Raw genomic sequence first — 144179 nt, 5'->3', positions numbered from 1 at the left:
CCTCCGTGTTATTCCTTATGTTCCACAAATAAGCAAAACTATATGAGAATTGGCTCTCTCCTTGACTTATTTCACTCAACATAATCTCTTCCAAACCCTTTTGATAAGGCCAGCGTTGCCTTGATCCCAAAACCAGACAAAGACCCCACCCAAAAGAGGAATTATTACCACTATTCCTGATAAATATGGATGAAAAATTCTCACCAACATACTAGCCAGTAGGATCCAACAATCCATTAAAAGGATGATTTACGGGGTGCCTGCGTGGCTCAATTGGTTGGGCGTCTGCCTTTGGCTTGGGTTGATCCTGGGGTCCTAGGATCGGGCCCCTCATCAGGCTCCCTGCTCAGTGGGGAGCCTGCTTCTCCTTCTCCCTCTGCCCTGTCCCCTGCTTGTATGCATGCACGCATGCACGCGCGCACGCGCACACACACATACTCTCTCTATATATATGTAAGTTTTAAAAAAAACTTAAAAAAAAAAAAAAAGGATGATTGACCACAACCAAATCAAATTTATTCCTGGGCTGCAAGGGTGATTCAACAACTGCAAATCAATCAATGGAATACACTACCTTAATAGAAGAAAGAACAAGAACCACAGGATCCTCTCAATAAATGCAGAAAAAGCATTCAACAAATTAATGCATCCCTTCTTGATCAAAACTCTTCACCGTGGAGAGATGGAGGGTACCTCTACATCATAAAGGCCATCTATGGGAAAACCACAGAGAATATCACTCCCAATGGGGGAAAACTGAGAGCTTTTCCCTTCAGGTCAGGAACACAACAGGGATAACCATTCTCATCACTGTTGTTCAACATAGTACTAGAATTCTTAGCCTTAGCCATCAGACAAGAAAAAGAAATAAAAGGTGTCCGAATCAGCAAAGAAGAAGTTAAACTCTCACCCTATGCAGACAATAGGATACCTTCTGTGGAAAACCCAAAGACTCCACCCCAAAATTGCTAGAAATCACTCATTCCATAAAGTGGCAGGATATGAAATCAATACATAGAAATCACTTGCATTTGTCTGCAGCGACAATGCAACAGAAGAAACAAAAATTAAGGAGTCCATCCCATGTATAATCGCACCCAAACCATAAGATTAGGACTCTAACCAAAATGGCAAAGGATCTGTACTCAGAAAACCATACCATAGTCATGAACGAAATGGAGGAAGACACAAAGAAATGGAAAAACATTCCTTGGTCATGGATTGGAAGAACTAATATTGTGAAAATATTTATGCTACCCAGAACAATCCACAGATTCAATCCAATCCCTATCAAAATACCATCCACATTTTTCATAGAACTGGAATGAATAATCCCCAAATTTGTATGGAAGCAGAAAAGAGCCTGAATGGCCAAAGGGATGTTGAAAAAGAAAACCATCACTGATGGCAGCGCAATTGCAGACTTCAAGGTCTCCTACCAAGCTGTAATATCAAGACAATATGATCCTGGCACAAAAACAGACACACAGATCAATAGAACACAATAGAGAAACCAGAAATGGACCCTCAACTCTAGGGTCAATTAATGTTCCTCAAAGCAGGAAAGAATATCCAATGGGGGAAAAAAAAAGTGTCTTCAATAAATGGTGTTGGGAACAAGGGAGAGCCACACACAGAATAACAAAGCTGGACCATTTTCTCATACCATACACAAAAAATAGACTCTAAGTGGATGAAAGACCTCAATGTGAGACAGGAATTCATCCAAATCCTTGAGGAGAACAGAGGCAGTAGCCTCTTTGACCTCAACCACAGCAACTTCTTGCTAGACATGTCTCCAAAGGCAAGGGAAACAAAAGCAAAAATGAATTTTTGGGATTTCTTCAAGATAGCAAGCTCCTACACAGCAAAGGAAACAGTCAACAAAACTAAAAGACAACAAAAAGAATGAGAGAAGATATTTTCAACTGATATATCAGATAAAGTGCTCGTATCCAGAATCTAGAAAGAACTTACCAAACCTAACACCCACAAAACAAATAATCCAATCAAGAAATGGGGCAAAGACATGAACAGACATTTCTCCAAAGAAGACATCCAAATGGCCAACAGACAATTAAAAAACTGCTCAATATCCCTTGATATTAGGAAAATACAAATCAAATCCATAATGAGATACTACCTTACACCAGTCAGAATGGCTAAAATGAACAAGTCAGGATAAGACAGGTGTTGGTGAGGAGGTGAAGAAAGGGGAAGTGTTTTATGCTGTTGGTAGGAATGCAAGCTGGTGAAGCCACCCTGGAAAACAATGTGGAGGTTCTTCAAGAAGTTGAAAATAGAGCTACCCTACAACCCTGCAACTGCACAACTGGGTATTTAATCCAAAGATACAAATGTAGTGCTCTAAAGGGTCACCTGCACCCCAATGTCTATAGCAGCAATGCCCACAAGAGCCAGAGTATGCAAAGAGTCCAGATGCCCATCGACAGAAGAATGGATATATATGGGTATATATACCATTGAGCATTATGCAGCCATTAAAAAATGAAATCTTGGGGCACCTGGGTGGCTCAGTGGATTAAAGCCTCTGCCTTCTGCTCAGGTCATGGTCCCGGGGTCCTTGGGATCCCCGCATCGGGCTCTTTGCTTAGCAGGGAGCCTGCTTTCCCCCTCCCTCTCTGCCTTCCTCTCTGCCTACTTGTGATCTCTATCAAAAAAATAAAATCTTAAAAAAAATAATAATAAATAAATAATAAATAAAAATGAAATCTTGGGGCACTTTGGTGGCTCAGTGGGTTAAGCCTCTGCCTTCAGCTCGGGTCATGATCCCAGGGTCCTGGGATCGAGCCCTGCATAGGGCTCTCTGCTCAGCGGGGAGCCTACTTCTCCCCCTCTCTCTCTGCCCGCCTCTCTGCCTACTTGTGATCTCTCTCTGTCAAATAAATAAAATTGTTTTTAAAAAAATGAAATCTTGCCATTTGCAATGACATGGATGGAACTAGAGGGTATTATGCTAAGTGAAATAAGTCAATCAGAGAAGGACAATTATCATATGATCTCACTGATATATGGAATTTAAGAAACAAGACAGAGTATCATAGGGAAAGTGAGGAAAAAGGGAAGAAAGATAAAACCCAAGAGGGAGTCAAAAGAAAAGAGACACTTAATCTCAGGAAACAAACTGAGGGTTTCTGAAGGGAAGGGAGATGGGGAAATGGAGCGGTTGGGTGCTGGGGATGGGGAGGGTATGTGCTGTGGTGAGTACAGTGTGGTGTGTAAAACGAAGGTGTGGTGTGTAAAACGTGTGGTGTTTAAAACGAAGGATCTCAAACCTGTACCCCTGAAACAAATAACACATTGTATGATCATAATGACAAAGAAGTGAAAGAAAAACATTTAGAATACAAATGTAAACTACAAATAAATAAATAAATAAATAATCGCACTGATAGAAAGCAAGCAAGCAAACAAGCAAACAAGCGACTAATTTCAAGTTAGATTACAAAGCTGTTGTCATCAAAACAGTATGGCACTGGTATAGAAACAGACACACAGGTCAATGGAACACAACAGAAAGCTTGGAAACTGATAATCATAGTACTTTTGGCAAAGTTTATTTATTCATATATTAAAGGTATATTTAAACTTAGCTCTGACAGATGATTAACTCTGAATGGGAATGTATAATAATGATGTCCTGTTCCAACAGTTTCTTCCAATAAATGAATTCATTTTAAAACGTGCTGTTTTATAGACGTAAATATTATAAAATAAGGATGATTTAGAATCCACACTTTTAAGAAAAATTAAATTCACTTTAATAAACCTGCCATGGAAAAGGAAATATAGATATCCATCATCACAACTGAGAACATCACAAAAGAAGACAGACAATCTGATGTCTGATGGAAGAGTAGAGTACTACAAGTAGCTCTGCCCAAATGTTCAACTTGTTGAAGCTATAGATCCAGCTACTCATGTACAAAAACACAGATGTCAGAGAAAAGGCCCACCAAAGAGTTTGAAGGCATCATCAGTGAAGTCCACAATGCATACATTCCGGTAGGAAAAATATTTTCCCAACAAATAAACTGTAGATGAAAGAAAGAAAGAGAGAAACCCCAGAAACTAACCCACACATGTATGGTCTTAACTTATGACACAGCAGAAGAAAATATACAATGGGGAAAGGACTGTCTCTTCAGTGAATGGTACTGGGAAATCTGGACACTAAATGCGGGAGAATGTGACTGGATCACTTTCTTACGCCACACATACAAATTATGAATGGATGTTTGACTTGAACATAAGAACTGAATCCATAAACCTCCAAAAAGAAAACACAGGTAGTAGTTTCTGGATATTGGTTTTGGGGAAGAGACTTTTACATCAGACATCAAAAGCAAAAATAAACAAGTGGAAGAACATCGAACTGAAATTTCTTCATGACAAAAGAAATCATCAAACCCTTAAAGGAAACCTCCCCAATGAGAAAAATTATCTGCACATCCTATGTGTGAGAAGAGGCAAATATCCAAAAGACACAAAATGCTCCTTCAAATCAAAACAAAAACTGAATAAAAACTGGGGAGAATGTGTGAATAGATACTTTCCAAAGGTGGCATACAGGTGGCCAACAGACACAGAGAGAGTTGTTCAACATTACTAATTTTTGTCAGAGAAACAGAAGTCAAAACCGCAATCAGCTATCACCTCACAAGTGTGGGAACGGTAATTGCCCCAGGACAAACACCAGGTGTGGTCAAGGGTGTGTATACCAGGGGAACCTGTGCACTGTTGGTGGGAACGGAAATTGGTGCAGCCACTGTGATAAAGGCTGTGGAGTTTCCAGAAAAAATTAATAGAACTACCACATGACCTGGTATTGCTCTACTGAGTATTTCTTAGGCAAACACAAAAACACTCCCTCCAAAAGAGAGATGCACTGCCATGTTCTCGGCAGCATTATTCATAATAACCATACATGGAAACACTGACCCTGGGAGCCTTATGCTAAGTAACTCAGACACAGAAAGACAAACACCAGAGACTCTCATGGACATTCCACATGGGAAAAAAAAAATACTGACCGCATAGGTAATAAAAATAGATGGGTGGTTTCAGATTCAGGGATGGTGGGGGGCAACAGGTGAATGTAGTCAAAGGTGCCATGTTTGAGTGATAAAATCCACAAGGCATGGAAAGTTCTGTGTAGCATGGAGACAAAAGCTAACACTGCAGGATGGGGTACAGGATCCCCTGCTACTCCAAAGGACAGTTTTCCTAGGAAACCTTTCACAGCAGAAAAGCTGTAAACAAAAAAAGGAATGACCATTCATTTCTACAGAAAAAATGAGTGAGCATGCTGGGACACCAAAAGTTCCTTCTCTTTGGCTCTTCTTAGGCCTCAGGACACAACATCCTAACAGATGCCCCAAATAAATGGAGATAAAGCAGAGCAGATACTCACAGACACAATTCAAAGCGCTGGTGGCTGGACGCGGAGAACAGTGCCCAGGAAGGAGCTGGTTGGGGTGCACGCCACCTCTGCGGTGGTTTCCCACAAAACAGATACTGAACGCAATGCCCACTTTTTGACTTTTTTCACAAGAGAGAAATCCTCTTCAGGTTTCTTCTTGCTACTGGAGCTCAGTAATAACATAGATCTTTCCAAAAAAGCCAAGTGTCTTACCATGAACTTTGAGAAAAGTGGGGAAGACTTGTACTTGAAAGTTGCTGAGGCGGTAGACATTCAGAGTTCTCCTGGACACAAACATCAGGTCCACTGTGAAAGGCACCTCCCTCAGCAGGTGGAACATGGACTACCTCCTACCCCCAGAAACCTCCTTTGCCTCACTCGGGACAACCCACAAGAGCTCAGAGTTACCTCAAGTCCTCTTTTCTCCCATTTCCAAGATCAAACCCATCAGCAAGTCCTGCGAGCTCCAGCTTCAATAGGTACCCAGAATAGCACTAACCCCTCCTTCCAAGGCTGCCCGCCTTGTCCACACTGGAGCCCATCTTTTGCCTGAATTCCTGGAAATGCTTCATCATTGACCTCTGTTCCCTATCCTCAACCCTGTGTCATCTGTTCTCAACACTGTAGCCAGGATGGCCCAGTAAAACAGGGGGTCATAGCCCTGCAATGGCTTTCTGTCATCCTACTGTCACCTCTCTAAGGTCATGTCCTAAGCTGTCTCCTGTGATCACAGGGCTTGCTGCTCCTGGACATATCTGCTATGCTCCTGCCCTAGGGCCTTTGCATATGCGTTCCCTTCCATTTATAAGGCTCTTGGTGTGATATCACTCACCTTCTTTAGAATTTGACTCAAGCACCACCTTCCTAGCAAAGTCCCACCTGGCCCCTATGTGAATATCAAGCACCACTGCCATCCCCCCTTCAGCACCCCAGCCCTGTCTCCTGCTTTCTACTTCCAGAGCAGTTATCCCAGTCACCAGGCCATCTTGGCAAGGGGGAAACAGAGCCCTACTCGGATGGTTTCACCACAGACTCCCTCCAATTTCCTAATCCAGAGCCCTGGGGGAAAAGGTGAACAGAGCTCTTTCACAGCCAGGATGCCCAAAACAATGGGTCCCCCTATGGCACCGTGACCATCAGGAAAAGAGGAATCCGCTTACACATGAAACCTGAAACCAGACACCTTCCTCGATTCCAGGCGAGCACACACACATCCTCCCCTTGCCTGGTGTGCTCATCTGAGAAAGCTGAGCAGAGAAGCATCCCAGGGTCCAAATCTCCTTCTGGCCAAGGTCCTGGGAAACAGACATCTCTCCTCCCTGCACCAGCCACCTGTGACTGATGTCCAGCATCCTCCCATGCTGGGGCAGAATGCTGCACCTGTCCCTCTCTCCTGGAACGTCATCACAAACCAGGTTTTGCTGCACACTTTTCAGGAAGAAACCTGCAGCAGCAGCAGCAGGCCGCCCAGGTTCAGTCTCTGTCTCACATGTCAAGCCCTATGTGGAACTAGAGCTTCAAGGAGACGGTGTGCCACGTGGTCTTGGAACCTCATGGCAGGAGCTGAGATTTCAGTTCCAAATGAAAACGGGCCTCTTGCACACAGCACCGGAAAGGATTTTTCAGGAGTGTGGCTCTGGAAGAAGTGCTTCTGCTGGCGGAATTCACAGGCGCAAGGCAGAGGACACCTGCAGTGCCTCATGGGAGGAAGCAAGGGGCACACTGGGCAAGAATCCATAATGCTGCCTGTGGGCTGCTTCCCACCAAGCCTCCTGCTGAGATGAGGGCTGGAGAACCAAATAGGAAGCAAGTTTCCTACCACATCTGCAGCAGGAGGGCTGGCTGGGGAGCAGAGCCCTGTCCCTGGAGCAAGCTGGCCTGTGCATCAAGAGCGAAGGCCACCGCCACGGCCTCATGGTCTCCCAGCTGTCTGATCTGACTCCCCTGCCAGGCTCACACCTGCTGACACAGTACTCCTAAGACACAGAGACTGCTTTCCTCCCCAGCGCAATGCTGCTCACAGAGAAGCAAACTCCAGTCTCAGAAACGTGTTCAGCATTCAAAAGGCAGGAACGGGTCCATTTAGGCAGATCAGCCGAGCAACTGTGTGTGTGGAAAAGTCAGACAACATCCTCCCTGAACACCAAAGCTTCCGAGTCCGCGCTTCAATCCCTCACTCACTGGGCACGGAGCACCACATCAGCATGAACGCTGCTCTTTCAAATCTCTTGTCTACCATTCCTTCAAATCAGAATCCAAGCTCTCGTCATCACCCTGTTTTCCCTTCAGAGAAGTCAGGAAACGGATAGAATAAAACACTACGCGGGCATGGCACACTTCTATCCAAATAGAATTCTGTGTTCTTTCTCATACGGGCAGCCTGACATCACCCATATTAATGAGAGGCACCAAAAGTTCAGTCCTCATAGATATAGTTGAGCTTTTGTTATTTGGATTTCAAAGTCAATGTCTGTAAAATAACAAGAGTCATAATGACGTGATCACGTAAAGTTCTGGGTCTCCATAACCAGACAACATGGCTCTCGTTCAGATAAGGATGAAGACACAACTTCTTCCCAGGAAGCAAAGCCCACATCCTCAGGGATCCTGACATGCCTCACGGATGATGAGCTCGTTTGCTCCGTGGAGTTGTCCGAGTGCAAAGGATGCAGGCCCCCTCCAGGGTTCATTCTGTTTTCTTCATCAGTTCCCCAGTTCAAGTCACAAGGGACTCGCTGGGTCAGGTTTCAGGGCCCAGGATGGGCCACCAAGTAAGCACACCACCACCCCCACCACCCCCACCACCCACCACCCCGGGAAGAGTAGATGTTCTCTGGGAGCACAATGAGCCCCTCCCTGAGCTACTCAACAACTTACACTCCTTCTCCATTTGTCCTCCTCACAAAAAACACTGGATCCTGTTAGAGCCCCACGCCTGTGCTTTCCTTTAAAAAATATTTTCTAATATTGGAATGTGGTTCATGGAAGAGAAAAACATGAACACCCACAAAGAATACTTTAAATATTTCAGGAGATTTGTTTCCCATTGTTTAATTAAAACAGGAAATAAAAAATGCACAGATAGCCCCTTCCTCCAGTAGGTACGACTCACTGCTGTGACTTAGAGGAGAGCAGGAAATACAAGTGGAAGAGATGTTCTGATGACCCATCATTTCCATCATCTAGGTTGTGAAACTCCACACACACCCAAAGAAAGAAGCTCAAACCAAAGTCCTGGGCTGGCAACACAGAGAAGTCTGAACTGGAGGGACAGGGACAGACAAAGAGCTCCTGTGTGTTGGCTGAGGCCAGTGGCAAAGAAGAAGGGGTTCTGCCAGCTCACCACCTGGGACTCACCTGTCCTCAGCCAGGAACCTGCTCACAGCCCTGACCTGTCACAACTATCACACAGGAGACACATGGCCACCCCTAGAGCCAGCCCTGCCCACACTCTCCTGCAAAATGCACTCCACTCTCCTCTGGGACCCCTGGCAGCTCTCCCCAGACCTGGTGCTCCCCTGTCTGCTGCAACAGTCAACAGTCCAGCATTCCCACCTCTTGCCAAAATGACACTGGCCCAAGGCTTTCATAAATGTGTCATATTTCTCTCAAGTCACCTTCCTACCTGGGCAAACTTTAAGTCACATATCAATGGAACATGAACGTGCTCTGAGATTGAGTCTTTCATTGTAGACTTCTGAGGACTCCTTGTGTGATAAAATACCATAGCCTATTACAGGGGTTATAAAGCTATTATTTACAGAATAATACAGCCCAAATCACCTCATTAGCCCGAAAGTTTCTGTGTAAAAAGCCTTTCCATAGATATTACCTTCCAGCAGTTTCATGAGGAGAAACAAACTCTGTGTGATCACCTGAATAACCCAGCATCAGACAAGCAGTTCCAGAATTCACCCCAGGGCTCCTGAAATCCGCCAAGCCCCTGGAGGCTACCAGTATGCCTCTATCCAGGAGAACTCCCAAAGACTCTCCTGTGACTCCACCACCAAAGAAACTACAGAGAAAGTGCAGCACGTCAAAATATCTAGATGATACATTTAGTCAGACTAGAAAGTCAAGTTTTAAATGGTAAAAGCCTACTTTGAATAATTTTGAATTTTCCCTCTACCTTAATTGGAACTCTTGTGATGAAAACACTAATCAGTTATGAAACATCACCTCTGACAAATGACAAGATATCATCCATGTCTCTATCTGGCCGCAAAAAGCCACCTAATTCTAAATGTTGGCCTAGGACCATACCCCAGGCCCAAGTGAATAAACACCGTTAGAGTAAGGATCAAATTATACATTAAAAACACACAAAGAGTAAATCTCATCTTCCTTCTCTGATACAAGTGACTTCCTAGGAAACAGATGTGCAGGTTACATTTTGTAAGCAGTAAATGAACAGAGACAATGGCATTCCCTGCAATGTTCTACCTGCAGGGACACTAAGTAACTCTTGAACCAAAGCCAGAATGCTGACAGCTACTTCAGTTTTACTTCATGGCTCAACCAGAGAAAAGAGAAAAGCCTAGAAGGTTTTAGTTAAAAAGAAGTCTTACCTCCAGTCCTGACACGTAAGTGACATTGTGTCCAGTGTACCTGCTGCTTTCTCAGAACACTGACGTCCTGTGACAAGCTGCATGACTGACTCAGACACTGTTGTTCAAAACGTTGGGTCTCGTGGAGCCGGATCAGAGAAGAGTTGTCAGCTGCGGATGAGAAGGCCCCTCTGACCGAAGGCCGGCACACCTGCTTCTGTTCCTGGAAGAAGGGAAAACATAGACTTGTTTGTTTTCTTTTCTTTTCTTTCTTTCTTTTTCCTTCTTAGAAACACATACTTGTTTCTTAAGTAGTAATTATCAACATTCTAAAGTAGACCAAGACTTTGTCTTTTTTGGAAAAGAGAAATTATCCTTCCAAAGGAACACGTCAACTTACCTGTTCCTCATGCAACTTGAGTGGGGTCTGATTTCCTCCAGCTTCCAGGCCCCCACCTGGAGGACGCTCCTGCAGGATCCTGACAGCCCATTACCACCATCCCCTGGGACACGGGACACAATGCTAAAACTGGGGGATGGCCCTGGGGCTGTTACCGCCACACATGTGTCTGGGGGTGGAGGCGGGGACAGGAACCTCGAGGACCCTAAAGCGCGATTCTGACAGCCCATTACCACCAACCCCGCAGAAAGGTCGCAAAATGTTGAAGCTGGGGAACTGTTCTGGGGCTTGTTAGCGCCACACGTGTGGGGGTGGGGAACAGGGAAAACTCTGCTGAACTCGGGGTGCTGCTCAAGGTCCGTTACCTGCACTGTGCCAGGGGATGGGAGGCACCCCACTGAAGTTGGGGACTGTGGGCTGTCTTTACATGCAGTCTTCCTGGGGAACATGGGAAATCCTGAAATGTATACTACCATCCCACAAAAGCTTGGGTGAGCGGGCGCCCTGGAATCCAGGGGTCTGGGGGAGAGGGCCAGTTGATGGACATCGGGCAGAAGAGACTTTCAAGGGAAAAAGAAAACCCATCTGAGTCCCCACAATGAACTCGCTTCATGCGCCCTTCGAGGACTCTAACCCGGGGATCCCCACGCCAGCGCAGAGCCCATACTTACCGAAGCAGGACACCAGCCCAGGATCTCTCCCAGCTCCCCTGTGCCTGCTCCGCCTCTGCAAGCTGAGCTAGCTCTGGGTCCGCCCACAGAGGACATAGCTCCACCCCCACGTGCTCATTGGTCGGGAAGGGTGGTGCCCTGAGCCCATTGGATGTCGCGCCCGCCGGTACCAGGCGACCCTCCCTTACCTCTGCACTTCCCTGCTTTTGCACAGAATCCCGGAGGCAATGCCTCCGCGAGCGAACACCGGGCTCTGCGGGGCAGCCACGGGCGGATCTTGGGCAGGGCAACACCCCCAGACATCTGGCCCCTTTCGGGGACCCCTCTGGCTGCAGACCACCCTCAGAACCCTGTGCCTTCGGTTCCTGCACGAGCCCTGCCTGCCCAGTTGTTCCTGGCTCCTGGCAAGGTCTGCTAGTCTCAGACCTTCCCTGGCTTGGGCTTTAGGAAATGCAATGGTTGGGGCGCCTGGGTGGCTTGGTCATTAAGCCTCTGCCTTCAGCTCAGGTCATGATCCCAGGGTACTCTGATGAACCGGCATCTGGCTCCCAGCTGAGCGGGAGGCCTGCTTCTCCCTCTCCCACTCTACCTGCTTGTGTTCCCTCTCTCGCTGTGTCTCTGTCAAATAATAAATAAAATCTTAGGGAGGGAAAAAAAAAAAGGAAATGAAATGGTTTCCCACATTTCCAAGGCAACTTTAAGACCCAAAAAACAATGCTCTAAGAGGGAGGAGCTTCACCTTCTGGTCTCACTCGTGGAGTGGACAGTGCTTCTCAGACCTTAGGAGCATCCTTCTAGGGTGAGCCCATTTGTGCTGGAATATATATTCATATCCTTGGTTCTGCAGGGAAGCTCCAGGATGAACAAGAACAACTGCCCTCTGTGCTGCTGGAGTGGTGAGCCAGGAACATTGATTTTTCACTTAAAAAGAAAACATATTGTTATTGTTGAAACTAAGGGAACAAATCCCTTTAAACATTTTGGAGAGAAAAGAAGAGAGTTTTATTCAAACCCAAATCAAGACAGCTGCTTGGGAGACACAATCTTCACAAGGAAGGGAGTGCTCACGGGGAGGAACATTTGGGGCAGGTTTCTATATTCAGTCTGTTTTGTTTTGCATACAGAGTGACACATCATCATGAGGAAGACCATTCCAGAAGGTTACAGACTTTTTCTTTCTTATGTTTTCAGTATGTGCACCATCATCACTAGGCGTGGGTAGCTTCCCGTTTCCATATGGCCATGTTGTCCCTCTTAGCTCAGGGCTACCAAAAAGGGCAGCTGTGAGGGGACCACAGGCCAAGGCTGCCAGGTGTGGCTGGGGCAGGCAGAACTCTGACTTAAGGCTCAGCTCCTGTCTAGATCATCATACTGCTCTTCACAGACAGAGTGCCATTGTCTGCAAGCTCTGATGTAGGAAGGGTTGAAAATTTCCCTTGTGATTCCCTCTCTGACCCTTAGGATATGTAGCAAAGTTACATTTAATTTTTTAAACATTGAGGGACTTCCCGGTTTTCTTTTCATTATGACTATGGTTCAATTCTCCTGTGGTCTAAGAATATAATCTAGTTAACTTCAGGCTTTAAAATGTGTAGACTTGCTTCATGGCCCAACATTTCATCTATTTGGATAAATACCTCAGACCACTTGTAAATAATGTATTCTGTACTTAATGTGTAATGCTCCATGTATGTCGATTAGGTCACATTTGTTACCAATGTTTCATCTGCTTTTTCTATCAGATATTGAGAAAGGCATATTAAAATCTTCAAACAATGCTACTCTAGTCCACAATGCATTGGAAAATCTACCAAGTGTTATAAGGCAAGAGAAACAAAAAGAATAAGAACTAAGGGGATAATTGTGACTATTCACACATCATATGAGGGTATACATAGAAAATATAAAATCGTCTATAAATCCGCTATTAGAATTAAAAATGGAAAACTTGCAAATCTTAGAACCAAGAAAGCAATCCAGAAAGCGGCCTGGGGAAGAGATTTTCTTATGGATGGAGGGAGGAGAATCATAATAATGTCAGCCTGTCCACAGAGACCTGGCAAGCCAGAAAGGGCTGGCAAAACATATTCAGGATACTAAATGAGAAGAACATGCAGCCAAGGAAACCATACCCAGCAAAGACTGTCATTCAAAGAAGAAATAATACCTATTCTTATGAAGCTGTTTCAAAAAATAGAAGCAGAAGGAAAATTTCCAAACTCGTTCTATGAGGCCAGCATTACCATGATCCCAAAACCAGGCAAAGACTCCATTAAAAAGGAGAATTACAGAGCAATATCCCTAATAAACATGAGTGCCAAAATACTCAACAAGATCCTAGCTGATAGGATCCAACAGTACATGGAAAGGATTATCCATCACGACCAGCTGGAATTTATTCCTGGGATGCAAGTGTGTGGTTCAACATTGACAAATCAATCAACATGACAGACCACATCAATAAAAGAAAAGACAGAACCATAGGATCCCCTCAATTAATGCAGAAAAACATTTGACACAAATCAGCACCCTTTCCTGATTAGAACTCTTCAGAGAGTAGGGATAGAGGGGATATTCCTCAGTTTCATAAAAACCATCTATCAAAAGCCCACAGCAAATACTATTTTCAATGAGGAAAAGATAAGGGCTTTATCCTTAAGAGCAGGAACACAACAGGGATGCCCACTCTCACCACTACTGTTCAACATAGTACTAGAAGTCCTAGCCTCAGAAATCAGACTATAAAAAGAAATAAAAGGCATTCAAATTGGCAAAGAAGTCAAACTCTCTCTTCCCAGATGACATGATACTTTATGTGGAAAACGCAAGACTTCACTCCCAAATTCAAGAACTCAGGCCAGTTTGCATTTCTGTAGATCCTCTGGAGCTAGAATGCCCCCAGTGCCCCCAGGGGTCTGGGGTCAGGCCCAGCCACATCCGGATACTGCCCTGCTGGAACCTCTGATGAGCCTCCTGATCCCTTCCTCCACGAGACACCCCCTACCCCCTGACAACTCCAGCCTGCTTCTTGGAACTCCCATTCCCCTTTCTGACCCCATGGTTCACTTTTCCCATCACTGCCCTCATAGAGAGTACATTGAACTACTTCCTATTCTGTCATTTAAATGTTTTTTGTCATGTTTGCTGTGAAACGGTAACTTGCCTCATCTACACTGATGTAGAATCCCTTGTCACATTGCCTGACTTCTCTGTGCCCTCACAGTGTCATGGGGCTAGTGTTCTGGGCAAGGTCCTCACCAAGCCGGCTCAGCAGTGGCAGTGAAGGCCCGAGCCAGGCACTGCTATTTGTATGCAAGTAAGGCAGCACAGCCAAAACTTGGTTTGGGCTCAGAATTGTTCATGTACAATGACACCACATCAGATGGCCTGGGGGTATAGCCTGAAGACACTGGCTAATCCAGTGTTGCCCTAAGGAATCTCCATGGAACAGCCATTGTGTTCACTGGGGGAACTGCATAGGAGCAGGGACGATGGGAGTCAGAACCCCTGAGATAGAATCCGTCTCAGAGACTGCCCAGAACTTCCTAGGAGTTCATTCCATCGTCTTGAATGAATAAATTCATCTAAAAACATCTTCTCCTTTTAGAAAGCATGAGCCTCAAGCTCCAATGAAGGTACTCTCCTAAGTTGTATTGGCAATCAGCAAAAAAGCCAGACCGAGATGGGAAATGGCCTCCAGTATGATCCCCAAAACTGGCTTTAGCTACAGCCACAAATACCCATTGATCTTTCCTGGACCCCCAGACTCTCCTGGGACTCTTCATGGGGCATATTGTGGGAACAAAGTCCATGTCAGGGCCACAGAAACCTCTGGCAGTGGTTATAACAAGACTCTGAGATGTCAGTGGAGTCCTAAGCCATGGGCCCTCTCAGAGTTTGTCTGCAAAGACATGGTTGGTGAGAAACCCACATGCGGACAGAGGGTAGAGGAAGATGGAAAAAGCTAGACTTCTCCATCATGACAGCACAAGTGGCCTAGGCCAGGCCCATGCTGGTGCCACTGAGGGCCCAGGAAGCCAGGTGCTCCATAACTTTGCTGAGGGTTCAATCAGACTTGTCCTGAAGCCCACACATGCTAGATCCTCCGCTAACTCAGCAGAACCCCAAATGTGCTCATGGTCTTGGCCTAAACAAGATGAGCATCTGTGTGGTGTAGAACCCGCAAGATATACCCACCAGGCCTTGTTGACTGACCCAGCCAAACAATACCTACATGGAATTCAACCACAGACAAACGTGTTGTGGGAAGCTCGAGGTCTACAGAGAAATGGGAAGGGGGAGGGAATTCCTGAGCCTTCATTGTTGGCCAATCTCACTATCATCTTTTTTGCTTTCACAAGCAGGGGCCAGGGTCAGGCAAGATAGATGCCAGTGTCTTCCCACTCTGCCACTGGAAAAGAAGAGCCCTCTCCCTCTTCATTCATCGTGTTGCAGATCTTGGATGTGGGAAACTACCACCTATGGACCAAATGGGACCTCCCCCCATATTCTCTCAATCAAGTGTGTCTGGAACATTAGTTATGGACAGTCTGTGGCTGCTTTCAAGCCACAATGCAAGAGTGGAGTCATTGCCAGAGACACCACATGGACTGCAACACCTAACAGAAAATGTTTACAGAAGACATCTCAGAAAAGTCTGTGCCCATCCCTGGTCTCAAAGATCCTAGGATCATGTCCCTTCTTTGAGTAGAACATAGTGCCATCTAGGTCAAATCTAATTTCTTCACCCCCAGAGGCAAGGACTTCCATCCTTTTAGCCACAACACCATCTCCATCCTCCTCTATTGACCTGGAATGGCACGTCTACAGGTTCTGCCGCCCAACAGGAATTCACTGTCGTTTACAGTGTAGTGATGCTCAGAAATGGAGGTGTAAGTGTGAACATGTGAGGGTGAGCGTGTGTTTCCTCTTCGGTAGGCACAATGCGCAAGGAGAATACAATAGAGTAGCATGCTTTCTGTCCTACAGGAACAGCCATGCAACGTGGCTGCAGTGACCTCAGAAGGAAGGCACCTTCATAGAACAAACTTCATCTGGGAAGACGCCCAAGTCCTTGTCCTAGTGTCCCTTGGACACTAGGTTCCACCGAGGCTGGGGACACACAGAAGGACAAAGACTCCCCCTGCTCATCAGGGTTTTGAGGGATGCCTGCTGTTCCAAGACCAAAGATCTCAAAAGCATTCATTCGCCAGGCATGCCATTCCAGTCAGGCATCTGTGAGAGATCTACTCCAAGCAGAAAGGACAGACCAAGAGACAACAAATGACAGCCTTGTGTGACAAGTGGCACGACAGGGGACAATCAGGAGGACTGGGAGTGTGCAGCATTGGCCAGACCTGGGGGTAGGGTGATCATGACAGGGGATGCTTGGGAGGACTGGGGATGTGCAGGGTTGGCCAGACCGGGGGGCAAGGGGACCACGGGTGCTCCAGGAGGATGTCACAGATGTGCCCTTGGGCACATGTGTCAGTGTGACTGGGCTTTGGCCAGACTGGAAATAACAGCGTGGACATGGGGCAGTGTCCTTAAACTGTCTTCTGCAAGGCAAAAGTTTGGTCATGAGATTTCTTTCAGTATGATTTCATGTCACATGCAACCGTGAGTCCCTAAAGCTGATCATGTAGAGCATGAAGTACGTAGTTAGCCATGGCTTTCAAACCTGAGGCGCCAGGGCAGAGCACACTTGATCTTTCTTTTGGCTGCTTTCAGAGTAGGATGACTTTTCCCGACTTCCTCTCTGACCCCAAGACAGGGAACAAAGGCAACACAGATCTACACTTCGATGGTCAACAGAAATCTGCAAACCCAATTTCTCACAAGAGCTAAAGGTTCAGGACCAGGGTGACAGAAGGGGAGGCCGATAGCAAGGAACCAAGGGAACACGTCATGTGCATGTGAGCTGGCCCACTTGTATAGCTGTCGGAAGCAAGCCATGCCTGACAGGAGAGAGTCCCACCTGCACCTGGTCTGTCTGTTTGCTGCCCTTGAGCAGAGCAGAGGATGGGCTGAGCTGCGTGTGGCTGTCGGGGGGAGATGGCCAGCTGGCCACAGATGCTACCTGCCAAGGCCCTAGAGGACCAGCTCCTGGTCCTCAGCTAAGATGAAACAATAGTTATGTGCAGTGACCTATTTCTGGGGACAGGTCATGTGCTCAGTGCTTTGGTGACTATATCCTCTCCCATTGTATTTTTAAAAAACACCTTAGGCAGGTAAGATTGGCTTACAAAAAGCTGTCCCTAGTTAATGTATGTAACTTGACCCTGACCCTAACCCTCATAGCTAGTTAAGAGATACTCGATGTAGAATACTGCTCATAAATTAGAGGATGGTTTTTAGGAGCCAAGGACTTCAGGGACCAACCTTCTTCAGTCTTATTATTCTCCCTTGAATCCTGTAAATCAGAACCCATTCGGCCACGTGATATCTGGAGAGTGGCCACACGGGGGCAGCGGTGAGTCAACAGTGCCCCAAACCCCACTGCAAAGCCCATTCTTCCTTCACCCCGTCAAACCTTGTTCATTCAATGTCTGCAGATCCTAGCAGAGATGAGGAAAAGTGTGACTTTGTTGAATTTTTTAAAAACGAAACTAATTCTTTCAACCTATTAAGAATAGAAGACGTTTTCTAAAATCTCAGCCTTAGCACGTGAAGGCACGGGGGCCTGGGAAAGGGCTATGACTATGGAATCTGCTCAGGTCCGCTTAGGAAACAAGGATGGCTTCTATTCCCCTTCTTTTCAGGAAGAATTTGTCTGAACTACCAGCACTGAATCCACACCAATAAAACAGTGCAAAATGGTGCCGCTCAGAGGAAAACAAAGGAGAATCAACAGCCTCCAGAAACAGAGAAAGAGCCACACCCAGGAACCAAGAAGACAGATCACCAAGGCTCTGCTCAGGCCAGTCTGCATTTCTGTAGATCCTCTGGAGCTAGATGCCCCCAGGGCCCCCGGGGGTCGTGGGACAGGCAGAGCACACACCCTGATGCTGCCCTCTTCGAACTTGTGACAAGCCTCCTGAGGTTTGACAAGCCATCACGAAACACCCCATACCCCGTGACACCAGCCTGCTTCTTGGAACTCCCACGCAGGAATGGCCATGCAATGTGGTTACCTAGTGATCTCAGAAGGAAGCCACCTTCATAGAGCAAACTTCATCTGGGAGGACTCCCAATCCCTTGTCCTGGACACTAGATTCCACTGAGGCTGGGGGCACACAGAAGGACAGAGACTCCCCCCTGCCCATCAGGGTTTTGAGGGATGCCTGCTGTTCCAGGACCAAAGATCCCAAAACCATTCATCTGCCTGCCATCCAGCCAGGCATCTGTGAGAGAGATATACTCCAAGCAGAAAGCACAGATCGAGAAAGAACAAATGATAGTCTTGTGTGACAAGTGCCACCACAGGGGACACTCAGGACTGGGGTGTCCTAGGGGGACCAGAAATCCTCCAGGATCACCTCCGACTGCTGACCAAGGCTTTCTTGTACTCAGTCCTCTGTGGAGCCCACCTCAGCCCTGGCAGATGGGTCTATCCGCCGGCACTGGGGCGGGATCGCTGGGGAGCTGGTTGGAGGGCATGGTTCAAAGGAGGTGTCAAATCCTAACTCTAGTTTGGGTTGTCAGTCTTCCATCCCCAGAAACCTGGTCCCCAATCCCTCCAGATTGGGAACCCCTAGCCACACTCCAGGACTCTGCCTGCCACCCAGAAGGAGACTGTGCCATTGGGACCTGTGCAAAACCCTCAAACTGGAGAAACCTGCATGCCATCCTCAGGCCACCCCCATCTTCTGTGCCACCCTTGGCTACAAACCCAGAGTCCCTGGCTCAGCCTATCCCCTCCCTTAACTTTGACCCCAAGGAGCTCGCGTCCCTGGTGGCTGACAGGGAAGCCCCCTGGACCGGGACCACAGTCATACATGTCCCAACACCAGGTGGGCGCGCATCCAGAATTGCTTCACAACAATGGCCAATTCTCACTAGTTTTCTGCCCAAACGAATGCCGATTTGGGCAGAAAGCTTGTGAGAATTGGTTGTGTAGCCCGGTGAACTAGCTTTCGGCGGTGAGGGCATTTGGGGGGGCCGCATTGGCCAGTCAATCATGGGGGTCCCGCATAGTCGTGGGCCGAAGCTTGCAAGAAAGCCCTCTGAAGCCAGTGCGATTGAAGCGGGGACGGCCTCTGAACGCAGGCCAGGCCTGTCGTCCACTCTGCCCTCTGCGGAGCCTGCCTTATAGCTGGCGGATGGGGCCTGCCATGACCATAGGCCTTAACCCTAACCCTGAGTTGGGTTCGCAGGCTTTTGTCCAAGAGGCCTGGCCCTCAAGCCCTCCAGATTGGGGACCCCTGAGGCATACCGCAGGACTCAGCCTGCCACCCAGGAGGAAAGTGTACCCCTGGGAGCTGTGGGAAACACTCAGAGCAGGAGAAACTTGCACACCCACCTCAGGCAACCCTCACCTTTGGGACCCCTTTCTGCCAAAAGAAGCCTGTGCCTGAGGCTCAGGCTCATACCCTAACTCAGCTCTGCCCCCGGGGAGCTCGCCTCTGTGGGGGGGTGGGGGGGGCTCCGGAAGCCAGGTGGGCCAGCTCCCGGCCTCGCATGGCCACAACACGCACCTACCGACGAATGCTCTCATCCAGGACTGGAGTGTGGCCCAAAATGCTGCCCAATGCCAGCCAATTCTCACGAGCTTTCTGCCCAAATCCATGTCGATTTGGGCAGAAAGCTTGTGAGAATTGGCCTGAATGCCCCGGTGAGCTCGCTTCCAGAGGCAGGGGCCTATGGAGGAACCTTTTGGTGAAGGCCCAGGGTCTCAGGTGGTATCACCCGAAGGCTACAGGAAAGCGCTCTGAAGGGCGGGCGCATGCACAGCCCCTTCCCCTACAAACGCAGGCCAAATAGGCCCTCTACCCTGCCCCCCTGGGAGCCCGCAGCACCGGCAGGTGGGGCCTGCCACAACCCTAGGCCTGAACCCTAAACCTGGGTTGGGTCTCAGTCTTCCATCCCCAGTAGGTCTGGCCCTCAAGCCCTCCAGACTGGGGACCCCTGAGCCATACCGCAGGATTCCACCTGCCACCCAGGAGGAAAGCGTGCCATTGGGAGCTGCAGGAAACAGAGCAGGAGAAACCTGCATGCCCACCTCAGGCCACTGTCACTTTCGGCGCCCCATTCTGTCAAAAAAAGCCAGAGCCTGAGCCTCAGGCTCACACCCTAACTCAACTCTGCCCCCAGGGGCTCACCTCTGCGGGGGGTCGGGGGGCGCCTCCGGGAGCTGCATGGGACCGGCTTGCGGTCTCGCATGGCTGCAGCACTCACCTACCCACAAACACTCTCATCCCGGGCCCGGAGCGCAGCCGAAATGCCACCCAACACCAGCCAATTCTCATGAGCTTTCTGCCCAAATCGACATGCCGATTTGGGCAGAATGCTCACGAGATTTGGCTGGAAACCCCCGGCAGAACTCGCTTCCGGTTGCCGGGGCCTTCAGGGAAGCTGCCTGGGCTTGGCCTGAGGTCCCAAGTGGTGGTGGCCGGAACCCTGCGAGAAAGCGCTCTAAAAGCCAGGTGTGCGGGTGGCCAAACCCTCCCTCTATTCAGCCCCGTGGGGTTTCGTTTTCAGCCTGGCAGATCGGGCCTGCCATGACTCTAGGCCCTATCCCGACCCCGACATTGGATTTTCAGGCTTCTGTCCCCAGGGGTCTCCCCCAAGCCCTCCAGATTCGGGACCCCAGAGCCACACCCCAGGAGTCCGCTTGCCACCCAGATGGAAACTGCGCCATTTGGAGCTGTGCGGAACCCTTCAGAGCCAGAGAAACCCGCATGCCCCGTGAGGACAACCCCACCTTCTGCAGCAGCCTGGCTACAAACCCACAGCCTGACACTCCGCCTGACCCCACCCTCAACTCAGCACCCCAGGGAACCCGCTTCAGCACTGGCAGATGGGGCCTGCATGCCCTTAGCTCAGCTCACCTCAGGGACCACTGTCAGCTCCAGGCAGACCTGGAACTCCCATCGGCTGTAACGCTCTCGGATCCCCCCACCTTCTTCCAAAATGACACTGGCCCAGGTCTATCATGAGAAATGGAAAAGGCTACCTCGTGAATGCTTAACACCTCCTTTCCTCTTCCGTCCTATTTCTCTCCACTTACCTTTGTACCTGGGAAAACTGTAAGTAAAATATGAATGGAACATGGACATGCTCTGAGATTCGAATCTTTCATGGCAGCATTCTGAGGGCTCTTTATATAATAAGAAACTAGTGTATCCTACCACAGTGTGTTTGAAAATGACCCTCTACAGAATAGGAGAGTGAAAATCACTCCATTTTTACGTCACTCTTCATAAAGCAGAACGTGGTCTTCTTTTCTTTATTGACTTCAATTCCAATTCGTTTCCGTGCAGTGGTCATGCCTTTGCTTCAGGGATAGGATTTCGCAATTCCTCCCCTGCACAGAACACCCAGAGCTCATCACAGCAAGTGCCCTCCCTAATAGCCATCACCCATTGAACCCTTCCCCCCACACCCCTGCCCTCTAGCAACCCTCGGTTTGTGCTCTAAGGTGGAGTCTGTTTCCTCATTGGCCTATCTCTCTCCCCTCACTATGTTCATTTGTTTTCTTTCTGAAAATTCCACAGAAGTCAAGTCGTAGGCTATTAGTCTTATCCTACTGATTTTGCTCAGCTTAATGCAATATAGAGCCATCCACATCCTTGCTGATGGTAAGATTTCATTCTTTTTGAAGCTGGGTCCTATTCCATTGTGTATAGATATACAGATATAGATATAGATATAGATATAGATATAGATATAGATATAGATATAGATATAGAACACCCACATCTTCTTTCTCCATTCTTCAGTGAATGGACATGGGGACTCCCTCCATAGTTTCACTATGGTTGATAATGCTGCTATAAACATCACGGTGCTTGTGCCCCATTGAACATGCATTTTTGTGTTCTTTGGGTAAATACTTAGGAGTGCATTTGCTGGATCCTAGGGTTGTTCAGTTTTTAACTTTTGGAGGAACAACCATACTCTTTTCCAGAATGGCTGCAACAGCCCGCATGCCCACCGACAGTGCAGGAGGGTACTGCTCCAAGCAGAACATTACCTGCCAGCAATTTCCTAAGGAGGAAATGGAAAACCTGTGAGATAACCTGACTTACCCGGTGTCAGGCATGAAATTCACCCCAGGGTAGCTGACATGAAACCCCTTGAAGCCACCAGCATGCCTCTATCCAGGAGAATTCCCAAACACTCTCCTTCTGACTTCACCACCCATGAAACTGGGTGTCCCCGGCCCGAATTCCTGGATGTTTGCAACACACCTAAGCAGAAAGCACTCTCAACAGCGGGCGTGAATGTGCCCTGAATCAGTGCACAACGCTGGCCAATTCTCAAATCGATGTCAGTTTGGGCTGAAAGCTTGTGAGAATTGGCCAGAAACCCCCAGCGAACTCCCTTAGAGCTGCGCGGCCCTTCAAGGGAGCCGCCTGAGCATGGTCCAAGGTCCTGAGTGGTCGCGGACGGAACCCTGCGAGAAAGCGCTCTTAAAGCCAGGCACACTCATGGCCAAAAACTCCCTCTACTCAGTGATGAGCCTGACATGCCCCTAGGCCCTAACCCGAACCCTAGGTTGGATTTTCAGGCTTCTGTTCCCAGGGGCCTGTCTCCCCAAGCCCTCCAGATTGTGGACCCCAGAACCACATCCCAGGAATTCGCCTTCCACCCACATGGAAACTGCCATTTGGAGCTGCTCAGAACCCTCAGACCGAGAGAAACCTGCATGCCACCCTGAGGCCACCCCCAAATTCAGCAGCCGCCCCTGTCCACCAGCCCGGAGCCTGATGCAGACCGTCACCCTTGTCCTCAACTCACACCTGGGGATCCTGCCTCAGCACCAGCAGATCGGGCCACCATGCCCCTAGGCCCTTTCGCTAACTCTAGGTTGGGTTTTCAGGCTTCCATCCCAAGAGGACTGGCCCCAAAGCACTCCACAATTGGGGACCCCTGAGCTACACCCCAGGAGTCCACCTGCCACCCAAGTGGAAACCATACTGTTGGGAGCTGCGGGAAACACTCAGAGCAGGAGAATCCCGCACACCCACCTCAGGCCACCCTCACCTTTGGCACCCCCTTCTGCCAAAAGAAGCCGGAGACTGAGGCTCAGTCTCACACCCTAACTCAAATTTGTCCCGGGGGGAGCTCGCCTCTGCAGGGGGCTTCTGGGAGCCAGATGGGCCCGGCTCAAGTTCTCGCAAGGCCGCGGCACATACCTAGCAAGAAAGTGCTCTCAGCATGGGGCCGACACGGGCGAATCTCCACCCAACGCCGCCGGCTAATTCTCATGAGCTTTCTGCCCAAATTGATGTCAATTTGGGCAGAAAGTTCATGAGCACTGGCCAGAAAGCCCCTGCGAACTCGATACTGGTGGCAGGGGCCTATGGGGGAGACGCCTGGGCCCGACCTGGGGTCCCAAGTGGTGTCACCCAAACCCTACGGGAAAGCCCTCTAAAGGGCGGGTGCACACGTGATACCAGTCATCTCCAGATGCCTGCAAAACCTGCCCTCCACTCAGCCACCCTGGGAGCCAGCCTCAGCACCACCAGGTGGCGCCTGCCATGCCCCAGGCCCAAGACCTAACACTGGGTTGGATTCTCAGGCTTTTATCCCCAGAGGCCTGGCCCTCAAGCCCTCCAGATTGGGGACCCCTGAGGCATACCGCAGCACTCCACCTGCCACCCAGGAGGAAAGCGTGCCATTGGGATTTGTGCGAAACACTCAGAGCTGGAGAAACCTGCACGTCCACCTCAGGCAAACTTCACCTCCAGTGCCACCTTCTGCAAAAAAAAGCCCAAGCCTGAGCCTCAGGCTCACACCCTAACTCAACTCTGCCCCCAGGGAGCCAGGAAAGCGCTCTAACATGTGGGTGCACATGCAGTCCTGGTCACCTCTGAATGTCAGGAGGCACCTTAAGGCCACCCCCATATTCAACTGCCCTCATGGACACAAACTGAGCCTGAGCCACAGACTGACAACCGCCCTAACTTCAGATCCCAGGGAGCTCACCTCAGCGTCTGCAGATCAGGCCTGCCATGCCCTAGGCCCTACCCTAACCCTAGCTTGGGTTTTCAGACTTTGGTCCCCAGAGTCCTGGCCTGCAAGCCCTCCTACTAGGGACTCTGGAGCCACACCACAGGATTCTGCCTGCCCTCCAGAAGGAAACCATGCTATATGGAGCTGCACGAAACCCCCAGATTAGGAAAAACCTGCCTGGACCCTGAGGCCACCCCCTCTGTTGGAGGCCCAACTGGACACTAATGCACATTCTGACACTCAGCCTGAGCCCCACCCTCCACTCAGCCACCAAGGTAACTCCTCTCACAGCCAGCAGATAGGGCCTGCCATGTCCCTGGGCCCTAATCCTAACCCTAGCTTGGGTTTTCAGGCATCTGTCTCCAGAAGCCTGGTTTCGAATCCCTCCATATAGGGGACCCCTGAGCCACAATACAGAACTCCTCCTAACCCCAAGAAGGAAACCATGCTATTTGGAGCTGTGTGAAAACCTCAGAGTAGGAAAAACCTGAATTGCCCCTGAGGCCACCCCCACATTTGGAGACATCATGGACACAAATCTGCATTGTGACCCTTAGCCTGAGCCCCATTTTCAACTCAGCCCCCTGGGTGGCTCATCTCATAGCCAGCAGATCAGTCCTGCCATGGCCCTAGGCCCTAATCCTAACCCTAGCTTGGGTTTTCAGGCATCCGTACGCAGAGGCCTGGTCTCAAATCCCTCCATATGGGGGACCCCTGAGTCACATAACAGGACTCCCCCTGTCCCCAGAATGAAATCTTGCTATTCAGAGCTGCGCAAACACCCAGAGGGGGAAAAACCTTCATGGCCCCCTCAGGTCTCCTGCACATTCGGTGGCCCTCATGGACACAAACTCCAGCCTGAATGATGGCCTGACACCCGCCCTAACTTCAGATACCAGGGATCTCGCCTCAGCGTCTGCAGATCAGACCTGCCATGCCCTAGGCCCTATCCCTAACCCTACCTTGGGTTTTCAGACAATGGTCCCCAGAGTCCTGGCCCACAAGCCCTCTAGATTGGAGACTCCAGAGCTAAAACCACAGGACTCTGCCTGCCCTCCAGAAGGAAACCGTGCCCTATGGAGCTACACAAACCCCCCAGATTAGGAGAATTTTGGACAGCTCCCAAGGCCACCCCCACTTTTGGAGGCCCGCCATGGACACTAATGCACATTCTGACACTCAGCTTGAGCCCTCCCTCATCTGAGCCCCCAAGGTAGCTTGCACCACAGCCAGCAGATCTGGCTTGCCATGCTCCTAAACCCTAATACTAACCCTAATTTGGGATTTCAGGCATCCATAACCGGAGGCCTGGTCTCAAATCCCTCCATATGCGGGACCCCTGAGCCACAAAACAGGACTCCTCCTGTCCCCCAAAATGAAACCTTGCTATCAGGAGCTGCGCAAATTTGGAGTCAGGATTTGAATTTGGAGTCAAGAGAACCGGATTACAGCTCAAACCCCATTATTCAGTATCTGTGAGATTTCTGGAAAGTCTCTGAACCTTTTTTGACTTCAGCTTCATCATCCGTAAAATGAAACTACCAATACTTGCCTGGCTAACCAATGAGTTGATATGAGGATCAAATGCAATGAATTATGAATTTTAAAAGTACTACAGACACATATTCATAATTTGTATTTCCTTATCTTTAGGTAAGCTTTGTGTGGATGATTGACGTACATATAGCCACGATGGGCAATTACTCTATCTTCTAAGTCCATCTAAACTCAAGAACCACTTAGTACAATTCCTGTGCAATCAAGCACTTAATCAGTGTTTCTTTTTTTTTTTTTAAAGATTTTATTTATTGATTTGACAGAGAGAGATCACAAGTAGACAGAGAGGCAGGCAGAGAGAGAGAAGCAGGCTCCCTGCTGAGCAGAGAGCCCGATGCGGGACTCGATCCCAGGACCCTGAGATCATGACCTGAGCCGAAGGCAGCGGCTTAACCCACTGAGCCACCCAGGCGCCCTTAATCAGTGTTTCTTGATGAAACTATCAAAAGTAATGGAACATTACTTACCCAGAACTAATCCCCAAGGCACTTTCATTAACCAGAAGAGCATTCAACAGAACAGAGCAGCCTTAGGTTGAGGTATGGTCGATTCAACTAGTTTAAAGGGGCTGTAGTTATGAGCACAGGAACGTAGAGCCAGATGACTCGGGTTCAAATTACAGCTCTCACATTCAGGAGCTAAATGATCTTAGACAAGTTACTTTAATTTCTTAGTGCCTTAATTTTCCCATCTGTGAAATGGGGTAATAGTACCAACTCCTTAGAGTTATTATGAGGATTAACAATGTTTCTCAAGTACTTTATGACAGGTACCTGAAACAGAATAAATATTATTTAAGGGTTTTAAAGATAAATTGAACAAGTGTGTGATTTCCTGGCATATATATGGGCATTTGGTTCTCCATATACAAAGTAATATCAAATTCTTCTCTTTTGGATGCTAGTCTAACTTTTTAAACTTCAGATTAAGGCTCAAGACAAAAATTGAATCTACATATATACACACAGACAAAAAATGGTGGGTTTTTTAAAGTTATGTTTTTGGTGTATAAGTGATCAGTGAACCATAGGTCATAAGAACCCTGTAAGGAAACCCAAAAGACTCCACTCCAAAACTGCTAGAACTTGTACAGGAATTCAGTAAAGTCTCAGGATATAAAATCAATGCACAGAAATCATTTGCATTTCTCTACACCAACAACAAGACAGAAGAAAGAGAAATTAAGGAGTCAGTCCCATTTACAATTGCACCCAAAACTATAAGATACCTAGGAATAAACCTAACCAAAGAGGCAAAGAATCTATACTCAGAAAACTATAAAGTACTCATGAAAGAAATTGAGGAAGACACAAAGAAATGGAAAAATGTTCCATGCTCCTGGATTGGAAGAATAAATATTGTGAAAATGTCTATGCTACCTAAAGCAATCTACACATTTAATGCAATTCCTATCAAAATCCCATCCATTTTTCTCAAAGAAATGGAACAAATAATCCTAAAATTTATATGGAACCAGAAAAGACCTTGAATAGCCAAAGGAATATTGAAAAAGAAAGCCAAAGTTGGTGGCATCACAATTCCAGACTTCAAGCTCTATTACAAAGCTGTCATCATCAAGACAGCATGGTACTGGCACAAAAACAGACACATAGATCAATGGAACAGAATAGAGAACCCAGAAATAGACCCTCAACTCTATGGTCAACTAATCTTTGACAAAGCAGGAAAGAATGTCCAATGGAAAAAAGACAGCCTCTTCAATAAATGGTGTTGGGAAAATTGGACAGCCACATGCGGAAAAATGAAATTGGACCATTTCCTTACACCACACATGAAAATAGACTCAAAATGGATGAAGGACCTCAATGTGAGAAAAGAATCCATCAAAATCCTTGAGGAGAACACAGGCAGCAACCTCTTCGACCTCAGCCGCAGCAACATCTTCCTAGGAACATCGCCAAAGGCAAGGGAAGCAAGGGCAAAAATGAACTATTGGGATTTTATCAAGATCAAAAGCTTTTGCACAGCAAAGGAAACAGTTAACAAAACCAAAAGACAACTGACAGAATGGGAGAAGATATTTGCAAACGACATATCAGATAAAGGGCTAGTGTCCAGAATCTATAAAGAACTTAGCAAACTCAACACCCAAAGAACAAATAATCCAATCAAGAAATGGGCAGAAGACATGAACAGACATTTCTGCAAAGAAGACATCCAGATGGCCAACAGACACATGAAAAAGTGCTCCACATCACTCGGCATCAGGGAAATACAAATCAAAACCACAATGAGATACCACCTCACACCAGTCAGAATGGCTAAAATTAACAAGTCAGGAAATGACAGATGCTGGCGAGGATGCGGAGAAAGGGGAACCCTCCTCCACTGTTGGTGGGAATGCAAGCTGGTGCAACCACTCTGGAAAACAGCATGGAGGTTCCTCAAAGTGTTGAAAATAGAACTACCCTATGACCCAGCAATTGCACTACTGGGTATTTACCCTAAAGATACAAATGTAGTGATCTGAAGGGGCACGTGCACCTGAATGTTTATAGTAGCAATGTTTACAATAGCCAAACTATGGAAAGAACCTAGATGTCCATCCACAGATGAGTGGATAAAGAAGATGTGGTATATATACACAATGGAATACTATGCAGCCATCAAAAGAAATGAAATCTTGCCATTTGTGATGACGTGGATGGAACTAGAGGGTATCGTGCTTAGCAAAATAAGTCATTCGGAGAAAGACAACTATCATATGATCTCCCTGATATGAGGAAGTGGAGATGCAACATGAAGGGAGTTAAGGGGGTAGGAGAAGAATAAATGAAACAAGATGGGATTGGGAGGGAGACAAACTATAAGTGACTCTTAATTTCACAAAACAAACTGAGGGTTGCTGGGGGGAGTGGGGTTGGACATTGGGGAGGGTATATGCTATGGTGAGTGCTGTGAAGTGTGTAAACCTGGTGATTCACAGACCTGTACCCCGGGGATAAAAATATATTATATGTTTATAAAAAAATAAAATAAAAAATTTAAAAAAGAACGCTGTAAGGATTTCAAACTAGAAATGTTCTTCAATCCAAGGATCCCTAGTGTTCCCATCTCCCAACTTAAAACTAAAGACAGATAATATGCATATTAAGAAACTTGAAATCTGTAGTAGGTAAATAGAACCTGAATATTTAAAGGTGTCTGATTTAGGAATCTCTCGGTGTTTCTATTCAGTATCAACGGATACCAACTATTTAAGTAACTATTAACAATTAGCAATCAACTGACATGGAGGAGAGATGTCATTATAATGAAGCCTAAGGGACTATACCATGTTTGGGATAAAAAATAAAAAACTTTTTCCTATATTAAATAATGCTTCAATGCTCTATTCTGCCTGAGGCTTCCTGCCTCACACCCACTTTCTCTAAGAAAAATCAATGATTGGGCTAGGACAAGTAAAGATAGCTTACCTGACCTATTTTCCAATTTCCTTCTCTGCCAGAAAACCCATCTTGAATAAGTGAGCTTTTGGTGACAATGGCACGGGACTTAACAAGCATCAAGATGAAGCATGTGAGGAAGAGAAGTTGACACAGAACTCAGTGGTTAACAGCTCACAGTTGCATTATTTTTTTATTCAATTTAATGCATTTCACAAATGTTTACTGAGAAATCACTATCCATAAACAGAATCAAAATAAGATTTTTCAGTCTTCAAGAATTGAGTCACAGGAAAGACAACCACACAAATTTAATACAAAACAAAACATATTAAGATATATTCATGACATAAAAGAGGATTTTAAAAAAGCAACATCAAAGAAATGATTAAACAGACCGGGTTGAAGAAATCTGGAAATGCTTCCCAAGGGACATAGCATTTATAAATGCTCAAAGAGTGAATGAAACTATTTCTTTTTTCCTTTTATTGGAGTTAGGGGTTTTTTTTTTTTTATGTTTTTCTGATTCTGGAAATACTACATGGTCACTGTGGAGGATTTTTTTTTTTTTTTGGCCTATTTATTTACTTATTTTTTAAAAAATTTAAATTCAGTTAATTAATATATAAGGTATTATTAGTTTCAGAGGTACAGTTCAGTGATTCACCAGTCTTCTATAATACCCTGTGCTCATAACATCACATCATGGAGGATTTTTTTTTTAATCCAAAAATGTACAAGGAAGAAAAAAAAATCATCTGCAATCTCACCACCTAGAGATAACAACTTTCTAGTACATATGAAGTGGGTTTGAATCTCAGCTCTGCTACTTTCAGTTTCCTTGTCTGCAAAATACGGATAATGATAGTACCTCATAGATAATGATAGTACCTCATAGAATTGTTGTGAGGATTAATTTAGGAACACTTAAAGCTGTTTGTGGCACATAATAAATGCTCCAAAATGTTGGTAATTAATATGTAAAAACGCTATATGCAAGTATACATGCTTTAAATTAAAATGTCTTATTTATAAACTTTTTAAAAAAGACTTTATTTGATATGGAGATAGTGAGAGAGCACAAACAGGGGGAGCAGGCAGACAGAGGGAGGGCAAAGAAGCAGGCTCCCCACTGAGCAGGGATTCCTACTCCATTCCGGGACTCTGGAATCAGAATCCGAGAGGAAGGCAGATGCTTAACCAACTGAGCCACGCAGGCATCCCTAAGAACACTTTAATAGCTGGCATTTTATATTAGTCTGAGATGAGAAAGCCAGACTGTAAAGTGGTCAATTTTTTTTTATTTTTTTATAAGATTTTATTTATTTATTTGACAGACAGAGATCACAAGTAGGCAGAGAGGCAGACAGAGGGAGAGGAAGCAGGCTCCCCGCTGAGCAGAGAGCCCAATGTGGGGCTGGATCCCAGGACCCTGGGATCATGACCTGAGCGGAAGGCAGAGGCCCTAACCCACTGAGCCACCCAGGCGCCCCTAAAGTGGTCAAATTTAATAACCCTTTCTGGTCCTCTTTGGTTGGATTCCACCAAGTGCTTCTTTATTTCAAAATAATGTAAGTTTTCAAAATTGAAAGATATTTATAATCCTAGGTGTTTAAACTACCATAAAGGGCCAATGTCATTAAACTATAGATAAGCTGTAGATAATAGGTAAATGGGGCATACATAGTCTGAATATATTAAAGATTTTGGAGCCACTCAGACTAGGATTAATATTAGGTTTTCAGTCCATAGCTGACGGACACAGGTAATGTAAGAATCAATCTATGCAATTATTTACTTACTGAGTTTTAACTACAGGCTGGCACTGTCCTATGTGCTAGACTCTGGAGATACACTGAAATAGGACAGGAATACTTGCCTGACATTTTAAAACTACAAACGTGATGCAAAAGTGTTGGAAAATATTGTATATATGAAATACATGTTGTAGTGTCTTGCACACGGTGGGTCACTAAACAAATGTAGCTGCTTAATTGTTACATTAATTGTATTCTACTTCTTTTCCGAATTTCCCTTCCCAAGTTTTGTTTCTTCCTCACTGTAGTCTGAGGGACTGCAACCTAGTCTGTATCCAGTAGTAAATAATCAACAATGAAACCTAAATATTGAGCACTTATTGTGTGCAAACATATATTATTCCCAGTCGTCACAAGAACCCTTTAAGGTCAGTATTACTGTTGTCCCCATTTTACAAATGAGTAAACCGAGGTACAGATAAGATTATGTAAAGTGCCTGAAACTGAGATCAAGTGTGGGCGGGGAAAGGGGTTGGGTTAGGGTGGGGATTCAAATGCGGACACCTTGAGCCAATACTGCCTCTGAATAAACGAAACAGGAGTACCAGAAAAGTTAACTAACTTACGAGTAGAACTCCCTAAGAATGCTCTCCTTTTCGTGAACGGTAACATATTAGTACGTTTAAAGAGAAGCTTAGGAATTTTCAGCGCTCCTGAGAAGATCCTCACACTCCCGGCCCCTAAACACGTGGGACCATAGAAAAGCAATTAAACGCCTAAATCACACGTGGTTTGGACTACGTCATCCGGATCTCAAGAGCTCGGTCCTCTAACCTACCAACTAGGTAATGAAGCCCTTATGGAACATTCTAAGCACACCTGACCGGCGGCGAGGACCCACGCGAGATTCAGCGGGGTGGGAGGGACTCGTGCCGGACGCCCCATCCCGGCATGCACCACAGGCCTCGGCGAGCGCCCGGAAGCGCCGCCTGCCCATTGCATGCCGGGAGTTGTAGGCTCCCGGTCGGGGTCCGCGGGCTGTCGTCCGCACTCTCCATGAGGCTGCTAGCGCTGGCCCGCGCGGCGCCGACGCGGGGAGCGCGCTTCGCGCTGACTCAGCGGCGACGGAGGCGGCGGCGGCGGCGTTAGCCGGCCCCTCGCGCTCTTTCCCTTCCTGGGGCGCCGACCCCGCCCGCCTGCTTGCTAGCTTGCCGGCCCGGCGCCACGCAAGAGAAGGCGCCAGGGGACGCGGAGCGGCGCGCGGCCCCAGCCAGCTGGGTCTCCGGCGTTAGCGCTGCGGCCGTGGCGGAGGACGACGGCGACAAGGACGAGGGCCGCTCTCCCCGCTCCGCTCCACTGACCAGCCCTCGGGAGTGCAGGCGGGGAGGCGGGATGGAGTGATAGGGAAGGTGACTCGGAGCTCGGGGGCGGCAGGACTTGGAGCTCGGGGGCGGCGGGACTCGGACCCGGCTTGGTCCGCGCGAGGCTGCGGGGAAATTGGCCGGGCGGACTGGCCCGGGGAACCTCCCCCCACGGGGGAGGGGTGCGGGCCGGGGGCCCTCCTTGGCGCGCCCCGAGGCTGGGCGGACTGGGTGGGGGTGGGTACGAGCTGCGGCCATCGCAGCGGAGCGCGTCCCGAGTGCGTGGCCGCCCGTTGCTGGGTGTTTCATCACCCGAATTGCCACGAGGCTTCCTTTAGGGGAGGGACGGAGAGGGGGTGAGGAGGGGGCAAGGGAGGCCGAGGAGGGTCGGCATCGTCTCTGGCCGCTAATGCAGTGAAAGTGGCCAGCGTCATTTGTAATAGCAGCGTGTCCCTCCAGTTTCAACTGCAGAGACCTCAAACTTGCTTTGCCTACCCCCCCCCCCCCCCCCCGCCCCAGGACAAAAAGGAGAAAAGTGTTATTTCTGTGTAGTAATTTGCCAGCACAGACACGCCATTTCTTCTCTTCCCTTCCTCACAGTTCTGTAGGGTAGGCAAGCGTGATGTTTCCCTGTAACCAGAAGAAACAGAGTACTTTTTGAAAGTGCTAATTAGTTGTTACTGGGGGAAGTTACGTTTTATTAAAGCGACTTGTCAGAGTGGTGGTAAAAGACTGGAAAGATTCAGTCCTTGTCTTTGAACAATCTTTAGTAGGGGTGGAGGAGTTTCCCCAGATTGTTTGATTTTTTAATTTAATGGCTATCAAAGAAAAGTTAGGGCTTAATATTTTAAGTATGTTGCTTACCTTCTGCCAAAACATTTACTAGATGCTAATTGAAGTGTTTATCGCATTGTAACAAATGTTTAAGCCTGCACGTCTGTGCCACGTTAGAACATTATGTGTTCATGCACAACCTTTAAGTGAGGGAACTGTTACCTTTTCTGCACAGGTTGTAACTTTTCAGTTGTTTGCACACATGTGAGTAATTCACCGTTTTATGGTTATGTTGCACTGCATATTGATTATTATGCAAATTCCTTCTTTGTGGGGGTTTCTTTCTGTACTGACAACTGTTAACAAGTTTATGTTTCCTTAGGTTATTTATTGGCCAGGTTTTTTAAGACCATTTCTCTTCAGTGATGTTTCTCTTGATAGAATTAAAGTGACTCGACCAAGCTTAAGGAATTGTCCCTAAATTAAAGGAATCTTTTATAAGACTTTTTTTTTTTTTTAAGATTTATTTATTTGAGAGAGCACAAGTGGGGGGGAGGGGAAGCAGGAGAGGGAGAAGCAGGCTCCCTGCTGAGAAGGGAGCAGGAAGAGAGAGAGCCTAAGGCAGCCTGTTAAACGAGAGGCCACCCAGGAGCCCCATGGGACTTTTTTTTTTTTTTTTTTAAGATTTTATTTATTTATTTGACAGAGAGCTGCACAAGCAGGGGGAGCAGAAAGCAGAGGGAGAGGGAGAAGCAGACTCCTTGCTGAGCAGGGAGCCCTACTTGGCTTGATCCCAGCACCCTGGGATCATGACCTGAGCCAAAGGCAGATGCTTAACCAACTGAGCCACCCAGGTGCCCCGCCATAGGACTTTTTAATCTGGGATTCACAGAAATTCAAATTTTCTTTTTTGTGTATGCATTTTTCCCAGGGAATCATCAAATTTTCTAGTCATTTATGGCAAGGATGGGGAGGAAAACCACTGCCTTTTTTTGCATTTTCCCATCTATTCAAATGCCCGTTTATTAGTATGAAATGATAAATCTGGACTGCTCCATGTAGTTCCCATTCCCTATGTGACTAGCTCTGAATTATAAATAATCTGTTGAGGGCCCACTATATGCCAGACATCCTTTACATACCTATCTCACCTAGGTCTTTACAACTTTTGAGATAGATGGTCTTTCCCACTTCATCTCTATGATGACCCCTCTCTAGGGCTCTCTCTTTCACATTTCCTACTTGTCCATGTGGCCCCAGTTTGAAAATGACTAGATTGGAGTACAAACCCAGGTATTTCCAAACCCAAAGCCGATGTTGTACTATGTCCTAGAGATATAATGAGGAATATTTAAGACAGCCTTTTCCCTTTAAGATTATAGAAAACTGGTAAGTAGGCAGTGGTGACAACATAGCAGCACTTAAGAGGGGCATTTAATCCAGTTTGGAAGAATTGGACAATAGGGGTCAAAGAAGTAAGTGTTCTTGAAAGAGGACTTCTAAGCTGAATTTTGGAAGGAGAGGCAGGGGTTAACCAAGTAACAAGAAAAGCAGTGAGTGCAAAGATGAAAGGCAGAATACCACTGGCCTTGCAGGGTTGGGGTGCAGAATAGTGAGGAGTCATTCAAAAGAGTTTGCATCTTAACCCTGAGGGCAGTGGATCCTGCTTTGCTGTAGTCTGAACATATGATAGTAATCACAAGAGAAAGCTGAGCTTTTCCCTCAAAGGGCTCTCGCTGCATACCCTGACTTACTTGTTTCAGGCACGCCCAGGGGAAGACAGAAAAGCATATTGTAGTTGGAGTCCTCTAACTTGGATCAGATACTGGCCTCACTGTTTCCAAAATGCTATGCGCCCTCACCACCTTCCTTCAGTCTGTTGGCTTCTTTAGGCTCTGATCTTCTCTTTGGTTTATGATCATTAAAACACACACACACACAGTCACAAAGCCCTACAGCCTTTTGATGGGAGGAGTAGGCATGTTCTCCCTACCTCGTAGGCATTGAGAGAATAAATGTGATTTTCACATCATTTAGAATTTGTTCCTTGTTCCCTCAGTTATACATTCTGTCAAAAACTAAGTTGCCTTTTGGGGCTTAATCTTGTTCTTATTTGAGAATGATAGACCCTACACTATGAAAAAGTGCATTGCTTTCCAAAGACTAAAAAAATGGTTTTTGAAATAAATTTCTAAAATTATCCAGTTTGTTTAAAAGTTATTGTTTAAAAGTTAAATGACTGGTTTTTCACTCTTCTGCTCCTTCCTCTTTAATTTGACTTATCTTGAAGTACTTGATAGACTCTCAAGTAAGGATATTGAACTCCAAGGTTAACTATTTAGTCAACCACTGTAAGTTATTTTTTTTTCCTAAAGGTTTGTGATATTGGTAAATGGAAGTAGGCAAATTAGTATAAGAATCTAGATGTGTCGTATTTTAATATAGTTGCAGAGTTGCACTTTTAAGTACTGGGGATGATTATACCACATAAATCAGATGCTTCTGTTTAAAGTAGAAAATAATTACTTTGTATACTTGATCCTGAAGAATAAGAAAATTTGAGAACATTAATTCCATATGTTAGATGTTTAGAAATTACACATTGTGGAGTATTTAGTAGGCGCATTCTTCTGAGACTTAAGTTCCTTTAGTTGTAATTTCGGATAGTTTCAAAAGAAATTCTTTCAACATTTACACTTTGCGTAATGTCATCCACTTGTTACGATATTCTGGATAAGCATCAGTTTTGTTTATCAAGTATTGTTTTCTTTCTTTTTTTTGTGTGTGTGCAGATGTTTGTGGATTCTTCTGTGGGATCAGAGGGCACGCCTGTTGTAATCAGAAAACTCCAAGAATAGCAGCAGGGATGGATGAACAGGCTCTTTTAGGGCTAAATCCAAATGCTGATTCAGACTTCAGACAAAGGGTAAGTTAAGTCAGCTGAATCCGTTTTTAAAGGTTGTTACCCCAAATTTGCATTAGAGGGCTTGGATTTAAAAACAAAATAATTTGATGACAAAGGTTTCATTTGAGTAGAAATGAACAGAGACAAATTTGAGGTACTTGAATATATTCTGAGTACAGAAACGGTAGCATTGTGACTGATGTTCTTTTTAGTTGGCTCAACAAAGGTATTAAAATCTGATGTGATTCAGGGCAGCTCTTTATGTCACATCAGTCATTATTTCTAATTATTTAAAAGTTGCAGTGCAAAGGATTGCTCAAGGAACTCTCCATAATAGCAGACATGCATATTTTATCTTTATATTTCCTGGCTTGGTCTGGACAAGTTGTTTAACCTTCGTGTTGGTGATATTTAGTGTCCTTGTTATTTACTCCAGGCAGACATGTAAATTAGTGGTTATATATGCCATGTCTTAGGTTACATAAAATGATTAGATGACAAGGAATCCATTATGAGGTGCTGGGATATTTGAGCAAAAATAAACAATTAAACATGATGTAGGCTATACCTGTAATCAGGGCTATAGCTGAATGATAAAAGAAGAACTTAAAGAATCAGCCTATAATTAAGTTTTTTTAAAGACATGGGTGTTTTGAAGTACAGGGTAAGAGGAAGGAGAAGCATTTTTTCTTTCTGCTTCTCATAGCAAAGGATATTTTTTATAAATGACCTAATGAGGGTAACAGTCTCACTAAATATTATTGCAGTTTTTGTAGTGCTTTTTTTTTTTTTTAAAGATTTTTTAAATTTATTTATTTGACAGAGATCACAAGTAGGCAGAGAAGCAGGCAGAGAGAGAGGGGGAAGCAGGCTCCCCGCTGAGCAGAGAGCCCAGTGCGGGGCTCGATTCCAGGACCCTGGGATCATGACCTGAGCCGAAGGCAGAGGCTTTAACCCACTCAGGCGCCCCTTTTTTAGTGCTTTTAAGGAGAATTTTTTTTTTAAGATTTTATTTATTTTTGAGAGAGAGAGAGAGAAAAAATGTGAGTGAGCAGGTGTGAGCAGAAGGTAGGTGTGGAGGGAGAAGCAGACTCGCCACTGAGTAGGGAGCCTGATGCAGGACTCAGTCCCAGGACCCTAGGATCATGACCTGAGCCAAAGGTAGATGCTTAACCGACTGGGCCATCCAGGTGCCCAAGGAGAATTTTTTGGAAGAACTTTCTTAATTTTATTTTTATTTTTTAAGGATTTTATTTACTTATTTGTCAGAGAAAGACTGCAAGTGTGTCAGAGAGAGAGAGAGAGAGACTGCAAGTGTGGAGTGGGGCAGAGGGAGAAGCAGGCCCTGCTCTGAGCAAAGAGCCTGATGACCCTGGGATCATGAACTGAGCCGAAGGCAGATGCTTAACTCACTGACCCACCCAGGCATCCCCGGAGAACTTTTTTTAAGTAAAACAAAACAAAACAAAAAAAACCTCAAGTAATATCTAACATGGTTCTATGCCTCTGCTGTTAAATAAGTAACCAGCCATCCACACACAGGGAAATAACAGGGATTGAGATTTAAGTAATCTGGCTAGTAACAAGATACCTAACAAACTAGTTAAGACATCAAAAGACATTTAAAATCCATGGTTTTGCGGAGTGCCTGGGTGGCTCAGTTGTTTAAGCAACCGCCTTCGGCTCAGGTCATGATCCTAAGAGTCCTGGGATCGAGTCTCATGTCAGGCTCCCTGCTCGATGGGGAGTCTGCTTCTCCCTCTGACCTTTCCCCTCCATGCTCTGTCTCTCATTCTCTCTCTCAAATAAATAAATAAAATATTTTTAAAAATAAAATCCATGTTATTGGATTGGGTGGCTCAGTTGGTTAAGGCTCTGCCTTCAGCCCAGGTCATGATCCCAGGGTGTTGGAATCAAGCTCCATATCAGGCTCCCTGCTCAGCGGGGAGTCTTTTTCACCTTCTCCTCCCTACTCCTGCTCGCTTGCGCGCTCTCTCTCTCTCTCTCATTCTCTCACTATCTCTGTCCCTCTCTCTCTCAAATAAATAAAATCTTAAAAAATAAATAAAAGCCATGTTTTCTGTATGTAGATAAGTTTATTTAAGAGTTTAAGCTGCCTACCTTCAAAGCCTTAGTCATATAGTTGAAGTAGCATAGATCTTTACCTTGGTATTGCATGACTATAACTAAAAGCCTTTTACTATTTTGTTTAGTTATTAAATAGCCTTTTTTGTTATTTTTTTATGGTCCTTTTTGGAAAGCATTTGTGGGTTTTTTGTTTGTTTTGTTTTGTTTTATAAGATTTTATTTATTTATTTAACAGAGACCCAGTGAGAGAGGAAATACAAGCAGGGGGAGTGGGAGAGGGAGAAGCTGGCTTCCCACCAAGCAGGAAGCCCAGAATGGGGCTCGATCCCAGGATGCTGGGATCATGACCTGAGCCGAAGGCAGAGGCTTTAACCCACTGAGCCACCCAGGCACCCCGGAAATCTTTTTTTTTTTTTTTTTTTTTTTAATTAAATACCACTATCCAACAGATTTAAGTACACAATAATTTTCTTTTTCAGAAAAGTAAATCCAGTGCATTGTTAGTGGTCTTAATACACAATTATGCTTTTTATCAATAAAAATGAGTTCTGTCAGCTACAGGTTTTTTTTGTTGTTTTTTTTTTTCTTTTTTTTTCAGCTACAGGTTGATGTTAAGCTTCCAAATTCAGGCTTAATTTGATATCCATTAAGCCAACCTGAGTAACAGATTTAATTAGGACAAAAAAAGAAGGAATCTTAAGGAAAGTGAATTCTGATAGTTCTGATGTTGGAAATCAAGAGTAGTGGAACATAATTCATTTTGATCATAACTGTCTGCTAACTCCCAATTCTCCATTGTCTGGCTGTAGTTCTATTTTTTTCAGGGACAGTAGCTAAAGTGACTCTTGCCACTTAGAGGCAGGAGAGCATTAGAGAAAAGGTATGAAATAGAAGAAAAGATGATAAAAGCTTTGACTTGTTCATAATTGCCACAGAATTTCACTTAAAAATGCCAGTAAATGCGGCATCTGGGTAGCATTGTTGGTTGAGCATCTGACTCTTGGTCTCGGTCAGGTCATGATCTCAGGGTTGAGGGATTGAGCCCCACACTGGGGCTCTGCTCTCAGCTGAGAGTCTGCTGGAGATTATCTTTCTTCTTTCCCTCTGCTCCTCCCCCCACACTTGCTTGCTCTTCCTCAAATAAATAAATCTTCTAAAAAAAAACCAAAAATGCTAGTAATGCATGCACTCAGAATGCAAAGACTTTAATTAAAAATTGAAAGCTTTCATATTATTTTCACTTTCTTAATGGAATCGCTGTCTTTGGCTTAAAACTTGCCATTATTTAAAGAAAATGGTATGTCAGTGATAATTCTAGCAGCTGGAACCCCCCCCCCTTCTTTTTTTGGTAAGTGAAATATTAGGTGGTAATGCAGCATACATGAGTGGCTTCCACCTTGTCCTTAAATGGGATAGTAAATGTTCCTAAAGGAAAACCTAGGTTTCAGGAATATTGTTAGTTGACAACTGAATTAGGTTCTTTGCAGCACCTGGGTTCTTCTATTCTTTTTTTTTTTTTTTTTAAGATTTTTATTTATTTATTTGATAGATCACAAGCAGGCAGAGAGGCAGGCAGAGAGAGAGGAGGAAGCAGGCTCCCCGCTGAGCAGAGAGCCCAATGCGGGGCTCGATCCCAGGACTCCGAGATCATGACCTGAGCCGAAGGCAGCGGCTTAACCCACTGAGCCACCCAGGCGCCCCGGTTCTTCTATTCTTAATTTCCAAAGACAGACATTATTTATGCTTAAGATAGTAACTGGTGATGTTCATCTACTTACCTTCATTTACATGGATCTTATCAGTGAGAGCAGCCAGTGAGACCACATATGAAAACCCATTACGCCACTCATACAACTCTAACAGAGCTTTTTTGATTTCTTTTAAAATCTCTAACCTGGGGTGCCTGGGTGGCTCAGTCATTAAGCATCTGCCTTCGGCTCAGGTCTTGATCCCAGGGTCCTAGGATCAAGCCCTGCATTGGGCTCCCTGCTTGGCTGGAAGCCTGTTTCTCCCTCTCCCACTCCCCCTGCTTGTGTTCCCTCTGTCTCTGTCGAATAAATAAATAAAATATTTAAAAAAATAAATAAAATCTCTAACCTAAAGGAAAAATATTTTTACATTTTGACTCTGTGTTTGTATAGACTTACATAACTATATATTTTTATATATATAGTATATATACGCACACACAACTAAAACAATTTACACAAAATAAGTTACTTTTTTTTCCATCCTTGGAATGCATTTAATTTTTTTTAATAATTTTTTTATTTTTTTATAAACATATAATGTATTATTAGCCCCAGGGATACAAGTCTGTGAATCAAAATAAGTTATTTTATTATGTGCAATGCACTCTGATATTGTTTTTCATTTTTTTATTGTGGATCAAGACCTATAAAATTGATGTCCTCATTAGTGGGGCACAAACCACAGTTTTGAAGAATATTTACTAATTAAAATTAGGCTCCTCTAGGGGCGCCTCAGTGCCTGGGTCAGTTAATTGTCTAACCCTCAATTTCGGTTCAGGTCATGATCTCAAGGTTGTGAGATCGAGCCCCACAAAGGGCTCTGTGCTGGGAGTGGAGCCTGCTTAGGATTCCTTCCTCTGTCCTCTGCCCCTTCCTACCCCCTCTCTCCCCCTCTCTCCAAAAAAAAAAAAAAAGAGGTTTCTCTATAATGCTTAATGTTCTTTCTACATGATTTTGAAATCTGATCAGTACATCAGTTGCTTTAAAATTATCTAGCACTGTTTTTGTGTGATTTTCTTGACTGAGATACTTTTCACAGCTTGTTAGGATTACTGTTTGTCCATTGTCATATGTGACATCTGCAACTGTCATTGATTCTAGTTGCAACATGCAAATGGAAAAGAGTAGCAGAAGTAATTCTCATTTTCCCAACAATCTGGTAAAGAGCCCATCGACTTGGTGCTGCATCCATTCTAGAGTATACTTACTCTTTTTTTTTTTTTTTAAGATTTTATTTAGTTATTTGATAGTGCAGTTGGGGGAATGAGAAGAAGAGAAGCAAGCTGCCCCCACCCCCTGCCATGGAGCAGGGAGCATAATGTGGGGTCCAATCCCAAGACCCCAGGATCATGACCTGAGCAGAAGGCAGATGCTTAACCAACCAGGTGCCCCTAGAGTATATCTACTCATAACAAAGCCCTGAATTCATGAAATGAGATACATTTCCTAAAGCATTTCAATTATTCATATTTTTCCAAAATTCGTATCATACAGTTGGACTCTAATTTTGGTTTGGATTTTTTTATTTTGTTTTTTGTGTGTGTGCTTTTTTTTTTTTCCCCAAGATTTTTATTATTTTATTTATTTTATTTTTAATTAATTAATTTTTTAAACTAGGCTCTACACCCAGTGTAGTGCCTAACACAGGACTTGACCTCAGAAACCTGAGAGCAAGACTTGAACTGAAATCAAGAGTTGAATGCTTAACTGACTGAGGCATACAGGCACCCCTGGGTTTTCTTTTTTTTAAGAATTTTTTTTTCTTTTAAGATTTTATTTATTTGAGAGAGAGAGAGAGACCGAGATGGGGGAGTGTCAGAGGGAGAAGCAGACTCCCTACTGAGCAGGGAGCCCGATGAGGGACTCTATCCCAGGACTCCAGGATCATGACCTGAGCATAGCACTTGTGTATTTTTTCTCTTAATACTCATAATTACCCATTGAGGTCATTAGGGCATTTTTATGTTGTCTCCTTTGCTATAAGGAAACAGATTTGAGTATCTAACTGATGGGATTTTTTTTTAACTTAAATTTTTTTTCTAGGAATGATCAGTAGTTGCACTTATTCAGAAACCAGAATTCAGTGTTTTAGCTATTTTTCTTCAGGTTGACTGATTTATTATTTATTATTACTCCTAGAATATTTTAATATCAGTAGGGCACTGAGATCAACTATTCCAAATGCATTTATACCTTTGCAATCTTTCAGGCCCTGGCCTATTTTGAGCAATTAAAGATTTCCCCAGATGCCTGGCAAGTATGTGCAGAAGCTCTAGCCCAGAGGACATACAGGTAATTATAAGAAAATTTACATAACTTAGAGGAATTTAAATTTCTGTAAGACCTGTATTTAGAAAATGTTTTCATAAAAACATTTTTATGGCTTGTGTTTTGGAAAACCAATTAGTATAGGAATGAGAAAAATAGTAAACCAGTAATTTGGCCATTCCAGGATTAACTTTTAGCAAAACTAGACTTTGCCTTATGCTGTGTACCTGACAGCAGATCCCAGCTGGAATACAGTACAGTAAAAACTTCTTAAGATGGGAAGTGATTGTTGGTTTTCTAAAAAGTTGGCAGAGGAGGTAATCATGAATTGTATATATCTTGCATTTTATTTTAAAGTATAGAAACACTCAGTTGGCAACATTTTTATATTGGGCCAAGGTCTTTCCTTTATGTATATTCCATTAGCATTCGCTTCATCTTGCAGAGATCACACTCAGTGATCCATCCTCTATAATTTCTACTTTCGGTCTCTAGTGGATTGAGGAACAATTAGTACAGATTCCTAGACTTTTGGTTATTTTCTTCTACCTCTCCTAAGTCTTCTGGTTATCTAGCCCACATCAAATACACACAAGGTTATTCCCTTTTTAAAATTTTTTTTTTTATTTTAAATTTTATGTTTGTTCTAGTTAGTTTGCATGCAGTGTTGTTAGTTTCAGGTGTACAGTGTAGTGATTCACCACTTCCATACAACGCCCTGTGCTCATCACAGCAACTGCCCTCCTTAATCCCCATCATGTACTTAACTCATACCGGTACCCTCCTTCCCCTCTGGTAACCATCAGTTTAAACTCTGTAGTTAATATAAGTCTGTTTCTTGATTTGTCGCTCTCTCTCTCCCTCATTTTTTTCCCTTTGTTTATTCTTTTGTTTCTTAAATTCCACATATGAGTGAAGTCATAGGATGTCTTTCTCTGACTGACTGACTTCATTTAGCATTATATACTCTAGCTCCATCCATGTCATTGCAAGTGTCAAGATTTCACTCTTTTTATGGCTGAAGAATATTCCTGTGTTGTGTGTGTGTGTGTGTGTGTGTGTGTGTGTGTATACACACCACATCTTTATCCATTCATCAATTAATGGGTACTTGGGCTACTTTTATATATTGGCTATTGTTAATAATGCTGGTATAAACATAGGGGTGCGTGTATCCCTTTGAATTAGTGTTCTAAGGTTTTTTTTCTTTTTGCAATATGACTTTCTATGAAGTCTTTCCAAAGCCTTCAACTTAATTTTTCCAAAAATCAGCACTTTCGCACTCACTTCATTAGTTTATATAATAGTTAAATCAGTTACTTAATTAAAAAAAGACCTACGACTGACATAGTAAGGGTTAGGGAAACACAGCTGACTAATTATAAGCAAACAACTCACTGGTGGGAATAGATGCCCATGGATATTAGTGATGCTTCTAGCTGACATCCTCAGCATGCTGTGGCTATCATACTTGCCACCTTTTACAGTCAGAAGCAAGTGCTCTAGTGAGAGTTAATTTTGAGAACATATACTATAGGCCTGGGAGTATAGAAGATCTGGCTTTTTTTTTTTTTTTTTTTTTTTTTTTAAAGATCTGGCTTTTAATTAAAGGATTCCTATAGTTTATTTTTGAGTGGAAAACAAGAGTCTTGTATACTTGATTTAAGGCTTCAGCATCATCCATGTTAAGAATAGAAACCCTAGAGGTGCCTGGGTGCCTCAGTGGGTTAAAGCCTCTGCCTTCAGCTCAGGTCATGATCCCAGAGTCCTGGGATTAAGCCCTGCATCGGGCTCTCTGCTCAACAGGGAGCTTGTTCCCCCCTCTCTCTCTGCCTGCCTCTCTGCCTACTTGTGATCTCGGTCTGTCAAATAAAATAAAATCTTAAAAAAAAAAAAAAAAAATAGAAACCCCAAGTTCTTTCTTACAAGAGGTGCTGATTAAACCTAACTTAAAACTTTTAAAGATTAAGTTTTATCTTCTTGTGTGTGAAATTAATTTAATTCATTCATGTAGTTTAAGTTATTGTCTATTCTTATATTGACCAGTTAGCTTTATTTATGAAAATTGTCTTCCGTGACTAAGCCCGGCCCAAACCAGCTGTCTTGGATGAACAGATTGTTGTTCAGTAAAGAGATTTTTGTCAGAGATTGTAGCTGGCTCACTGTGACTAACTCTGTATCAACCCTATAGAGACCTTGAGAGTAGAAAATTGGTAGATTTCTGCCCTTTCTATAAGGGCAGTATATTTGTAACTTGGTTTTCTATATAAATTTTGAGGCTGAACTACCAGTCTGTGTGACCCTGATTGTTTTGGATTTGGCTGCAGTGGAACTGTGTAGGATTGAACTTTAGGGATGACGAGTTACCATCTCTGATTTGACTCAATCCCTGGCTGTGTGACCGTTTGTCATTTTACACCTAGCCTTTTTTTTTTTTTTTTTTTAAGATTTTATTTATTTATATGACAGAGAAAGATCACAAGCAGGCAGAGAGGCAGGCAGAGAGAGAGGAAGGGAAGCAGGCTTCCTGCTGAACAGAGAGCCCAACGTGGGGCTCGATCCCAGGACCCTGAGATCATGACCTGAGCTGAAGGCAGCGGCTTAACCCACTGAGCCACCCGGGCGCCCCACACCTAGCCTTTCTATTGTAAAGTGTAGGAGCGGTTCCAGTAATCCTAACATCTAGAATTTAGGGAAATTCCTTCTGTTTGTAGTATACTTAAGGTGCATCTTAATTTTTTTTTCATTGTTTTGCTTGTGAGATTTAGTGGAACTATTGAGCATGGAATAATTAAGTTCTAAGCAGTGTAATAAATGAGATCGCTAAGTAGAAAGTAAGCCAGAGATCTTGTTTGAGAAACTTTTCAACTGTTTCACTAGTACTTTACTTTTGTTTTTTCTTTAAATTATATTCTGCTTATCTGATTTTCCTTTTTTCTTTTTCAGTGATGATCACATAAAGTTTTTCTGCTTCCAAGTACTAGAACATCAAGTTAAATACAAGTAAGGCTTTTCTCACTGTTTTGACTCTGAAATATATGGGGAGAGGTCATTTTGAAAATTAGTTTTTCTCTCTTTGGGAAAATCATAATACAGGCTGTAAATGAGGGTGTATGAGACACATCCAGTTTATACATGTGTTTTTGATTTATCTAAGTATTTTAAAAATACTGAGTTAATTGATTACATATAAAATATCCAGATATTTCACAGAAAAAATTCATTTCGAGCTTCTCTGGAAAAATCAGATCTAGCAACGCCAGACCTGTTTCTGTAAGCCAATTCTGTTAGAGGTTAGTGGCAGCGTGGCCACTTGTATTTAGAACCCTGCTTTAAATAAGCAAAAACAGTGAATCACTGTTCAGAGGATCCTTCATTTGCCTATTGATTTATTCTGTAAGCCACAGACCTCAAAATGTAGATGTATTTCTATTTGAGAAATTCCACAGCTGTCATTTTATTTTAACATGAACTGGACCACAAATCAAACTAAGATCAATGATACTACCTGTTGGGCCCACCCGTGTCTTTTCTTTTAAGCCATGATGAGAAGCATTATCAGTTTCTTTTAGGAAATTTTAAGTAATTGAGTGTTAGGCAAATTTTCCTTTTCGGATATATGAGGCTGTTACTTTTTAAACCACAGACATCAAATATAGCCATCATCATTTGTCTTCTCTATTTTGAACAGATATTCAGAACTAACTACTGTTCAACAACAACTAATTAGGGAGACGCTCATATCTTGGCTTCAAGCTCAGGTAAAATAGTAATTTCATTCAGTACATTAAGTTACCAGATATTTAAATTTTTAGTGTTGTGAGAGTTTAGAACTTTGCCTCAGAAATGTTCATCATTTATCCCCCCTTTGACCCCATAGCTTTTTTAGAAAGTGCTGATTTCAAAGATCTTGGGTATATGAAACTTAGCAGTAATTTAAAATTATATCAATCACTGAAACTTTTATTCTTTACATGACCCGTTGTTGAAACCTTGGTTTTAAGGTAGGTTTTTGTTGTTGTTTTTGGTTTTATTTTGTTTTGTTTTTAACTACTTGACAAAAACAGATTTTTTTGCTCACTCCTAAAGGTGAGCCCTCCTAGACAGCTTCTTCACAAAGAGCCCTTTACAAGAGAGCCATTAGAGTTCTTTATTCACATTACGTTCTTTTTTGTTAATTTTAATCTTAACATATGAAGCAGTTAGGTAGCTAGAATTTCTATTTTTCTTAAAGAGCAAACCGAAGAAAAACAATTTAACTAGTAGAACCAAAAACTAGTAAAATTCTGCACATGAAACTTTTCTTTAAAAGTATGAGAATAAGAAGTAAACATAGCACCTTTGTTTATTTTCCATCTGGGTAATCACTTAAATTACTTTGGTAATTTTCCAGCATATTTGTTGCATAGCTAATCTAGACCATACTGAGGCTTGGTGAGTTTTTGCCTGTTGATGATAAATAGGAAAACTTTTTGAGACTATACAGCTTACATTTAATTTCATGGACTATTTCTCTTTGTCAGATGCTGAATCCCCAACCAGAGAAGACCTTTATACGAAATAAAGCGGCCCAAGTCTTCGCCTTACTTTTTGTTACAGAATATCTCACTAGATGGCCCAAATTTTTTTTTGACATTCTCTCAGTAGTGGACCTAAATCCAAGGGGAGTAGATCTGTACCTCCGAATCCTCATGGCTATTGATTCAGAGTTGGTGGATCGTGATGTGGTGCATACATCAGAGGCAAGTAACTTCCCATTAATTGTTAGTTCTTAATGTGGATTTTGTAGGAGATGATGGGCACGTAATAAAAAGAGCAGGAAGTTTTTCTTTGGAGACAAATTTTCTGTTCTTTCTGCCCCCCCCCCTTTTTTTTAAAGCTTATTTATTTTTTTAGTAATCTTCTACCAAGCGTGAGGCTCAAACTCATAACTCAGATCAGGAGTCTCATGCTCTTCCAATTAAGCCACCCTCAACTTTTTTTAATAATTCTAAATTCAGGGGTACCTGGGCAGCTCAGTCGGTCATCTGCCTTCGGCTCAGGTCATGATTCTGGGGTCTGGGATTGAACCCCACATCAAGCATTCTGCTCAGCGGGGAGCTTGCTTCTCCCTCTCCCTCTGCCTTTGGCTCTGTCTGCTTGTTTTCTCTCTCTGTCAAATAGATGAAATCTTAAAAAATTTCTGAATTTTCTCTAGTTTGGGGGGTTTGTTTGTTTTTAAGTGAGGCTTGAACTCATAACCCTGAGATCAAGAGTCACATGTTCTACCAACTGAGCCAGCCATTCACCTCTAAATTCACCCAGCATTTTGAAGTTTGTTTTACAAAGGAGTTTGAACTGGGCTTTTTTTTTCCCCAAGTGTATGTTGAAATTAGAGTATTACTTTAGATTTTCTTAACTATGCAAGCACTTTCTCCAATAAAATACACAAATTGGTTCTGTTTTATGAATTTCTAGAGAAATGTAGTCTGTATTTACTACTGCTATATAGTTACTGAAAGAGGAGGAATCATTGCTAATGAATCTGCTAGTTTCTTCTGGATTCTTAGTAATAAAGCCCATCACCATAGTCTTTCTCTATTTATTATCCCATATAACTTTTTATTTAATGTTAACACAGTAGAAGTTGCTTGATTCAAAAAAGAAAAGATCAGAAAGAAAAAAAGGAAATTGCTTGATTCAAATGTGTATAATAATTTAAGATCATTATATGTCATATAACTTTTTTTTTTTAAGATTTTATTTATTTGACAGAAATGACAAGTGGGCAGAGAGGCAGAGAGAGATGAGGAAGCAGGCTCCCCACTGAGCAGAGAGCCCGATATGGGGCTCTATCCCAGGACCCTGGGATCATGACCTGAGTTGAGGGCAGAGGCTTTAACCCACTGAGCCACCCAGGCGCCCCTATGTCATATAACTTTAAAGGTTATTATCATACACTTAAATTATTGCCATTCCTGGGGCGCCTGCGTGGTTCAGCGTCAAACTCTTGATTTCGGCTCAAGTTGTGATCTCAGGGTCATGAGATCGAGCCCTGGGTTGGACTTCACTCTGGATGTGGAGCCTGCTTAAGAGTCTCAGGGTGCTTACGTGGCAGGATCAAGCCCTGTGGAGGATCAAGCCCTGTCTCAGGCTCCCTGTTCAGGGGGAAATCTGTTTCTCCCTTTGCTCCTCCCCTGCTTGCATGTACTCTCTCTTTTCTCTCTCAAAACCTGCTGTGCACGGTGGCATGCACCTATAGTCCCAGCTACTTGAGAGGCTGAGACAGGAGGATCGCTTGAGCCCAGGAGTTCTGGGCTGTAATGCACTATGCCGATCAGGTGTCCACACTAAGTTCAGCATCAATACGGTGACATCCCAGGAGTGGGGGACCACCAAGTTGCCTAAAGAGGGGTGAACCGGCCCAGGTCGGAATTGGAACAGATCAAATAAAATCTTTTCATTTTAAAAAAAAAAAAAGATTTTTTTTCTCTCCCTCTCACTTTTCCCTCTCGCCCTCACCCATTGCTCTCTATCATTCTCTCAGGAAAAAAAAAAAAAAAAACTGCCATTCTTGGGGCACCTAGCTGGCTCAGTTGGTGGAACATGTGACTCTTGATCTCGGAGTTGTGAGTTTGAGGCCCTTGTTGGTTATAGCGATTACTTAAAATCTTTTTTAAAAATAAAAAAAAAAATAGGGGTGCCTGGGTGGCTCAGTGGGTTAAGCCTTTGCCTTTGGCTTGGGTCATGATTCTGGGTCCTGGAATCGAGCCCCACATCAGGCTCTCTGCTCAGCGGGAAGCCTGCTTCTCCCTCTCCCTCTAGCTGCTGCTCTGCCTATTTCTACTCTCTCTCACTTTGTCAAATAAATAAAAATATTTAAAAATAAAAATAAAAAAATAAATTATTGCCATTCTTGCAGAATTTATGGAGATATTGAGTCACTGTGTTGTACACTTGAAACTAATGTACCATCTTGTGTCAACTATACTAAAAAAAAATTCTTTTAATTTAAAACAAATTTCCAGGGGCGCCTGGGTGGCTCAGTGGGTTAAAGCCTCTGCCTTCAGCTCAGGTCATGATCCCGGGGTCCTGGGATCAAGCCCCGTATCGGGCTCTCTGCTCAGCAGTGAGCCTGCTTCCTCCCTCTCTCTCCCTCTCTCTCTCTTTCTGCCTGCCTCTCTGCCTACTTGTGATCTCTATCAAATAAATAAATAAAATCTTTAAAAAAATAAAAATAAAAATAAATAAAACAAATTTCCATTCTCTTAAGTAGTTTAAATATGTTTGCATTGTATTGAGAAGTATCTTTTATTAGATGCTTTAGATTTCTAAGTAATGCTTATTCGTAGTATGTTTAATAAGGACTTAAATCTGGCTTTAAGGAATACAATGTAAAAAGGAAATTTAAAGAATCACAGGATATGATTTTAGAGTTGATAAGTAGGAAATAATGGCAGGGAATGTGTTAACAAGTCTAGAAGTTTAATTGTGAGATATTACTATGCACAAGTATTCAGATGTCAAAAATTAGTTTGTGTGATAATCTACTTTGCACATAAGGTATTTTGTTTTGTTTTTTAGGAGGCTCGTAGGAATACTCTAATAAAAGATACCATGAGGGAACAGTGCATTCCAAACTTGGTGGAATCATGGTACCAAATTTTACAAAATTATCAGTATACTAATTCAGAAGTGACATGTCAGTGCCTTGAAGTAGTTGGGGCTTATGTCTCTTGGATAGACTTATCCCTTATAGCCAATGATAGGTAAGTATTCCTATACTTTAAAGATAGACCTACAGAATACAGTATGTAAAACTCATGAATTTGCAAACATTGTGAATAATTTTTTCCTCCAATTTCCAGGTTTATAAATATGCTGCTAGGTCATATGTCAATAGAAGTTCTACGGGAAGAAGCATGTGACTGTTTATTTGAAATTGTAAATAAAGGAATGGATCCTGTTGATAAAATGAAACTAGTAGAATCTTTGTGTCAAGTATTACAATCTGCTGGATTTTTCAGCATTGACCAGGTCAGTAAATTTATGTATGAAGTTTTGAGAATTGATACAACAAAGTAGGAAAGGTACTAATTTAAACATGCTTTTTCTTTTTCTTTTCTTTTCTTTTTTTTTTTTTAGTTTTATAAATTCTCGGTGACTATAAGGAAACATTGTATCCAGAAAGCCATAATGTTATCTGTAGCATTGGCCCTCATGGTAGATTATACCAGTTATTAAACTTGAAATCTGGGATGGTACCTGCAATTGTGGATTTCTAACAAACTTCAAGTTGATTCTGATACTACTGGTCTATACTTTACGTAGCAAAGAACTATACTATATATATGCCAATATATTTTGACCAAAACTAGACTTAGTTATAAATACTACATTTTCACTATACTTTTGAATTGTTACTCATTTGAGCCGTTGGAATTTAGCCCCAACAGAATGAAGGCTCTGAGTGTGGTAAGTAATTAAAAACAGAATTTGAAGATTTCTATTTTACTGTGACAATGATAAAAAAATAAGTAAGAAATCTGTTTTGTTGTTATGTCAGATTTAGTGTTATTCTTGCTGACAGAAGAGTAGTAACATTTTCTTACATTCTTAATAATTGTTTTCTTTAGTCTGTGGTAAAAGACCTAAGATGACGAAGGTAACATCTCTTTCTATATGAGAACATCAGAAGGATAATTAATGAAAACAATCTGAAGTTTGAGTTCTGACACACTGGTATGACCTTAGGTAGTTATAATAGCAGTTCTGTCACTTTGCAGCATAGTTAAGGCTCAAATTGTTATAAATTGTTACACATACTGTAATATGATATAACTTATACAGCATGTTTACTAACTTGAGCAGGTTTTGTTTTTTTTTTTTTTTTTAAGATTTTATTTATTCATTTGACAGACAGAGATTACAAGTAGGCAGAGAGGCAGGCAGAGAGAGAGGAGGAAGCCGGCTCCCCGATGAGCAGAGAGCCCACAGCGGGGCTCAATCCCAGGACTCTGGGATCGTGACCTGAGTCGAAGGCAGAGGCTTTAACCCACTGAGCCACCCAGGTGCTCCTAACTTGAACAGTTTAGAAGAAAGGTTTTGAAACCACAGTTCTTTTTTTTTTTAAGCTTTTATAAAATTGGCAATATCTATAGGTCTATAACCATTAAAAGGAGTTGCTTGAAAGAGTACCAGTGGTTAATAATAGTAGAATTCAAATTCTAAAAATTTTTCAGTCCAGATGGTAGAATGGTTAAATGTCTAATGTTAGCTTAAAATTGAATCTTACAGTTTGCACTTGATTCATACTAAAGTTCAGAGTTTTTCTTCTTACTTTTATGTGGGTGTTTTTTGTTTGTTTGTTTATTGCTTATATGGGTGGTTTTAAATTGAGGTCTCTCTTGATTGCTTAATAGGAAGAAGATGTTGACTTTCTAGCCAGATTTTCTAAGCTGGTAAATGGAATGGGACAGTCATTGATAGTTAGTTGGACTAAATTAATTAAGAATGGGGATATCAAGAATGCTCAAGAGGCACTACAAGCTATTGAAACAAAAGTGGCGCTGATGCTGCAGCTACTAATTCATGAGGATGATGACATCTCTTCTAACATTATTGGATTCTGTTACGATTATCTTCATATTTTGAAACAGGTGAGTCCTTGTTTTACTCTTTTTTGCCCAGTAGATAATATAAGCAAGCCATAGAGAATTGGAAAATACAGGAAAAATGAGAAGAAAATAACCATAATTCTACTAGCTAATGATATTTACTGTTAAATAGTAATGTACTTTTGTCTCTCCCCCGCCCCCCAACTCAACTTCTTAGCCAGAAAATGGGAATAGCCAGGTTCTAAAATTCACTAGACTTTAACCAATTAAAAATTGGTAACTAATTAAAAGCTACAGGTTTAGGGGCACCTGGGTGGCTCAGTGGGTTAAAGCCTCTGCCTTTGGCTCGGGTCATGGTCTCAGGGTCCTGGGATCGAGCCCCGCATCGGGTTCTCTCTGCTCAGCAGGGAGCCTGCTTCCCCCTCTCTCTCTGCCTGCCTCTCTACTTGTGATCTCTCACTGTCAAATAAATAAATAAAAAAATCTTTAAAAAAAAAAAAAAAAGCTACAGGTTTAGGTTATTTTTTCATTTTGAGTATGTTTTTATTATTTTCTTTTCCCTTTTCTTTTTCTTTTTTCATTAAGTAGGCTTCACACCTAGCATGGAGCCCAGGACAGGCCTTAAACTCATGAACCAGAGATCAAGACCTGAGCTGACATAAGAGTCAGACACTTGGGGTGCCTGGGTGGCTCAGTGGGTTAAGCCTCTGCCTTCGGCTCAGATCATGATCCCAGGGTCCTGGGATCAAGCCCCACGCTAGGCTCTCTGCTCAGCAGGAAGCCTGTTTCCTCCTCTCTCTCTGCCTGTCTCTCTGCCTACTTGTGATCTCTGTCTGTCAAATAAATAAATAAATAAAATCTTTAAAAAAAAAAAAAGAGAGACACTTAACCGACTAAGCCACCCACGCACTCCTGTGTTTGTTTTAAATATAGTAGAAATCTTGTTAAACATTGTTCATTATTTTAATTACATATAGAGCATTTCTTACAAGCAGTTTTTTTCAATTAAAAATTTTCTCTTGGAGAATTGCTTCCACTAAGAACTTAAAATGTAGACGGTAATAGTCTCATTATGGCTGATAGCCTTTTAAAAATTAGTAATTTCCCATTATGTCATTAGATGAGAAAACCATTCCTATTTTATTTACATTTGATTAACTAAATCAAGTCAAGCTTAAAATACTAGCTTCCATATTATTGTTATAAATGAAACACACATCTGCCTACATACCTTAAGAAATTTAAGGTAATGGGAAAGACATGAAAATATGAAAAAAGTTAAAATGACTCCTGTAATACCACTGTGTGTCTCTTAATGGACCTCTAGCTTTTTTTTTTTTGCCTTGCTTGAAAACAAGACCATACTTTACTGTCCTATAAATTTCTTTGGTGAATATATTATAAATATGCTTAAAGTTAAAATTTATCTACATGTCAAGTTATTTAGTAGAAATGGAATTGCTAGATCTTATGTTAGGTGCATTTGAAATAAAGGTATTACCAAACCTCCATCCAAAGAAGTGTGCATGTTTTAAAAGATCTTGATTGATTAGAAAAGTATTTTGAGGGGTGCTTGGGTGAATCACATAGTTAAGAATCTGCCTTGGGCTCAGGTCATGATCCTTGGGTCTTGGGATTGAGCCCTGCTCAGCAGGGAGTCTGCATCTCACTCTCCCATCTCCCACTCCCCACCCTGCTTGTGCTCCCTCTCAAATAAATAAAATCTTAAAAATATTTTGATAAGCGAGTATGACTTTAGGAAACCTTATGAACTTATTGCTTACTTTTTAACAGCTTCCAGTGCTCTCGGATCAGCAAAAAGCTAACGTAGAGGTAATTGACTTCTTTTTGCTTATAAACTGATACCAGAATCTGTATCTGCAGTCTGTCTTGAAATGCAGCTTAATTTCAAAATATATCCGATAAAAGGAAACTGACAAAAGACATTTTATTCTTAATTTTAGGCAATCATGTTGGCCGTTATGAAAAAACTGACTTATGATGAAGAATATAACTTTGAAAATGAGGTAAGGATTTTACATTAGGGAGAAATCATTTTTAAGTCATTATTTACTTAAGTTAACATTTTAAATTTTGATTATTTTAGAGTGCTTTAAAGAAGTATTTTAATAATCATTTGTTTATTATTAACCTCAACCTTAGGTGGAATTAATAGAAGCTTCATAAGCCTTCATAATACCTTCAAAAAATACCTTTTTGGTATTGTGTCCCTTTTTAAAACACTTTGTAGCATTGAACTTTGTAAAGTATTGACAGTATCATTGCTGATCACATTTCACTTTGTAATTATAAGAGTGATGAGTTGAGGCCTGGTCAGTGGACCTCAGATTGTTAAGTGTCTGTGGGAAAGTGCGAATGAGTCACTCAGCTCTCTGGACTTGTTCCATTTATAAGTCTCATACAGGGTTGCCAGTGAGGCATTTAGCCTCAAGCACAAGGATCATCATCAGGTGCTTTCTATCAACTCAAGCATCACTTATACTGTTTTGCAACATGCTAAGTGTTTAATTCCCCACCTGAGGCCTTCAAAAACCTTGGACTATAAATAAAAAGATAATGGTGATGATAACCAAAGTATTACGCACTTGCAAAGAACCAGACTTGTTTTTATATATAGATCCTCATTCATAGAGTATTACAAGATACAAGGAGTATGAATAAGGTGGTGAAGTTATCATAAAACCCAGTGTAAACCCATTCTGGCTCTAGATTCTTGTCCTTAACCTCCTGCCTATTTATACTGTTCCTGGCTCTAGGCTTTTGAGATCTAGGGCTATGTTCAGAAATACTTCCTTGTGGGCAGGAGAGGAAAGGATACTGACCATAGTAAGTTTTCCTGTGTAAATAAATGTTAATGAAAAAATAAAAGTACATATTACATTTAGAAGTGCAGAAAACTATATGAGAACTAACCACTTATATGAATTTTAGGGTCTTTCAAGTTTTAAAATAAGAATTTTAAAATATATCTTAGGGTGAAGATGAAGCCATGTTTGTAGAGTATAGAAAACAACTGAAGTTACTGTTGGACAGGCTTGCTCAAGTTTCACCAGAGTTACTGCTGGCTTCTGTGCGCCGAGTTTTTAGTTCTACGCTGCAGTAAGTTTGTTACTGTTTTTGTAACAATTCTACCTCCTTCCTTTTCTCTGTGATGTGGTCTACAATAAGTGATTCACATAACTAATCTTTGTTACTTACTAAGATCTTTCTGTATCTCTGAACCAATGCATTTGTCTTCATCATTTTTTTACTCCAGTATAGTGAATATAGTGTTATATTAGTTTTACATGTGCATTGCAGTGATTCAACAATTCTATACGTTGTTTATCGCTCATCATGACAAGTGTACTCTTAATCCCCATCATGTATTTGACTCATCGCTCCACTCACCTCCCCTGTGGATACCATCTCTCTGTTCTCTGTCATAGAGTCTGTTTTTTGGTTTGTCTCTCCTTTTCCTCTTGGTTCATCCATTTCGTTTCTTAAATTCTACATGTGAGTGAAATCATAGAGTATTTGTTGTTCTCTGACTGGCTTATTTCCCTTAGCATGATACAGTCTAGCTCCATCCATATCATTGTTATCTCCATTTATCATCCTCCTTGTGGGGAAACACTGCTGTTTGGAATGTAAACAAAAATGGATCACATCAGTTATTTCTACTTTTGTGATGTGAATTTTGTTGCCTGTTAAAATTAATAATTGCTATGACTTCTTAATTAAAGAGGCTTTTGTCAGTGTTATAGAAAATGTTTATACCCAGATCTCTCATATATACTCTCTTATGGTAGGAATTGGCAGACGACACGTTTCATGGAAGTTGAAGTAGCAATAAGATTGCTGTATATGCTGGCAGAAGCTCTTCCAGTGTCTCATGGTGCTCACTTCTCAGGTGATGTTTCAAAAGCTAGTGCTTTGCAGGATATGATGCGAACTGTAAGTATACTACAGATAATTTATTTTGAACATAATTTTCTGTTTTTCACTATAAGCTAGTGGGAGTTCTTTAATTTAGCATCTGTTAATACTGGGGCATTTTGATGTTACAATGAATAAGAACAGATTTCTTAACTTTTTCTTGCCCAGTTGGTAACATCAGGAGTTAGTTCCTATCAGCATACATCTGTGACATTGGAGTTCTTCGAAACTGTTGTTAGATATGAAAAGTTTTTTACAGTTGAACCTCAACACATTCCATGTGTATTAGTAAGTATACATTTATTCTCCATTTCTGGGTTGGTTTTTTGTTTTTCGATTTATTTTAGTTGATGAGCAGATAGGATTCTATCTTTATAACCTTTCCCAGAGCCAAAAGCTCTGAGAAACTCTTGAATATACTGAAACCAGCCCCTCCTCTGTTTCTTTAAAATGGACAGTTTCTGGCTTAATAAGTCATCTAAAACAAGGCCTCAAGGGCTTCTTGGTGTCCTCAGGGATTATGTGTTATATATACCTGGTTCCTGTCTTCCAGGAGCTAAGAAGTAAAATTTGATGTGAACAAAAATATATTGTGACAATACCAATAAAAATTTTAAGTAAAAGTGTCTCTCTTTCTTTAGATGGCTTTCTTAGATCATAGGGGTCTGCGGCATTCTAGTGCAAAAGTACGGAGCAGAACTGCTTACCTGTTTTCCAGATTTGTCAAATCTCTGAAGTAAGTACTAAACACCAGCGGTTATGTTTACTTTTTGTTTTTAAGATTGTTAAATAAGACCTATATGTTATTTTCTAAAAGCCTGTGATAGATTTGGTTTTTTGTTTTGTTTTTTCAGTCAGGTTTACTTTCTTGGTATCCTGATGTTACGACTTCTTTTACTTTTCATTAGCCGTGTTCATCACTGCGAAATGATTTGTTTGCATACTTTTATATATAACACCTGTCATCATTAATGACATTAGTTATTTATTTAACTAACAGTTTTATTGCTGTGGATTACTCTCTGGTTTATTTGAAATCCTAAAGAACATATTTCTTAAAAATAAATATTTTGACCTTTCTGTTTTGTGGTGTTTTTTACTAGTACTATTTTCTTGGTATGAAAACTACTTGTTCTTAGACTTATAAGGTTGTAATTCTTAAAAATCCTATCTTGTCTTAATGATAACATCTGACTAGCCTAGAATTGAACTTTTTTTTTAGTTCTGTCCTCTTTAAAAGGAAATTTGGTATTTTGAGCATACTGGTTTATGTAATTGTGATTTTCCTTTTTTGCCTTTATTCAGTAAACAAATGAATCCTTTCATTGAGGATATTCTGAATAGAATACAAGATTTACTAGAGCTTTCTCCACCTGTAAGTATCTATCTTTACAAATTACAGATTTTCCCCAAGTATCATTGATGCCACACCTGCCTTTAGCCTTTAATGCTAATGCCTTGTAAACAGTTTTCTTAATGGGGGGGTGATGGCAAAGATGAGGGGTTGTGTTAGTTCTGTTAGTTTCCTCATCAGAGTTGAGGGATTAATTAGTTCTCTTTACCAAGATTCTGTTGATATTAGCAAACAAAGCATAGTAATAGAATTAATAAAAATGGAGGGGCGCCTGGGTGGCACAGTGAGTTAAGCATCCAACACTTGGTGTTTTTTGGTTTTTCTTTTTTAAGATTTTATTTATTTATTTGACAGAGATCACAGGTAGGCAAAGAGGCAGGCAGAGAGAGGGGAGGGAAGCAGGCTCCGCGCTGAGCAGAGAGCCCAATGCAGGGCTCGATCCCATGACCCTGAGATCATGATCTGAACTGAAGGCAGAGGCTTAACCCACTGAGCCACCCAGGTGACCCCAACACTTAGTTTTTGCTTAGGTCATGATATCAGGTTAATGGATTCAAGCCCCCCCACCACCACCACCAGTTGGGTTTTTCACTCAGCACAGAGTTTGCTTGAGTTTCTCTCTCCCTCTCCCTCTGTTCCCCTTGCCAATAAATAAATAAATCTTAAAAAAAGAAAGAATAAAAATGGAAAGGAGCTGAATGATAAATTTGGCTGAGTGAGATAAGGTCTGCCCTCTGTTAAATGTTGAAGTATTTTATGGAGAAGGAAAAATTCAATTTCTAAATTATTTCCTACTTAGTATAAGATCATATTAGCCATTCTAAGTGACTGCTAGGCTAAGTGATTAGTCTGCTAAGTGAATGCATTAGATTGAGTTTTGGGGGGTAGCTTAAGGCTTTGGGTAAAATTTAAATGCTGGTCGATATTTTGGTATTCATTTCACAAGAAATATTTAAGTTGAGCTACTTTGTAACTATGTTTTAACTTCTACATGTTTTTGTCTACTGACATTGACTTTTTTTTTCATTTTGATAAAAGTTTCTATTGGAGCAGCACTTGAGAAATGTTAAACATAAAAATACTTTTATTTGGGGTGCCTGCATGGCTCAGTCATTAAGCGTCTGCCTTCAGCTCAGGTCATGATCCCAGGGTCCTGGGTTCGAGCCCCACATTGGGCTCCCTGCTTGGCGGGAAGTCGGCTTCTCCCTCTCCCACTCCCCCTGCTTTTGTTCCCTCTCTCACTGTGCCTCTTTCTGTCAGATAAGCAAAATCTTAAAAAAAAAAAAAAAAAGAAAAAAAAAGAAACTTGTATTCTTTTAAGTAAATATCCGTATTTAGGGTATAGTGATTACATAATTAGACTGCATGAAAGATTACTAATGAATTATATGGTTAAATTATCTTTGCATATTATAGAACCCTATATATTAAAGTACTACATTTGATTAATGCCTATTTTCCATGGCAGTTCACATTGATTTATAAGACTTAGGCATTCAGAAAGTCCTCAGGCACCTGGGTGGCTCAGTCCCTTAAGCATCTGACTCTTGATGTCAGCTCAGATCTTGATCACAGGGTTGTGAGTTCAAGCCCTGTGTTGGGCTCCATGGTGGGCATGGAGCCTACTTTAAAAAAAATGCCTGTTAGCCATATTATCTTATCAATATTAGAAGTTTTTCATGTTTTTTATACCAGTCATATAAACAAGGGCTTGTACTATACCTGTAATCTCTTTTTAGTATATAAAAAGACTTCATTCAAATTGTGTTTACTGGATGTTGTCTGCTTAATAGGGTTTTAAGTATAAATTTTTTAACTACCTTATATAGCTCCTTTATCTTTGTTTTCTGAACTGCTATAGCAGTAATAGTCCTAATGGTACTTAAATGCTTTAGAGGGACTTACTGTGATTAAATCAGAGGAACTGAAGGAACAATGATAAACACCAATAGGACTGAATTTCTTTCTAGGAGAATGGTTACCAGTCTTTGTTGAGCAGCGACGATCAACTGTTTATTTATGAGACAGCTGGAGTGCTGATTGTTAATAGTGAATATCCAGCTGAACGGAAACAAGCCTTAATGAGAAATCTGTTGACCCCATTGATGGAGAAGTTTAAAATTCTGTTAGAAAAATTGATGCTGGCACAAGATGAAGAAAGACAGGCATCACTAGCAGACTGTCTGAACCATGCTGTTGGATTTGCCAGGTGAGTGTGATTATAATTAAAATTGTAAATTGAGTGTCTATACACACAAAGAACCATTTACATGGATCTGTTAGAATTGGGCATACACACCCATATTTCAAAGATAAAATTATGGAGAGAATTATCTAAACCTTTCTTCTCTAAATCCAGTGAATTAGAAGATTTAGCTGAAGAAGGGAATAGATCACATAACAGTCTACATTTCTGGTTTGACAACTGTCTGAAGCATTAACTCCTCTGACTTCTTTAGAATAAACTGTTTATGTGTTTGAGGGGATTAGCTGAAGAGTTTTTTGTTTTTGTTTTTCAAAAGAATATTTGTGAGAGAGCACAAGCAGCGGGGAGCGGCAGGCAGAGGGAGAAGCAGGCTGTCTGCTGAGCAAGGACCCCGATGTAGGGCTCCATCCCAGGACCCTGGGATCATGACCTGAGCCAAAGGCAGACAGATGCTTAACTGACTGAGCTGCTCAGGTGTCCCTGGCTAACAAGTTTATAGAACAGTGACATACTGGGACATCTTGGATCAGTCTTGGTACTGATAATCTTTTTTTTTTTTTTTTTTTTTTAAGATTTATTTATTTATTTATTTGACAGAGATCACAAGCAGGCAGAGAGACAGAGAGAGAAGGGAAGCAGGCTCCCTGCCAAGCAGAGAGCCTGATGTGGGGCTTGATCCCAGAACCCTGGGATCATGACCTGAGCCGAAGGCAGAGGCTTTAACCCACTGAGTCACCCAGGCGCCCCGGTACTGATAATGTTGATGCTTCTTTTTAGCTCTCTCATTTTATCCTGAAGACTACCCAAGCTGCCTCTTCCTTCTCGCGGCCCGTATATTTCATTGGCGAGCAGTAACAGTATGGAAGTTGCAGTGATTGCTATTTAAGAAGCTGCACAGAGAAATTGTTCTACAGAGTACTTCAGTGCAAAAGCTAATGTTAGGTTTTATAAATAACTTGATTCTAAAGATTGTTTACTAAATTTAAATCAGGAGTTTGTAGATTGTCTAGTACAGCCTAGTCATAGCAGTGGATTTTTTTTTCCTTTTTTCTACGTACTTTATCAGTAGGATTTTAGTAAAACATTTAGGTGGGTTCTCATTAGAAGGCTTATATCAATTACCTCTCATTCATTTAATTTGAACCCTTTCTGGAATGGCAACTGGAAGCAGTAATAGTACAAATAGCCATATTAGTTAAAGATGGAAGCAGTTGTGACATAGAATGTAAACAGTTGGCTTCTTAGTTTTGTCAAATGTGTAATTAGCTGTGCATTATTTTTCATTACTCCATAAAACTTTTATTAATGCAAAAAGTTAAAACTAGTTGCCTGATTTTGCTTGTGTAGCCGAACCAGCAAAGCTTTCAGCAACAAGCAGACTGTGAAACAGTGTGGCTGTTCCGAAGTTTATCTGGACTGTTTACAGACATTCTTGCCAGCTCTCAGTTGTCCCTTGCAAAAGGATATTCTCAGAAGTGGAGTTCGTACTTTCCTTCATCGCATGATTATTTGCCTAGAGGAAGAAGTTCTTCCATTCATCCCGTCTGCCTCAGAACACATGCTCAAAGATTGTGAAGCAAAAGACCTCCAGGAGTTCATTCCTCTTATCAACCAGATTACAGCCAAATTTAAGGTACCACTGACCTTTTAGAGCTCAGAGAATCTCCTGACTTACAAATTAGATATATTGATCTTTAGATACATTTTGTTTTGTTTTGTTTTTTAATAGAAGTCACTTGAGGGCATAGACCATAAATATTGTTGTCATCTCCAGTGACTCACACACTACCTGACACATAGGCCATGCTTAATGGATGTTTTAATAAAAACAAACCTTATCTGCTCTGTGCAGAAGAAGCAGTCTGCTATTTTAGAAAAGCAAATGAAAATGCCATTGAGTACTAAAATGTCTAGAGGTAAATAAAAACTTGCACCTTGGGTGCCCAAGCAGAAGTTTGAAGTTAATTCATTGTGCTAAAGTCAGTTTTATGGTACAAGGAAATGTAAACCAAGTATAAGCTGGCAAATAAAAATGGCTAACATAGTGCTTTCTGTTATTCTGTTCTAAGCCTTTTTTGGGTACATTAATTCATTTGATCCTCCTAATTAGCCCTAGAGAGAACCATTGCATTTTATAGACGAAGAAACTGAGACACAGAAGTTAAGCAATTTGCATCAGGCACATAAAGCCTTGAGAGCCTAGTCTTATAAATTCTGCATGTAATTTAGCAATAGAATTCATTTCTTGATAATTCATGGCAATATTCAGTTGTGAAATATATCTGAATCCCTATTTTGGGGTTTTTTTTTTTTGAGATTTTATTTATTTTACAGAGAGATAGCGAGAAAGCGAACACAAAGTGGGGAGAGGGAGAAGCAGGCTTCCTGCTGAGCAGGGAATCTCATGAGGTGCTCGATCCCAGGACCCGAGGGTCAGGACCTGAGCCAAAGGCAGACGCTTAATGACTGAGCCACCCAGGCGCCCCTAAATCCTTATTATTTTAACCTGATTCTTTAACTGTAGGAAATGAGTTGGACTAACAGTTTTGAAGATTTAAATAATGTATATGCTTAACACAAATTTTTGTCCTAGAACTGATACTTGCCAACAGAATTATGTAAATACATATCCTAAATAGAAACTCTGCATAAAGGCTTTTTGTAAAATGTATTTTTCGAAGTTTTGTATTAATATTTTTCACATTTCTGAAATAGTAATTTTTGTTTTTTATCTTCAGATACAGGTATCTCCATTTTTACAGCAAATGTTCATGCCTCTACTTCATGCAATTTTTGAGGTATTGCTCCGACCAGCAGAAGAAAATGACCAATCTGCTGCTTTAGAGAAGCAAATGTTGCGAAGGAGTTACTTTGCTTTCCTGCAAACAGTCACAGGCAGTGGAATGAGCGAAGTCATAGCAAATCAAGGTGGGACGCTGAGATTATCTGCTTGAGGCCTTGTTGCTGTTGTATATCAGTATGAGCAAGAGCTAGTTGAAGTAAAAACCAAACTTTTAAAGTGGTTATGTGTTTTACCCTGGGGTGACAGTTCATTATTATCAAGGTGGGAATCAATTTCATGTAGAGGACCTTAAAAATAATTTGTATTCAGTTCCCTTTTTCCTAGGGCAGTATTCTTTAATTGATTCCTTGCTGGTATAAATAGCATGGTGGCAGCTTGTGAGCATTGACCTGACAGTTGAATTTTACTGGCCAGTTTGCCATTTTGAAATTAAAAGTAAATGGGACTAGCTCTGTGCAGTGGCAGTATTGTAGCCAATGAGGTTTATACGCGGTGCAGTTGTTGCTAATTGAAAAATAAATGGGACTGTATTGAGCAACATAGAGAATTTTGCTATGTAAGAAATCCAGAGGGCAATATAATAAGGGACTAGTTACTTTTCAGTGTTTTATGCTTAAAATTTAAGATTCAGATTAGTAAAAATTGAGGGATCTTATCAATTCTGTAAATGGTTTTGTCTTGTTACACTATATGAAGTGAGAACTTCTGCAAACCCAGCATTACCTTGATTCCAAAACTAAAGACCCCACTGAAAAGGAGAATTATAGAGCCAGTATCCCTGATGAACATGGATGCAGAAGTTCTCAATAAAATACTAGTAAATTGAATCCAACAATATATTTAAAGAATTACTCACCACGATCAAGTAGGATTTCTTCCTAGGCTGCAGGGGTGTTTCAATATTTGTAAGTCAATCAGTGTGATACATGATATTAATAAAAGAAAGGATAGGAACTATATGATCCTGTCAATAGATGCAGAGAAAGCATTTGACAAAATACAGCATCTTTTCCTGATAAAAATCCTCAGCAAGGGGCACCTGGCTGGCTCAGATGGTTGGGCATCTGCCTTCAGCTTGGGTCATGATCTGTGGGTCCTGGGATCAAGCCCCATGTCAGGCTCCCAGCTCAGCAGGAATCTGCTTCTCCCTCTGTCTCTCCCCCTGCTTGTACTCTCTCAAATAAATAAGTAAAATCTTTTTTTTTTTTTAAGGATTTTTATTTATTTTATTTTGAGAGACAGTGGGAGACAGCATGAGAGGGGGAGAAGGGCAGAGGGAGAAGCAGACTCCACGTGGAGCTGGGAGCCCATTGTGGGACCTGATCCTGGGACTCCAGAATCATGACCCAAGCCAAAGTCAGTCGCTTAACCAACTGAGCCACCCAGGTGCCCTGAAAAATAAAATGTTTAAAATCAAAACAAAACCTTCAACAAAGTAGGGATAAAGATAACATACCTCAACATCACAAGGCCATATATGAAAGATCCACAGCTAATATCATCCTTGGTGGTGAAAAACAGAGCCTTTCCCCCATGGTCAGGAACAAGACAGGGATATCCACTCTCACCACATTTAACATAGTCCTGGAAGTCTTAGCCTCAGCAATCATATGACCAAAAAAAAAAAAGCATGCAGATTGGCAAGGAAGAAGTCAAATTTACACTATTTGCAGACAACATGATACTCTGTGTAGAAAACCCAAAAGACTCCACCAAATAATTACTGGAATTTATACAGGAATTCAGCGAAGTCACAGGGTATAAAACCAGTGTGTAGAAATCTGTTGCATTTCTATACGCCAATACAGAGCAGCAGAAAAAGAAATCAAGGAATTGATCCCATTTGCAATTGCATCAAAAACAATAGGATACCTAGGAATAAACCTAACTAAAGAAGTAAAAGATCTATACTTTGAAAACTATAAAACACGAAGGAAATTGAAGAGGACACAAAGAAATGGAAAAGCATTCCATGCTCATGAATTGGAAGACAAACACGGTTAAAATGTCTATATTGCTCAAAGCAATCTACACATTTAATGCAATCTCCATCAAAATACCACCAGTATTTTCTACAGAGTTAGAAAAAACAATCCTAAAATTTATATGGAACCACAAAAGACCTTGAATAGCCAAAGCAATTCTGAAAAAGAAGAACCTGGATGGAGGTATCAGGATTCCAGATTTTAAGCTATATTACAAAACTGCAGTCATCAAGATAGTATAGTACTGGCATGAAAACAGACACCTAGATCAATGGAACAGAATAGAAACCCCAGAAATGAACCCATAACTGTATGGTCAACTGATCTTTGACAAAGCAGGAAAGAATATCCAATGGAAAAAAGACAGTCTCTCCAACAAACGGTGTTGGGAAAACCAGACAGCCACATGCAGCAGAAGGAAACTTGACCACTTTCCTACATCATACACAAAAATAAATTCAAAATGGATAAAAGACCCAAATAGGAGATGGGAAACCATCAAAATCCTAGAGGAGAACAAAGGCGGAAACCTCTTTAACTTCAGCGGTAGCCACTCCTTACGAGACATATCATCACAGGCAAGGAAACAAAAGGATCTTCATCAAGATAAAAAGCTTCTGCACAGCAAAAGGAAATAGTCGACAAAACCAAAAGACAACTGACAGAATAGGAGAAGATACTAGCAAATGTTTTATTGGATAAAGGGATAGTATTCAAAGTCTATAAAGAACTTATCAAGCTCAACACCCAGAACAAATAACCCAGTTAAGAAGTGGGCAGAGCCACCCAGTGGGTTAAAGCCTCTGCCTTCAGCTCAGGTCATGGTCCCAGGGTCCTGGGATAGAGCCCCGAATCGGGCTCTCTGCTCCGCAGGGAGCCTGCTTCCTCCCCCCCTCTCTCTGCCTGCCTCTCTGCCTACTTGCGATCTCTCTCTCTCTCTCTCTCTCTCTCTCTGTCAAATAAATAAATAAATAAATAATCTTAAAAAAAAAAAAAAAGAAGTGGGCAGAAGACATGAAGAGATACTGTTCTAAAAATGACATCAAGATGGCTAACAGACACATGAAAAGCTGCCCAGCATCTCTCATCATCAGGGAAATGCAAATCAAAACCAGATGAGATACCATCTCACACCTGTCAGGATGGCTAAAATTAACCCAAGAAACAACAGATGTTGGCAAGGATGTGGAGAAAAGGAAACACTCTTGCACTATTAGTGGGAATGTTAACGTGCAGCCATTCTGGAGAAGAGTATGGAAGTTCCTCAACAAGTTATAAATAGAACTACTCTATGACCCAACAATTGCACTATTAGGTATTTACCCAGAGGATACAGAAATACAGATTTGAAGGGATACGTGCACCTGGATGTTTATAGCATCATTATTAACAGTAGCCAAACTATGGCAAGAGCCCAAATGTCCATGGATTGATGAAGGGATAAAGATGTGGCAGGTAAATACAATGGAATATTAGCTATCAAAAAATGAAATCTTGCTCTTTGCAGTGACGTGGGTGGGAGGGAGCTAGAGTGTGTTATGCCAAGTGAAGTGAGTCAGAAAAAGACAAATACTGTATGATCTTACTCTTGTGGAATTTAAAAAAGAAAATATGAACATATGGGAATGGGGAAAGGAAAGGAGAGAGCAAAACAAGCTATAAAAGACTCAACTAGATTACAAACAAGGTTGATGGAGGGAGGTGGGTGGGGGATGGGTTACATGGGAGATGGTATTAAGGAAGGTATTATGAGTGCTCAGTGTTGTATGTATGTATGTGTGTTTACAAATCACTGTATTCTACTCCAGAAACCAGTATTGCACTGTGTTAACCACCTAAAATGTAAATTTAAAAAAATTTTAAAAATAAAAATAAAAGTTAATTAAATTACCCAAAAATAAAAATGAAAAGAAACAACGAGGGCTGCGTAGGTGGCTCAGTCAGTTAAGCTTCTATGATCCTAGAGTCCCGGGGTTGAGCCCCCTTTTGGGCTCCCTGCTCAGAAAGGAGTCTGCTTCTGCCTCTGCCCTGCCCCTGCTCCATTTCTCTCTCTCTCTCAAATAAATAAATAAAATCTTTTACAACAGAGTGCTTCAGGTTGCCTTTCTAGGTTCTTTTTAAAATTAAGCTTAAGGCGCCTGGGTATCTCAGTCAGTCCGTTAAGTGTCGGACTCTTGGTTTCAGCTCAGGTCATGATGTCAGGGTTGTGGGATGGATCCCCATGTCAGGTTCCCTGCTCAGTGGGGCATGTACTGGAAGATTCTTCCTCTAACCTCACTCGTGCTCTCTCTCTCAAATAAATTTTAAGATTAAACTAAAGTTTTTATTTCAGGTGCAGAGAATGTAGAACGAGTGCTGGTGACTGTTATCCAAGGAGCAGTTGAATATCCGGATCCAATTGCACAGAAAACCTGTTTTATCATCCTCTCCAAGTTGGTAGAACTCTGGGGTAAGAGGATTTAAAAACATAAAAAAACAAAAAACTTCATTCCACAACCTGTTTCTTAAGACCCTTAGAGATGAAATGGAACCCTGGCTCTGACATAGACAGGAGCTGGGAGTTACCTGTCCCCAGGGATAACTAATTGACTTTCATTTTATACAAGATGAAAATTTGAATTCTCTTGACAGGAGGTAAAGATGGACCAGTGGGATTTGCTGATTTTGTTTATAAGCACATTGTCCCCGCATGTTTCCTAGCACCTTTAAAACAAACCTTTGACCTGGCAGATGCACAAACAGTGTTGGTAAGCACCTAGGAATCTTTGTTTACCTTGTGTACATCTTGTGTATTCTAACTCACAATTTCTTTAATGCCAGGCTGACTATATTAGTCTCATTGCCATTATTTTTAACTAATTTCAAATTAGGATTCATTTTTAAAAGGTTGATATTTGGGGCGCCTGGGTGGCTCAGTGGGTTAAAGCCTCTGCCTTTGGCTCAGGTCATGATCCCAGGGTCCTGGGATCGAGCCCCGCATCGGGCTCCCTGCTCAGCAGGGAGCCTGCTTCCCTTCCTCTCTCTCTGCCTGCCTCTCTGCCTACTTGTGATCTCGTCTGTCAAATAAATAAATAAATAAAATCTTTAAAATAAATAAATAAATAAAAGGTTGATATTTTTTCAGCCTTTTGTATATTCTTACTGAATCCTGATACTGAAGTTTCATATGTAAAATCCAGCTCTTTCAACTTTAACAGCCTCCATCTCCTCTTTTTATAGAGACTTAAAAGTGTGCATGATGTAAGCACTTATTAAAACTTGATTGAGTTATTAGTTTTCTACTACTTTCATTCTAAACCTAATGCACAGTGGTTTTTTCCTGACCATTAAGAGTAACTTTCTTTTGCTTGGACAGTAGTTTCCCTAGATCTCATTTTCAGAATACTGATGTCAGGGAGAAACCTAGATTTTATGATTTGATACGCTGTGCATTAAGACAGCATTTTTTTATTTTTTTCCTTTTTCTATCCAACCCACTTATTCCACATGCCTGTCACTTTCCTTCCTCTGTCCCTTGTTTGGGAATAATTGTTAATGAGCAGTGGCCAGGGAAATAAAGAGACAAGTGGGATCAGTAACCAAAAATGAAGTGTATTAAAATACTCACACTTGTTTTTCATAGGCTTTATCTGAGTGTGCGGTGACATTGAAAACAATTCATCTCAAACGGGTAAGCCTTGCGTTGTGTGCCCCTTTGTTTTCATCATACGTGGAGATTTCTTATGGTTTTAACTGTGTTTGAGTTGTCTTGTTACTCTATCTTTTGTAAAAGTTGATTTAGTTCTTTTTTGAAGGTGAGGAAGAGGTTGAATGAAAGTAACAGTATCTGTTACTATCCTTTATGTTTTAGATAACAAGAAGTTTAAAATGTATGTTTGTTTTGGTTTGACGAATAATGTGAAAAATTGTAAAAAGATCCACGTTTCATGACTTAGTTGACTTTTCACAGCCAGATTTCTCCAAATTCTTAAGTATTATAAATGGCTAGAGTTCTTCACTACTTCAGAATGTTTTATTCTTCTTGTCAGTCTAATTGTTTGTAAAATTTTAAGTGATTCTGGGCTAAATCCAGTTGGTGACTTGTTTACTTGGTACAGTATATCTTAGTAACATGAATTGATTGTGAACATTTAAAAATCAGGTACTGAGGTGCCCGGCTGGCTCACTCAGTGGAGCATGCAGCTCCTGATTTCAGGATTGTGAGTTTGAGCCTCCTGTTGGGCATAGAGTCTACTTAAAAAAAAAAAAAAAAAAAAATTTTTTTTTAAATAAAAATCAGATACTTCTAAAAAGAATAATTCCTGTCTCCAACCTTCTCAAAGCCAGGATGCCAACAAAGGACTGGCATTCCCACAGAGCAGCTTCCTCCAACCCCTCAAAAAAGTATTCATCAGTCTCCACACAGTCCACTCCCTCATTTGAACTTGAGTTTTTGATTCTGATAAATATTTGGAGGGTTTTCATTTCTGCAGTAATTTCTCTAGGCCTGCTGTATGTAGGATGAAGAGTATGTGGGGACTGGGTGCAGGGCGGGTGTAACAGGGGAGCTGTATAAAGATGAATTAAGTTTAAAAGTCCCCCAATATTTTTAGGACTTAGAATCAGGGGACACAATGTGTAAATAACTCAGTGGGTTAAGTACTTGAATAGAAATAAATTAATACATCTATATTAAATGTAATATTGTGAGACTAAAGATGAGCAAGTAATTTGGCTCTGATGGCAGTATGAGAAAACCATAGGATAGAAGTAGTCATGGTTTCGTTGTTTTGTTTTAAGATTTTTTTTTTATTTATTTGACAGATCACAAGTAGGCAGAGAGGCAGGCTCCCTGCTGAGCAGAGAGCCCGAATGTGGGACTTGATCCCAGGACCCTGGGATCATGACCTGAGCCGAAGGCAGACGCTTTAACCACTGAGCCACCCAGGCACCCCCCCTTTTTTTTTTTTTTTTTTAAGATTTTATTTATTTGTCAGAGTGAGAGAGAGCACAAAAGCAGTCAGAGGCAGAGAGAGAACCAGGCTCCCTGCTGAGCAAGGAGCCTGATGCGGGACTCGATCCTAGGACCCTGGCATCATGACCTGAACCGAAGGCAGAGGCTTAACCAGCTGAGCCACCCAGGCGTCCCTTGGTTTCGTTTTTTGATAGGCTTCAGGACACATGTAGATTCATTGGACTGACAGGAGGAGGAGCTGTCATTCTGGGCAAAGTTAAGGAGGTATATGAAGACAGAGCAGACGTTGCCTTGTAGATTTGATAGAAAATAATAGAATTGGGGCGCCTGGGTGGCTCAGTGGGTTGGGGCCTCTGCCTTCGGCTCAGGTCATGGTCCCAGAGTCCTGGGATCGAGCCCTGCATCGGGCTCTCTGCTCAGCAGGGAGCCTGCTTCCCTTCCTCTCTCTCTGCCTGCCTCTGCCTACTTGTGATCTCTGTCTGTCAAATAAATAAATAAATAATCTTTTAAAAAAAAAAGAAAATAATAGAATTACCTGTTTAGCTAAAATAGGGAGGTAAAAGTCATAGCTAAAAAGTAAAACAGGGGGGCGCCTGGGTGGCTCAGTGGGTTAATCCTCTGCCTTCAGCTCGGGTCGTGATCCCAGGGTCCTGGGATCGAGCCCCGCATTGGGCTCTCTGCTCAGCGGGAAGCCTGCTTCCTCCTCTCTCTCTGCCTGCCTCTCTGCCTACTTGTGATCTCTCTGTCAAATAAATAAATAAAATCTTAAAAAAAAAAAAAGTAAAACAGGACTAGGTGGTAAAAAGCCTTGTGTCAGATATGAAAAGTTGGAAAGTCAGTGGGCGCTAGGGTTGTAATTGAGGATAGCTTGAAGCAGATTCAGAGAGCAATTTGGAATATGGGTCTGAAGCAGTTAGAACTAAATACTGATTTTGGAGTCCACAGTGTATAGTCAGTGCAAAGTGGTAGGAACGAATGACACGAAGACCAGAATAGGAAAAATCCCTGGCTAAAGCAAGAGTTTAAGAGAAAGCTAGAAGTGTAACCAGAGGTATGAATGCTAAGAGAAAAGAGTCATAAGAGAGGATGCTAGAAAGTTGAGGGGGGCACTTGGCTGGCTTAGTTGGTGAAGCATGTAGCTCTTAATCATGAGATTATGAGTTTGAGCCCCATGTTGGGTGTAGAGATTATTTAAAAATAAAATCCTTTAAAAAAGGAAAATCAAGGAGGATGAAGAATGAATAGAAACAGTGAGAATGGTATTTGTAATTCCAAAATATTTGTCTGGTTTTTGGAAGCTCTAATTGAGACACACAGAATTGAATCAAACAATATTCTATTTGAAAATGTTTCCCTTGGTTCTATTTTCTCATTTATTCATTTGACTGATTTTCTCTTGAGGTACACATTTACTTCTCCTGATTTAAAAAAACAACAACAACACTCCATTTTTAAGTGAGAACAGTGGGGTTATAGGAGGTGATGGGCAATGCATGGGTACTAAATATAGGAGAGTACACTGAAGAAAAAGATGAAAAGCACCTGGATGGCTCAGTTGGTAGAATGTGCAACTCTTGATCTTGGGGTTGTGAGTTCAAGCCCCACAGTGGCTGTAGGGCTTACTTTAAAAGAGAGAGAAGGGGCAGGGGGTGGTGAAATAACTTGCATTTTGCAGTGAAATGCAGCAAAAAAAAAAAAAAAAAGGATATAGATATAATGCTAAGTAACGTTAACATGCAGTGAATGCTAAGCACTATTCTAAAAGCTTTATATTTTTTAACTCATCCACCCCTCACAATAACTCCATTTTTCGGATGGGGAAACTGAGACTCAGGTTAAGTAACCTCAAGTTACCAGGAATTTTGCAGAGTCAAGCCTCAAACCAAAGCAGTCTGACTCTAGACTATATTCTTCTTTTATAAGATTTTATTTATTTATTTGACAGCACAAGCAGGGGGAGCGGCAGAGGGAGAGGGCAAAGCAAGCCCCCTCTGAGCAGGAAGCCCAATGGAGGGCTCCATCCCAGGATCATGACCCAAGTCAAAGGCAGACGCTTAACCCACTGAGCAACCCAGGCACCCCCAGACTATATTCTTAATCACAATACCATACTGTTTTTGACATGTACATGTATCATTCTAACTTATTTTTATGCATCATTAATATCAAGATAATTCAGTTATAATTATCTTTTGGTTTTCAGGGCCCAGAATGTATTCAGTATCTTCAACAAGAATATCTGCCTTCCTTGCAAGTAGCTCCAGAAATAATTCAGGTAAGAGCCGTCAGAGCAGACATGCCTCTTAATTCAATTAAAGAATTAAGACTGTGTAGTTCAACCTAAATATTGATTCAAGAAAGTTAAACTGCGGGACACGTGGGTGGTTCAATAGGTTGAGCCTCTGCCTTCAGCTCAGGTCATAGTCTTGGGGTCCTGGGATCGAGCCCTGCATCGGGCTCTCTGCTCAGCGGGGAGCCTGCTTCCCCCCGTCACTGCCTGCCTCTCTGCCTACTTGTGCTCTCTCTGTCAAATTGGATAAATAAAACCTTTAAAAAAAATTTTTTTTTTTTTTTTTTTTTTTTTTAAAGAAAGTTAAACTGCATTCAGCTTGATGTTTCACTATTTACAGGATCACAGAGTTCAAACTTCAGGGGTACATGAAATTGAATGGGAGAAAATTATATTTTTATTTTTACTAACCTTTAACCAAAAGTTTAATTTCCTACCATTGTGTAGGTGACAAAACACAAATCACAGTAGCATTCACATTGCCTGTGACTTTGTCACCAGTAGAAATCACAGCTGTTTTTGTGTCACATTAGTTGTTCTAGGAATCTCACAATACCATTTATACTTCAGGATATTGAAATTATGAGTTCTGAAGATACACCACTAGACCTTGCTATCCGAGTCAGTCAGTAATCGTATTATTCCAGCACATATCAAAAATTTAATAACCATTTTGATAACCAAAGTTTCTTTTTTAATCCATATATTGTAAATTATAAATTTTAAAAAGCATTCTATAAAGAGTCCAGTAGGCTCCCCAGATTGCCAAAGGGCACTACAATACACAAACCTATTGTGAAGATTTGTGCTAGGTAGTTTATTTTACATATGTGAAGCTTATCAGTGCTTACTTTCTAAAACTGAAACTATACTATGAAGTATCTGGAAAGCAATCTTCCATTTTTACACTATTGCAGAGTAATTTTTTTAATGGCATTCGGTGATTTTCTTGGCATATAGTTACCTAGACTTGTCCAACCGCACATAGATCTAATTGAGGTATCAAAATTTTGATTACAAATCTCTTCATCAGATTCTAAGAATTGTTTTTTCACCAAGTGTTTTTAAAAAATTTTTATGCTATTTTATGAAAGACAATGAAAAGATTGATTGAAAAATACGATAGATCTTGCGTAAGATTGATCATAAAACTCATTTTTAATGAATTTATGATCTTATTTCATGACATACCATCTTTGAAGGTATTAATGAATTTTCTCAGCTATTATTTGTTACATAAGGAAGGTAATGTTTTAATGAAAGCAATAAATTGCTAATTACTCAATGATCTTAATGCCCATCAAAAATAGAAATACACCAGATTGTTAAGTAAAGCAAAATTCTATCTAATAATCTGATTATAAAAAATAAGCATCCCCAGTTTTCCTTTCTTTCATGTGCCTTCTGACAACACCATTAGCAGAATTCTATTAGACTTAACCTCTTTTTCTTTTGGTCAAGCTCTGCTCAGTTACCACTCTTACTAGGTGAGAACAGTCAGAGCAATGTAGTTTTTGTTCCGTTCTTCCTTCTCAGGCATGAGTCAACCTTGTTTAGGAGAGCCATGCTCTCAAAAGTGAAAGCAACCTATATCTGACAAGTATTACATTTGAAGATGCCATAGAACCTTTTTTGGTGAGGAGCTGTTCTAGTTGACTTTGATAAGTTATCATACTACTACTGTAGATTTAAAGCAACTTAAATGTCTTTTGACAGATGAATGGGTAAGTAAAATGTAGTATATACATACAATGTAATATTATTCAGCCTTAAAAGACATGCTCTCACGTGCTACAGCATGAATGAACATTGAGGACATTATGCTAAATGAAATAAGCCAGTCACGGAAAGAGAAATATTGTGTAATTCCACCTAAATGGAATATCTAAAGTAGTCCAACCCTTAGGAACAGAAAGTAGAATGGTGGTGGCCAGGGGTTTGGAGGGGGAAGAGGAACTGATGGTCAGTGGGTATAGTTTTAGTTTTACAAGGTGAAAAGTTCTAGAGGTCTGTTGCACAACACTATGTATGTAGTTAATACTAATGTACTATACATACAAAAACAGTGGTTAAGGGACACCTGGGTGGCTCAGTGGCTTAAGCCCCTGCCTTCGGCTCAGGTCATGATCTCAGGGTCCTGGGATCGAGCCCCACATCTGGCTTTCTGCTCAGCAGGGAGCCCGCTTCCCCCTCTCTCTCTGCTTGCCTTTCTGCCTATTTGTGATTTCTCTCTCTCTGTCAAATAAATAATTAAATAGATTCTTTTTTTTTTTTTTAACACAATTCAAATTTGGAATTTAATTACAGTGAATTTAATACAATTAGATTCATTCTCTTTCTCTCCTATCTTGGCCCCTCAGGAGTTTTGTCAAGCGCTTCAACAGCCTGATGCTAAAGTTTTTAAAAATTACTTAAAGGTAGGTATTTGGAAAACATATATCTTCATACCATCAGGTAATATTTTAGAGAGGAGAGAGAATACGTATTACAGGATACTGTGTCATACTGTGGCCTTACCAATCATTACTTATTTGGGGATGTCTTCTAAAACCTGCTTATAAAAATCTGTAGTTTTGTGGTGCCTGGGTGGCTCAGCGGGTTAAGCCTCTGCTTTCGGCTCAGGTCGTGATCCCATGGTCCTGGGATCGAGCCCCACATCGGGCTCTCTGCTCAGCGGGGAGCCTGCTTCCCTTTCTCTCTCTCTCTTGCTGCCTCTCAGCCTACCTGTGATCTCTGTCTGTCGAATAAATAAAATCTTAAAAAAAAAAAAATCTGTAGTTTTAAATGTTATACGTTAGAGTTTTCTATAAAGCCCCTTTCAACTGAGTTCTTAGATCATAAAAAGTGAGGTAAGCATACTGTGTACGTGCTTGAACATACTATGAAAATGCCAATTTCCTTTTACAGTTTGTAATGTAATTAAGTAGGAAGTACAGGATTGAGACAGCAAGTAATGTTTAAGAACATGTGCCTAGGGTTCCTGGGTGGCTCAGTCATTGAGTGTCTGCCTTCGGCTCAGGTCATGATACCAGGGTGCTGGAATAGAGCCCTGCATCGGGCTCTCTGCTCAGCAGGGAGCCTGCTTCCCCCTGTCTCTACCTGCCTCTCTGCTTACATATGATCTCTCTCTCTGTGTCAAATAAATAAGTCTTTTAAAAAAAAAGAGAGAGAGACAGGACGCCTGGGTGGCTCAGTGGGTAAAGGCCTCTGCCTTCGGCTCAGGTCATGAACCCGGGATCCTGGGATCAAGCCCCTCGTCTGGCTCTCTGCTCAGCAGGGAGCCTGCTTCCCTTCCTCTCTCTCTGCCTGCCTCTCTGCCTACTTGTGATCTCTGTCAAATAAATAAATAAAATCTTTAAAAAAAAAGAGAGAGGGAGAACATGTGCCCATATTGAGTTGAAAGAAAGAAACTAAAATATAAAAACAGAAGTATGATTACTTGGTTATATCCTGTTTTTGAAACTTCTGAATTGTAAAACGGACAGAAAGAATCCTCAGATAGAGCAATCAAGGCTTTTTTACATTCATAAATTGAACAGATTTTTTATTTTAATATTTATTTGAGAGAGAGCACATGGGGGAGGAGCAGAGTGGGAGGGTAAAGGAAGGGAAAGAATCTTCAGCAGACTGCACTTAGCATGGAGCCTGATCCAGACTTGATCTCATAACCCTGAGATCATGACCTGAGTCCAAACCAAGAGTTGGATGCTTAACCAGCTGAGCTGCCCAGGCGCCCCATAAATTGAGTGAATTAAAAAAAAAAAAAACTCTCCGGGTTGGGGTGCCTGGGCGGCTCAGTCGGTTGAGGGTCTGCATCCAGCTCAGATCATGGTCCCAGGGTGCTGGGATCAAGCCCCGCATTGGGCTCCCTGCTCAGCGGAGAGCCTCCTTCTCCATCTCCCTCTGCCTGCTGCTCTGCCTACTTGTGCTCTCTGTCAAATAAATAAATAAAATCAATCAATCAGTAAATAAATAAAATCTCTCCAGGAATTCAAATTTACAATTTAAATCCGTGAGGCAGAACTGTCTTGCTTTCACCCAGGTAGTCATTAATTACTCCATGATGGCTTTTTATGTAACAGGTACTATGCTAACTGCTGCAAACAACCATATGAGTTACTTTCCTTGCCAATAAAGAGCTCATGTTTTGGAAGTAAAATTGCAGTGTGACAAGATGAAGAACTGTTTTTTGTTTGTATTACCCTCATTCAACAAATTTGAGGACAAAACACTATGCTAAATATATTGGTAGCAGGTGACTTAATGAATAACCACCTGGTTCTTTTGTCTAAGGCACTCTGTAAAATTGGTAAGTCAGGGCCTTTGCTGAGGAAGTAAGTGTGTGTTGTCCTTAACTTTGCTTCTGTAACATCTATCCTTGTCCATTTTTTTCCCTGGTAGTAGTTTGTCAGCTTAAACTGATAGGAGTTTGTGAGAAGAAGATTAGAAGTTACTGTTTAAGATTGGGAACCCTCCCCACTGCCATTTCCCTATAAAATCGAAGTGCCTGTGGAGGGTGATGTCTGTTATATAACTGATCCAGTTGGTGAAAGGACTCACAAAAATTGTAACTTTCTATTAAAGGGATCTGTAACAGCCAATCCAGGTACAGTGTTGCAGGCTTGTGCTCCAAACATAGTAATTCATCCAGCTGCATTTATAAAGTCTTCCAAGCCCAACTTTTTTTCAGTGGGACCATTATCTCCAGGATAGCACTATTCGTGTTTTGGGGAAAGTGAAGTTCCATCTTTTGTGCCTACTCTCTTTAGATGTGATCGATCCTTAGATCTTGCCGATTCTCTCCTTCTCACTCTGAACTTGCTCTGTCTCCACTGCTGCTGCTCTGGTGTGGAGTTGGGTTCTCTTGTGCTGATATTCCTTCCCTTGTAGCCAAGCTGAGCTGTTGGAAAACCCTGAATAGTCCTCTAAAATTCATTCCCCTTATATTCTTCATAAACCTATACCGTTGATTAAAAATAAACTCATGTTTCTTAGTTTGACATTCAGGGTTTTTTGTTGTTGTAGTTGTTGTTGTTTCCTATTTCTGGTATTAGACCACCTTTCTGATTTGCTGGAATGGTCTTTGCTGTTCTTCAAAAATTCTGCCTCATTAGCAACCCTCCTCCTTTATGAATTCTACCCGTTCTTTAGGCTTGCCTCAAGCATGGCCTCTTTGTGAGGCTTTGTTTTGCTCATGTAGTGATCATTCCTCTCTTCACTTAGTCAACAGATTATTTGTTAAATGAATGCCTGATCTGCTAGATGCTAAGGATACAATGATGAATACAGTCCTTCGTGAGTTTACAGCCAGTAGTCTTTCCAGTGCTCACTTAACATATATCTAACTATGTGGGCTCCTGGCTGGCTTACTCTCAGGATCATGAGTTCATGTCCCACAATGGGTGCAGAGATTACTTAAAAATAAAATCTGTATTTGAAAAAAACAAAAAACAAAAAACATGTATCGAACTATGGAAGGTAGTATGTAATATTGGACCAGTCACCAGCACAACCTCTAGCCTATTCATTCATACTCTCAAATGTTGAATTGCAAGTAATTTTTTTTATAATCAAATAAATAGGGGCACCTGGGTGGCTCAGTGGGTTAAAGCCTCTGCCTTCAGCTTGAGTCATGATCCCGGGGTCCTGGGATCGAGCCCGCATTGGGATCTCTGCTCAGCGGGGAGCCTGCTTCCCCCCTCTCTCTCTGCCTGCCTCTCTGCCTACTTGTGATCTCTGTCAAATGAATTTTTTAAAAAAAATCTTTATAATCAAATAAATAGTAAATTCCTTAGGGGATAACAGTTGCTATCTTTAGTTTTGGTTTGTTTATTTCTTTCTCAAAATTTAATTGGCCTGTATTAGCTATGACTGTGTGCCAGTCAGCAAAAGGTATAAAGAGCATGTTTTCCTCTGACCACTTGAGTTCTCGTATTAGCATTAATAACCGTATTTTCACTAGTTTCCCAACTAATGTCAACATAAGTTATCTTGAGATTTGGTCAAATTGTCCAAAAAAGGAAGTTCTTGTACCATGTGTGGATTTTTTTTAATTAACATATAATGTGTTATTTGCTGCAGGGGTACAGGTCTGTGCCATGTGTGGATTTATGCAGTATGTGAAATGTTCTAAATATTGATTTTATTTTACAAAAGAATAACTAGCACTTACTGACTTGGAACCATTCTTCAGGTAAAAGGTGACATCTTCTGACATCAGTACTAATTGTACTAATATTTTATTTACAGGTATTCTTCCAGAGAGCAAAGCCCTAAGGACTGGATCTCCCTGTGCCTACTTTATGATCAGGAATTCCAGTTGATTTATAAGGAAGCAGTTTTGTGTGCCATTCACACTGGTCTTTTTAACATTGCTTTAAGCTTATTGCATTATATGTATTGGGATTTCTCTGTAAAATGGGTGTAATTTTCTCTGAATATAGGTATGTGACAACAAGAGAAGTTGCTTGCATGCCAGTGCAAATTTGTTCTATATAAAAATGCTGTTAAAAGATACAGCACGGTTATTCTAGTACCTTTTTTTTTTTTTTACTTGAAACGTTAAATCCTTTATAAAGACCATAGCAGGAAAACAGTGTACTTTTTTTTTTCAATTGCTAAATATAAAATGTTTGAAAATTTTAATTTTCTTTTATGTGTGCTGTCTCAAAATATGGGGGGAATATAACAAACCAAAACTAATTTTTCGTAGATAGCCATTACATTTCTTTAAACTATTTCGATGCCAATGTGGGTTCTACAGAAGAGAATGGTTTCATAAATTAACTGATTTAAGAGTAGGTACTGGTGTTATACACTTTTTATAAAAAAATAAAAATAAATTTTACGTAGTGAAATCTACCAAGTCTTTTTTGATATTATTATAAGTACTTTAGTTTTATTTTCTCATCTCTTTCTGGTTTTTCATTTAAAGAATTGCACATATAAGCTTATAGATGATTTATCTATGCTCCCAAAAGGTTACATGGAGCTTAATTCTCTCAGATTCTTTTTTAAATGCTTTAAAAAGCCTATTTCAATCTAGTGCTAGAATTTAAAATCCAATTTTCCCCTCTTTTATTGGATTTACTTGGGACACTGTACCTATGCGTTACAAGTAGGTGCCCATTTAGTTAACAGAAGTACTTCTCCCCATTTTTATTCATGACCCTGCAAGAAAGCAAGAGGAAAATAATAGTAAGTAATATTAGGAAATTAAGAGAGGAGGGATAAACTGAGCAGCAGAATTAAATTACTACAGTCATTGGGGAGGGTATGTGTTGTAATGAGCCCTGGATATTATAAGACTGATGAACCACAGACCTGTACTCCTGAAACAAATAATATATGTTAACTGAATTCAAAGAAAGAACAATTACTACGTCATTTAAATTTAAAGTTTACAAGCTCAAGATTTTAGGTGAGGGTTGTTGTTTTTTTTTTAACCTTTGGCCCATGTGGTTCCCCTCCCTAAATTTTCATGATGGCTTCAGTGGTCTATAAACTCCCTAAAACTATTCTAAATTATATACATAAATCTTTCTTGGCGTTAATTGCAGTAGTGATTTTAAACGTTTTCCTTACATTGTAGAATAAAAGTACTAAACTAACTGTTAAACTAAATTAACTTAAAAAAAAAAAAAGTGTGTATTATACTTAAATAAAAATGTTTTTAAGAATAGGTAAGTGAAGGGGACCTAACTGGCTCAGTTGGGTAAAGCATAGGACTCTTGATCTCAGGGTCATGAGTTTAAGCCCCATGTTGGGCATAGAGCCTACTTTTTTTTCTTTCTTTTTTTTTTTTTTTTTAAGATTTTACTTATCTAAAAGAGAGCATGAGCAGGGGGAAGGGCAGCAGGAGAGGGACAAGCAGACCCTGCTGAGCGCTAGCCTGATAGGGGACCAGATCCCAGAACCCTGAGATCATGACCTGAGCCACCCAGACACCCCCATAGAACTTACTTTTAAAAAATAAATTCTCCCTAAAAAAAAAAAAGGAAAAAAAATGGGATACCTGGGTGGTTCAGTCAGTTAAGCATCCTATTCTTGATTTCAGCTCATGTTATGATCTCAGGGTCATGGGATCAAGTCCCACGTCAGGCTCTGTGCTAAGTGTGGAGCCTGCTTAAGATTCTTTCTCCCTTGGGGCGCCTGGGTGGCTCAGTGGGTTAGGCCTCTGCCTTCGGCTCAGGTCATGATCTCAGGGTCCTGGGAACGAGCCCCGCATTGGGCTCTCTGCTCAGCAGGGAGCCTGCTTCCCCCTCTCTCTCTGCCTCTCTGCCTACTTGTGGTCTCTGTCAAATAAATAAATAAAATCTTTAAAAAAAAAAAAAAAAAGATTCTTTCTCCCTCTCCCTCACCCCCCACCCCCACTTGCTCACAAATGCTCTCTCTCTAAATAAAGAAATTAAAATGGGTATGTGAAAGCTTGAGTGTTCCATTGATAAGCTTTCTTGTACTGTAAAAAAGATCATGGCATCTAGTGCAATAGCACTAATTTTTCAAAGTATACCAACAAGTCAGCATAGTGCTTAAGAGCTAAGGCAGGTTGCAGATTTAAGTAGGTTCAAATAACAGTTCTACTAGTCACTGGTTTTAAAAAGTTTAAATAATTTAAATAACTTCTCCATATACATTTCCACATCTATAAAATGGGGGAGATAATGGTAGCTACCTCACAACCAAGAATTTAAGTATGGATAGCTTCTTATACTACCTGCGCACGAAGGCTTCGTATTAGCTATGATCGCTGTACTATTAGTTCCATATATGTAAAGATGATGCCTCCTTTTTCCCTGTTTAAAGCCCTTCAAAAGATTGTGTATGTTCAGGATCAAGAGAAAACAAAACATGGAAATTAAGAGTCTGCAGTAGAAGATAAACTTCATGTTCTATCGTCATGTATAATACCCATCTTTACCTGAAGTTACCCAGAGCACCTTTTTTTAGGGAGTACCATAGCAATTAGGAAATTCTGCTTCCTCATGAATTACTTACTTGTATTTAGTTTCCAAAAATAAGCCCCCAAATAATTGTCACAAGAGTGAATCTCACCTCTTGAAAGGTGAGGTCACTAAAGCAAAGACAGATTTGTGTGGCTTGACTATGGAACAGCAAGGGTTTTAAGATGCCTGGTCTAGTTATGTGCCTAACAGTTTAAAGTCTTAAATGTTAACGTTAATTGGTTCACAAACAGTTCTACCTTTAAGAAAATACCTGTGGTATTTCAGTGATAAATAATTTGGTAAATATGTGAATCAAGGCCTTTGGCTCAACTAATTACATTTTCTCCCATAAAACTTTTGAGCTGTAGGTCTTACTGTTGTAAGGAACCTGGACAGGTCCCCTTCTTGGTGTTAGATGCAGAACTGAAATTGGTTGGAATTGTAAGCAGTAAATCGATTTGTTGTTAGAATGGTTCCATCTAACATTGGTTAATTAAATGGTTTATTTTAACATTGTTTAAAAGTCTAATAAAGTAACTTCCTTTGTAACAACGCATTACTGTGGACTTTTGTTATTTCCATTGTGCAAGGAACATAACAGACTTACGTTATGGGGCGGGGGAACGTGCTTAGAGTCAGTATTTGGTGGGGAGAGTTGGGACTGCAGACCCAGATGTGTTCCATTCAAAAGCCCCTGGTTTCCTATTTCATTCCTGGTTGCTGTAGTTCTCAGCTGGGAAGAATTCTTCATCAGTCTTTTAAGTTTAGCCCTGAAACAACCGGAGTGTCTCTGACCTCTCCCTATGTTGAGAAAGCCTGCAGTGCAGTCAGTGGGCAGAAGGAATCACTCTAGGGAAGAGCTGCTTGAGATCCTGGAGGCACGAGTATTCAGGACCTGATTTCAGTCAAGTTCTCCAATACTGCCATGTTCCAAATACCGTGTAAAGAGGGAGTTAAGACAACTTTCATTCCTGACTTCCTCAACGCAAAAAAACAAACAAACAAAAAAAAACGAGTAAGGAATTAAATGAGCTTATTTACATTAGGAATTTCACGTCTGGATTATTCTGAGGCGATCATGGGACTCCACTGCAGCCAACACAGCCTTTAAAACACTTTCAGATCTATCCGTCCAGACTATGTTACTCCCCAGGGACAGCTTCGCACGTGTCCAGCATTCTGCACACCTGTGACTATTAGAATGTTTGCAATCAGTTCAATGTCTGTCTTCCCCACTGTCACCGCACGTCGCGCTCTGTCGGTGGCTCTCGAGGACGGGGCGGGATTTGCAGTTCTGGGAAACCGAAACTGCTCACTGTGCAGGGCTCCCTAGCTTCACCCTTAGGGTGAGGGAGGGGCAGGCAGAGGGTGTGGACCAGTTCCGACTCCAGGCAACCCCCAGTCTCCCCGCCCCTCTCGACGAAGAACGTGGAAACCAGCAGCCCCACCAGCCCTGGCCCCAGGGTAGGCGGCGGAGGCTGAGGCCCGTCCGGTGGACGTGCGCACGCGCACCGGAGCGCGCCGGCCGTCGGTCACGTGGCCCCCGGCCAGGGCTCGCGAAGCCGGAAGTGTCCCGAGGCTCACGGAGGCCGCGGGAGCCCGCTGGAGGTGGTGCGACGGAGACCGGGCGCGGTAAGTGGGGCGGCGCGGGCAGAGGGGCCGAGCCGCGCGGGGCACGAGCAGGGAGGCCCGCAGGGGCCGGCGCGGAGCGCTCCCGCCCCCTGTGGGAAATTGGGATGCTGAGTCAGAGCGAGGGCGGGGCGGGCGACCCGGGAAGCCCAGCACCACCGGAGGCCGAGCCTTGCCGGGACCTTGGCTGGGTGGACGCTTCCCGCCCCGGTGTTTGGGGCGTCCGAAACCCGGTAGAATGGTCGTGCGGGCCTGGTCCCTTCCACCTCTACTTCTCGCCCCCCTGGGCGGTCCTCTGACCGGGGCCCTCCCGGGTCAGCGTTCAGCGACGTTGGGCACGAAGAAAGAGGTGGTGCTCATTACCGGGTATGGGCCCTGGCCGCCCCGGAGAGACGGATTCCCCCTTTTTTTTTAAAGAGTTTGACAGCTTTCTACCGCTTTATGAGCGTTGACACGAACAGCAGTGTTCACATGGTTTGATTTTACAGATGATTCAAGAGACGTTTCGTTAGGGTTTTAGTGATGGTAACGGCGGGGATTGACTAACCGGAAGCTGGAAGCAGAGGACGTCTATTAGTATACACACATATAATGTGAATTCCCAAACATTTCCTTTGGGAAATTGCTTATGGGTTTATCTTCCAGTCCGTTTCCCAGGTATTTTCAGTAGATGGCTTCAAAACAAGGTCTACCCGTTAACTGTCTAGTGCATAACCAAAGACCCACTTTTTTTCAATCTAGAATGCTGGATTATTAACATAGTGGTAGAGTTTGGAAATCCTTGAACTTTGTCCAGATGCCTGTCATCAACTTGTTTTTATCCATAGACAAATGGTTACTTTCGTTTTGGACAATATGAGGAAGTAGGCTTAAGGCAGGCACTAGTAACATACTTGTTGAGTGCCTACCTATAGTGTATCAAAATTGGGGGAAGATTTAAAAAGCAAACACCTTGTGGATGCGCTGAGTCATGTTTTAGCATGCTGTTATTGTGGGTTTATTGGAAGATAGTTTCAAAAGACATTTCCCCTCATCATTGTGAAACTAGTCTTAAATCTTCATATAGAGAGCAGATATCTTAGCTGATAAAAGTGCTTATATATTATTCACTAGGTACGTGTGGGTACCTGACTACACTATTTTACATTTACAGTTACCTCAGCACAGTTACAGTGATTAGGGAAGGTTTTTCATTATTGAAAAATATTTGAAAATACTGAAAAGGTAGTTGATATTATTAACCTCAGCTGACAGATGTGTATTCCTTGTGAGAAGTGCTTCTTATTTTTATTGCTAATTTCCAATAAGTTGCTGTTTAGATAACATTCCTTATCTAAATTAGATGGATGGTAAAGATTATATATCTTAATTGTGAGAGGCCACAAGTAAGGCTTGAGACGAGAACCAAACCAGGCCCTGACTTGTGCCTCCTTTAAAGGCTGAATAGCCAAACAAAAGGCTTAGGTCGATAAAGTCTAGTAGCACTGAGAAAGGGTCTGTGCTGTGTGTTGTGTGCTCGCCTACGTGACTTCCCACACATTTGCTAGTCAGAGACGATTTGGCCGGGGTCAGAAATTCTTGGCTGGTCCTTGCTGTCCTTGCACGGGCTATAGACTACACCACTGTAAGACTGTGCTGTGCTTGCATAAACTATGTCTTGAGTGGCCTTGAAGTCAGTACATCTGGCGCTAGAGGGTCTGCTATTGGTGCTTGGGAAATAGATAATGGGAAAGCTTGAAGGATTTTCTGTGCATGTTACAAACTCTTTAGTAATCAGCTAAAAATAGATACTTTCTTATGATTGTTTCTGTTAGCTATATAATGCCTTGCTGCCTTGAATAAAATTGGCACTATTGGACTTCCTCCTTGGTGCTCCTCCTGCCCCCATCTCTTTGTCTCTTAATTTCTTTTCAGCATCCTCTTACCCTCTCGACCCTAGTCGATTTGTCGCGCCGGCTGCGACACTTAATATATAAGATTATTGAAAATGGACCATCTTTATGTTTCTAATCCTTCTTGGAATATTGGTAGTCATTAATTCATCACTGAATACCTAGTCTGTTCTAATGGACTACCAAAGCGATATCAGGATCTGATTTGATCTGATATTACAGCAGATTTAATGTGGCATGGTGAGAATATTGTTTATGCTACTAATTTTTATTCCAACATGGAGCTCAAGTATTTTTAATATCCTTGTAGAAATGTAGTTTTCCAGTTATTAAAGGAGAAGGCTAGGTAGGGGTGGTGCTTTTTTTTTTTTTTAAATCAACTTTATTTTTTAGAGCAGTTTTAGATTTAGCAAAATTGAGCAGAAGATACAGAGATTTTACTTAATACATAATAGCATCCACTTGCTTATTTTTTAAGACTTTGGTAATATACACCTAATATATGTATATTTATATACTTGGAGATTGGACAGATTATCCTTAATTTCACAAGAGTTAGCAACCTTTCAAGAATAAAAACTTTTGCATCTTTCCATTATGATTGTCAGGCACCATGCAGATGAAATTTTACCTTATGGAAATGTTATGCCATGGCAACAATTGTTTTCATTAGTGTAGCCCTGCCCTTAAAGAAACAAAGCAATTTTTTTCTATACTTCTGTTATATTTTACTTTATGACTTTAAAACACCTTATAATTCTTCGCAGACTAATCTTTCAAAACTTTTGAAGGAGATAAGTGGCCAGTATCACTCTCCTGAGAAATATAAAATTATAAGGGAAATAGATATTTTATGCCGCCCTGGGATAAGTGAGTTAGAGTATATAAGATGTCATTGGTTAATGTTTTTTTTCAGAGCCCACATGACATTTTAGTCTTTAATATTGTTGGAAGTTTAGATTTTTACATTAGACTGCACTTTTCAGTTTAGCAATAACTAAGTGATGATCTTACTGGAGACTAAAAATAGCTAACGTTTGTTCCTTAAATGTGTTGTTCCCTTAAAACAACATGCACTTTTTTTCTTCTCTCTTAGTTTAACAAGAACTCCTGACCAAGCCGAGATGCAGAGCACTTCTAATCATCTGTGGCTTTTATCTGATATTTTAGGCCAAGGAGCTACTGCAAATGTCTTTCGTGGAAGGCATAAGGTTGGTTCAGAGAAAACTGTGAAGGCTTTTTATCACTGTATATGTTCTCTTTTGGGAAGCACACTTGTACTAAAATGTGAGACTTGATGAGACTCGATGTTTTCGCTTACCAAAGAGAGTTCCTGTTTTTGTGGTTCAAGTATAGCTTGTGTTAGAGTTAGTGATACCTACCTGATAGGGGCAGAGGTTATGTGTTGGGAGTGGTTTAAAAAAGGGACTAGGAAGATTGGTGTTGTGCCTTTTGATTCTTTCCCCAACCTAGTCCTGGTAGTGAATGACCTCACTAGCAGAGAAGTTCCTTATGGCAGTGAGTGCATTGGGGTGGGCTGCAGATGAAGGAAGTATGCAAAGGCAGATGTATAGTTTGAGGGAATCCACAGATGATTCTGATATGCTGTATTACAGTTTCATGTCCGAGCAAACAGCATCCTACAAGGTAGATTGAAATTAAAAGAGATTATCAGCAAGGAGCCCACACTTCAAAGGTATGAGGTAAACAGAACTTGTTAGTGGAAGTGAGAATAGAATAAAAGGCTAATCTTGGAGGCATTTCAAGAACCAAAAAAGATTTTCTGTCAGATTCTATATTGGAAGATGAAATTAAAGATAATTAAAATAACTTAAAATGAAGAAAGTTAAGATCATTAAAGTTTCTATTCTGGAAAGGAAGCTGGAAAAATAATAGGGGAAAAAAAATCTTTTATAATGCAAATAGTCCACTAATTTTTCAGCACTGTGAACTCTTTTTGACTAAATGATATTCGGAGACTTTTAAATTCTTGTTTTCAGAAACAAGAGCTTTAAATATTTGAGTAAGGAGGAGTTTCATGTTTTCCTATAGCTGTGTGATTGCCAGTCAGTTCTGTCAGAAAGAATAAGATAAGCATTCAGAGGGGAGGGGCTGTTTCCTCTGAGGAGAGACGCTGACTATAAACAGCCTCTGGTAAGTAGTGACTGAATCAGAAGTGTCATACAGCTTTTAGCCTTTTTCCCTCAGATTCCAGAATTGTCCACAGGTTCTGGGTTCTTTATCAAGTCCATATGGTCAACTTTGGATATTCCTGCCCTAGAAATTGTTTTTGTTTTATGCCCTGTGTCAAGAAGAAAAGAAAATGGGTGGTGACACAAGATTTAGTGTTGAGACCACATCTGTCTGTCTGTCTTCCTGTAACCCAAATTAACTTAACAAACTTTAATAATCACTTGGTACGTGACAGGCACTGCGACGGATCTAGTGAACATAACCGCAAATAACGTGCAGTTCCTTCCCACAAAGAGTTTTGGGTTTAGCTGGTGTTGGAAAGGATGTAAATTGGAAACTGATGGAATAATAGGTAGTCAGTAGTGACAGAAATTAGGGGAGGCATATTCCATGTATTCTGGTCCTCTTTCCTTACTTAGATACTTGGTGTCCTTCATTTAAGTTCCTATATGTAGTAGGCATTCTGCAAATGTTTGTGGAATAAAAGAATAAAGAATGAGGACAGATTAGACCACCCTAAGATAACCCAAAGTTCTTCTTCAAAGGGAACAGAAATGTATTTTATCCCATATAGTCAGAAGGCCTAAAATAAGGATTTGAGAGTCATAGGAATTTACTTAAAAGACTGTGAAGAGTCAGTTTAATATTCAGTCCCTAGTATTCTTCGCACAGATGTATTTTGAGAAATCATGTTTGTTCTCAGTGACGTCAATTTCAGAGGTTTAGGACTATGCCTGAAAAATCCTGCTTGCCCTTAACTATTTAAGAATTTTTTTTTTTCCAGGGCGCCTGGTTGGCTCAGTGGGTTAAGCCTCTGCCTTTGGCTCACTCAGGTCATGATCTCAGGGTCCTGGGATTGAGCCCCACATTAGGCTCTCAGCTCAGCGGAGAGCCTGCTTCCCCTATCTCTCTGCCTGCCTACTGTGATCTCTCTCTCTCTGTCAAATAAATAAATAAAATCTTAAAAAAAAAAAAAAAGATTCTCTCTCTCCCTCTGCACTTCTTCTTCTTTTTTTTTTTTTTAAGATTTTATTTATTTATTTACTTGACAGACAGAGATCACAAGTAGGCAGAGAAGCAGGCAGAGAGAGAGGAGGAAGCAGGTCCCCACTGACCAGAGAGTCTGATGCGGGGCTCGATCCCAGGACCCTGGGATCATGACCTGAGCTGAAGGCAGAGGCTTTAACCCATTGAGCCACCCAGGCTCCCCTCCCTCTGCACTTCTTAAAAAAAAAAAAAAAGAAGAAGAAGAAGAATTTTTTTTCCTCTCCCCTTTTTTTTTTTTAATTTTATTTTTTATAAACATATATTTTTTCCCCAGGGGTACAGGTCTGTGAATCGCCAGGTTTACACACTTCACTGCACCTCTCCCCCTTTTTTAAAATTAATTATTTTTATTAACTTATAATGTATTATTTGCCCTGGGGTACAGGTCTGTGAATCATCAGGCTTACACACTTCACAGCACTCACCATTTTATTTAAGAATTTTTTTTAAGGTTTTATTTATTTATTTATTTGACAGAGATCACAAGTAGGCAGAGAGGCAGGCAGAGAGAGAGAGGAGGAAGCAGGCTCCCCACCAAGCAGAGCCCGATGCAGGGCTCGATCCCAGGACCCTGAGATCATGACCTGAGCCAAAAGCAGAGGCCTAACCCACGAGCCACCCAAGCACCCCTATTTAAGAATTTTTAACCATGATATTAGTTAGACCTTTTTGTATTACCGCCTGGAATGACCAAATTTCCAAATTTACTATTTGTTATTCAAAGTATATTACTTCCGTTATCTGTCTCTTTCTCATTGAGCTGTTTTTAGTTACTAGTGTATGTGATGAATGTGTATGTATATGTTCATCATGGTGAAGTTAGGGGCACCTGGGTGGCTCAGTGGGTTAAGCCTCTGCCTTTGGCCAGGTCATGATCCCAGGGTCCTGGGATTGAGCCTGCTCAGCAGGGAGCCTGCTTCCTCCTCTCTCTCTGCCTACCTCTCTGCCTACTTGTGATCTCTGTCAAATAAATAAATAAAATCTTAAAAAAAAAAAAATCATGGTGAAGTTAAAAGGAAGAGCTATAGGAAGGATGTGTTGATTTTCCTATATGTATACATTTAACCCTTAAACAACGTGGGTTTGAACTGTGTGGATCCACTTATATGTGAATATTGTCTTCAATACATACAGTACAGTTCTGTAAATATATTTTCTTTTCCTTATGATTTCTTATAACATTTTCTTTTCTGGCTTTATTGTAAGGATACATGTAACATAAAAAATATACACTAATCAATTGTTTATATTCTCAGTAAGGCTGCAGCAATAAGCTATTGGTAGTTAAATCTTTGGAGAGTCAAAGGTAAAGATGGATTTTTGACTGCACAGGGGGTCAGCCCCCTTAACCCTCATTGTTCGAGGGTCGGCTATATGTAGATCCCAACTACATGGAGATCCTTTAAATATTCCTACTCTATGCTTTGAGTTAGGGACAGTGAATGACAGCTGACTGTGCAGTTGAATAAAGGGAAAACAGTACATTCCCACACGTATGCCAGTAATCTCACAGGTATGATTTGGACTACAAAAGTATGGAAAATGCTAGCCTCGATCACAGTGGGCACTTTGCAATATTGTATTATTTTCCCCAGTTGCTCCTCTGTTAGGATTCTCCTAATTTTGGATTAAGTTGAAAATAAGTATCCTCAAGAGAAATCTTCTGGTATATTTTGGTAGATAGATTTAGGTAGTTAGATTTAGCAGTGTTCTTACTCTGGTTGAACAAATAGGAAAACGGTGTAATTAAACTGTGGTTTGGTTGTTATTCTATTTTCATATTGTCTGAAAATGGGTGGTAAGCTAGAGTGAGGGAGGTGTGATCATGTCACATAGATTGTGGTCTCCAAATAGTGATCTTGATAAGAGGTTGTGAAGCAGTTAAATGGTTTTGTTTTGTTTTGTTTTGTTTTTTAAGATTTTATTTATTTATTTATTTATTTGTCAGAGAGAGAGAGAGAGAACAAGCACACAAGCGGGGCAGAGCGGCAGGCAGAGGTGGAGAGAGAAGCAGGCTCCCTGCTGAGCAAGGAGCCCGATTCGATGCAGGATTTGATCCCAGAACCCTGGAATCATGACCTGAGCCAAAGGCAGCGGCTTAACTGACTGAGCCACCCAGGCGTCCCAGGCAGTTAAATGGTTTTAAGAGAAAAGATCATGAGATTCTGACTAAGAAAAAGATTGTGAGCTTCTGAGGTGATTTTGGCTATGAGCAGTGAATCTGTGTGGAAAGCTATGGAAAGGGCATCAAAGCCGGCATAGCATGGAGATCCTGACAGACAGGCAGCCATGAAATATCTTTAGGCAGGTGGTGCTTAAACCCCAAAGTCAAAGAGGAAATGATCTTTCCACTTGCTCCAGGGAAGTTCAACCTTGGATTATGGGAAAAGTAAGATTAAACTCAAAGAATCTGGACTGACCACCAAGGAGAGGCTTGCCACTTAGAATGACTGGGGGGAGGTGGGAGGGTCTGGAAGAGAGCCTTAAAGCAAAGTTAATATGAAGAATATAAGAAGGTGATGTTTACCTGAAATTAAGCATTTGCACTTCTAAGAGTGCCTCCCAGCTACAGTTGTGCATTGTAATTTTCTTTGCAGTCTACTTCAGTATTCCATGAGAGAGTGAGAGTGGGGTGCTGCAGGTACATCCATAGAGAAAAGGAAATGTCTTTGATCCTCTAAGAGAAGGCTCTGTAAAGAAACAATCTTGGGGCACCTGGGTGGCTCAGTGGTTAAGTGTCTGCCTTTGGCTCAGGTCATGATCCCAGGGTCCTGGGATTGAGCCCTGCCTTGGGCTCCCTGCTCAGCAAGAAGCCTGCTTCTCTTTCTCCCACTCCTCCTGCATGTGTTCCCTCTCTTGCTGTGCCTTTCTCTGTCAAGTAAATAAATAAAATCTTTAAAAAGAAAAAAAAAAAAAAAAGAAACAATCTGCTCTAGTCATCTAGGTGAAGTTGCAGAAAGATCTCCAAGGCAGCAGTGATGCAATCCAATGAGGATAGGCTACTTGAACCTGACCAACTCCAGCTTCTACTTCCATACGCACATCTGCACACACACAGTATTATAGCTAGGGAGTGGTGTTTTTCTTTTCTTTTTTTTTTTTTTTTTTAAAGATTTTTTTTTTTTATTCTCTGACTGAGAGAGAGGGAAGAGAAGGAAACATGCACAGGGGGAAGGGTCAAGGAAAAGGAAGAAGCAGGCTCCTCACCAAGTATGGAGCCCAACATGGGTCTTGATCCCAGGACCCTGGGATCATGTGAGTCAAAAGCAGAGGCTTAACCGAATGAGCCACCCAGGCACCCATTTTTCTTTTCCTTGACCCTTGACCCTTTTCTTTTCCTTTTTTTTAAGATTTTGTTAATTTATTTTGAGAGAGAGTGTGCACATGTGTGCAATTGGGGGGAGGGGCAGAGAGAGAGAATCTTAAAGCAGACTCCCCACTGAGCGTGGAGCCTGATTCAAGGCTTAATTCTATGACCCATGACATCGTGACTGGAGCTGAAACCAAGAGTAGGGCACTTAACTAACTGAGACACCCAGGTGCTCTGGAGAATTTCTTAACTGTTAATTTCATTACTTTGAGGTTTTTGTTTTTTGTTTTTTGTTTTTTTGAGATTTTATTTGTCAGAGGGAGAGAGAACATGAGCTGGGAGAGCTGGGAGAGCTGCAGGCAGAACAAGTAGAGGAAGAAGCAGGCTCCCCACTGAGCAGGGAACCCGATGCAGGACTGGATCCCAGGACCCTGGGGTGATGACCTGATCCAAAGTTGGACGCTTAACCAAATGAGCCATCCATGCATCCCTATTTTGAGCTTCTTAGTGAAATTTTGTATATGGAGTATAGTTTTCAATCTCTCTTTTCCTGTTTTGTTTAAATTACTAAGCCCTGGAGTAAACCCTTCTAAAATACTACTTTCCTATCTAAAATATACTTTCACATTTGATATTACTAGAGCTCTTCTTATATGTGGCTGTCTCTGCCTCATATAATGGAAGCTTTTTTTTTTTTTTAACTTTTATGTATTTGTTTATTTTTAAGTAGACTGTAGGTCCAGTGTGGGGCTTGAACTCAAGACCCTGAGATCAGCAGTTGCATGCTTTACTGACTAAGCCAGCCAGGCACCCGTGGAAACTTTTTAATTTGAAAGAAAGCCTTTACTTCATTTCGAAGCATACAATTTGAGAGAAATTTGGAGCAGCTGACCAATTGATTTTAGCTTTAAAAAAAATCAAGAGCTCTAGTACAGTTACCTGTGCTTAAAAAATATTTGGGTGTTCTGTAAGATAAATAAATTGCTATAGTCAGTTCTAATAGTACCTTTTAATCTTCTTTATAATACTATAGATAAATAAAATCTTTCTCTCTTTCTTTTAGAAAACTGGTGACTTATTTGCTATCAAAGTATTTAATAACATAAGCTTCCTTCGTCCAGTGGATGTTCAAATGAGAGAATTTGAAGTGTTAAAAAAACTCAATCACAAAAATATTGTCAAATTATTTGCTATTGAAGAGGAGGTAAGTAGTCAAGCTTTAGTTAATCTTATTTATTGTAATTATTGCAATCTGGGAGAAATGACCTAATATAAAAAATTGTTTTATAAACAATGAAGTTTTTTAAGTGATGAAAATTAGAGCTCATCTAACCAAATATCCTGTCCTCAAAGATTTATTTATTTATTTATTTTTTGTCCTCAAAGATTCTTGAAGAGATATAACAATGGAAATAAAGTATCATGGAATCAGAAAAAGTAGTATATTTCTTATACTAGGCTGTGGTTACCAGTATTTTTACTAGAAATAAAAACTAAGTGAAGTTAAATTGACATAATTATAAAAGGAGCAAGTCAAACAACACGAAGAAGGCTTTGTAAAAGAATAAAAATCCTAGGAATCCAGAAATTAATACAGTATCTAAGTACATACTGTATACATTAATACAGTATATAAAAGATACAGTTGACTTTAGGAAGAAACTGAAAAGAATGTCATTAGGAAGAAAGAAAGAATGTCATTAGAAAGATGTTCATTGCTGCCCTGTTTATGATAAAGAATGGTTAAATAAGTTAGAATATGTGATGGATAGTTACTCAGTTTGTTACACTCGAGGTTAAGAATGTAGCCATCCAGGGACACCTGGGTGGTGCAGTCGTTCAATGGCCGCCTTTGGCTCAGGTCATGATCCCAGGGTCATGGGATTGAGCCCTACATTGGGCTCCCTGCTTGGCAGGAAGTTGGCTTCTCCCTTTCCTACTCCCTCTGCTTGTGTTCCCTCTCTCATTGTGTCTCTCTCTGTCAAATAAATAAATAAAATATTTTAAAAAGAAAAAAAATATGTAGCCTTCCACCTGCCAGGTTTGTTCAAGATCTCTGATAGCAGCTGCAGAAGAATTTGGCATACTGTACAAAGAGAACAGTCCCCAGAAGATTGTGCTTTTTCAGACACTAGCTGCAAGTTCAACAGTCCCCTAGGGCTACCATCACATCAGACCAGCTGGCTACAAATTTGGGGCTCCCCATGACTGTCCCCAGATTTTTTTTTTTTAAGATTTTATTTATTTATTTAACAGGGAGAAAGATCACAAGTAGGCAGAGAGACAGGCAAAGAGAGAGGAGGAAGCAGGCTCCCTGCTGGGCAGGGAGCCTGACGCAGGGCTCAATCCCAGGACCCTGGGATCATGACCTGAGCTGAAAGCAGAGGCTTTAACCCACTGAGCCACCCAGGCACCCCCCAGATTTGATAATATGCTAGAATGTTGACTCAGGATGCCTGGGTGGCTCAGTCAGTTAAGTGTCCAGCTCTTTTTTTTTTTTTTTTTTTAAGATTTTATTTATTTATTTGACAGAATGACAGTGAGAGAGGGAACACAAGCACGGGGAGTGGAAGAGGGAGAAGCCAGCTTCTTGCCAAGCAGGGAGTTGGATTCAGGGCTCCATCCCATGACCCTGGGATCATGACCTGAGCCAAAGGTAGATACTTAAAAACTGAGCCACCCAGGTGCCCTGAATGTCCAACTCTTGATTTCCGCTCAGGTCATGATCTCAGGGTCCTGGGATTGAGCCCCACATTTGCCCTCACACTCTGCTTTCGGTTCTCTCCTTTTTCCCCTGCCCCTCCCCCCTGCTCATATCCTCACGCTTTCTAAATAAATAAGGTCTTAAAAAAAAATGTTGAATGACTCAGAGAACTCAGGAAAGAAATGTTGTTACAGTTTTATTCTAGCAAAAGAAGACAAATTAGAACTAGTCAAAGGAAGAAATTCATAGAACAGAATATAGGAGGATTCTATAGGAGGATTCCAAACATGAATCTTCCTTTTCCTCATAGATACAGTACCCTCCTAGTATTGATGTATGATAGTATACACAAAATATTGCCAGCCTCAGAAACTCACCTGAGCCTTTGGTGTCTAGAATTTCTGTTGGGACTCAATCACATACTGCCTGCATGGCTGACTTTGTCTTTAGCCCTTTCCAGAAGTTCAGGCTAATACCTTTAGTTGTGTTTTCCTTTGGAAATTGAGATGGACTTGTACATCCTAAAACCTCCATCATAAATCACATCATTAGACTGTTAATGGCCAAAGCCCCCATTCAGAGAAAGACTTCTAGCAGACAGGATACTCCAGATGCCTAGTAATCACCTGTTAGTAGCCAAAGCCAAACAAAAGCCTGACCTCTCTTGGAGTGAAATTTATTCTTCACTACACAATAGTTAAGCAGTAATGAAAAGAGGTATTTACCAAAGTTTTAATTATCTGGAAACATGTTTATGTATAATGTTATGTCAGAAAAACAGAATTAAAAATAAATACACAGTGTGATCTTGAATATACAGTATCATGTTGTATCTCTTATGTGATTTGATAGATAAGAAATAGACTGAAAGGAAATGCACCAAAATATTAGCATAATTATCTCCAGGTAATAGAATTATGGGTATTTCCCAAGTTTTCAACCATCAGCATATTACTTCATTATTTAAAAACAAAAGTCTTTTAAAGTTATTTCTCTCTTTCTATAACTACTCAATAGTAGAGAAATTTAAAATAGTTTATAAAAGGGGGCACCTGGGTGACTCAGTTGGTTAAGTGGCTGCCTTCAACTCAGGTTATAATCTCGGGGTCCTGGAATTGAGTCCCGATTCTGGCTCTCTGCTCAGTGAGGAGTCTGCTTCTCCCTCTGCCCCTCCCCTCAGCTTATGTCCCCGCCCCCCCATCAAATAAATAAATAAAATCTTTTTAAAAATAAAATAGTTTATGAAAGTGTTTTGGGGGGCCACCTGAGTAGCTCAACTGTTTAAGTGACTGCCTTTGGCTCAGGTCATGCTCTTGGAGGCCCAGGATCAAGTCCCATATCAGACTCCCAGCTCCCTGCTCAGTACGAAGTCTGCTTCTCCCTTTGACTTTACCCCCTTGTGCTCTCTATCTGCTTCTCCCTCTGACTCCCCCTCTCATGCTCTCTCTCTCTCTCTCATATAAATAAAATCCTGGGGCGCCTGGTGGCTCAGTCGTTAAGCATCTGCCTTGGGCTCAGGTCGGAGCTGAGTTGGGCTCCCTGCTTGGCAGGAAGCCTTCTCCCTCTTCCACTCCCCCTGCTTGTATTCCCTCTCTTGCTGTTTCTCTTTCTCTCTATCAAATAAATAAATAAAATCTAAAAAACAATAAAAGTGTTTTGGGGATATGCAGGAAAAATTATAAAAGGAAGGAAGGATAAAAAATTGGAAATAACCACAAAAAAAAAATTGGAGATGAATACTGGATTTTAAGACTCATAATCACATTTTCAAGTTCCTGAAGTAGGAACGTAGCTTATAATCAGTGTATATATGTAATTTGGTAGTATTTCTTTTTCCCTAAAAAGCTGTTATTAAATTGGTGATGTATCTTATAATCAATGATTCATTAAAAGGTTTGAAACAAATCAGCTCATATGCAAATCAGCAAGCTCAGACTGCTGTGAGGGGGACCACTAGGCTCTTCTGCCATCTGTTTGTTTTTTTTGTTGTTGTTTTGTTTTTTGTTTTTAAAGATTTTATTTATTTATTTGACAGACAAAGATCACAAGTAGGCAGAGAGGCAGGCAGAGAGAGAGGAGGAAGCAGGCTCCCTGCTGAGCAGAGAGCCCGATGTGGGGCTCGATTCCAGGACCCTGAGATCATGACCTGAGCCGAAGGCAGAGGCTTAACCCACTGAGCCACCCAGGTGCCCCCCCCATCTGTTTGTTTTTAAGACTAGCACTCCATTCCCTGAAGTGGAAGTACTTGTCATGAGAAGAATTTCATTCCCTGAAGTGGAAGTACTTGTCATGAGAAGAATTTCAAGTGTTTTAAGAGGTCTGTTCAAACATTAATGTCGTAAATGTACTATTATGTATTAGAAATTAAAGAAATTTTTAAAGAACCATTATAACAGTGTAGCAGTGATTTTTTTTCTATTTCACATTTAGCCAGCTTTCGTCGTGGTTTGATCATCTTTCAAAAACAAATCCAATAGGAATTCAGAAGCTGTTAATCATTATATGAGTATAGTCAATAGGTAGTTAATAAATCCCAGGTAAAGCAATTCATAGTGTGTTCATTATTGTAGTATATTCTACATTTAAGTGAAATCAGATAAGTACTAGCCTATAATAAAAACTTTTATATTGAGTCCCAATCAGTGATTTTTTTTTTCCAGACAACAACAAGACATAAAGTACTTATTATGGAATTTTGTCCATGTGGAAGTTTATACACTGTTTTAGAAGAGCCATCTAATGCCTATGGACTACCAGAGTCTGAATTTTTAATTGTTTTGCGAGATGTGGGTATGTTTGTTTATATGATTTTATAAATATATGTGTATATAGATATATGTGTGATTTTATAGTTATATGTGTATATAATTTAATGACATAAGGGTTTTGTTTTTTTTTTAAGATTTTATTTGAGAGACAGAGAGCACAAGTGGTGGGAGGAGTAGGGGGAGGAGCTGACTCCGCACTGAGCAGGGAGCCCAGCCCAATGCCGGGCTTAATCCCAGGACCCTGGGATCATGACCTGAGCGAAAGGCAGATTATTAATCAGCTGAGCCACCCACGTGCCCCAATAATTTTTTTTTTTTTAAAGTAGGCTCCAGACTCAGCATGGAGCCCAACACAGGGCTTGAACTCATGACCCCAAGATCAAGACCCAAGCCATAATCGAGTCTAACCCTTAACCAACTGAGACACCTAGGTGCCCCTAATGACATAAGAATTGTAAATATATTATTTTTGTATTCAAAACCGAAGATCTTTATGCAGTACTTTCTTAGATACAACACCAGGAGTATACATACACAAAGAAAAAATAGATAAGCTGGACTTCATCAACATTAAAAACATTTGTGTTTCAGAGGACAATATCAAGTAAGTGAAAAGACAACCCACAGAACAAGAGAAGTTATTTGCAAATCACATATACGATAAGGAATTTTGATCCTAACAACTTAATCAAAAGACAATGCAATTTAAAAATGGGCAAAAGAAAAAAATAAGTAAATAAAAATAAATAAAAATGATAAACATCTCTCCAAAGAAGGTGAATATATATGGCCAATGAGAACATAAAAAGAGAATCAAGATTATTAGTCATTAGGGAAATGCAAATCAAAACTACAAAGTGATACCACTTCATACTCACTAGCATGGCCAAATCAGAAAGATAAAATGGGCACCTGGGTGACTCATTCCATTGAGTGTCCAACTCCTTGGTTTGAACTCAGATGATGATCTCAGGGTCATGTGATTGAGCCTGGTCTTGGGCTCCTCACTCCCCAGGGAGTCTGCTTAAGGTCCTCTCCCTCTGCCCCTCCCTCTACTCATGAATGTTCTGTCTCAATTAATTAATTATTTTTTTTAAAAAAAGACAACAAAAACAGGTGTTGGCAAGGATGTGAAAAAGTTGGACCCTAATATATAGGTGGTGGGATCGTAAAAAAGTACAGCCACTTGGGAAAATAGTCTAGCAGTTCCTCAAAAGATTAAACATAGTCACCATGTGACTTAGCAATTCCAATGCTAGGTATTTACCCAAGAATTAAAAACGTCCCCACAGAAACTTGTATACCGATATTCCTAATAGCCAAAAATGGAAGTACCCCAAGTGTCCATCAACTGATGTATAAATAAAATGTCCATTTTCCATGCAATGACATATTACTTGTTCATGAAAAAGGAAAATGGGGCACTTGACTCGCTCAGTCGGTGGAGCATGTGACTCTTGATCTTGGGGTCATGAGTTGGGCCTAGAGCTTACTTAAAAAAAAAAGAGAGAAAGTAGTGATACATGCTATAAAATGGATGCACCTTGAAAAATGATGCTATGTGAAGGAAACCAGACACAAAGGTCATAATATTTATGATTTTGTTCATATGAAATGTCCAGAATAGGCAAATCCATAGAAACAGAAAGCAGATTAGTCATTTCCAGGGGTTTGAGGGGATGGCAGGTATGAGGAGTGACTGCTAACGGGTATGGGGTTTCTTTTTGGCATAATGAAAATGTTCTGAAAATAGTGGTGATGGTTGTATGCTTTGACTCTTCTAAACACTACTCAGTTGTATACTTTAAAAGGCTGAATTTTATGATACATGAATTTTATCTCAAAGCTATTTAAAAAAAAAAAAGAATATGGCATCCAAAGGGAATAATATCTTCTTGACGAGAAGTGAATCAGTATTTGAGGAATGGGAAAAGTCCAGTGATAAAGAAGGCATAAGGTTAGTGGGAATTCTTGAACTTGATAGTGGAAGCAGTGTGGAGACCCTTTAGGTGAGGATAAGATGAAAGAAAAACAATGTATGCTATAGCCCATTTAACCAAGCAGAAGTTGTAGATAATTGATGACTTCCTAAGTGTACAGGTAGCCCTGAATTTTCATAATTGAATGTGATACCCATAAGCTTATTTTTGTATGTTATATTTGGACATTCATCTGTCAGCTGTCAAATGTTTCAAACTAGTGTTCAGTGGCACTGCTTGTCAGTTAGCCAAAACAGATTCATTTCAGCAATGTAGCCCCTTTACCCTTTAAAAAAAAAAAAAAAAAAAAAAGGAAAATGACCTTTGAAGAACAGCTTTAAGCATGTAAGAAATATATTCTTATGGAAGCCAGTCTGACACTTTGCCTCAATTACTTTTTTACTGTTTTATGTATTGATTCCAGTTTACTATCTTATGGAATTTTTCTCCAAGCTAAAGAAATATGAAACTGTGGTGAAAGATTGGCAATTTCTCAGGAATCATTATTCTTAAGTTTAGGCACATTACCCACATGTATAGAACCAGAAGTAATTCAGGAAGTCTTTATGCTGAAGACCATTTTGTTCCATTTCCTAATACTATTTAATTAAGAGAGATTGGACTCTTCCCTAAACCATATTGATCCTTATTCTTAAACTCTGTTACTCAGACATGAGATATAAAATGTAAACACCATCTGTTATTTCTTTGGTAAAAATGATTTTAGACCAACTTACGGAAAAACATACTGAGTGAATGTGGATGAATTTGAAGTGCATACACATGTACATAGATGCCTACATTATGATTTCCTTTGTTTTATTTTATCAAGTCGGTGGAATGAATCATCTCCGAGAGAATGGCATAGTGCACCGTGATATCAAGCCAGGGAATATCATGCGTGTTATAGGGGAAGATGGACAGTCTGTGTACAAACTCACAGATTTTGGTGCAGCTAGAGAATTAGAAGATGATGAGCAGTTTGTTTCTCTGTATGGCACAGAAGAATATTTGGTAAGTCCTGTATCACTTACTTAAAGCTGAATATGTTGTAAATATGGGTGACTGGTCAACTATAAAATGTCACTAACGTTTATGACAAAAATTAAGCTTTTATTCTCATGTGTATGGTGTGTAATGAGGGAATTAGATATTGCCATCTAGCAATGCTGTTATTTTTCTTTTAAAGATTCTTTTAAGTTTTATAACACTCAAGTTCTTTAATGTTTCTAATGCTGTGGATCTATATTAAGAGAAAAAGCTATATATATGTTTCAGAAGCATGTAGCTAGTAAATGCTCCCTTTTTTGGATCACAGCAGTTAATATATATTACAGGTTTGTTATTTCATTATAATTCTGAAGCAGAAGATTCTATTCAGGGAGGTCGGTTATTGAAAGACAGAAAGGAACATTATTAGAAACACAAAAAATGAAATGCTTTTGAAAAGATCTACCTTGAAATGCTAGAAAGCTAGAAAAGCTCTGTGTTTCAAACTGTGTAGGTGTGTTTGTGTAAAGTTAGTAAGCATTTGAAACACTTAAGAAGGGGCGCCTGGGTGGCTCAGTGGGTTAAGTCTCTGCCTTCGGCTCGGGTCATGATCTCAGGGTCCTGGGATGGAGCCCTGCATCGGGCTCTCTGCTCGGCAGGGGGCCTGCTTCCCCTCTCTCTGCCTGGCTCTCTGCCTACTTGTGATCTCTCTCTGTGTCAAATAAATAAATAAAATCTTAAAAAAAAAAAAAAAAACAAGAAAATATACTTAAAAGTAAGTATATTTAATTTTTCAAGGAACCACCATACTGTTTTCCACAGTGGCTGTGCCAGTTTACATTCCCACCAACAGTGCCTGAAGATCCCCTTTTCTTTACATCCTTGCCAACACTTGTTATTTCTTGTCTTTTTATTGCTAGCCATCCTTACTGGTGTGAGGTGGTATCTCCTAGTTTTGATTTGCATTTCCCTGATAATGAGTGATGTTGAGCATCTTTCCCTGTTATCACTGGCCATCTGGATGTCTTCTTCAGAAAAATGTCTTTTCGGGGCGCCTGGGTGGCTCAGTGGGTTAAAGCCTCTGCCTTCAGCTCCGGTCATGATCCCAGGGTCCTGGGATCGAGCCCCACATCGGGCTCTCTGCTCAGCAGGGAGCCTTCTTCCTCCTCTATCTCTCTCTGCCTGCCTCTCTGCCTACTTGTGATCTCTGTGTGTCAAATAAATAAATAAAATCTTTGTAAAAAAAAAAATGTCTTTTCAGATCTTCTGCCCATTTGTTAATTAGCTGGTTTATGGTTTTTTGGTTAGGAGTTGTATGAGTTCTTCTTTTTTTCTTTTTAAGATTTTATTTTTAAGTAATCTCTAGACCCAACAAGCGGCTTGAACTAACACCCCAAGATCAAGAGTCGCAGACTCCACTGATTAAACCACTTAGGTGCCCCTCTATGAGTTCTTTATACGTCTTGGATATTAACCCCTTACCAGAGATATCATTTGCAAATATCTTCACCCATTTAGTAGGTTGCCTTTTTGTTTCATTGATGGTTTCCTTTGCTGTGCAAAAGCTTTTCATTTTGTTGTAGTCCCAGTAGTTTATTTTTGCTTTCATTTCCTTTGCCTGTGGTAGCTACACATATAGTGCTGAGCTTTGTGTAATGTATAGAATTTTGTTTGTTGGTTGGTTGGTTTTTTTAAAAGACTTTTTAAATTTAGAATTTTTTTTTTATATTTATTTATTTGACAGCGAGAGATCACAAGTGGACAGAGAGGCAGGCAGAGAGGGAAGAAGAAGCAGGCTCCCTGCTGAGCAGAGAGCCTGATGCGGGGCTCAATTCCAGGACCCTGAGACCATGACCTGAGCCGAAGGCAGCGGCTTAACCCACTGAGCCACCCAGGCGCCCCTAGAATTATTTTTTTTAAAGTAGGCTTCCCATCCAGTGTGGGGCTCAAACTCACAACCCTGAGATCAAGAGTTGCATGCTCTATCCACTGAGCCACCCAAGCGCCCCTGTAATTATTAATCACTGTGTTACATACCTGAAACCAATGTAACTTGTATGTCAACTATATTTCATTAACAAAAATTTAAAATAAGAAGTAAGTACATTTAACATGTAGTCAGGAAGTTTATAATAAAAAACTATCACTAATTGCCTCTGGCTCTGGACTTTATCTATAAAGACTTAAAGGGCACTGCAGTGGCTCAGTTGGTAGAGCATCTGACTCTTGATCTCGGCATGAATTTGAGTCCCAAGTTGGGTATAGGGATTACTTAAAAAAAAAAAAAGAAAGTATTGGATTCTGTGACTTCTTTCCAGTTGGATTCTGCTGTTGTAAACTTATACCATGAAGAATAAAGTATAGCTGCCCCATAGCTTTATTCAGATTATTCTAAGTCTAGCGTGAATGAGGGTGTCTTAAATTGTTCTGTTAAATAAATAAATAAATATTATTCTGTTAATAGTATATAACCCCAAATTAGTCTGTACTTATATTTTGATAATCTTTTAATAAGAATACCCCAAAATGGATTATATTCATCCAACAAATATGTATGGGGTGCCTACTGTGTGCCAGGCACTGTTGGAGGCCCTGGAGCTTCCATGGTGAACGAGATGCATGAGATTCCTGGGTTGGAGTTGGAGTTATAAGCAGAGGCTAGCCAGAACATATAGCCTAGTGGTTTCAACTCCGTATGATCACTCCCTTTTTATAATAAATGTTTTGCAATGTTCCCTTCAGTATCTTAAAATGAAATGCTTAGATATAATCAACCTGTATGCCTAGTTAAGAAAATGACCCAGTATCTTAATAATATTATATGGGAAAATAAAATCATATTTAATATGTGGAAGTTTAGGAACAGCTTAACTAGCAGACATTAAAGAATCTGATGCTTGCACCTGTGTGCATTACCACTTCCAGTGCAGGTACAGTGATCACTTGCGTGTTCTGTTAATGAGTCACACATCACAAGTGGTGGTGGTGTCACTGGCATGATTTTCCAAAGCAGTGAGTAACTCTTCATGGTTTCTAACTAAACAAAGTAGGTTGACATAGAGCTGCATTCTTGTAGCTACAAAAATACTTTGTGTACAAATATATTTTATGTTTATATATCAGATGGAATGATAGACTTCTCACCTATACAAGTTATCTGGCAGGACATTCAGAAGTCATGCTGTAGGGGCACCTGGCTGGCTCAGTCAGTAGAGGGTGGGACTCTTGATCTCAGGGTTGTGAGTTTGAGCCCCACATTGGACATATAGATGACAAAAGTCATGCTGGATATCAGAAGCTTATTTTTCAGAGCTGTTCCCTGTTAAGCAGGATGTCTTTCATCTCTGATCTCTGCCTACTCAGTAGCAGTAGCTCTTCCATTTACCGTGGAAAGCAAAACGAATAGCCGTTCCTTACCAGCCTTTATGAGGTTGACCACCCATTACCAACTATTACTCTTTCACATATCCTTCTAGGACCAGAGTTTAGCTTTTGCTTTTTAACAAACTTAAAATGGAAAGAACACACCATTAGCTTAACTGCAGTTCATGTTGTACTCCAGGCTGAAATTTTGCTCTGATCTATTTTCTGTTCCATATTATGCCCAGCCCTGTTTTCAAATACAGTATACCAGAAGTTATTAAAAGAGTTAAATAAGGGGCGCCTGGGTGGCTCAGTGGGTTAAGGCCTCTGCCTTCAGCTCAGGGCATGATCCCAGGGTCCTGGGATTGAGCCCCGCATCGGGCTCTCTGCTCAGCAGGGAGCCTGCTTCCTCCTCTCTCTGCCTGCTTCTCTGCCTACTTGTGACCTCTGTCTGTCCAATAAATAAGTAAAATCTTTAAAAAAAGAAAAGAGGGGGCACCTGGGTGGCTCAGTGGATTAAAGCCTCTGCCTTTGGCTCGGGTCATGATCCTATGGTCCTGGGATGGAGCCCCACATTGGGCTCTCTGCTCAGCGGGGAGCCTGCTTCCTCCTCTCTCTCTGCCTGCCTCTCTGCCTGCTTCTGATCTCTGTCTGTCAAATAAATAAATACAGTCTTTAAAAAAAGAAAGTTAAAGCCTGAAGCTCAGCAATCTAGAAATATTTATATATATTTATGTGTGTGCATATATATATATATATATATATATATGTGTGTGTGTGTGTGTGTATGTGTGTGGTTTTTTTAAGATTTTATTTATTTATTTGACAGAGATTACAAGCAGGCAGGCAGAAGGGGTGGGGAAGCAGGTTCCTTGCTGAGCTGAGAGCCCGATGTGGGGCTGAATCCCAGGACCCTGAGATCATGACCTGAGCTGAAGGCAGAGGCTTAACCCACTGAGCCACCCAGGTGCCCCACAGAAATATTTATATTTAAATGAAAAAATTTCTCATTTTGGAATTCCCAGGCCAGATGTTTAATCTCCCACCACCCTTTGTGAAAGTCCAAAGAAAATGTCAACATTCTTCTTCCACCATTTTTAATATGATGGATATTTTAATAATATAAACTGAGAGTTTTACAGTAGGTTTATTCTTATGTTCCTATTCCAAGTGTGGAAGGCCAGGCCCAGTAATACCAAACCCTCCAGAAACACAAGTCTTACTTTCAGGAGAGAGCCGGTGAACACAGATACATCTAACCACTCTGTATTAAGCCAGTATCATTCAGTCACTCTGCAGGGAATTTTACCAGTTAGGTAGTGTATTATTGCACCTTTTGAGAAGATTCCCCCTTTGTCTTCTTTTAGAATCACTGTATCTACTCCTCGTGTGCTAGAGGGTTATCAGGCATATCCAGGTACTCTGTTCACAGCCCCTTTATACACTAAGTACCATCTGTTGGGTCAAAGGTCTGGATAGCACTTCTAAGGACAGTAGTTTATGTGCTACACCATAAAACAGCAAAACCACTTGTACCCCATATGTCTGGTAGGCATAAGTTTGGACACTCAATTCAAACCCCTCATGCTTATCACCTCTTTTGATTTTGCATTAATATATTTCACAGGCACCTGGGTGGCTCTGTTGGTTAAGCAACTGCCTTCCACTCAGGTCATGATCAAGTCCCGCATCAGGCTCCCTGCTTGGCAGGAAGTATGCTTCTCACTCTGACCTCCCCTCTCATGCTCTCTCTCTCTCTCATTCTGTCTCAAATAAGTAAATAAAATCTTTTAAAAAAAAAGCATATTTCCCGAAAGAGTATCCCCCATCCCCATCTCCCACCCCTCCCATACACCACACACAAAATCCAGGGATTGTGACCCTTTAGGAATCAGATTCATAGATTGTGTTATTTAGAAACACCCTCCTAGTAGTGCCATTTGCATTGGTTCCCAGGCCCTTGGGCCACAGCCACGTATCACAGTATCATAAGGCATTTGTTTTGATTTGGATGATCAAATCTTTGGTCAACTCTGCTCTACTTTGGTCCATAATAATACACTCTTGTAGCTTTATCTTTCAAGAATCTTAAAGTTCTAATGCGTCATTTCTGTGAAGGCAAATGTCAAGAGGCAAAGCATGTATGACCCCTGGTTATACTCTGCAGGGCTTAATGTCAACCAGAATCTCTGTCTGGATCTGTAAGCTCCTAAGCCATGTCTTCTAAGATTTGTCTCTACTCCAGAACTCTCATATAGTGTTTCCTGGGCTTAAAGTCATGTGTTCAACATCAGACCAGCTACTTGTCTGGGTTGCTCCATCCCAATCAACCCAGTCAGGCTAGTCTGTGAAATAATTTTAGAAAATTTTATTTTTATCTCAGAGTCCACCTGACTTGCTCTGATGGACTGCATGTCAGGGACGAGGAAAAGGAATCAAGGCTGCCTGAAAGGTTTGGGGTATAAGCAACTGGGTAGATGGTGGTACTGCTTACTTAAGAAGGTAAAGATTAGAAGGAAATCAGTTTGAGAGTGAAGACCAAGAGTCTATTTTAGATATGTGAAGTTTGAGCTACTTTTTAGATTTTAGAGAAAACAGTAGAATATATGAATCTGGAGCTCAGGGCAGGAGATAGTTTTGGGAGTTAAAGTATTAGATAAGGGGTACCTGGGTGACTCAGTCGGTTAAGCATCTGCCTTCTGCTCAGGTCATGAGCCCGGGGTCCTGAGATAGAACCCCCATATTGGGCTCCATGCTCAGCAGGAGCCTGCTTCTCCTTGTGACTGCCACTCTACTCTGCCTATTTGTGCTGTCTCTCTCTCTCTCTCTAAAATAAATAAATAAAATCTTAGAGTATATAAATAATATTTAATGCCATAGGCCTAAATAGGAGATGAGGAAATAAGACAGTTATAAATGTCAACAGCTATTTTGAGAAGTTTTACTATGATGGGAAGCAGAGAATTGGGTCATATGTAGAAAGGGTGGTGGGGTCAGTTTAGGGCTTTTTTTTAAAAAAAAAAAAAGATCTTAGGGGCACCTGGGTGGCTCTTGATTTCAGCTAAGGTCATGATCTCAGGATCACAAGATCAAGTCATGCATCAGGCTCTGCGCTGGGTGTGGAGCCTGCTTAAGATTCTCTCCCCCACTCCTTCTACCGCCACCCCCTTCCAAAAAGAGAAGGAAAATGGGAGATTTTTTTTTTTTTTTAAAGATTTTTATTTATTTATTTGACAGAGAGAGAGATCACAAGTAGGCAGAGAGGCAGGCAGAGAGAGGGGGGAAGCAGGCTCCCCGCTGAGCAGAGAGCCCGATGCGGGGCTTGATCCCAGGACCCCGAGATCATGACCTGAGCCGAAGGCAGTGGCCCAACCCACTGAGCCACCCAGGCGCCCCGAAATGGGAGATCTTAAAGCATGTATGTAAGCTGAAAGGAATGATCCAGTAGGGGGAAATTGATACTTAAAAGGGTTAATTGCAGGAACTGATTTCTGGAATTGGTGAGTCTCAGTAAGGTAGGTTCCACAGCACAGATAGAAAAGTTAGTCCTTGACAGGAGCAGTTCCATCGTAACTGGAAAGTAGGCCTGGAGTCTGGACACAGATTCAGATAGGTTGGTATTTGATAAAAGGCATAGGGAGAATTGATCTCTGATTGCTTCCATTTCCTCGCTGAAGTATGAAGTGAGGTTTCAAAATTGAGAGTTAAAGAAGGGTAGTTTGGAGGCTTGAGGAGGGAAAAGAAAACATGAAATAGTCTTTTTAGATTGGGAAAGTGAAATTATAAGGAAAATATGGTAGAATTTGTAGGTGTTATTGATTACCCATTTGTGCGTAATGTATTACTATAGAACACAAGTTCGTTTCTTCATCCTTTTTTTAAAGCATCCTGATATGTATGAGAGAGCAGTCCTGAGAAAAGATCATCAGAAGAAGTATGGAGCAACGGTTGATCTTTGGAGCATTGGGGTAACATTTTACCATGCAGCTACTGGATCCCTGCCATTTAGACCATTTGAAGGGCCACGTAGGAATAAGGAAGTGATGTAAGTGGTTTCTCTGTCTAAAATTCAAAACAATTTTAAAAATGTATTTTTGTCTTTGTGTCATCATACTTTAGGCAGGCAGAATGAATATTGATTTTAGCCATCGTTTCTGATGTATTAATCTATTTTGTTTTGAATAAGAACACAGCTTTATAAAGTATATAGGCATAATTTTTCATATTGTGTTTAAGTATCTTATATACAAAGTGTAAATGGCATCAGCCTTTGGTCCATTATTAAAAATACCCTGCTTTCTGGAGTCTATTTCAGCACACTGTTTATTTCTCTTTGTGTACTACATATCAGTGTTTTTCATTTATATAACTGAAAAAAAAATAGTATTTCTATTAAAACCATTACCAGATCTAAAAGAAATAAAATTTTAAAAACGGGGCACCTGGGTGGCACAGTGGTTAAGCGTCTGCCTTTGGCTCAGGTCATGATCCCAGGGTCCTGAGATCGAGCCCTGCATCGGGCTCCCTCCTCGGTGGGATGTCTGCTTCTCCCTCTCCCACTCACCCTGCTTGTGTTCCCTCTCTAGCTGTGTTTCTCTCTGACAACTAAATAAATAAAATCTTTAAAAAAACAAAATTAAAGAAAATTTTTAAAAAGAAAGAAAAAAATTTTTACCCTGAACTGATCTGATTTTTTTTTTACCATTTCAGAAATAACATTTAATATACATATATAACATTTAATAAGTTTTTTTCTAGTGTGGTTTCGGTCAAAGACTGAAAGTATTTTACTAGTACATTATACCTTTATGTACTGTCATAATTAATGGGAAATAATTACTGTGTATAAAGTCACTGTTGTAAACCAAATAAAGGAGAAAAGAGAGAGATGCCTGGGTAGTGTCTTCCTTCTACTCAGGGGATTAAATGTCTGCCTCTGGCTCAGGTCATGATCCTGGGGTCCTGGGATTGAGCCCCACATCGGACTCCTTGCTCAGCGGGGAGCCTGCTTCTCCCTCTTCCTCTGCCCCTTTACCCCAATCTCCGCCCTCCGTGCTCTCTCTGCTTTCTCTCTTAAGCTCGCTCTCTCAAATAAATAAAATTTTAAAAAGCAAAAAGAAGGAAAGAGATGGAATTCTAGATGTGAATTTTTTTTTTAAGATCTTATTTATTTGACGGAGAGAGAGAAGCAAGCAGGGTGAGCAGCAAGCAAAGGGAGAGGGAGAAGCAGGCTCCCAATCCCAGGACCCCGAGATCATGACCTGAGCTGAAGGCAGATATGTAATGGACTGAGCCACCCAGGCACCCTTAGATGTAAAATTTTTTATAAACATCTGTACACCAATCATATATATTTTTATCATAAAAGAAATTAGTGAATGAGCCTGTGTCGTGAGAAATAGCTAGTCTATGTACACATAAAACTAAAAGGTTATAAATGTTGTTTAGAGCATGTTCTGGGATACTAACTCACTGACATCCCAGTGTGTCCAGTCATTCTTTAGATCTTAACATTTCTCTCAGACCTTTATATTTACCCCTGCATTTTGTAAGCAAACATGGCTTCAGTAATCACAACTATAAAAATATAATCTTTCATCTAATCTTACTTCAGGAAATCGAGAGAGAAGGATATTTTTCTGTTTGTTGATTTGAGGAGATAAAACCAGCTGATAAAATGACTTTTGCTAAAAGCTGGCTATCTAAATGTTTTCAGCAAGAACGGTCTGCATATTCATGGGAGGAAGACATCCATTACTGTACTGATGATTTTGGTATAACGTTATTTTGAGCCTGCTTTGTAGCAGTGCCCATTTTATAAAATCTCTTCATTAATGAAGGCTGAGAGTCAATTTGTGTTTTTCTCATTAAACGTAAATTGTGCCTAACAGTTTTGTCACACCTACACTTTAAAGCTTTTGCACATTTCTTGCTGCCCTAAAAATGGTTTAAATAAAAACATGATGCTCCCTAAGGAAGGAAACATGTGACTCATCAGCAGCTAGGAATACCTGATAATTTTGTCATCATGTGCACAGATATACCATTAGAAGAATTTCTTTTTTTTTTTTTTTTAAGATTTTATTTATTTATTTGACAGATCACAAGTAGGCAGAGAGGCAGGCAGAGAGAGGAGGAAGCAGGCTCCCTGCTGAGCAGAGAGCCCGATGAGGGGCTCAATCCCAGGACCCTGAGATCATGACCCGAGGTGAAGGCAGAGGTTTCAACCCACTGAGCCACCCAGGCGCCCCAGAAGAATTTATTTCTTTATATGCACAGCTTTTCATGAACACTGATAATGTTCCGAGGTGCTTGAAATAGTAATAAAGACTGTTTTACTATTGAAGGATGCTTTTGTTTCACATTATAGCAGTGTCGTTCCCTCAGCGTATCATTTACATTTTATTAGTGTATTTATATATGCGTCTTAGCAAAATTAGTAAAGCTTTTCCAAATATTTTAAGGGTTCTGCCATCATTCTCTTCACTTCTTCTTTTTTGCATTAATCTCACATATCTCTACTTATTCTTCCACAGTCAGATCTTTCTCATATGAATGCAACTTATTTTTCACATTAAATTCCTTCTGTGAAAAATATTTTAAGGCAAAATTCCTGCTGCCTCTCCTATAGAAGCAGCAAGTGGTCCAAATCAGTGGTACCTGGTGTCGTCTTCTTTTTTAGAGAATATATTGATACGCTCAGAGCACATTAAACAAACGAACAAAAAGTTATGCTAGAAAGGTGCCTGGGTGGCTCAGTCAATTGAGTGTCTGCCTTCGGCACAGGTCATGATCTCAGGGACCTGGGATCGAGCCCCACTTTGGGGCTCCCCTGCTCAGCGGGCTGTCTCTTCTCCCTCTGACCCTCCCCCATCTCGTGCTCTCTCTCTCTCTGTCAAATAAAAAAGTATTTTTTAAGAAATATGCTAGAAATAATGTCCATAAACTTATGTAAGACTGTTGTTTTATGTTTTGCATTTTCAACTGGAAGAAAGTATTTTTGAAAGCATGGGACCCTTCTTTCTCTCCCACTCTCAGGTTTTGTTTAGAAAAGTGCTGAAACCTGCCGGGCTGCTCTCATTGACTTCCCCCATCTTTATGGTATTCTTTTGCTTCCCCCTCCAGCTCTTTCTCTAGGCCATCTTTATTTTTATCACCTACCTCAAGGATCCAGTTAAATTTGGCTTTTAATTTTGGTACACACACCTATTCTTGTATGTGTTATATATTTTTTCAATTTGCAAAGAATCTTTGTGATACTGTGCTGTGTATAGTGTTGTCTTCTTTTAAAAGAAAAAAATGCTACTGTTCATTCTGCGGTAATTTCATAGTCCAGTTGACTGCCTTTGGATAATATGGGTAAAAGAGATTTTTATGGCCTAGAAACATTCTGTAACATAACTTTTTTTGTGTTTGCTCGATTTTTTCAGATGGAAAAATTAATATTTTTGTTGTGAACATCAAGATGCTTTTATGGCACTCTGAGATCCCAATGAAAATTAATTATGGCATATATAAAATAATCATACAACTACTATTCTACTTCAGTCAGTCAGATTCAAAGTATTTTGATTGTTTTATGGATCCTCTGAACATCAATCACAAAGTTTCGTCTAGTAGATAATTGTAGGTGCAACTGAGGAAATATTTTTGCAAAGCCCATTGATATGCTATGAAATAATGAACTACTTATTTTATTCTGCATTTATTCCTCCCAAGGTATAAAATAATTACTGGAAAGCCTTCTGGTGCAATATCTGGCGTACAGAAAGCAGAAAATGGACCAATCGACTGGAGTGGAGACATGCCTATTTCTTGTAGTCTTTCTCGGTCAGTATGGTGTATCCAGTTCTCTTTTGCACTTTGATGTTTGAGGTCTTTGTTGACTAAAATTGCAAATACTCAGTGTGGTTTGGTTTGGGCTTTTTTTTTAAGACGTTAGTATATTTTAGGTGTACTTTGAAGTGTGGTGTTTGTCTTTGTGGCAATGTAAAGATTTATAGATCTATATAAATAGATTTACCAGATCTCTTTTAGGATACAGGGCAAACATTTTTGATTTGCCAATCACTTGTCTTAGAATTCTGTCCAGTGTAGAGATTTCGCTTAGGATCTTGGTACATTTTGTACTGACCATTCATATGGACAGACCACAAATAGTGGTGCAGATGGTAATAACTAGAGTTCTAAAAAACAAATAGTCATGAAGTTTAGGGATGGCTCAGTCGGTTGGGCGGCTCCCTTCAGCTTGGGTCATGATCCCAGGGTCCTGGGATCGAGTCCCACATTGGGCTCCCTTCTCCGTGGAGAGCCTGTTTCTCCCTCTCCCACTGCCTGCTGCTCTGCCTACTTGTGCTTTCTCTCTGTCAAATAAATAAATAAAATCTTTAAAAAAAAAAAAAGTTTAGTATTTTCCTCATTTTTAAAAGTATTTATATTATTGAAAAGGTGAGAATTAATACTTTTCTACTACTTTTTTCACTGTTTCAAATGTTCAGGTGGGTCTTATTTAACTTAGTAAGCAGAACTCAAAAAAATTTTATTGTCAGACATGAATTCTGTTACCACAAAGAAAAATTTAAGGAGAAAGAAATTTAGAGAATAAATTATTTTAAGTTTTATCCTGGAAATAAACCCAAGACACTCATCAATATTTAGAATTTCTGATTACTGAATTGACTTCCATTTTTCCTGAGTCTGGCAGTTGTATAATCTACAAGTAACAGAGGTTATGATTTATTGGCTTAACATCCATTGTAATTTGTGGGTGTTTTTTGTATGATTTTCTACAAATAAATAAATTTAAATATTTAATATTTTAAATATTAGATATTACTCACTTAAACCATATATATCCAAAAAACCATATATATCATAAGCTAATAAAATATCATCTATTACTGTTTCATATTTTTGATGTCTGTGATACTCATTTAAACTAAGAGTTCTTCTGAAATCTTTTTGGGGGGCTTAAAAAAATTTTTTTTGAGTACACACAGTGCTATATTAGTTTCAGGTGTACAACATGGTATAAAATTTTAAAGTTTTTGAGAACCACTATTCTGACAATTTCATTTTTGTGTGTTTAAAGAAATTCTCCAAAATGAAATTGGGTCTTGCAACCAGAATTATCCAGAGAAATTCATTTGATTGGAGAGCAGAAGTTGAACGTTTTAATAGTGCTTTATGTTAAATTTTGTTTTAGAAAATACTCATTTTTGGAATTTCAGGCAAAATTGATAAAATGTGAAAGGGTCAGGAAGTGAGCATTGGCTAATCATTATATTTCTGAAATTCGGAATGAGTAATTTGACAATCTGAACTACAGATTGTATATTTCAGGATGCAGGTGTTACCTATCAGTCTTTAGCACACCAAGTTACAAATTCTTTTATAAAAATTGCTTAGGTACCAGAAAGTATATTATATAATCTTTTTTTAAAATAGTAAGTACTTTAAGTACTACAAATCAGCAATGAAAACAACTATGAAAAATAGAACAACTGTTAAAAAAAATAAATAGCAGTCATTATATATATTAGCCAAGACTGGGTAGCAATCGAGAAAGACCTGATTCAGCTGGTTTAAGTGAAAAAGGATGTAGATTGACTTTATAATTGAAAGTTCATATGTATATATGAACTCAAAGCCCAGCTGAATCCTTGGACTCAGACTGTGACATCAAGACTTGGTCTCTTCAAATCATTCACATCTCCTTTTCTCTGATTCGTCTTTACTCTAGGTCATGCTCTTTGCTGGCAGCCACAAGGTAGCTGCTGCCATTCCCAGACTCACATTCTCAAAGATTTGAAAGCACAGTAGGAAGAGAGACCGATAGCAAAGATCTCTGGTTCTCATTTAACTAACTTGCATGCTATCACCTGTCCACCTGTAATTGTAATTAAGCACACCAAGGAAGTATTCCAGTGTCTGTTACATAGTCAAGAATATGTTTTAGGGGCACCTGGGTGGCTCAGTTCAGCGCCCGACTCTGGATTTCACATCAGGTCTTGATCTCAGGGTTGTGAGTTCACACCCCACATTGGGCCCCATGCTGGGCATGGAGCCTGCATTTAAAAATACATATATATGTATATATATATACATATATATATATAACTATTTGAAATTCCATAATTGAGAGTCTTTTTGAATGTATTGTATAATTTAGTGAAAGCATGAGAAAAAATAAGTCTTGACTGTTGATTAACAGACCTGTACCCCTGAAGCAAATAATAACATTATATGTTAATTAAAAAAAATCTTTACATTCTTTTTTTTTATTTTTTAAAAATTTAAGCTTATTAGTCAAAGATTATCTCTAGTTGAATTGGCACTTATTGCTCTCTAGATGATTATATCAATTTTACTTCCTAAAGAAATATACTACCAAAAAAAGTATACTACAAAAGTATATAAATTCAACATTAAAAATTAGATATTGGAGAAACATATTAGAAGAATATTAAAGACCTTGAAATTAAGCCATTATCTTATCCTCATCACCTACTGGTTCTAATCCACTGATCTTGTATTGATGGCCATGGATGTATAACGTTGGAGTGTTTGGAAAAGTGAGAAAACTTGGGAAGGAGCAAATAAAATAATCAGTAAAAGATAAGTTAACATTAAATATACCCTAACCTCTGATTCATTGACAAGTAATTTTAAACCAAGGCTACCTGACTTTCTGAAAAGTTGGCAGATTTTTTAAAATTTTAGATCAGGGGCGCCTAAGTGGTTTAGTCAGTTAAGTGTCTGCCTTTCACTCACGTCATGATCCCTGAGTCCCAGGATCAAGCCCCACATCAGGCTCCCTGCTCAGTGGGGAGCCTGCTTCTCCCTCTCCCTCTGCCTCTCACCCTGCTTATGCTGTCTCTCTCTCTCTCTCTTTCTCTCTCTCTCTCTCTCTCAAATAAATCTTAAAAAAAATTTTAGATCAATCTTAAGCAATAACAGTTACTTTGATTTGTTGGTAAATATTAATATTTTTGTATCGAGAGAAAATGCAACATTCACTTTTCAAGTAACTTTTTCAATACTATTTTAGGGGTCTTCAGGTTCTACTTACCCCTGTTCTTGCAAACATCCTGGAGGCAGATCAGGAAAAGTGCTGGGGTTTTGACCAGTTTTTTGCAGAAACTAGTGATATACTTCATCGAATGATAATTCATGTTTTTTCACTGCAACAAATGACAGCTCATAAGATTTATATTCATAGCTATAATACGTAAGTATCTCTTTATGTTTTCATCCTATATCATAATGTTGTGTTTTATAATTATCTTTCTAAATTAGTAGAGGAAATGGAAAAGATGTCTCAGTTTCTCCAAAGGCACCCCCTTCCCACTTAGGAAATTAAGTCTGCATGCTTAGTAAATTCTTTTTCACTTATTTTTAGAGTGAAAGGATTAATTTTCTACTTTTATAAAATTTGTACTCAACTTGGTTTCTTCTTAAACTGCAGGTTTTACAAGACTGTTTTTGTTTCTATGCCTTCTCTCTTACATAATCACATAACCACAGATAACATCTACCAGTAAATGGGCTGGGTTAAGAGTGCTGCCCTGTCAGGGTTGCCTAGCTGGCTCAGTCAGAGGAGCCTGTGACTCTTGATCTCCAGTTCCTGATTTCAAACCCCATATTAGGCAAAGAACCTACTTTTTTTTTTTTAAAAAGAAAAAAAAAAAGAACAAAAAAATTTAAGAGTATTACCCTGCCACTTAAGAAAGATTAAAGCATATGTCTTAAATATAGTCAATGTTTTATTATTTACATATGTGGCATAAACCCCGTATTAGGTGTTGGAGAAATAAGTATTTGTTTTACCTTAAAAAAACACACATTATGCCTATATTATTTTTAAAAATCTACCAATTTGATAGAACTGCATATAACTAAATACACACACACTTATATGTAAAACTAGGGAAATCTGAAATCATAGGTGGACTATATAAGAAGCAATATCCTGGTTATAATATTACACTGTAATATATGCAAGATGTTACCATTGGGGGAAACTGGGCAAAGGGTATACAGTATCAATGGGTATTTTTCCTTAGAACTGCATGAATCAGGGCGCCTGGGTGGCTCAGTCGTTAAGCAGCTACCTTCGGCTCAGGTCATAATCCCAAGGTCCTAGGATTGAGCCCCGCATCGGGCTCTCTGCTCAGTGGGAACCCTGCTTCTCCCTCTCCCACTCCCCCTGCTTGTGTTCTCTCTCTACTGTGTTTCTGTCTCTCTGTGTTTCTGTCTCTCTCTGTGTGTCAGATAAAATCTTAAAAAAAAAAAAAACTGTGTGAATCTACAGTGATCTCAAATGTTTTTTAAAATGAAGGGGAGCGGTTCCTGGGTGGCTCAGTGGGTTAGGGCCTCTGCCTTCGGCTCAGGTCATGATCCCAGGGTTCTGGGATCGAGCCCCGCATCGGGCTCTCTGCTCAGCAGGGAGCCTGCTTCCTCCTCTTTCTCCGCCTACTTCTCTGCCTGCTTGTGATCTCTGTCTGTCAAATAAATAAATAAATAAATAATTTTTAAAAAATAAATAAATAAAATGAGGGGGGTGCCTGGGTGGCTCAGTGGATTGAAGCCTCTGCCTTCGGCTCTGGTCATGATCCCGGGGTGCTGGGATCGAGCCCTACATCGGCTCTCTGCTCAGCAGGGTGCCTGCTTCCCTCTCTCTCTGCCTGCCTCTCTGCCTACTTGTGATCTCTGTCTGTCAAATAAATAAAATCTTTTATTAAAAAAATAAATAAAATGAAGGGGAAAAAGCATTACACCCATTCTGTGTACCTCAGTGTCTGTTTTGACAAGATTCAAACAGCAGTTTTTTTTGTTTGTTTGTTTTTAAAGATTTTTATTTATTTATTTGACAGAAGTAGGCAGAGAGGCAGGCAGACAGAGAGAGGAGGAAGCAGGCTCCCCACTGAGGAGAGAGCCCGATGCGGGGCTCGATCCCAGAACCCTGGGATCATGACCTGAGCCGAAGGCAGAGGCTTTAACCCACTGAGCCACCCAGGTGCCCCCAAACAGCAGTTTTGATGTCTCATAAAACTCAAAAAGAGACGTTTACTGGCAATTAATTTATCAAGGAGTAAAATCAATTAGATAAAATAATATTTTAGATTTTAATATGTAACATGTATAATATAAACATTAAATATCACATCAATATAATAAAATATTAATATAACAGGTAGGTGTGTATTATTCATCTTTGTTTTGGTATGTAATAGCATGAATAAATGTGTATCATAGGGGCACCTAGGTGGTTCAGTCAGTTAAGCAGCCGACTCTTGATTTTGGCTCAGGTCATGATGATCTCAGGTCCCTGGGATTGAGCCCAGAGTCCCCAAGTCTGGCTCTTAGCACAGCAGGGAGTCTGCTTGTCCCTTTCTCTCTGCTCCTCCCCTGACTCGTGCTCTCTCTCTCTCAAATAAATAAGTAAAATCTTTTTAAAAAGATTTAAAGATAGATCATAGGTGCTGGCCATTATTTCATTTTCAGAATACATTTGAACATAAAAAAGCCCACCCAAGCCTGAGACAAATCACAGCATTGCTGATGAAATGTTTCTTTGATTGCATAGGTCTGTTCAGGGAGAATCTGCCTTTTTCCCCAAAATATCATTTTGAAAAAAATCTGGTTTTATTCATTCATTTAACATATTCTAACAATCATATCTCAGAGACTGTTCTCAGCTGTTAAAGGGATTAAATCTTCCACAGTTCTGTGAGGTGGGTGATACTGCTCATGTTTTATAGATGAGGAAACTTAGCACAAAGTAGTTAAGTAACTTAAGGTAATTCAGCAAGTAAGTAGAACTGGAATTTGAACCCATGTAGTCTAGTGCTCCAAAGTGATCTGCCGTGTTGGCTCCCCATTAGTAAACATTAAGAATCCTGTATCTTACACATATCCAACATGGTTATTCAGACATAAAAGTATTTTGGAATTGATAGCTGTCTAGACACGTTATGTGGAATTTTCAGTTTAATAGACATCATAGTACCCACATCAACAAAGCAGTGTTTCTATAGACTGCCCATGATCTGAAGTATCACGTAGAAATGAATGTTGTTATACTCAGCACAAAAAAAAAAAAAAGATTTTAAAACTTCTTACTCCACCCCAATTATGTTGTCCTTTTGAATTTTTCTCACACAGTGCTACTGTATTTCATGAACTGGTGTATAAACAAACCAAAATTATTTCTTCAAATCAAGAACTTATATATGAGGGACGACGTTTAGTCATCGAACCTGGAAGACTAGTACAGCATTTCCCTAAAACGACGGAAGAAAATCCCATCTTTGTAGTAAGTCGGGAACCTCTGAATACCATAGGATTGATATATGAGAAAAGTAAGTGGAGATTTTCTTAGTGATCCTGCTAGCCATTAAAAAAAAAAAAATCTGTAGAAATAATTGGCATCTTCATAAAGCTTGATGATGATAGTAATGTAGAACTTTCATAAATACTAGTATTTTATAAATTAGTTGAATGAGACTCATAATAAAATTGAAGAGCCTTTGTAGACTACAGAATTTGACCTTCAATATTGTTTCAAAAAATGGTAAAATAGGGGCACCTGGGCAGCTCAGTGGGTTAAGTCTCTGCCTTTGACTCAGGTCATGATCTCAGGGTCCTGGGATCGAGCCCCACATCAGGCTCTCTGCTTAACAGGGAGCCTGCTTCCCTCTCTCTCTGTCAAATAAATAAAATCTTAAAAAAAAAAAAAAAATGGTAAGAGGGGCGCCTGGGTGGCTCAGTGGGTTAAAGCCTCTGTTTTTGGCTCAGGTCATGATCCCAGGGTCCTGGGATCGAGCCCCACATCGGGCTCTCTACTCAGCAGGGAGCCTGCTTCCCTCCCTCTCTCTCTGCCTATCTCTGTGCCTACTTGTGATCTCTGTCTGTCAAATAAATAAATTAAATCTTAAAAAAAAAATGGTAAAATAGTTTGCCATGTATGTTTTACTGTAGCTTTCTGCTTTTAGTATTTTACTAACACTCAAAATAACCTTTTGTATCATAAATATGAGCAAATGTTTATTGTGTCCAGTGTGACTAGGACACTTTGCTAGGCTTTGGAGTCTAAGAAAAATTAGATCTACATTTTGAGATCTTAAATTATTAATCTTACCGGTGTGGGAGGGGTTTACCCAGATTTTTATTTTTTTGTTGTTTTTAAAGATTTTAAAGCCCCCAGATTTTTACTTTTCTGTTTAGGTCTTTGGGATTTGATTTAGATTTAAAAAGAAGTATTGAGCTTATTGTGTAGAAATACATTTGAGAAAAAACTGAACTCGGGGCGCCTGGGTGGCTCAGTGGGTTAAAGCCTCTGCCTTCGGCTCAGATCATGGTCTCAGGGTCCTGGGATCAAGCCCCGAATCGGGCTCTCTGCTTGGTGGGGAGCCTGCTTCCCCCTCTATCTCTGCCTGTGTCTCTGCCTACTTGTGAACTCTGTCAAATAAATAAATAAAATCTTAAAAAAAAAAAAACTGAACTCTTTAGAAATATTTCAGGTAATTTCTTCATTGTTAAAGATTGAGTGTTAATTGTTTCAAGTGATTTTTTTTTTTTTTTTTTAAACCTGGAAAAGAACTTTGGGGCTCCTGGGTGGCTCAGTAGGTTGAGTGTTTACCTTCAGGTCATGATCCCAGGGTCCTGGGATCAAGCCCTGCTTCAGGCTCTGTGCTCAGCAGGGAGTCTCCTTCTCCCCTCCCCCCTGCTCCTGTGTATGCATGCTCTCTCTCTCAGTGTCTCTCTCACCCTCTCAAATAAATAAATAGTTTAAAAAAAAAAAGAACTTTAAAGAGTTTTGCTACTAATGTTTAATTTAGAGGTTAATGTTTAATTTTGAAAATTGCTATGCTATGTAAAGGATATAGTTACCTATTCAAAATGATTTATTTCTGATTTTAATTATTTTACTTCATATTTCAGTTTCCCTCCCTAAAGTACATCCACGGTATGATTTAGATGGGGATGCTAGCATGGCTAAGGTTAGTATTTAATTAAATTACTATGAAAAAAATTACTCTGTAAACATGTGAATTAAAATTATCAATAGTGGAAACAGTCAAGTGTATTATCTTTACATATGTGTATGTGATCTAGGAAATTATTCATTCAAATTATTTATTTATATATTTATTTATTTATTTATTTTATATATAAAAATATATAAACTAGAAAGTTATTATGTAGAAGTTTTTTTTTTTATCCTGTACCACAATTAGCACCAAATATTATGTTTCTTCATTAGGCAATAACAGGAGTTGTGTGTTATGCCTGTAAAGTTGCCAGTACCTTGCTGCTTTATCAGGAATTAATGCGAAAGGGGATACGATGGTTAATGTAAGTAAGAAACTGAAATTTGAAAATAAGTGGTAACCACCCCATCATTGATACTTTACCTCTTCAGACTAGGTAGGGTCAAGTGCTTGGGGGTTTTATATTGTTTCATTTTGTTTTGTTTTTAAAGACTTTGTTTTTAAGTAATCTCTGCACGCAGTGGTGGGGCTTGAACTCAGTGACCCTGAGATCAAGAGTCACATGCTCTACCAGCAAAACCAGCCAGGTGTCCCTTGGGTTTTATGATGATACATTTGTTCCACGTTTGGTTACAAAACATTTAACAACTGGGGCGCCTGAGTGGCTCAGTGGGTTAAGCCTCTGCCTTCGGTTCAGATCATGGTCTCAGGGTCCTGGGACCGAGCCCCGCATCAGGCTCTCTGCTTGGTGGGGAGCCTGCTTCCCCCTCTCCCTCTACCTGCCTCTCTGCCTACTTGTGATGTCTCTCTGTGTCAAATAAATAAATAAAATCTTAAAAAAAAAATTAGCAACTATTTTTTTAATTTGATACCTACAACAATCTTGTGAGACAGATAGGACAAATAGTATCTGAATTTTAAAACATGCCACACTGTACAATGTGATGGTAAATGAAATCTTTTTCCAAGGACCTTGACTGGGGCTGTCATTTCACTGTCTTGGTAGGCTTTGTCATTTTTTGTTTTATGTTTATTTGTTTTGTTTTTTAGGATTTTATTTATTTAATTGAGAGGGAGAAAGAGCATGAGCAAGGGGAAGAGGGAGAGGGAGAAGCAGGCTCTCTGCTGAGCAGGGGAGCCCGTCACGGGGCTTGACACCAGGACCCTAGGACCCCAAGACCATGACCTGAGCCAAAGGCAAACACTTAACTGACTGAGCTACCTAGCTGCCCTGGCTTTGGCATTATTATAATGCAGTACAATCTGTACTTGTTCTAGAGTTTATGTCCTCGGAATCTTCCTTTCTTTCTTGCCTTTTTCCCAAATGACGTGTACATTCAACTTCATTTTTCTAATAGCGTTATTGAGCTGCAGTTCACATACTGTTTAATTCACCCATTTTTAAGTGTATAATTCAGTAGTTTTTAGTACATTCAGAGTTGTGCAGCCATCATCATTCATTATAAATTATTTTTGTCACCCCAAAAAGAAATCCTATACCCATTAGCAGCCACACCCATTAGCAGCCACACCCTATTTCCCCCATAACCTCCTATCCCCAGGCAATCACAAATATGCTTTCTGTCTATATAGATTTGCCTATTCTAGACTGTTCACGTAAGTGAAATTATACAGTGAAATACACATTCACTTTGACAAGCAATAAACACTTTTTCTTTTTTACCGAATCACTTAATATAGTTATTGTAGGTCAGAATATTGATCATCTAGTTAAGTATTCTCTTCCCTGAAAGTAACCCTAAGAAATGTTCTGTGGATGAGTATGACTTGCCCTTTTTTTACCTTTCATGATTTGTAGCTGCGGTCTTTCACCTGCTAGAACCAGAGAACAAATAGTCTCCCTTGAACTTCATGCCTCCAGTTTCTATACATCATTTGAGTCTTTTGAATTTTATATGCACATAGTCCTGGCCTCATGTTCCCTGGGCTCATAATGCTGCATGGCTTTCGTGCTTGTGACAGTTTATGTATATCTGCCTCACACCTATTCATCCTTTCTTGGAAAAACATCTATGAAGTGTTTCATCATTCTCATTCTGCTGGTGCTTTAAGAAGAAAGAAGAATGACACTTTTTTGCCTGTCATCTTTATGTTAAATCCATAAATTGATGGGGTTTTTTTAGGTGTTCACTTACCCAGCTTGTAAGCCTATGTTTTTTTCTTTCTTTCCTTTTTTTTTTTTTTTTTTTGCTTTTTTCTTTCTATTAAAAAGCCTCTTCATTTTTACTAAATAATTTCTAGAAAACTCTTTTAAGTGTTGACTCTGTTTACTTTTGTGGTATTGTTACTTACTCTCTCATGTTCATGTGGTTGTTATCTACCACAGTCACTGCTCCATAAAGCTTGGATTTCTTTTACCTAGTAACTTGTAGTTTAGTAAGCCATGAGAAAATAGTTTTTTGCTTTGTTTTTTGGTTTTGGGTTTTTTTTAATAGTTTTTAAGATAGATCACTGTTGGTAAACTTTTGCAGTTAGTGAATATTTTAGACTCCATGAGCTACATAAGTTCTCTTTGGGTTTTTTTGTTTGTTTTTTAAAGATCTTATTTATTTATTTGACTGAGGAAGACACAGCAAGAGAGGGAACACAAGCAGGGGGAATGGGAGAGGGAAAAGCAGGCTTCGTGCTGGGGAAGGAGCCCGATGTGGGGCTTGATCCCAGGACCTGGGATCATGACCTGAGCTGAAGGCAGATGCTTAACGATTGAGCCACCCAGGCACACCTCTCTTCTTTGTTTTTACTTTGTTTTTATAACCTTTGAAAATATAAATGTCATCCTTAGCAAAAACAGGTTTGGTTTGTTGACCTTTAATGTAAACCAAAAGCCCTCCAGTTTTATTATTTACTATGTCATTCTGCTTCTTGAGAGATCGTAATAATAATTAAAATTAATTCTGGTGGTATAAGGCATAATGCTGTTTAGCTTATTCGTGTGATTATTTGTTTTTAATTCCTTAATATAATTTTAATGCCTTAGATTTCTAAACTCTTAATAAGTAGTAATTAATAGTTTGTGTCCTGGAAAAGCATAGGGGTCACAGTGATGCTTTCAGTAATAAAAAGTGAATTGGCAAGACTCAGCCCAAGGCAGGGGGGAAATGAACTGGCTTTCATAATATAACAAGATTGTTAATAAATTTGAACAATAGTAACAGTAGTGCAGTTAGTGATAGGAGAAAACAAATAATTCTTTAAAAACAAAACAAAACAGGGGCACATGGGTGGCTCAGTCGTTAAGCATCTGCCTTTGGCTCAGGTCATGATCCCGGGGTCCTAGGATCAAGTCCCTGCTCAGCTGGAAGCCTGCTTCTCCCTTTCCCACTCCCCCTGTTCGTGTTCCTTCTCTTGCTATCTGTCTCTCTGGCAAATAAATTGAATGTTTTTAGGAAAAAAATCATTCATTAGATAAACTAATGAGAATATTATTATTTTTTAGAGAATTAGTTAAAGATGATTATAATGAAACTGTTCACAAAAAGACAGAAGTTGTGATCACATTGGATTTCTGTATCAGAAACATTGAAAAAACTGTGAAAGTGTGAGTAGATGACTTCCATACTAATAGTGGTTAAAATGTTAAATATTGTCCCATTTCTCTTTCATTTATTTAATTATCCTTGGCATCATACAGTATGCTGTGCAAATATTTGTATTAAGATACAACCTTAGATTAAATTAATTCCTTGCAAAGACAAAATTTAGTCTTCTCGGTAAGAAAAGAATATTGGTGACATTTTCTCCTACCCTTTGTAAAGGAAAAGGTAATCTGACATAGAAATGTCTGATTTTTTAACCTTGCAAAAGCAGCCACTCTGAATAGGAAAACACAAAAACTACAGTCAACAAAGGAAGTGGGAAGGGGTGTTCTAGAACTGTGTTTTGGTAGGATTTACAGAATTTTGGGGGTTACTTTTAGTTTACTAGTACTTATTAATTAACCTTATGCCTGAGACTATTTTTTGAAACAGAATATTTTAGATTTCCCTGTTCCTGGGCTGTATTATTTATATTTCAGAGGAAATATAATAAATGAAATCAGTGTGTACTATTGACCACCATTCTGCGGTCTAGTATTTTGACTGTTTTCTTGGCATAAGACTGTTGGAAATTCCTTCTTTACAGAGACATCAACTTTTTTTGGAATCTGTTGCTTGTAGGCTTTGCATTCAATATTTTTTTCTCAAATAGTTGTCATAAAAACTCAGATATAATTTATAAAACATTTTTTAAAATCTATGTATTCATTATGCTCATTTAATTTTTCCATAATTGTTTTTTGTACAGATACGAAAAGTTGATGAAGATCAACCTAGAAGCAGCAGAATTAGGTGAAATTTCAGACATACACACCAAATTGTTGAGAGTAAGTATTTACAAAATTATGACAATCATTGGTTTGCTATGCTAATGGTTAACTATGCTAATGGTTCTATTTGACTTTTGCAACAACTCTGTGAGATACAGAGTATTAACCATATTTTACAGGTAAAGAATCAAGCTTAATTGAATGATGGAAAGTATTTTGCATGTTTTTTTTAAGAAAGGATATTTAGTGTAAGAAATGCTTTATAAAATGTATTAATACTAGTTAATCTCTTATTTTATTATCATGTGATACTCTGTGGAAAATCAAACCAAGAAACTATCCTTGCATTTAAAAATAAAAATAATATTTTTGACTTTAAATTGCCATAATCTACAAAAGAAATATGATTCAGACTGTAGACTCCATTGGCAATGTGTCATTTCTGTATTTTGCTAATCTGGATCTGAACCCACTGGTTTTATTTAGCTTTCCAGTTCTCAGGGAACAATAGAAACCAGTCTTCAGGATGTCGAAAGCAAATTATCTCCAGGTGGATTGCTGGCAGATACATGGGCCCATCAAGAAGGCACTCATCCGAAAGATAGACAGTAGGTTATATAATTTTATTGGTAGTGTCTGCTCTTATTATTAAATGTCCTTTTTCACATTGACTCAATTAATTTATTTGGATTTTTTTTCCTTATATAGTGTAGAAAAGCTACAAGTCCTGCTAAATTGCATTACAGAGATTTACTATCAGTTCAAAAAAGACAAAGCGGAACGTAGTAAGTAAAATTTTTATTAATCTAATGAATCAGCTCTACTAGTTGTAATTCAGGTGGATTAATTTGGTATATTTATGAGGGTGGCTCCTTATTTCAGAGACTTGATTCTGTTGGGAAGGAGGTTGAATATACTAAAAATTATTCTTAAAACCAACGTTTTTTGAGTATTTTAAATTAAGGGTCCTGAACTCTAAAATCTCTAGAGACCAGTCACGTAACAAAAGGGAACGCGATGGGAGGAGGAGGATAAGAGAGGAGATACCCATATGAAGGAGAGAGTCACTACTCAGATTGATGAAATTCATTGCACCAAAATCTTCCTATTCTTAAGAGAAGCTGGAAATACAGATTTTGTTAGAATATCCTGTGGGTACCTGGCTGGCTCAGTCAGTGGAGCTTGCAACTCTTGATCTCGGGGTCATGGGTTTGAACCCCACATTGGTTGTAGAGATCACTTAAATAAATAAATAAATCTTTAAAAGAAAGAAATATTCTCATTTTTTTAAATGTTGGCAGTTAATTTTTTTATGTTAACAGTGTAGAGATCAATTAAAAATGTTTGTAAGCTATATATCTAACCCATGGGTTGTAAGTTTGTGTCATCTACTCTAAACTCTTAGCTTTTTCGAAGTCATACTCTCAAAAGAAAAAGAAGTGTGCATGATTTTGTGATTCTATATTTGCAGAAGTGATATTTCTTATTTTTAGGATTAGCTTACAATGAAGAACAGATCCACAAATTTGATAAGTAAGTGTCCTTATCGTGTTTAATAATTGTTTCTGGTTATGTAATTAATACAGTTCCTCTTAAAGTTGAAATTAATTCAGATAAAAAGCACATTTTTAATCTTGACCTTACAGAATTGTTACTGTGTGTGCACATATTTGAGGCCCACTTTGTCTGGTTGAGAGGTTAAGGAGAAGGGAGAGTGATGTAGAAGGGAATCTTCTACATCATGTGCTTTGATTGCAGAAGGATAGATAATAAAGAACATAGGCAAGGACAGAATAAACCACTTTCTTAACCTTAACTTCATTAAATAAATATTTTCTGACCATTCTCCATCATGAACCTTCTCTTTCACATCTTGCTGCTATAATGCCTATCTTAGAAACCTTTGGCTTTCTACTCTCAATATTCTAAAGCCAGAATAGTCATTATTAAGAAACATAAATTTTATGTATTTGAAAAGTTTTTAATACTGGAAATAGAAACCGTCACATTGGTTTAAGCATGTGATTATTTCTAAATTATAGGCAAAAACTGTATTACCATGCTACAAAAGCTATGACCCACTTTACAGACGAATGTGTTAAAAAATATGAGGCATTTTTGGATAAGTCAGAAGAATGGATGAGGTAAGGAACCTTAGTGGCTGACTGCACAAAGTACAATTCAGTGTACATTGTATATTGTAAGTAAGATAGTATTTCATTAGACTGCTTACTAATTGATTCTTTTTGGTTTTTAGAAAGATGCTTCATCTTAGGAAACAGTTATTATCCCTAACTAATCAGTGTTTTGATATTGAAGAAGAAGTATCAAAGTATCAAGACTATACAAATGAGGTATAACTATCAAAAGTGTCCAAAAAAAAATCTTTTTCCTATTAGGAAAAAATACATTTCTTCTCAGTTTATATTTGAAATGATTGAAAAGAGAGAAATAGGATTTAATACACCTTATATTCAGTTCTGTTTGCCCATTTGTAATATGTGTTTTGAACCAAATTTTCAGAACTTAGATATTTTACACTTAAAAGCATCTGATAAAATAAAAAATTTAAAAATTATTTTAAAAAGCATCTGATAGACCATTCTTTTTAATCATCTATGAAGAGAACCTTTTTTAAAGTGGTGGTTTAAGTACTGTATCATTCACAGATTTAAAATTAAAATTTAAAGCTATAAGGGCTTACTAAATTGTGTAACATTTGGGGCACTTGCGTGGCTCCAGTTAGTTAATAACCGTCTACCTTCAGCTCTGGTCCTGATCCCAGCGTCTTGGGATCTCAGCAGGGAGCCTACTTCTCCCTCTCCCTTTGTCTCCCTTTGTTGCCATTCCCCCTGCTTGTGCTCTGTGTCAGATAAATAAGTCAAATCTTTAAAAAAACAAAAGCAGGGCGCCTGGGTGGCTCAGTGGGTTAAGCCGCTGCCTTCGGCTCAGGTCATGATCTCAGGGTCCTGGGATCGAGTCCCGCATCGGGTTCTCTGCTCAGCAGGGAGCCTGCTTCCCTCTCTCTCTCTCTGCCTGCCTCTCTGTCTACTTGTGATCTCTGTCTGTCAAATAAATAAATAAAAAATCTTTAAAAAAAAAAAAAATAAATAAAATAAAATAAAAAAACAAAAGCAAAAAAAGGTGTAACCTTTAATGTAAGATCTGTAGTTTATAGTTTGTTCAGTGATTGATGTAGGTTTTTTTGATGTTTCAGTTGCAAGAAACTTTGCCCCAGAAAATGTTTGCAGCCTCCAGTGGAATCAAACATACCATGACCGCAATTTATCCATGTTCTAATACATTAGTGGAAATGACTCTTGGGTAAGAGATTTATTATTTGGTAACTATGACGTTTTCATTCATTTTTATTTCAGTTTGTGATCTTGCTCTTTTATTTTGAAATTTTTGATATTTGTTGTGAATATATTTGTTAATGGTATTTAATGGCTTACTCCAACCTAGAGAACTAAAACATATTAATAGAATTCTAAATCATTTGCATACTTTCTTGAGCAGAGACATTGATACTTGTTTTGTTTGTATAGTATGAAGAAATTAAAGGAAGAAATGGAAGGGGTGGTTAAAGAACTTGCTGAAAATAATCATATCTTAGAAAGGTAAGTAATGCAAATATTAACTCTGCCCTGTGATTTTATATGCAGTGGAATACATATAGATCTATATTTGTACCTGTCTGTCTTCCTGTATCATTAGGTTAAAGTAGTGGGGAAAGGATATAAAGTCAGAACCCTTTTGTTTTGTGATTTCCATGGTGCCTTTTAATGTGTTTGGGGTTGCTTGGATAAAGACGAGTCAACTGTGATTGATTCCATTGTATAGTAGCACTGGTTAATAGAATTATTTGCTAATTTGAATCCATTTGTGAAACTGAAAATCTTTTGCACATTATTTTTCATACATCTTCTCATTAGAATTGTAATTTATTGGGGTTCCTGGGTGGCTCAGTGGGTTAAGCATACCACTCGATATGGGCTTAGGTCATGATCTCAGGTTCAGGAGATTGAGCCCTGCCTTGGACTCTGCGCTTGGCAGGGAATATGTTTGAAGATTTCTCTCCCTCTGCCCGTCCCCATGCTTGTTCACTCTCTAAATAAACAAATTTAGAATCATTATTTTAAAAATATTTATTTGAGAGCGTGCACATGCACCAAGTGAGAGGTGGGCAAAATGAGGGGGAGAGAGAGAATCTCAAGCAGATGCCCTGGTGAGCTCAGAGCCTGAGGCTGGGCTTGATCTCCCAAACCTGAGATCATGACCTGAGCCAAAATCAAGAGACAGAGGCTTAATCGACTAAGCCACTCAGGCACCCCAGATGTTACCTTTTTTTTTTTTTTTTAATGTATGCTGATTTAGTTGGTTAAAACTGATACCTTGTTTTAATTTGCATTTCTTTGGTTAATAGTGATATGAAAGCATCTTTTTATGTTTTATTCAGATTTGTGTGTGTGAATTACCTTTTGGTTTTAAAATCTTTTTTTCTGTTGGTTTATAGCAATTACATAGTAATTATCTAACCTTTTTATAGTACCCAACTTAGTTTTTTCACAACTTGAGCTAAATATCAGCAAGAAAGGACTATTAAGATATGCTTTCACAAACTTATATTGAATCTCTTCTGCCTTGTGACGTAAAATCCCACTTCTTAAAACATGTCCCATAAGTCACTTTCCCCTGTCTTATTTGCAAATTTATTTGACAATATATGGGTGATATAACATGGCATTATCACAGCTTAAATGTTAAATGACTGCTTCCGGATTTTTGCCAGAACTAATAATGGACTCCAGGTCTTGTCCATTGTCTCCCTGTGGCTGTCTCATTATCACTTCATTTCTTTTGTATTTAAAATCACATCATACCACCCTTCCCAACTCAGTTTCCCCTCCAATTTCCTCATTCTCTTCAGTGGAACCACCTTTTTCCTGATCCTTGAACATAGGTTATTTTAGATACTAACCCTTTTGCTGCCTTTCATCAAGTTTGGTGATCTTCCTTCAGAATGTTTCCATATTCCCCCTCTTGGCCTCATCAGACCTTCCTCTTCACATAGGAGCTGTGGTGATAACCTACCACCTATCTTCCTAAGACCAGGCTTTGCCCATCTGTCATGGCTATTATAGCCAAAACAATCTTCCCAAACACTATCTACTGACATACTCCTTCAGCTCAGAAATTTCTAAACTCCTGTTACCTAAAAGGTCAAATCTAAATTCACACTTGAATTCAAAGAATAGAATACTCTGGCCCAGCTCATTCACTCAACTTTACTTCCTGCTGGCCCCTAAAATAACATTCTGCTCTAATAAGTTGCATTCCTTACTCTCCGTTGAGATGTCACACTTACTCCCAACTTCTTACTTTTGGTTTTCTAAATCCCACCCCACCAAAAAAAATTTACCCAGTTTTTCCTAATACTTCCTAGATCATATCCCTCATCCTTTTCTCTTAATAAGTCCTCCCATTGATTTGAGATTCCATATTAAAACCTAATCCATTTTCTGGGGCTCTTGAGTGGCTCGGTCAGTTAGGCATCTACCATTGACTCAGGTCATGATCTGGGATGGGTCTGGGATCAAGTCCTGCATCGGGCTCCCTGCTCAGTGTGGAGCCTGCTTCTCCCTCTCCCTCTGCTCCTCCCCCTACTTGTGTGCTTGCTTCCTCTCTCTCTCTCTCTCTCTGTCAAATAAGTAAGTAAATATTTAAAAAAAAAAAAAAAAAGAAGTCCTTCCAAGCCACTGATTTTTTTTTTTCACATATTTATAATAATACCACTGTGTTTCCAGTAAGAAATAGAGCAAATCATAGTTGCTTAAACTCTTTAATAGCTTACTCATCTGAAAAGTCTCCTATATTCTTTAAAATGCTAGGGCCAAATGAAGGAATCATCTGAGATTTCCTTTTTTCTTTTGTGTTTTAGGTTTGGCTCTTTAACCATGGATGGCGGCCTTCGCAATGTTGACTGTCTTTAGCTTTCTGGGAAGTTTGAGAGCAGCTTTAGTTTGCACAAGAAAATAATGCTGGGGCATTAAATGAATGCCTCTGTAAATGGTCTCTTATTTCTATAATTCAGTATTTGATGTGGTCATGTAAATATGTACAATATTGTAAATACATAAAAAAGATATAAATTTTTGGCTGCTGTTAAGATGTAATTTTACCTTTTAACATTTATAATTAAATGAGGACATTTGACCTCAGTGAGCTCTAGAAGAAAGCCATGACCGATATGTTGAAATACTGATCCTCTACTCTTCTGAGTGAGGCTGAGTTCTACATCTCTGACTGCCTACTGGAAACATTTTTTAAGTGGAACCAAAATTGTCATCCTTACAGATCAGAAAAGACTGATAGTTGACTTGCTTATAAGTGATAGAATGGAGAAGTGGCTTCTTTGGGTGAGGAGCCGAACTGAACCACTGTTTTACTAGGATGACAATTTTGGGGGAAGGATAAAGTGACATTTCATTTTACAAGGTGCCCAGAACCCAGTTATTGTCACATGTGTTTAATTTCAGATAAATTATTGAGCAGAATTTTTAAAGTGATTTAATTATTAAAAACTGTTCATTTTATTTTGGCCATAAGTGTGTAACTGTCATAAAAATTTTAGGATTATTTCCACTGTTTCAAGCTGTATATTTTTTAATTTCTGCTTACTCCATCATGAAAAAATATCAATAAATTTCTCAGTTTTAATGTAAAAGTTTGTATTTTTCTGTGTATAGCATTTTGAGAAACAAAAGTTGTCTTTTGAAAGAAATATCTGTGGTGATGGTAAATCATTCTCAGACTACTGGATGCAAGGACAGCTTTGTTTCTCTTCTAAATCTGATTCTAGTTTAGTTTAAGTTCTACAATAAATTTATGCTATCCAAATCCAAAGGGAACATTCTCTTTGAAACATCTACCGAGAGTCGTATATTAAAGGATGGACTCAGCAAGAAGTTATTTCATCCAACAAGGTTGTGGTTCTGATTTCAGTCTTGGTTTCTGACTTATCAGATTATTAAAGTGTGATTATGCACAACCTGCATATCATAAAGATAGCATGTCCCAAAGAGTAAATAAATTTGAGTAACATGAACATTGGGAAACTGAAAATGGATTAGGTTTTGTTTTCTTTTTTTTCCAAAGATTTTATTTATTTATTTGACAGAGAGAGACCGGGAGAGAGGGAACACAAGCAGAAGGAGTGAGAGAGGGGGAAGCAGGCTTCTCACTGAGCAAGGAGCCCAACACGGGGCTATATCCCAAGACCCTGGGATCATGACCTGAGCCAAAGGTAGACGTTAACAGCTGAGCCACCCAGCTGCCCCTGAAAATGGATTAGGTTTTATTTATTTATTTATTTATTTAAGATTTTATTTGTTCACTTGGCAGAGAGAGATCACAAGTAGGCAGAGAGGCAGGCGGAGAGAGAGGAGGAAGCAGGCTCCTTGCCGAGCACAGAGCCCGATGTGGGACTCGATCCCAGGACCTGAGATCATGACCTGAGCCGAAGGCAGAGGCTTTAACCCACTGAGCCACCCAGGCGCCCCGAAAATGGATTAGGTTTTAATTTGAAATCTCAAATCAATGTATTATTGTAGTAGAGAATTTTTAAGTAGCATCTATACATACTGTAGAAATACATGCATGGGGCACCTGGGTGACTCAGTTGGTTTAGCAACTGCCTTCAGCTCACGTCACAATCCTGGAGTCCAGGGACTGAGTCCCACATCAGGCTCCTGGCTCAGCAGAGAGTCTGCTGCTCCCTCTGACCCTCCCCTGTCTTGTGCTTTCTCTCTCTCTGTCCATCTCAAATAAATAATAAAATCTTTAAAAAAAAGAAAAGAGGGGCGCCTGGGTGGCTCAGTGGGTTAAAGCCTCTGCCTTCGGCTCAGGTCATGATCCCAGAGTCCTGGGATCGAGCCCCACATCTGGAGCCTGCTTCCTCCTCTCTCTCTCTGCCTACTTGTGATCTATCTGTCAAATAAATAAATTTAAAAAAAAAAAGAAAAGAAAGAAATGTGTGGGTGAATGGTCCCTGTCAAGAATACCTGTTAGTCTGAGAGTTTCTGGAGTGAGGGGATGTTTGTTTAATCCCTCTTGATTGTAATTTTCTATTGGACTATCTAACATGTATGTATTTGATTGTAGACTTTAAATGTTCATGTCACTGAACATGAGGTAAAATTTTACTTTTATTATGGGATCAGTTTACATATTTGCAGAATTAGTTTTCAGCACCTCTAGAAAGATTACCAATAAATAAACCCATGCTGTGGGGATTGACTTTTTATGAGTTGTATTGACAAGAACAAATCCATTCCACGTGAATATCAGTTAAGATTTAATGTTTTAGGTGCGCCTGAGTGGCTCAGTGGGTTAAAGCCTCTGCCTTCGGCTCAGGTCATGATCCCAGGGTCCTGGGATCAAGCCCCGCATCGGGCTCTCTGCTTGGCAGGAAGCATGGTTACCTTCCTCTCATTGCCTACCTCTCTGCCTACTTGTGGTCTCTGTCTGTCAAATCAATAAATAAAATCTTAAAAAAAAAAAAAAGACTTAATGTTTTATTCCCCATAACAGCAAATGGAAACCAGGCATTCTTGCTTTTTTTTTTTTTAATTTTTATTTATTTATTTGACACAGAGAACACAAGCAGGGGGAATGACAGAGAGAGATTGGGAGAAGCAGGCCTGCTGCTCTCAATCCCAGGCCCCTGGAATCATGACCTGAGCCGAAGGCAGATGCTTAACGGACTGAACCCTCCAGGCATCCCTAGTATTCTTGCTTTTAAATTTACCTTCAAAAATACAATCCTCATTCAGAACATTTTAAGTTAATGAATACATGGTGATACATACTAGTGTGCTTACCTAATAATAACCTAATAGGTTATATCAGTTTAGTAGCCTTTTTTTCAATATTGTGATATATTTTCCAAAGGTAGGGATTCATGATATAAAAATGGTATATACTTAGTGGATTTAACTCTTTACATAAGCTGTAGTTCTAACAGCAGAAGAAATAAAAATTCAAATAAGTGAACATAAAGCATATGGAGAAAAAGCAATCTTTTTGAGTAAATAAAAAAGGAATTAGAGGTTAGGGAAGAAAGGTGGAAAATAATCCCATAATATCTTCTGAAGTTCCAGGTTCTATGGTTTTGGAAATGACCAAATACTATATGATTGCCTTACAGACCTCTACACTTTGTCAAGCAGGCTAGCTCTTCTTAGATATGAAAGATCTTCTCAAAATATTTATTCTAAAATATACTTACCCATAAATTATCCAGAAAGGAATTATAATAATCTTGGGTTTATCTTGCTTTCCTGTTATTTTTTTGAGCAGTAATTTCACCTTTATGGTGTTCTGTGCTAAAAATAAGAGGTAAGTTGTTGGGAATTAAGAAAGTCACTATTGGGGGTGCCTGGGTAGCTCAGGTTAAGTGTCTGCCTTCGGCTCAGGTGCTGAGCCCTGCCTTGGACTCAGGAGCCTGCTTCTCTCTCTCCCTCTGCCTGCTGCTCTGCCTGCTTGTGCTTTCCATCTCTCTGTCAAATAAATAAATAAAATATTAAAAACAAACAAAAAAACCAGGGCACCTGGGTAGCTCAGTGGGTTAAAGCCTCTGCCTTTGGCTCAGGTCATGATCCCAGGGTCCTGGGATTGAGCCCCACACCGCTCAGTGGGGAGCCTGCCTCCCCTACTCTCTGCCTGCCTCTCTGCCAACTTGGGATCTCTTATCTGTCAAATAAATCTTTTTTTTAAATAAATAAATAAATAATATAAAAATTTAAAAAACCACTATCAGTAGGAATAAGCAATCTCAACTGATATATCAAAAATTTATTCTCCCTTCAGAATCATAGTCACAACCAGGGTAAGCCTGCTGTTTCTGATTTCACCCTACTCAGAAATGTCTGTTACGCATTGTGCTTTGTCTTTCAGAAGTGCTGTAGGAAATTCACTCAAATGTTTAAAACTCAGAAGTACTGAGGTGCCTGGGTGACTCACTGGGTTAAAGCCTCTGCCTTCGGCTCAGGTCATGATCCCAGGGTCCTGGGATTAAGCCCCAGAGCCCCACATTGCGCTCTCTGCTCGGCAGGGAACCTGCTTCCCACCCACCCCCTCTGCCTGCCTCTCTGCCTACTTACGATCTCTGTCAAATAAATAAAATCTTAAAAAAAAAAAAACTCAGAAGTGCTGAAAATATGAAGTGTTGAAAATATAAGGGAGTTGTAACACTATTGTTTTAGCTGGATATATCATTCATGTCCTTTTTTAAAAAAAAAAAAAAGATTTTATTTATTTGAGAGAGAGCGAGAGAGAAAGAAGAGGGTATGAGCAGGTTGAGGGGCAGAGTGAGAAGCAGACTCCCTACTGATCAGGGAGCCCAACACGGGACTTGATCCTAGGGTCCTGGGATCATGACCTGAGCTGAGGGCAGACACTTAACCAACTGAGCCACCCAGGTGCCCCCAATCCCATTTTTAAGAACACTAAAATTGGGGCTCCTGGCTATCTCAGAAGAGCATGCAACACTTGATCTTGGGGTCGAGTTCAAAGTCCTATATTGGGGATAGAGATTACTAAAAATAAATAAATAAAGACCTAAGTATCTTCAAAAGTCTTACACTGTTGTTTTATTTGGACTTCCTCCCCAATTGTCACTTACAGGAAGACTCAAAGTCTAAATCCTAAGGAATACCAAAAAAGGAATAGAAAACAAAGACAGTGATGTGGAAATAAAAACTGGTAATAATACAGTTTGTGTTTTTTAGCATACAAATCAGCACCAAGGATTTAGTGTGGTGTATAAAAGCACAACTCAGATACTACGTCAGGATGTTGAGGGACTAAGCAAGCTATCCTAAGTTTCTTTTGACAAACAAAAAGCACAAGGACTAGTGGTTAAACATAGCTTCAGGTGGGATGACCAGAACCTCAGTCGCAGTTGTTTAGTAGAGAGCTAAACATTGGTGTCTGCTGAAATAGTACACAATAATGTTAAAGGTCTAGAAAAAATATTCAGCTAAGGGTCAAATTCCAAAACGGGACCCTAGCAAGAATCTTTGTTCTTTTACACATTTCTTGGCTTCTAAGAATCAATTTTTTTTTCCAGGATAAATTTCTGCCAGAGCTTAAAACACATATGATGTTTTCACTGGAAAAGTTTTCAGTTTGTACAATATAAAACATTTTTAATTTGTACAAAACAAATGCACTCAAGGCTATGGCTTTGGGAGGTAGCTTGTTAATCACCAAGTCCTACAAATTGCATTAAAATTCTGCTGGATGCTGAACTTCAGTGGATACTGGTAACTTTGCTCCTCCATGAAAGTAATTGTGTTTTTTGGAAAAGGAGGAGGGGCGGTCTAGCTTAAAAATTATCAAGTGTTATAATAGGTTAGAGTTTCTGAAGCTTAAAACGCTTTCTTTAGAAAGAACATCTATTAATACAGTTTCTAGTTATGAAGGCTAAGGTCTAAAGGACAAACCAAAGGAATGACAGGGGAAGGGGATTTAGGGCTAACAGGTGGTCCCCAGACATATTGGCTGGAAGAGAGTTCACAGCTAAAGTGTCACATGTGGGTGTTACTGTGTTTTCCTCATCCATATTTTCTGTAGGGAGTCATTCTGGAACATTCATAGTTTTAGCTATGGCCATTAGAAGTGACTTCAACAAAACCTTCAGAAGAATAGCCCGTCTCTTTTACTGGTTCCCCAAATCGCTGACCTGCTCAAAGCATCGGAAATCCAAGTTGGTGTGGAGCCAAGGTAGAGGTAAGTTATCTCAAGCTAATTCTTCATTTCAGATACTTTTTTTTTCCATTAATCATATGGAGCCTCCCGCAAGTATGGAGAAAAAATAAAGCTCGTAAGGCATTATTTAAAATGACTGAGGAAAAACAGAAAATGAAAGCAATTTGAAGGTGAGGTATTAAAAGCCATGAACATTTCTATAATTCAAATTTTATGCTTCGTAGTCATTTAGGTTCAAAGAAGTTTTGTAGAGAAAGATGGAGAATCTTTAGCCTTAAAAAAAGTAGCTTTTATTTTCAGTGAGCCTTAATTTGCTTATACAATTAAAATACCTCAGAACACATGGGAAAGAACTAATGACAGTAAGCTTCTCCTCCTCCTAGAAAACTAAAAATGTCAATGGACCTTATATATCTTTGGTTGGGGTCAGTTTATGCAGCGTATTTTAGTTGGGGTTTTTGTTTTGTTTGGGGGGCGGTTCAGTCAGGTATTGATGTGGGATTTTTAAACACCTTAAATACACTACCACATAAAGCTGTGCATTTTCTACCTACTCCTGCCTGCCGGGGAGTGTAGAAGGGTCAGAGTTGGGGGGAATGGATGGAGTAAATGCAGGTCTGGTGTCTGGAGCGCCTCCTGCAGGAGGAGGTTGGGTACAGCACTTGGAGCAAGGTGAGCAAATTCTCTTTATAATGTTTCAGCCTGAAACGGGATTAAAATTATAGTCATGTGTTTTTGACACCCATACAGGTATGCGTCTTATGTAAGTGCTTAACGTTTTCCCCTTGCCTGGTATATTATCAAACATCATCTGATGATACGATAGATGATCCAAAACCAGATCCTCTCCCGCCCCGCTGCCAAGTAAGCTCTGGGCCCAGTGTGAGGCTTGAACTCACATCCCCTAAATCAAGAGTCACATGCTCTACCAACTGAGCCAGCCAGGTGCCTCCAGATCCTCTTTTATTTAAAAACAGAAATGACGGGACTCCTGGGTCGCTCAATTGGTTGGATGACGGCCTTCAGCTCAGGTCATGATCCCAGAGTCCTAGGATTGAGTCCCGCATCAGGCTCCCAGCTCCACGGGGAGTCTGCTTCTCCCTCTGACCTTCTCCTCGCTCATGCTCTCTCTCACTGTCTCTCTCTCAAATAAATAAAATCTTTAAAAAAAAATATTCTAAAACAGAGATGACTATGATCTATAAACACTAAGGAAGATATCTGATAAATCTACAAAATGTGAGGCCTAGTATAATTCAAGCATCTATTGTTCCTTTAATATTTTATTTTATGCTTTTTTCACTGTCAAAATATGGGGAATCTAGGTTTCAAAGTCCCTCTGTTCATATATATCATCTTTCAGATATGGAATAGCATAATTTGGATGTCAGAAGCCCCAAGAGAATGTAGAAAAAAACATCTTCTCTAATCCCTTTCATTTTATTTTTTAAATTTTCTTTCTTTAAGTGATCTCTACACCAAACATGAGGCTCAAACTCAAAACCCTGAGATCAAAAGTCACATGCTCCTCTGACCAAGCCAACCACGCACCCCTCCAGTGGTTTCATTTTAAAGATGAGTAAATTGCCTCCAAATGGTTAAATAATGTAGCCTTCCCAAACAATTACACGGGAGGAAACAGAAGTTTATCCTACACCGGGATTGTTGATCCAGTGCCCTTGTTACGGCACCACAGTGCTCAGTGTGGTGCGTGCACATTGGAGAATGTGAACATATAAACCCTCACAGAATATTTCACACAGAGCCTTCATCAGTGGGGAATCTATCCCTAGAAAGTGTGGTGATTTATTCTTCCAAAGCAAAGCTTGCTAGTATTATTAGTTTGGAGATTAATAGCCTGTTTCCAGAAATCTTTTTACTCACAGTACGATAAAGTCTTTTGATGAGATACTACCCCATTCTAAGGAGATTATTTAAATATTTGCCTCACAGGGGCTCCTGGCTGGCTCAGTCGGTTGAGGGCCTACTCTTGATTTGGGGCTCAGGTCATGATCTCAATACTCTCGGATAGAGCTCCATATCGGGCTCTGCACTCAGTGGGACATCTGCTTGAGGATTCTCTCCCTCTCTCTCAGCCTCTCCCCCTGCTCATTGCTTGCAGGCTCGCTCTCTCTTTCTCGTTTTTTTTTTCAAAGATTCCATTTATTTATTTGACAGAGAGAGAGATCACAAGCAGGCAGAGAGGCAGGCAGAGAGAGAGGAAGGGAAGCAGGCTCCCTGCTGAGCAGAGAGCCCGACGCAGGGCCTGATTCCAGGACCCCAGGACCATAACCCAAGCCGAAGGCAGAGGCCCCAACCCACTGAGCCACCCAGGTGCCCCTCTCTTTCTCTTTAAAATGAATAAATCTTTTTTAAAATAAATAAATATGTGCCTTACAGAATCCTATCCCCTCAAAAACAAAAACTCTCTCTCATCTTGTCTCCAATGTTTAACACAGTATTTTGTATAGTAGACAGTAAATAGCTGTTTTTCTCACTGAATTGACTTACAAAGACAGCCATATGGGAACTGAATTGGATGGATTAAGAATGGATTGACTTTTAGAAATCAGCTGATCCCTTGCTCCAGCCTTTCATGTAGGTCGAAGCATTGTGGCCACCTATAGACGAAAGCTCAACATCAGGTCACCTCTTCAGGATTAAACTCTTTCTTTCACTCATCAATATCTTATGGTGTAAAGGTGCCACAGAAATTTGTCAAGGGTTCCCTACATACCTCTATCCCAAGCAACCCCACACGAAAACTTAAATGGTCTCAAGGCAGGTGATTGATATTTTAATGCGAAGTAAGTACGTGTAACTTTAGCTCACTCTCCTTTATTTCTTCTCTATTTCCCCACCTTAGAAAGTAGTAAGTTATACCAAAGCATAAGGTAGGAAGAAATATACAAAGACAGTCACAAATATGAATTCAGTACAAATTTTAAGCACCTCATTAATCTCTGGTCTTGAAGGGAAAGAATGGGGAGATGTTTATGAAAAAGTCCACATTCAGTGGCTTGGAGCCCTTTCTGATCAAGTCGAGAAGCCTAAGCAATGTGTGAAAACCACAGAGCCCAGAAGCCTGGGCGTCCGAAGGGGAGAGCACAGAACTGTGGTGTTAGACTTTGCTTCTGCAGCTGAGAGCTCCATGGCTCCGAGCAAGCCGCTGGGATTTCTCATCTGTAAAGTGGAAGGATTGGACTTGATCTGAAAGATTCCTTCCAGCTTTGTAGATGCCATGACCCTGAGATACAGGAATATAGATAAAGCAGCTGCAGAGTTGCTGAAAAGAGCAGAAAAAGGGGAAGTTTTCTGGAAGTCAAACAGCATGTCCCCATGTCACTCATCTACAGAAACAGACTGCATCAGGAATCGTCCGTATATCTGAGAACTTACGTGAAATCCTGTTTAAGGAGCTTACATATCAAATGCATACAGGCTCTTTTTGGAAACAAACGTGAGATCTAGACTCTCCATACATAAAGATGAGCCCCAGCCTTTAGGCTCCTACATGTTGAAATCGGCCTTGTTTTGAGATGAGTCTCAGGGAAGGAAGGGTACCAGGGGGCTCTTTCATACCAAAGATCTCCTCTGGTCCTCCCTCTCACCTTTTTGCCCCAGGTTGTAGCAGGCAGCTCAGTGAAATTTGGTGGCTGAATGAAAACCTCTTGCTTCCTATAAGGAGGCAGCTGTGAGCACATCTGGAATACCCAGAAAACCACCAGCCTCCCATGGCGAAGAAGACAAAGGGGAGAGCTGCTCACCAGACAGCAGCCCATTTGTGCCCAGTGTTCCCTAACGTCCTCATATAGGCAGCCCTAGAGGAGGAGCCCTGATGAGGACACCGCACCCCTCTTGCAAGTGAAGAATAGAGAATAGGCTGTGATCTCCAGGTAGCATTTACCTTCTGCCATCAGTGAGGAAACAGGCAGGCTGATGGACAAGATGACATCGCAAAATCTCTAAGGCCTATCCTGTACTCGGTGGTCTACGAGAAGCAAACTCTCTCTGACTCTAAGTGAGGGGAGCAAGCTCAAGACCCGTCTGACATTACCACTGTCAAAGGCTGCTCTTCTTCCCTCTGCCTCCCGCACGCCCTGCTCACGCGCGCATGTGCTCACGCGTGCACTCTCTCTCTCTCTCTCTCTCTGACAAAATCTAAAAGAAAAATATACTGAACAAGGAGACAGAAGACAGGAAAGGGTGTTAAAAGCCAGATTTCACTGACGGTACCAAAGTCTGATTAGAATTCTCAAACTCAGGAGATAAATAACAAACCCTGCTCTGAAGGGCCTGAGATCATTAGAGTCCAGATGGAGTACAAAACCGATGCCGTCAGAGACGGAGAGGCCCTTGAGCAGGTTAAGGCTCCGGGGTCTTAGATATGCGTGTTATTACTGAGGCAGGGGGCCCAGGAGAAGCAGCCAGGGTCTTGGGCAAGTCTCAAAGACCTCCAAATTGTCCTTGTTCATTCACCCTCAGCCTCATGTAGACAGACTTGTAGACCATACAATAAGGGATTCCTCACACCAGAGCGATCGTGGGATGTTTCCCCAAAGAAATGGTAGGTTGTACAGGACTGCAGGGGGAGAAGGTTGGTGGTTAGGGCAAATGGAGATGAAGCAGTGTTCTGATAGGCACAAAGCAGGGCTATGTGTAAGGGATCAGCGTTGGGTCTGGATTTTGAAGTGGACCCAGGCTCCTATGTCCCTGAAAACCACAAAGTTAAGGGGACTGTGGAATGTCATGGCAGGAACATCCTTATCTCAAGTTGTGCACCTGGACTGGAAGTTAAAGTTACCTTGTTGTGTCAAAGTGACTTAGACCTTCTAGGCAGAAGTGTGATGTTTTGTTCTTACGGGTCCTATTTCTTATCGGCAAAATTTCCCACGCTGCCTAGCTTGAGGGATTTTTCTGGGGGCATTATGACATGTTATTAATGGCAGTGTGGGAGAAACATTAGCAATTATCTGTTTATCTTCCCAGACTGATGAATCATAGGAGAGAGTTTAACTTTCCCAGTCCAAGCGACTTTGTACTATCTCATTAGAAATTCTTCCTCTATTTTTCAGTAGCCTCCCAATACAATTTTACATATAATGAAACATTTCAGATAACCTGTCACTTCCACTTTCCACACTTCCCCCAACCCCAGAGCACTCCCGTTCCCTTTTGGATATGTTGCTCAACTCTGGTTGACCCTTTATCATGGGAATTCCCTTGACATAGTTCAGGAGACCTATTTATTGTTTATTTTGTTTACTCCTTCCCTATAGTGGACAACAACTAGTAGCTTTCTGTAACAAGGGCTCATGAAAGGCATTTCATGTTTCATCTTCAGAAATTCCCCAAGGAAGTGCTTTGAAATGGGTCTTTTTAAGATCATTTATTTGGGGGTTGCCTGGGTGGCTCATTTGATTAAGCGTCTGCCTTCAGCTCATGTCATGATCCCAAGGTCTTGGGATCGAGTCCCACATCAAGCTCCCTGCTTAGAGAGGGGTCTGCTTGTCCCTCTGCCTGCTGCCTCTGTTCTCTCTCTTTCTCTCTCTCACAAATAGATAAAATCTTTAAAAATAATAATAGTATTATTTATTTGGGGTGCCTGTGTGGCGCGGTCAGTTTTTGGCCAGGATTGTGATCTCAGGGTGGTGATCTCAGGGTCGTGAGATCAGGCCCAAGCCTGGCCTTGAGCTCAGTGCAGAGTCTGCTTGGGCCTCTCTCTCCCACTCTCTCTACCCTTCACCCCTCCCTTTCACCCCTTCCCCTCCTGGTGCACATAAGTGTTCTCTCTCTCTCTCTCTCAAATAAATAAATCTTTAAGATTATTTATTTAACTAGACAATCACTGGGCCCTTTTAAACTGGAAACACATGTCTTTCAGTTCTGGGAAGATTTCTTACATTATTTCTTTGAGAATTCCCTACCCTCTGAGTTTTCTATTCTCTTTAAGGTTATCAGCCTCTTAGATTGATCCTCTAGCATTTTCTCTCCTGTGCCACCTCTTTGACTTTTCGTCCTGCATTATCCTAGCAGCTGGTTGTGGGCTCCATGGGGATGGAAACATGTTTTACTTGTTACCCCCAGTCCCTTTCCCAGGACCAAACAAGTTCTGGGAAATTACCTATAAACCTAAGAAACTCTAGAGGGACCAAAATTGCTTATTTTCAGTTTTAGAAGCCTTAGTTATGTAATTACTTAAGAAAAAACAGAAATATCAGGAAATAAAGAGCCTGAAAAGTAATGAACAATTTATTGTAGCCTCTTCTGACTCACAGCACCTGGGCTGGACTGCTGTTTTCTTTTCATTTATTTTTATTTATTTATTCTTTTCTATTTGAAGGAGATAGAAAACTAGCAGAGGGAGAGGGAGAAGCAGGCTCCCTACTGTGCAGGGACCCCAGTGCAGGACTCGATCTGAGGATCTTGAGATCAAGACCTGAGCCGAAAGGCAGACACTTAACCGACTGAGCCACCCAGGCATCCCTGCTGTTTGTTTTTGTGCATGCTGTTAAGAGAGACCTGGTGAAACAGATTATTTGAGAAGTAGTGGGATGTTAAGCTGGTTAAGAGAGCAGATTTTTTGTACTTACAAAAAAAAAATTTCACTAAATTATTTTTAACAAAGACCATTGCCGATTATAAAATTAAGTGTTCATCAATTTCCTTAAAAGGAACTGAGGGGCATCTGGCTGGTTCAGTCAGTGGAGCATGTGATTCTTTTTTTTTTTTTAAGATTTTATTATTTGATAGAGAGATCACAAGTATGCAGAGAGACAGGCAGAAAGAGAGTAGGAAGCAGGCTCCCTGCTGAGCAGGGAGCCCGATGTGGGGCTCGATCCCGGCACCCTGGGATCATGACCTGAGCTGAAGGCAGAGGCTTAACCCACTGAGCCACCCAGGTTCCCCTGGAGCATGTGTTTCTTAATCTTGGGGGTTATAAAATCAAGCTCCACACTGGGTGTAGAGATTACTTTAAAAAAAAATTTTTTTTTTTAAAGATTGTATCCATTCATTTGACAGAGAGAGACACAGCAACAGAGGGAACACAAGCAGGGTGAGTGGGAGAGGGAGAAGCAGGCTCCCCACCGAGCAAGGAGCCCGATGCGGGGTTTGATTCCAGGATCCTGGGATCATGACCAGAGCCAAAGGCAGATGCCCAACAACTGAGCCTCCCAGGCATGCCGTCAAAAATAAAATCTTTGGGGCGCCTGGGTGGCTCAGTGGGTTAAGCCGCTGCCTTCGGCTCAGGTCATGATCTCAGAGTCCTGGGATCGAGCCCCGCATCGGGCTCTCTGCTCAGCAGGGAGCCTGCTTCCTCCTCTCTCTCTGCCTGCCTCTCTGCCTGCTTGTGATCTCTCTATCAAATAAATAAATAAAATCTTTAAAAAATAAAAAAAAAAAAAACAAAACCCAAACTCTCAGGATCGTGAGATCGGGCCCAGTGTCAGATTCCTTGCTCAGCAGAAAGTCTGCTTGAGTTTCTCTCTCCCTCTCCCTCAACCCCACAGCCTCCTCCCTGCACTTACTCTCTCTCTCTCCAAAAAAAAATCAATAAATCTTAAAAAAAAAAAAAAAGAACTGAAGTCTTACCTATTTTGTAAAGTTGGTCACCAGAAAATTAGTTCTTTTTTCTTTTCTTTCTCTTTTTTCCAAGAAATTAGTTTTTTTTGTTGTTTTTTTTTTAAAGATTTTATTTATTTATTTGACAGAGAGAGATCACAAGTAGGCAGAGAGGCAGGCAGAGAGAGAGAGAGGGAAGCAGGCTCCCTGCCGAGCAGAGAGCCCGATACGGGACTCAATCCCAGGACCCTGAGATCATGACCCGAGCCGAAGGCAGCGGCCCAACCCACTGAGCCACCCAGGCGCCCCAAGAAATTAGTTTTAATTTTGTATGTAGAGTGTAGACAAATGTACGTAAAAGTAAGAAACCAAATGTATTAAACAATCTAAAATTCAGACTTATTTATTCAAACTGACATTGTATAACGCACACAAAAAAGTGTGAATACACACACACACACACACACACACATCCACACATCCATACATATATAATATAGGTATAAAGCTTATATCAGACTTCTAAATATTGCTACTCCTGGGGAGTGAGATTGGAAGTTGAAACAGGGAAAAATGAGGAACTTTTCTTTTTACTCCCTATGGGTTGTTTTTTTTTTTTAAATAAGGAGGGAGGGGTTTTTTGTTTGTTTGTTTGTTTGTTTTTAAGATTTTATTTATTTATTTGTCAGAGACAGAGGGAGAGAGAGTGAGCAAGCACAGGCAGACAGAGAGGCAGGCAGAGGCAGAGGGAGAAACAGGCTCCCCGCCGAGCAAGGAGCCCGATGTGGGACTCGATCCCAGGACGCTGGGATCATGACCTGAGCCGAAGGCAGCCGCTTAACCAACTGAGCCACCCAGGCGTCCCAGGAGGGAGTTTTTTTAAAGATTAATTGATTTATTTGAGAGAGAGTGCACATGCATATGATGGTGGGGGGTGGAGAGAGAGACGAGCAGACTCCCCCCTGAATGGGAAGCACTACTAGGGGCTCCATCCCACAACTCCAAAATCATGACCTGAGCCAAAATCAAGAGTTGGATGCCTAACCAACTGAGTCACCCAGGCAACCCTAAAAAAGATTAATTATCCATAGCTAATGAGAACAAAAAACTAATTAGGAAGTCAAAATCTTTTGCAGGATGGATTTCGATTCAGCATTCTATGGTTGGCAGCACACTCACTAGCCTTTGATGTAGTCCACCATGAAAGATTCTGTGGTAGGTGAGTTTAGAAGCACTACATACCATTATCTCCTTGGGGACACCCAACATAAATTAGCATGTTCAAGTTCTGCAGTAAACTACTTAACTTTATTGAACCACTTTTTCAAAACACTTTTTCATTTAATTTTGGCTTCAGTGTATTTACTTTTGTCTGTCTTTCTCTCTCCTCTCCCTCCCTCCCTCCCTCCCTCCCTCCCTCCCTTCCTTCCTCCCTTCCTTCCTTCCTTCTTTCTTAAGTTTTATTTTTATTTAAGTAATCTCTACACCCAACTTGAACTCTTGACTCTGGGATGAAGAGTTGCATGCTCTTCTGACTGTACCAGCCAGGTACCCCTATTGTCTTTTTCTTAATAGAATACCCAGTAGACACCAAGAACATAATTAAAAGGAGATGTGGTGCAGGGTGTGGGTCGTGAAAGATAACAGAAATGGCATAGTATGACCCAGACACTTGTATCGCCAAACATCATCTAGAGGGAGCACATGTGGGAAAGTGCTTGCAGATTCTGACTTTTCTTCTGTAACTAGAAGCTTGAAACTCCTACAAGTCACAAGATTGATTCTAAGTGGGTACATGATTTGAAGACCTCTCTCCTGTGTTCTTCACATTATCTTCAAAAATATATTAGTCCTTAGACCAATAGTAATCCGACCAGCATTCACCTGGCAAGAGGTGAGGAAGATTGACTGGAAAGGACCATGAGAGTTGACGGAAATGTGTTAGATCTTCACTGGGGTAGTGGTTCCATAGGTGTGTACCTCAGAACTTGGCCAGCTGAAAACTTGTGCATTTCCTTGTATGTAAACTCCACCATAAGAATGTTAACTCAGAAGAGATTTTAGATCAGAGCAGCATTGTGATGAAGAGCACCAGTGTTAGAACCAAACCGGCTGGGTTCATAATCCCACCCCACCATCTTCCACATGTGACCTTGGTCAGGTTCCTCAGTCTGTCTCTAAAATGGGTAGCGTAATAGTACTCCCCTTGTAGGATTATTTGTGAGGACTGAGTGAGTTGATAGAAATAATATATTTATATCAGAAACTGGCACAAAAGTACTCAATAGATGTTAGTTTCTACTTCTGGTTATAAGTATATATGGTGCATTTAGAAAAGCTGCTAATTTTTGATCCCTTAAAGAAAAAAAGAAAGTGTGTTGTAGGTTTCCAGACTGGAAGCCTAGATACATGTGTTAAATATGAATGTGGTGTTTCAGTTCCCTGGTTTTCTGTTACTATTCCTGCCAGCTAAAAGAATATTGAGGTCATTACTGAAAAGGGGACACCGGAAAAAAAAAAAGAGAAA

General features: G+C 40.6%; 2 protein-coding genes and 1 pseudogene across 5 annotated transcripts; all 3 read left to right on the top strand.

The window, feature by feature from the left end:
* Nucleotides 1-31931: 31931 nt before the first annotated feature.
* Nucleotides 31932-78036, top strand: XPOT (exportin for tRNA). 3 transcript variants are annotated; one of them, XM_032854911.1, is made up of 25 exons: nt 31932-32310; nt 35829-35962; nt 41990-42072; nt 44995-45051; nt 45740-45809; nt 46572-46790; nt 49612-49796; nt 49896-50064; nt 51450-51686; nt 53439-53477; nt 53609-53671; nt 54640-54764; nt 55457-55601; nt 55752-55871; nt 56225-56319; nt 56889-56958; nt 58908-59146; nt 60491-60776; nt 61882-62071; nt 66264-66380; nt 66563-66678; nt 67554-67601; nt 71089-71160; nt 73536-73592; nt 77425-78036. In XM_032854911.1, the coding sequence occupies exons 2-25, from the start codon at nt 35903-35905 to the stop codon at nt 77449-77451; spliced, it is 2889 nt and encodes a 962-aa protein (XP_032710802.1). In that variant the 5' UTR covers nt 31932-32310; nt 35829-35902; the 3' UTR covers nt 77452-78036. The 3 variants fall into 3 exon arrangements, with proteins under 3 accessions (XP_032710802.1, XP_032710804.1, XP_032710803.1); XM_032854913.1 differs by having other exon boundaries at nt 32250-32305; XM_032854912.1 differs by lacking the exon at nt 31932-32310 and adding an exon at nt 33928-34329.
* On the top strand, nt 62394-62564 carry LOC116866460 (annotated as a pseudogene).
* Nucleotides 78037-81621: 3585 nt separating the features above from the next.
* TBK1 (TANK binding kinase 1) lies at nt 81622-128933 on the top strand. 2 transcript variants are annotated; one of them, XM_032854909.1, is made up of 21 exons: nt 81622-81752; nt 84738-84852; nt 91255-91395; nt 95556-95685; nt 98475-98656; nt 105880-106040; nt 109715-109825; nt 113046-113225; nt 116162-116358; nt 117941-117999; nt 118263-118354; nt 121448-121549; nt 122296-122374; nt 122804-122925; nt 123026-123102; nt 123811-123850; nt 124360-124461; nt 124575-124671; nt 125535-125641; nt 125866-125937; nt 128259-128933. In XM_032854909.1, the coding sequence occupies exons 2-21, from the start codon at nt 84766-84768 to the stop codon at nt 128308-128310; spliced, it is 2190 nt and encodes a 729-aa protein (XP_032710800.1). In that variant the 5' UTR covers nt 81622-81752; nt 84738-84765; the 3' UTR covers nt 128311-128933. The 2 variants fall into 2 exon arrangements, with proteins under 2 accessions (XP_032710800.1, XP_032710801.1); XM_032854910.1 differs by lacking the exon at nt 84738-84852 and having other exon boundaries at nt 81673-81752.
* The last annotated feature ends 15246 nt before the right edge of the window (nt 128934-144179 follow it).

The sequence above is a fragment of the Lontra canadensis genome, unplaced genomic scaffold (assembly GCF_010015895.1).
Source record: "Lontra canadensis isolate GAN:19392208 unplaced genomic scaffold, GSC_riverotter_1.0 scaffold9, whole genome shotgun sequence".
Lineage (NCBI taxonomy): Eukaryota > Metazoa > Chordata > Mammalia > Carnivora > Mustelidae > Lontra > Lontra canadensis.
This window is presented reverse-complemented; position numbering and strand designations above follow the sequence as displayed.

Excerpts from the sequence above, each read along its gene's own strand:
- XPOT (XM_032854911.1), top strand. The coding sequence starts at position 35,903 with ATGGATGAACAGGCTCTTTTAGGGCTAAATCCAAATGCTGATTCAGAC. Across the intron at positions 51,687-53,438 it reads ATCTTCATATTTTGAAACAG|CTTCCAGTGCTCTCGGATCA; the intron begins GTGAGTCCTTGT and ends ACTTTTTAACAG. Across the intron at positions 53,478-53,608 it reads AGCAAAAAGCTAACGTAGAG|GCAATCATGTTGGCCGTTAT; the intron begins GTAATTGACTTC and ends TCTTAATTTTAG.
- TBK1 (XM_032854909.1), top strand. The coding sequence starts at position 84,766 with ATGCAGAGCACTTCTAATCATCTGTGGCTTTTATCTGATATTTTAGGC. Across the intron at positions 109,826-113,045 it reads ATTTCTTGTAGTCTTTCTCG|GGGTCTTCAGGTTCTACTTA; the intron begins GTCAGTATGGTG and ends ATACTATTTTAG. Across the intron at positions 125,938-128,258 it reads AATAATCATATCTTAGAAAG|GTTTGGCTCTTTAACCATGG; the intron begins GTAAGTAATGCA and ends TTTGTGTTTTAG.